This window comes from Hibiscus syriacus, unplaced genomic scaffold, assembly GCF_006381635.1.
Source record: "Hibiscus syriacus cultivar Baekdansim isolate YM2019G1 unplaced genomic scaffold, ASM638163v2 tig00111582_pilon, whole genome shotgun sequence".
In the NCBI taxonomy this organism is placed as follows: Eukaryota; Viridiplantae; Streptophyta; class Magnoliopsida; order Malvales; family Malvaceae; genus Hibiscus; species Hibiscus syriacus.
This window is the reverse complement of record NW_024063126.1, coordinates 13,027,264-13,158,977: the sequence shown is the minus strand read 5'-3', so window position 1 is coordinate 13,158,977 and position 131,714 is coordinate 13,027,264. Positions and strand designations below refer to the sequence as shown.

General features: G+C 33.8%; 7 protein-coding genes, 1 long non-coding RNA gene and 2 pseudogenes across 11 annotated transcripts; 4 read left to right on the top strand and 6 right to left on the bottom strand.

The window, feature by feature from the left end:
• Nucleotides 1-6,339: 6,339 nt before the first annotated feature.
• Nucleotides 6,340-8,824, bottom strand: LOC120165498 (S-adenosylmethionine decarboxylase proenzyme-like). Its single transcript, XM_039175003.1, has 5 exons — nt 8,713-8,824; nt 8,556-8,634; nt 7,806-7,957; nt 7,696-7,712; nt 6,340-7,567 (listed from the first exon to the last, which is right to left on the bottom strand). The coding sequence occupies exons 3-5, from the start codon at nt 7,941-7,943 to the stop codon at nt 6,445-6,447; spliced, it is 1,278 nt and encodes a 425-aa protein (XP_039030934.1). The 5' UTR covers nt 7,944-7,957; nt 8,556-8,634; nt 8,713-8,824; the 3' UTR covers nt 6,340-6,444.
• Nucleotides 8,825-23,647: 14,823 nt separating this feature from the next.
• On the bottom strand, nt 23,648-27,728 carry LOC120165480 (EVI5-like protein). The gene is made up of 9 exons (XM_039174983.1): nt 27,705-27,728; nt 26,715-26,881; nt 26,396-26,581; nt 25,747-25,926; nt 25,552-25,669; nt 24,447-24,644; nt 24,280-24,339; nt 24,098-24,196; nt 23,648-23,914 (listed from the first exon to the last, which is right to left on the bottom strand). Exons 1-9 carry the CDS (start codon nt 27,726-27,728, stop codon nt 23,837-23,839), a joined length of 1,110 nt encoding a protein of 369 aa, XP_039030914.1. The 3' UTR covers nt 23,648-23,836.
• Nucleotides 27,729-34,366: 6,638 nt separating this feature from the next.
• Nucleotides 34,367-52,386, bottom strand: LOC120165479 (annotated as a pseudogene).
• Nucleotides 52,387-65,992: 13,606 nt separating this feature from the next.
• LOC120165362 lies at nt 65,993-67,205 on the bottom strand. Its single transcript, XR_005519811.1, has 3 exons — nt 67,044-67,205; nt 66,797-66,964; nt 65,993-66,457 (listed from the first exon to the last, which is right to left on the bottom strand). It is a non-coding gene; the product is annotated as an uncharacterized LOC120165362 (long non-coding RNA).
• Nucleotides 67,206-68,863: 1,658 nt separating this feature from the next.
• On the bottom strand, nt 68,864-79,352 carry LOC120165244 (paladin-like). 2 transcript variants are annotated; one of them, XM_039174802.1, is made up of 19 exons: nt 78,841-79,350; nt 78,177-78,308; nt 77,395-77,466; nt 77,231-77,301; nt 77,011-77,110; nt 76,823-76,921; nt 76,110-76,236; nt 74,937-75,070; nt 74,790-74,849; nt 74,356-74,591; nt 73,423-73,852; nt 72,741-73,064; nt 72,023-72,625; nt 71,714-71,887; nt 70,893-71,120; nt 70,518-70,801; nt 69,731-70,015; nt 69,344-69,466; nt 68,864-69,085 (listed from the first exon to the last, which is right to left on the bottom strand). In XM_039174802.1, exons 1-19 carry the CDS (start codon nt 78,988-78,990, stop codon nt 68,953-68,955), a joined length of 3,765 nt encoding a protein of 1,254 aa, XP_039030733.1. In that variant the 5' UTR covers nt 78,991-79,350; the 3' UTR covers nt 68,864-68,952. The 2 variants fall into 2 exon arrangements, with proteins under 2 accessions (XP_039030733.1, XP_039030735.1); XM_039174804.1 differs by lacking the exons at nt 68,864-69,085; nt 69,344-69,466; nt 69,731-70,015 and adding an exon at nt 70,141-70,238 and having other exon boundaries at nt 70,469-70,801; nt 78,841-79,352.
• Nucleotides 79,353-106,160: 26,808 nt separating this feature from the next.
• Nucleotides 106,161-108,591, top strand: LOC120165478 (annotated as a pseudogene).
• Nucleotides 108,592-109,009: 418 nt separating this feature from the next.
• LOC120165534 (60S acidic ribosomal protein P1-like) lies at nt 109,010-109,964 on the bottom strand. Its single transcript, XM_039175047.1, has 4 exons — nt 109,880-109,964; nt 109,700-109,785; nt 109,334-109,549; nt 109,010-109,243 (listed from the first exon to the last, which is right to left on the bottom strand). The coding sequence occupies exons 2-4, from the start codon at nt 109,769-109,771 to the stop codon at nt 109,190-109,192; spliced, it is 342 nt and encodes a 113-aa protein (XP_039030978.1). The 5' UTR covers nt 109,772-109,785; nt 109,880-109,964; the 3' UTR covers nt 109,010-109,189.
• Nucleotides 109,965-114,230: 4,266 nt separating this feature from the next.
• Nucleotides 114,231-114,917, top strand: LOC120165301. Its single transcript, XM_039174852.1, has one exon. The coding sequence runs from the start codon at nt 114,280-114,282 to the stop codon at nt 114,832-114,834; it is 555 nt and encodes a 184-aa protein (XP_039030783.1). The 5' UTR covers nt 114,231-114,279; the 3' UTR covers nt 114,835-114,917.
• A 1,301-nt stretch (nt 114,918-116,218) lies between these two features.
• Nucleotides 116,219-119,098, top strand: LOC120165485 (serine/arginine-rich splicing factor RS31-like). Of its 3 annotated transcripts, XM_039174989.1 has the most exons (6): nt 116,219-116,262; nt 116,658-116,804; nt 118,039-118,151; nt 118,253-118,482; nt 118,563-118,813; nt 118,920-119,098. In XM_039174989.1, the coding sequence occupies exons 2-6, from the start codon at nt 116,699-116,701 to the stop codon at nt 119,075-119,077; spliced, it is 858 nt and encodes a 285-aa protein (XP_039030920.1). In that variant the 5' UTR covers nt 116,219-116,262; nt 116,658-116,698; the 3' UTR covers nt 119,078-119,098. The 3 variants fall into 3 exon arrangements, with proteins under 3 accessions (XP_039030920.1, XP_039030918.1, XP_039030919.1); XM_039174987.1 differs by lacking the exon at nt 116,219-116,262 and having other exon boundaries at nt 116,404-116,804; XM_039174988.1 differs by lacking the exon at nt 116,219-116,262 and having other exon boundaries at nt 116,429-116,804; nt 118,923-119,098.
• Nucleotides 119,099-123,861: 4,763 nt separating this feature from the next.
• Nucleotides 123,862-126,376, top strand: LOC120165476 (probable F-box protein At3g61730). Its single transcript, XM_039174982.1, has 8 exons — nt 123,862-123,899; nt 124,533-124,732; nt 124,812-124,856; nt 125,128-125,295; nt 125,384-125,431; nt 125,668-125,838; nt 126,033-126,140; nt 126,249-126,376. The coding sequence occupies exons 1-8, from the start codon at nt 123,862-123,864 to the stop codon at nt 126,329-126,331; spliced, it is 861 nt and encodes a 286-aa protein (XP_039030913.1). The 3' UTR covers nt 126,332-126,376.
• The last annotated feature ends 5,338 nt before the right edge of the window (nt 126,377-131,714 follow it).

The window sequence follows — 131,714 nt, the reverse complement described above, 5'->3', positions numbered from 1 at the left end:
CCCAAAGGGTATTATCTAGAATTGTTTCCGGTAGTTGTTTCCTCTCCACTTCATTTGCCGGAATGGTACTGGCCAGTAACTTATACGAAAGCTAACAGTCATCCATCATGTCCGGCACGTGGGGGCTTCTCAATAATTCGATATATTACGCCGTGTGAATTGGGCTTTAGAATGTTGGGAGGGACTTCAACGATGACAGTGGCCTCTTGAACGGTGGGAGGGACTCTTGAGGGATGATAGGGCCTCTTGAACGATAGGGGAGGCCTCTTGACGATGACAGGTGAGTCGGGGTTTTTCTTACGGATTCTTCGCACTATTGGGGTGAACGGAGACGTAATGGCACTGCACGTCGTCTGATGCGTGAACTCCGTCTTGCAAGAAAATCCGACGTAGAGCTCCACCTTAGCGGGCCGCTAAAAATAATTAATACATAAATCAGTAAATAAACAGACATGATATTAAACAGTGAACAAAGACAATATATTTCAAACTTGCACGGTATTCACCCAAGTCATTATTATATCATTGTTCACAAAATGCATCAGATAACATTCCAAAGTAAGCACTTATATAAACATTTAAAAGGACAACATATAGGTTTAGTGTAGGTTCAATGACAACATAAAGTAGTAGTTTTATTCTTGAAACTTAAATTTTCAACACTGTGAAGTTAGTATTTGTCTTTTGGTTGAAGTAATGCAATTCATTCAGTTTCAATTTGCAGAAGAAGAATAATCTAAAACTTAAAATCGCAAGGAAAATGACTATCGCAACGTGAAAATGACTATCGCAACGCGAAAATGACTATCGCAATGCGAAAATGACTATCGCAATGCGAATTTGACTATCGCAGTGCAAATTTGACTATCGCAACGAGAAATCGCAATACGATTTCATTGGCATTGCGATTCTTTCGTTGCGATAGTCAAATTCGCATTGCGATAGTCATTTTCGCATTGTGATAGTCATTTTTGCATTGCGATAGTCATTTTCGCGTTGCGATTTTGTTTTTGCGATTTTCATTTCGCATTGCGATTCTCTCGTTGCGATAGTCATTTTTGCATTGCGATAGAAACTATTCTTCTTCTGCAAATTGAAACTGAATGGATTGCATTACTTCAACCAAAAGACACCAAAAACAAATACTAACTCACAGGGTTAAAGAATAAACAGTTAAACAGTATTGGCAGCAACCGAATGAATTTACTAAGCAATCTAAGAAATTTGAGTAAATTTATCATCAAGTTAAATATGAAAAATATTAACTTACCTCGTTGCGTAGAGTATGAACCTCGTTCTACAATGATGCTACAATCTCACGTAGAGCTGTTACATCACCACGTAAGTAGACACCTCAAAACGCCATGCACCATTGTCATCGCGTAAAGTACCGCTCCTCACGCAAGGCATTGACCTTATTACGTAACTCCCCTAACTCATCCTGGAGGTGAGAACGGGAGATAAACGTCGTGGCATCTTTGTCGGTCGCCTATCATGAAGTGATGGTGGAGAAGAGGCGATGATGTGACATAATAGTGATGACTCTCGTTGTGGAGGTGTATATTCGGTCGATCAGGTGATGCTCTAGGTGAGGTGATGGCTCTCGAAGTGGTGGCTGCTCATCATTCGTGCCATCAAAAGAACGCTTACTAGCTTGCCACCAATCAGTGGCAAGCTCAGCTTCCGTGGGTGTCAGCCTCTGTAATGGAGTGTTGGCCTCCTAACAATATAAAAGCTCAAACAAAGTTAAACGCGTACTAGTAATAACTTGTTTATAAACATATGGTAGTATTTGTGTTAACTTACATTATTTATTGTAGTATACGGTAGTAAATCATCCCATTGCTGCAAGGACCGTTTCCTCTTCCAGGAAATAGCCCTAGGAATATCATTAGAAGTTTTTAATGCATATGTTTGCATGGCGGGAAAGACCTCAAATATCCAAATCTACAAACATTAGTAATTGTTAAAGAATTAATTATAATTTTAGAAACATTATATAAAAATTATTACCTTAAAGGCCTAAATAAAGCCTGACAAAGTGTATTTGGAACCATCGCCACGCAAACTTTTCCGACCATCAAAGGCATATGACAACTTATTCCATGTAGCTCTCCATAGATACGAACCCCACGGAAACAGGTTCCATGCATTTAGGTCCTCTACCAATTTAATTAGATCATTAGGAATAGGTTGTCGGGCCTCTCTGCCTAAAAAGCCGGCTTGCAAAAGTATTAGAAGGCATACTCAGACAACATCGACGTCATTCATCCGAGTAAAACCATCTTTCTTATTCAATAATCTCGTCAAGTCTTCCACGTGTAAATTCAACTTCTCCGTTGACAGCTCAGGAAAAAACCCGGGAAAACCATGATAGGCGGGTAATATGTCTAGTGTACCGATCTACATCATCGTGTCCGAAGCGTAGACCGGTGATTAAGCAAAACTCCTCCCGCCCAAAACACGTATACGCCGGTGGAAAATCAAACCATATCTCTTCATCACGATGTTGTATAGTCCCTGGTAGATCGCTAGTCATGGTTTGAAGAAACAGATGGGTCAACATAGCATCTCCACCCGGATGTTGTACTTTCAGCCATGGCCCGAAGCAAGTATCCTCAAATATTTTTCTTTGTGCAGGTGAAAGCTTCGACGCAATTGTTTTGGCCAGGCTTACTTTATTTCTTAAGGTCAATTGAGCCGAATAAAAGTTCTGCAAAAACAATAAACATACCAATTTAGATATACCAAAAACTACACTGTGAAGATATAACAAGAACAATAAACATAAAGAGTAGTAGTTTATTCTTCAAACTTAAATTTGCAACACTGTGAATTTATTATTTGTCTTTGTTTTTTTGTTGAAGTAATGCAATTCATTCAAGTTTCAATTTCCAGAAGAAGAATAGTTTCTGAAACTTTAAATCGCAACACGAAAATGAAAATCGCAACACGAATTTGACTATCGCAACGCAAGAATTGCATCGCGAAATGAAAATCGCAACGACAAAATCGCATTGCGATAGTCATTCTTTGTTTCAAATACTAAAATTGAAAGAAACTTGAATGGATTGCATTACTTCAACCAAAAGACAAAACAAAGACAAATACTAACTTCACAGGGTTAAAGACTAAACAGTTTAGCAGTATTGGCAGCAATCGAATGAATATAATAAGCAATCTAAGTGAAATGGTTAATATATTATTGAAAACACCAGTAAACTTATCATCAATTTCAATATGAAAAACCTAATAATAATGCAAAAATTTCAAAATAAAAATAATTAAAAAAACTAACCCTCGGTAGTTGATTTGGTTGATTTTCCATTTCTGATCGTGAATGATTTCGCCGGAGATGGAGACTGATATCGTCAGAGATGGGGACTGATTTCGTCGGAGATGGGGACGGATGTCGCCTTAGAGAGAGTGAGAGATGGAGATGAGACTGAGTTGTGATTTAGGGTTTTAGGTTATGAGTTGCGATTACGGGATATACTGTGGACGGTTCAGTGTTCCGATATATTAATATATTCGTGTTTGGAATTTGAAAAAAAAATGCGCGTTGGATACGAATGGCGCTATGTAAATCGCATTGCGATAGTCAGATTCACGTTACAATTTACGTATTCGCATTGCGATTTACGTATTCGCATTGCGAATTAGGAAAATCGCAACGCGAATTTAGAAAATCGCAATGCGATAGTCAGAATCGCGTTGCGAATCTGGAAACTGATTTGCGATACCGGAGATCGCGTTGCGAATTATCGATCGCATTGCGATTTAGTTGGTCATTTTGGCAAATCCAAAAAAAGTTGGTTAAAATCGTATATTATAAGGCATTTTTGGTCACTGAGGTTATTTTCTCTTGATAATATCTATATCAAGATTTGATGTGTCTGTCTCAAACGAAAATTTTATATTATTATAATATATATATCTATTTTGAAAAATATTTTTGAATTTGTCACTGATATTGATCACGTAGGACAAAAACATTGTCAGCAAGGATTAGGATTGGCATGGAACTTGGATCTGACGGATTCCGACCTAACTCGATCGGATCATATCAAATTTTGTTTAAAAAATTCAAGTTTGGATCGGTTCGGGTCGAGTTCGAGTTTATGGTGAAAAATACTCGACCCAACCCGACCTGAGAAAAATATATAATTTACCTTTATATCTAAGGATAATTTCAATAATGCCCCACTATATATTATTTTTCAATTAAATCTCTAATTTTATTAGATAAAAATAATATTTTTAATAAATATATTATTTCATGTCAAGTCGGATCGAATTTGAATTTTATCTCAAAAAATCGGTTCGGGTTCGGATCAATTAGAGGGTATATATTTTTTGGGTCAGGTTCGGGTGGATGATATATACTTTTCATGTCGGGTCGGGTTTACCCAAAATCCGATCCGACCCATGTCAATCCCTAGCAGGGACAAAGTCGGGATTAAATATTGACAAAGGCCGAAATATTATACTATTTGAGAAAAATAAAATGATTTATTAGATATTCATACTCAAAATTCAGCACGAATTAAGCGACCTCAGTGATTGAGGGATTATTGTTATCTTTGAAGTCTCGAGTTTGAGCATTACGTATGTAAGGGTATGAGCTTCCATTGTCAAATGGTTGAGAGTTTTTGTACAGATGGTACACTGTATTCATCCCAGATTTAAAACTCAAAATTCACAAGACAATACGTAATTTGTCTAATATTTAAACTTACAATGACTTAAATTGTTACTAAACTAAAAATTTGAGAACACGAGGTTATAATTCTTTAGTTTGACCTCTACCCGATTAAATATTTAATAAAATCTTATTTATTTCATTTAAATATTTATTTTTACATGAATCAAAATATTATTAAACTAAAATTATATCGAATATATTAATTTTTTTACCCGGACCGAGGGCCCTTTGTGCCCAACAAAACTCTGCCCCATTAATATCATTCCAAATATCATATTTAAATCTTTACTATATAATAAATTAAGTAATTAAATTTTAAACGTAATGAACTAGAAGAGGTAAAATCAGCCCAATAATCTAAGCGGGTAAATTATTTAGTCAGCACTATTTAAAAATTATTTTGAAATCTACGATATTTGTTATAATGTTTATAGTGTGATGAGTTTCATAAAATATATTAAAAATTAGAATTCGTCATATAATATAAAATAAAATTGTATAAAACTTATCACATAGATGCGACAAGTTTTAATTTTTAGGTATTTTATGAATATCATTACGCCAACATGACGAGTTTCACGTATATTATAATAAATATCTTAAATATCAAAATAATTTTCGAATCAGTGGACTAAATAATTTAGCTACTTGAATTATTGAGCTGATTTTGCCACTAGAACTTTAGAAGCCTCTTTCTCTATTTCAAATGAGTAAACTAAAATTACTTGTAAATAAAAACACAATAATAAAAATTAAATCTAATAGCTTTTTTAAATTTAGAGATAATAGATTCGAACTCAGAGATAATTTGTGGTTGATATTTTCTTGTCACGTATCATAGAATTTGTGGTTGACACATTCTTGTCATTGCTGCACATTAATTAAGGTCCAAAATAGTTACTTTATTTTATATCATACGATTTTGAGATTTAAATATATCAAATATTTTGTATTATTTTAAAACTTAAAAATGGATTAAAATACTTTAATTTTTATTATTGGATAATTTTAATTTAAAATTTTAATATTTTTAGTAATTTTATCAGTAATAATAACCTTAGCTCTATTAAAAATAATTTTTTATTGTATGTTTATAATTTTATTAATTTGACCTTTAAAAATATACATTTATATAAATAAAAAAATTACATTATTTAGTTAATAATAATTAATATATTTAATTTTAAAAATTAATAGTAAAATTAATAAAAACTTGAAAATTTGTGCGGTTTAAAACTATATTTTTCCTTTTTTATTTATTGTTATTAAAATAACTGTTAAATGTAAAATTAAACAAAAATAACCTAATATTTTTAAATAAATAAAGTACTCAAAATTAAATTATAAGAATTTAATTCTGAATAAACTAATATTCATTACCTAAACTATTACTTTTATTTCATTTTAGAATATAAACTATATTTTTTTCAAAATCATACCCAACATTTAATTTAAATTTCATTTTAATACCCTGTCGTTAAAAACTTAATAGAATTTACACATCATTCATCACTCAACTTTCTTCTCACTCCTGTGTAACTTAGCCTTTAATCTTGTACTTATTTTAATATTAATCCAAACAATATTTGATTAACATTAAAATAAGCACAAGACTAAGGGTAAGGCATATTAAGCACAACAAAAGATGTGGTAATAACATTCGCACAATGCATTCTACATATACAGTTATTCACAAAACACAAATATTAAAGTTTCAGTTCAACGTATTGAATCCTAAGCTACAAAGCACTCAAAAGGTAGGGTACAGGCCTCACCCCAGCAATTTGATCATCCTCATCCTCATCCTCGCTCCACCTACACCATATCTGAATAGACCTTGGAGACACACACATATCAGCAGCGACAAAGCTGTAGTAAATGACCGAACCACCATTCCCGAGAAGTTCAAAGCTCCTTTTCTCGCAACAGTATCCGTTCACAGAACATGGGATTCTACATCCAATGTCATCTATGTTCACGTTGACATGTAAGGATACGGAGAAATCGGATGGTTTGAAACAAGCCAAGACCCTCTCAATCAGTTGATTCGAATTCAGAGCCTCCAAGTCATAACCAGATGCCTCGAAACTAGCATAACTGAAACCATCTTCCGGAGTGATGTGAATCGTTGAAATGGCATCCTTTTCAATCGAATTCATGGAGTAACCGCAAGGCTCAAACTCGAAATCGCATATATGAGACTCTGGAAGAATCTTTTGAATACCTGAATGCTCAGTCATCGAAGCTGCTGAGCATGCGTGAGTTTTGTAGAAGATAGAAGCTTTCTTCCTGTCTAGGCCGGTCATGCACATTTCTAAAGTATACACTGGTTTTGAATGACTACTCATTTGTGCAGAAGCAGAATAAACATGCCATTTCTTTGTTTTATCGGAACCACCCATAACATAAACCTTTCTACTAGGACGAAGCTTAGGAAAATAGCGATCAAGGATTGCAACTTCCTCAGAGAAGTTACGGTGTGGAAATTGTTGAGCCTCTGGAAATATGAAGCTCCCCCGAGTGTACCTCACAGATTGTACTGAAAGGGAAAGGCTGTTGGCCAACTTCAGAATAGCAGGGATTGCAAAGAGCAATTTTGTAGTGCCACAAGTCTTTATGATGATTTTGTATGGGTAAACAAAGAGGCTCGATTCAGAAAGAACATAAGAATCAACGTGGTCGTTTGACAGTGAAGAAACGATTGTGCATTCAGCCGGTTTTAGGAATTCATCCAGTTGTACTTTGGATAAGGCACGGAGGCCCATCCCTTGGGGATCAACAGAGAAACCAGGGTCAAAAAATGACACCTCAAGTCTTTTTTCGTAGCCTTCAAATCCAATAGCAGAGACAGGGAAGGCCATCTTGGATTATTAAAGTAAACAAGCCGAGAAAGAAGTACTAGAGAAGAAGCAAGCAAGAAAGTAAACAAACTAGATATGATTGCAGTGAGATTGAAGCTTTCGGACTACTAGGAACTTAGGGAAAGTCAGGATGGTTTTCGGACACACTGCAAAGGAAAAAAAACAGAAAATGTCAATTAAAAGATTCTCAGTACTTTTATGATGAAATATAAACTACATAAAATTCAACAAAGTCTCACGTTGGAGTAAGCAGCAGATCTGAACTTCTTGATCCCACCGTGCGGTCGAACGTCTTCAATGCTGTAACCAAGAGGAGCTTCATAGAACAAGGATCTACTACTACTGGACTTGATCTTTTTACCACCTTTGGTCTCCATTAGATCATTCAGTCTTCCCTGATAGAGCCACCCAAATAAAAATCAAGCACTAAACCATCTTCAAATAATCAAGATCCACCCCAAATGTATAGTACACAAACGACGAAACAATCGAATATAATGCTTCAGACAAATTCAAATAATTAAGATGCACCAATCTACATGGCACAAGGAGGTGAAACAAACAAAGAATTCCCTCAGACAGCAGCTAAATTTCCAAATATTAATAATAAGTCATAAATCATAACTCTGCATTTCCAAACCCTTCTTCAATGAACAAGACAACTAACATGTTAATTCACTGTTTCCCAGTCGATGGTTTAATCTTAGGGTTTACATTGAAAATATGGACCAATACTGCTACGCTTTTGGTCATAGAAGTTTAAATATAATATAATATATATATATATATATAATCTGGCACAAGTTTTATCATTCAAAGACTTCTATAAACTTTATTGTAAGAAATTCCAGGCTCTTCAATCGAATAACATAAATATATAAACATCCCTATGAACAATGAATAATCCACCAAAACGATCGAAACATAAAGAAAAAGATACAAAGCCAAAGGCTTACAAAACAATATTGAAATGAAAAGGTAATACTTACAATGTAAAACTAATCAAAACCTCAAAACAATTAGCACTCCAAGAAAAAACCCTCTTTCTGAACCCTTTTAGATCAACACCTGAAAATCCAAAAAGAAATTCCAAATCAATATTGCAAAACATGCAGAAAAATCAAACAAGAATCATCATTAACTTACCGGTTCGAATTCAACACTAAGAAAGTAAAAGAAACCCAGAAAGAATCGGAAAGAAACCAACCGAAGACTCAAAGGAGGTGCTGAGAAATTTTTTAATTTTTGATTTTTGTAATTTGAGTATTTTGCGAAGAACACGTCGTCGGGCGCTTTTATGGTGCAGTTTCGAAGAAGAAACTTCAAGGGTTTGTTTTACGTATTTACCCTCAGTATTTCTTTAAATAACGGTCGTGCCCTCCAAGATTGACATATGCGCAAGTTGGAAGCTTTGGTGGACAAGAAAGAACCATAAAAAAATACTAATGATAAGCATAAAGCATTTTATATAATAAAGAGTTAATTGTACCATACATCCCCAAACTATGAATCTTATTCTAAATTGATCCATAAACTTTTTAATATTTTAATATCATTCCTAAATTATGACTTAATTTAAATTAGTCCCCAAACTTTTAAATATTCCAAATACATACTAAAAATATGACCCTTAAGTTAGTCCCCAAACTTTTAAACATTCCAATAATATCCCCTTAATCATTCAAAACTTCAAAGTTAAAATTAGAATATTTAAAAGTTTTGGGATCAATATAGAATGAGAGTTATAGCTTGGGGATGAATTTGTTATGTTCAAAATTTTAGGGAATAAACTAAAATGAAAGCATAGTTTGAGGATGAAACTAGAATGTTCAAAAGTTTAGGATTCAATTTGAAATGAGGGTTATATTTTAGGGTCATATGATGCAATTAACTCTATAATAAATAGTTGGTATAGAAATATCTTATGTATAAACAATATTATTAGAATTCATTGAGAGACCTCAATGATAAAAAGGAATTGTTGTTTTTTAGAAGTTTCAAGTTCGAGTAATTGTGTTTGTAATGTGTGGTATCAATTGCTAAGAAATGTTATAAACAGTAACTACCTTGTGATCACTCCAAATTACTAAAAAAATATTATCATAATAACATTTTTTGTAGATACACGTGTGTTTATTTAGATTTAAAACCATACATAAACATTACTTCATAATCTTGTTACCATCTATTTTAAATAAGAATGAAATTATATACATAAAAAAATCTACATTTTTTAATATAGGTGCCGTATTGAAAACTTTGTTAAATTTTAGGGTGCATTCTTGAAAATATTCCTAATATAAAAATAATAATATGATATAAATGGATGAGCTGTCTCCCTTGATTGTCTTTCATTGCTTCGGTTCTCTTCCTTTCCATTCTATGCCTTGTTTTAATGCTGAATTTGGGCCCAAAACAATTTGTTGGTCCTCACCTGAAAATGACCCTTCACTTATTTCAATAGGGTAATCTATTCACCAAGTGATAGAGATGTTTTTTTTTTATATTTTTATTATCCTCCCGATTTTTTAGGGCTTTGCCTTGATTGGCCCGGATTGGTTAATTTCGTACATTTGATTTTGACAGGTGAATATCTCATCGAAGATTTTTTACATACACAATGTCTCAAACTCGAGATTTGTTTAATGATATCAAGTTGCTTACCACTTGAACCAATCCCATTAATAGAGATGATTTTATTTTTCATTATTGAACTTAAATTTTATTAATTAAGTTAAAAATATTAAAATAATTTTAATTAATTTCACGCGATTTATTTTTTATTATTTATGTATTTTATCAATTTAATTTTAATTTAATTTAATAAATTAATCTATTAATTAAATGGTGACACATATCGAGAGAATAAAGGAAGACTCAAAATTAGATAATTTGTAAGGAATAAGCCCAACTAACTATTGAATCAACCTTATGCTTATTTGATTTATGGTTAACAACGAGCATATATCTTAAATTATGTCAAACTTATTTAATTATCATGTCATTATTTTCGTTAACCGTTAACGATAATGATTTGATTGAAGCCATTTTAGTAGTTAAGTAACCTAATTGATAAATTTTATAATTTAATGGTAAAAATAGAATTACTCCTATAGTTTAGTGACAAAATAGGTAGTTTATCCATTTCAGTATTCACAATGACAAAACGCTTTTGTCCTTTCTACACCCTGTTCCCCAAAAATAGGTGATCCTAAGAGATTTTTTTAATATAATTAAAAACTAAACTTGTACTTATATTTTTAATTTTTTTATTAAAACTCTTGAGTAAATTATGTCATTAGTCACTAAATTTTATTCATGTTTTAGTTTCGATCATTAATTATAAAAAATATAATTATAATATTCTTTTTATTTCATTTTTAGTCATTCAACAATTAAATCTGAAACATAATGATATTACGATATTTTCTATATTTATGTTCTGTCTAAAAGAATCCATTAGATATTTTTTTTAATTTCATATTGTCGATGGAATTATATCACAAGTCTTTTGGCATGTCATTGTTTAATCCATTAATAATGGTTGAGTGACCAATCAGGCAATTTTCCCTTACCTGTATAAGTTTGATGATGTCATCCTGCAAAAAGAATAAAAAATAAAAACCTTTTAAAAGGTATTATTATTATTATTAAGGCAAAAGGGTAACTTTTAGAGAAAATAACTTCAGTGACCAAAAATCACATATAATATACGATTTTAATTAATTTTTTCCGGATTTGCCAAAATGACCAACAAAATCGTAATGCGATCGCTAATTCGCAACGCGATCTCCATTATCGCAAATTCGCGTTGCATTTTCGCAATGCGATAGTTGAAAATCGCGTTGCGATGGTCTACAGTATCGTTGCGATTTTCCCAATTCGCAATGCGAATAAATAATCGCAACGCGAATTGGGAAAATCGCAATGCGAATAAGTAAATCGCAACGCGAATTGGGAAAATCGCAGTGCGATACTGACTATCGCAATGCGATAATAAAAAATCGCAACGAGATACTTACTTTCGCAACGCGATACTGACTTTCGCAACGCGATAATACATAATCGCAATGCGATTTTCAAAGCGCCATTAGTATCCTGGCCAAGTATTTTATTTTTAAATTCCAAACATGAATATTAATATATTGGAACACTGAACTGTCCACAGTATATCCCGTAATCGCAACTCATAACCTAAAACCTAAAATCACAACTCAGTCCCATCTCCATCTCTCACTCTCTCACCCATCTCCGACGAAATCCGTCCTCATCTCCGGCGAAATCCGTCTATCTCCATCTCTCAGAGCCACCCTCACAATCAGAAATGGAAAATCAACCAAATCAACCAACGAGGGTTAGTTTTTTTTAATTATTTTCTTTTTGAAATTTTTGCATTATTATTAGGTTTTTCATATTGAAATTGATGATAAGTTACTGGTAATTTCAATAATAGATTAACCATTTCACTTAGATTGCTTATTAAATCAACCAAGAATCGCAACGCGAAATGCAAATCGCAACGCGATTTTAGTTTCGCGTTGCGATTCTCTCGTTGCGATAGTCATTTTCGTGTTGCGATTTCATTTTCAGAAACTATTCTTCTTCTGCAAATTTAAACTTGAATGAATTGCATTACTTCAACCAAAAACAAAGACAAATACGAAATTCACAGTGTTGCATATTTAAGTTTGAAGAATAAACTACTACTATTTATGTTTATTATTGTTTTTGGTATATCTTCACAGTGTAGTTTTTGGTATATCTAATTTAGTATGTTTATTGTTTTTGTAGAACTTTTATTCGGCTCAATTGACCTTGAGAAATAAAGTCAGCCTGGCCAAAACAATTGCGTCGAAGCTTTCACCTGCACAAAGAAAAATGTTTGAGGATACATGCTTCGGGCCATGGCTGAAAGTACAACATCCCGGTGGAGATGCGATGTTGACACACCTGTTTCTTCAAACCATGACTAGCGATCTACCAGAGAATATACAACGTCGTGATGAAGAGATATGGTTTGATTTTCCACCGGCGTATACGTATTTTGGGCGGGAGGAGTTTTGCTTAATCACCGGTCTACGCTTCGGACACGATGATGTAGGTCGGTACACTAGACATTACCCGCCCATCATGGCTATCCCGGGTTTTTCCTGAGCTGGAGAGGCCGAGTCTACACGTAGAAGACCTGACAAGATTTTTGAATAATAAAGATGGTTTTACTCGGATGGATGACGTCGACGTTGTCCGAGTATGCCTTCTAATTCTTTTGCATGCCGGCTTTTTAGGCAGAGAGGCCAGACAACCTATTCCAAATGATCTAATCAAATTGGTAGAAGACCTAAATGCGTGGAACCTGTTTCCGTGGGGCTCGTATTTATGGAAAGCTACATGGAATAAGTTATCGTCTGCCTTGGATGATCGAAAAAGTTTGCATGGCGATGGTTCCAAATACACTTTGACAGGCTTTATTTGGGCCTTTAAGGTAAGAATTTTTATATGATGTTTCCAAAATTATAAGTAATTATTTAACAATTACTAATGTTTGTTATTATATTGTTTGTAGATTTGGATATTTGAGGCCTTTCCCGCCATGAAGACATATGCAATAAAAACTTCAAATGATATTCCCAGGGCTATTTCCTGGAAGAGGAAACGGACCTTGCAATGGGAAGATTTACTACGGTATACGACAATAAATAATGTAAGTTAACATAAATACTACCATATGTTTATAAACAAGTTATTACTAGTACACGTTTAACTTTGTTTGAGCTTTTATATTGTTAGGAGGCCAACACTCCTCTACAGAGGCTGACACCCACGGAAGCTGAGCTTGCCACTGATTGGTGGCAAGCTAGTAAGCGTTTTTTTGATGGAACGATTGATGAGCAGCCTCCACTTCGGGAGCCATTACCTCGCCCAGAGCTATCACCTCACCCAGAGCCATCATCTGATCGACCCGGCTATACACCTCCACAACGACAGCCATCACCTATTCTGTCACATCATCGAGCCTCTTCTCCACCATCACCGCAAGATAGGCGACCGGCAAAGATTCCACGACGTTTATCTCCCTGTTCTCCACCTCCACCTCAACGGGATGAGTTAGGGGAGTTACGTGATGAGGTCAATGCCTTGCGTGAGGAGGTCGGTACTTTACGCAAAGACGATGGTGCATGGCGTGTTGAGGTGTCTACATTACGCGGTGAGGTAGCCGCTCTACGTGAGATGGTAGCATCGTTGCAGAATGAGGTGAATACTCTACGCAACGAGGTAAGTTTAAGATTTTTCATACTCGTAATTCATTCGGTTGCTGCCAATACTGCTAAACTGTTTTTGTTAGTATTTGTTTTTGGTTTTTTGCTGCCAATACTGCTAAACTGTTTTTGTTAGTATTTGTTTTTGGTTTTGTTTTTGTCTTTTGGTTGAAGTAATGCAATCCATTCAAGTTTCAATTTGCAGAAGAAGAATAGTTTACTTTCGCAACACGAAAATGACTATCGCAACGCGGAAATGGCTATCGCAATGCGAAATGAAAATCGCAACGACAAAATCGCAATGCGAAATGAAATCGCAACGACAAAATCGCAACGCGAAATGAAAATCGCAATGCGATTTGTGTTTCGCGTTGCGATTTTGTCGTTGCGATTTCATTTCGCATTGCAATTTTGTCGTTGCGATTTTCATTTCGCATTGCGATAGCCATTTCCGCGTTGCGATAGTCATTTCGTGTTGCGATTTTAAGTTTCGTGTTGCGAAAGTAAACTATTCTTCTTCTGGAATATTTATATATGTTGTCCTTTTAAATGTTTATATAAGTGCTTACTTCTGGAATGTTATCTGAGCATTTTGTGAACTATGATAGAATAATGATTTGGGTGAATACAATGCTAATTTGAAACATATTTGTCTTTGTTTAATATCATGTCTTTTTATTTACTGATTTATGTATTAATTTTTTTTAGCGGCCCGATAAGGTGGATGCTTTACGTCGGGTTTTCCTTGCACGACGGAGTTCACGCATCAGACGGCGTGGACGTGCTATTACGTCTCCGTTCACCCCAATGGTGCGAAGACTCCGCAAGAAGAAGCCCGACTCACCGGTCATCCCTCAAGAGTCCTCTCCAATCGTTCAAGAGGCCCTATTCTCCCTCAAGATTCCCCCCCCCACAGTTCAAGAGGCCACTGTCATCGTTGAAGAGATCCCTCCCACCATTCCAGAGCCCGATTCACATGGGGTAATATATCGAAGTATTGAGAAACCCCCACCGGTTCCGGACATGATGGATGAGAGTTGGCTCTCGTATGAGTTACCGGCTAGTACCCTTCCGGTATCTGAAGTGGAGAGGAGACAACTACCGGAAACAATTGTGGATAATACCCTTTGGGCTAAGACCGCAGTTGATTTTTATCTACATGAGCGGAGCCAAGGGTGTTACACTGACATCAGCAAACTCAACGATGAAATGTTTTTGTTGCTTGATCGGTCTTGGTGGGGTGTGCTATTAGGGGTTGAAGACAGCGGCTATTTGGATGGGGAGGTAAGTCTTATATTTGTCTTATATATGATTTTGATTAATTTGTTTAAAAATTAATGTAATTCACTAATATATGTATTTTTTTGTAAAACAACATATCGATGCGTGGGTGTCACGTCTACTAATAATAAGGAAGCTTAGGAAAAATAAAAAAAATTCGCTATATACAATAATGCCGACGGCTTTTCACGCAGTTCACTTGAAGAATCAACGAGATGAATAATTTTTGTTGGGAAATAGACAAGCTAAACTTTATCCTGCATGGTGGGAGGTCGATAAGGTTAGTGTTTATTTTTTAAATTTTTTAAAGGTGTTCAAATAAGTGCGCAAATAAATGAATTATTACTTATGATCGCAGGTGTTTATCCTTGTTTTGGAACGTCGTCACTGGCTTCTCGTCCAACTTCAGCTCCCATCCCTTAAGATAATAGTGTATGACAGCATGATCAATTACATATCACTGTCTGATTTGAGAGATATTTTCAAGGGATGGAGCTCTCATTTGGCTAAATTCTTGGATGGGATTAAGTATTGGAGTCATTCTGGACACAAGAAGCCAAAGAAGTTCAATGTCACAGTTGTCAGAGACGAGACCGCGCCACAGCAATCGCCGGGAGCCAGAGGGGATTGTGGTCCTCTCGTATGCCTTTGCTTGGCGCGTTTGACGACGGGAAGCACAGAGTTTTTACCTCCCACCGATAGAGATAGAGCTGCAGTAGGCTTGTGGTTTCGGCATTATATGGCTAGAGCAATATATTCGAGACGCTGCCTACCTGCATCCGCGTTATGAAAGTGTCCATTGTTAATTGGTAAGTCAAATGCAAGTTTTGTTAACATATATACTTCTTTTGGTTTGAAAATGTTTGGTTAAGTACCTAGAATTCAATAATTTGCTGTTTGTAGGTTTTATATATGTAGGAAGTCTTGTTTGAGCAAATGTTTGGTTTCTGCAGGTTAATCCTTAAGTGAGCTGCGTGAAATGGATGTACGGGGTCACAAAGTTGTTGATTCATTGATTCAATAATTGATGAAGAAATAAGAATTATTATTATTTTTTGATTGTTTAATTGATTTGTAAAAGATGATTTGTAAATGTTGATTTGTTTAATTGATGTGTACATAATTTGTATTGAAATGTAATAGTTGATTTGTTGATTTTCAATCTGCTTTATGTTGAAGGAAAAACAGACTATCGCAACGCGAAAATGGCTATCGCAACGAGAAAATCGCAATGCGAAATGAAAATCGCAATGCGAAATGAAAATTGCAATGCGAAATAAAAATCGCAATGCGAAATGAAAATCGCAACGAGAAAATCGCAATGCGATTTTCATTTCGCATTGCGATTTCCTCGTTGCGATAGCCATTTTCGCGTTGCGATAGCCATTTTCGCGTTGCGATAGTCAAATGAATGTCTAATAAGTGATAACAACTGAACAGATCATAGTAATGTTAAAAGTGCACACATAAAATACACATAATGCAAGTTTTGTTAACATATATACTCCTTTTGGTTTGAAAATGTTTGGTTAAGTACCTAGAATTCAATAATTGTTAAAAGTTTATGCATGTTAATCCTCGTTGCCTTTTTCATTTCGCATTGTGATTCTATCGTTGCGATTTACATTTCGCATTGCGATGGTCAAATGATTGCCTTTCGCAACGCGATTCTGACTTTCGCAACGAGATAATACAGAATCGCAATGCGAGTTTCAAAGTTTGCAACAGATTTTAGTTTCGCAAGCCAAATTTTTTGTGTATATATCTACGCAGCAGCAACAACTCATAACCTAAATCCCTAAATCGCAACTCATTCCATCTCCATCTATCACTCTCTCCGGCGACATCCGTTCCTATATCCAACGACATCCTTCCCCATCCGGCAACATGTCTTAGTTTCGCATCTCGTTTGTTTAGTTACAACCATGAAATCATCTAATGTTGATCATGTTTGGATAGATTTGTGTTTTGGAGGGTCATGGGAGAATGTTCATGGTGTTTTACAATATATGCCTTTACCCATGAATCTTCAACTAAAACTGTCATTAAAGAAGTTAACTTATGAAACCCTAATGTTACGTGTTTCAAAGAAATTGAATTTAGAGCCCCTAAGTGGATTTAGGCTATCTTATCAGAGAAATGGTAAAGTTTATTTGTTAACCGACAATGAAGATGTTGAACGATTCATTGCTTACATTAATGTTTCAAGTGATGATGTTACATTGTATGTTGTTGAACCTAGAAGTAGTATTGTTGGGTCAGTAGCGGGTAGTAATCAACTAAGTGGGTCTCAAAACCCACAGCCTTTCTCTAATCCAAATCCAAATCAACTTTTAGCACCAAATTCCGGTTTTCGTATTGACCAATTAGACGATGATGAGCCAAGAGAAAAATTGTGAGTACTAGTCAGTATTCGAAATTTGATCTTGGTCAATACCCGGACTTTGATATTGGTCAATACACGGATTTTGATGATGTTTTAGAAGAAGAAACAGACCCTGCGTGTAATGATTTTGATATTGGTCAATACCCGAATTTTGATGATGAAACACCTGTTGCCGAGGAAGATGTTGTTGATGATAATGAGGAGGAAGTTACGACTGTGAATGAACATGTTGAACATCCATTCTGTAATTCATATAATCCTGAAGAAGAAAAAGAAGAAGAAAAAGTCCCCGAAGAAAAGAAAATGCCACGGGAGTATAACTGGAATATGCCAGAATTACTTCAGTTACCGGAAGAAGAGTTGGCAAAGAAAGCAGTTGATTGTTACACAAAAGTTATTCGTATCAAGAAAGATGATTGTTTTGATACAAAGGAAGACTTGAAGATAGCTTTGTATACGAAATGTGTGGAAGATGGCTATCAACTAAAAGTTAACAAATCAAGCAAAGATCGTTTCGAAACAAGGTGTACGATTGACAAAAACTGTACGTGGCGTATGATTGCAAAGAGGATAAAAGATTGCGCAATGTTTCAAGTTAGGACTTTTATTGATAAACATACATGTTCAAGAACCCAAGTTTTTCCTCACCATAGACAGGCAAACAAAAAGGTGTTGGGTGGTTTTCTGGCTGAGTTAATGTTTTTGAATGGAAGGGTATATCGGGGACATGAAATTATGACTGACATGAATGCTCGGTTCAAGATTAGTATATCATATTCTCAAGCTTGGAGAGCCAAATGTTATGCCTTGGAATTGTTGAGGGGGTCGCCAGAAGCATCGTTTGCCCAACTGCCGGCTTATTGTCACAATTTAAAGCTGAAAAATCCTGGGTCGGTAACTCATATCAAAACAGATAGAGATGGACGCTTTGAGTTGCTGTTTATCGCCATTGGTACTGTGGTTAGTAAATCAATATAATTCTGTTGACTCATTTCTGTTAGTTACATGCATTTCACATTTAAATGATTATATTTTTGTGTATATTATTTTGTAGATTCGTTCGTTTATTACTTGCATGCGCCCAGTTATTATAGTGACGGAGCACATTTGAAAGGTCGATACCTTGGAGTAAACTTATTAGCAGTAGCCATGGATGCTAACAATGGGATATTGCCAATAGCTTACGGGGTTGGCAAATCTGAAACCTCTGATTCATGGACATGGTTTATGGGGCATCTTAGGGATTGCATAGGTCCTATTAGCAATCTGACAATCATATCCGATAGGGCAAACTCAATTGACAACGCTGTTAGAAGGTGTTCCCAGATGCTTTTCATGGACTTTGTGGTGTTCATTTGTATAGAAATCTAAAATCAAGGTCTGCTGGTATAAAAAGCACAAATGGACATACTGGAAGGCTGTAAAGGCTTATCGGGAAGTGGATTTCAATAAGCATATAAACTGTTTAAGACGTGTTTTGCCTCAGTGTGCTCAAACACTAGAAGATGTCGGGTTTGAAAGATGGTCAAGAGTACATCAACTTGGAGCAAGATATGGTTTCATGACGTCTAATAGTGCAGAATCAATTAACGCTCTAAGTCGTCATTCCCGGAAATTACCCATTACTATGTTAATGGAGTTTTTTCGAGCCTCTATTCAACAGTGGTACTACAAGAAAAGAAACCATGCATGTATTATTTCTTTGAATTCGTAACTTATCATATATTTTACTAAGTATTATTTATTTAAATTTACAGGAACATTGGAACATCGTGTTACACCATGGAAAAAAAAGATAACGAAACGTGTTGTGAAGTCAACGTCATGGAGAGTTGAACCATGTTCAAACACTTTGTCGTGGAGAACAGGGAGATAGAAGTCGTGGCATCTTTGTCGGTCGCCTATCATGAGGTGATGGTGGAGAAGAGACTCGATGATGTGACGGGATAGGTGATGGCTCTCGTTGTAAAGGTGTATAGTCGGGTCGATCAGGTGATGGCTCTGGGTGAGGTAATGGCTCTTGAAGTGGAGGAAGTGGAGGCTGCTCATCATTCGTGCCATCAAAAAAACGCTGACTAGCTTGCCACCAATCAGTGGCAAGCTCAGCCTCCGTGGGTGTCAGTCTCATTAATGGAGTGTTGGCCCCCTAAAAATATAAAAACTAAAACAAAGTTAAACGTCTACTATTAATAACTTGTTTATATATGATAGTATTTGTGTTAACTTACATTATTATTGTCGCATATGGTATTAAGTCTTCCAATCCAACATACGTTTCCTCTTCCAGGAAATAGCCCTAGGAATATCATCTGAGGATTTTAATGCATATGTCCGCATGCTGGGGAAAGCCTCGAATATCCAAATCTACAAACAATATAATAACAAACATTAGTAATTGTTAAATAATTAATTATAATTTTGAAAACATTATATAGAAATTCTTACCTTAAAGGCCCAAACAAAGCCTGACAAAGTGTATTTCGACCCATCGCCCCGCAAACTTTTGCGGTCATCAAAGGCAGACGACAACTTAGTCCAGGTAGCTTTCCATATATACGAACCCCACGGAAACAGATTCCACGCAATGCGATTTTGGTTTCGCGTTGCGATTTTGGTTTCGCGTTGCGATTTTTATTTCGCGTTGCGATAGTTATTTCCGCGTTGCGATTTTCATTCTCGAAACTATTCTTCTGTATTACTTCAACCAAAAGACAAAGCAAAGACAAATACTAACTTCACAGGCTAAACAGTTTAGCAGTATTGGCAGCAATCGAATGAATTTAATAAGAAATCTAAGTGAATTGGTTAATCTATTATTGAAATTACCAGTAAACTTATCATCAATCTCAATATGAAAAACCTAAAATAATGCAAAAATTTCAAAATAAAAATAAAAAAACTAACCCTCGGAGGTTGATTTTCCATTTCTGAATGATTGTGAGGGATTTTTGACTGTGAATGGTTGTGAGGTATTTCGTCGGCGATGGGGACGGAAATCTTCGGAGATGGGGACGGATTTCGCCGTAGAGAGTGAGAGATGGAGATGGGACTGAGTGTTGTGTTTTTGGGTTTGAGGTTATGAGTTGCGATTACTGTGGACGGTTCAGTTTCCGATTTATTAAGAAAAAATTCGTGTTTGGAATTTGAAAAAAAAATACGCGTTAATGCGAATGGCGCTATGTAAATCGCGTTGCGAAAGTCAGTATCTCGTTGCGATTTTGTATTATCGCATTGCGATAGTAAGTATCGCATTGCGATAGTCAGTATCGCATTGCGATTTTCCCAATTCGCGTTGCGATTTACTTATTCGCATTGCGAATTGGGAAAATCGCAACGACATTGTATACCATCGCAACGCGATTTCCAACTATCGCAACGCGAAATGCAACGCGAATTTGCGATAATGGAGATCGCGTTGCGAATTAGCGATCGCATTGCGATTTTGTTGGTCATTTTGGCAAATCCGGAAAAAGTTGGTTAAAATCGTATATTATATGGGATTTTTGGTCACTGAGGTTATTTTCTCTAACTTTTATCTTGGACCAAATTTATCGTTTTGCCCCTATTGTATTTTCACATCTATTTAGTCCTTAAAGTTGCTCAATTACATTATTCTATATCATATCCCTCACATAAAACCCTAAATTGAGGGGTTTAAGTTATAAATTAAGGTTTAGGATTTAGAGATTATGGGATTATAATTTAAGGTTATTAATATAGGGTTTTAAGTTACATGTATTGTATAGAATAATGCAATTAAACAAATTTGAGGGCTAAATTGATGCAAAAATACTATAGGGGCGAAAACGATAAATTGAGTCTACTTGTCACACCCCCACATTTTAAAATTAAAAATTAAAAATTAATTTAGGGACTAAATTACAAGTTTTAGAAGTTTATAACTCGATTTTGAACTTGTAGAAAGTTCAGGAACTTAACCTGAATTATCCAATTTTTTGTCAGTGGAAAAATATAAAAGTATTTCAAGTATGTGATATTTTATGTAAAATATATTTAATTGGTTAAAGCTTGGGTTATAATCCAAATCCACCCCCCATTTCAGATCCAATTACCCAAATCCCCAAATTCCCTCTAAATCCCTAGCTGTCGCTCACCGTCGCCTCACCAATCCATCACCGTCTGATCACCATTGAACGCACCACCACCCTCGTTCGACTCATCATTGACTGGCGACCAAAATCGCTTTGACCTCGCTCCGAAAACCGCCACCGTTCATCGTGGGGAGATTGCCAAAGAGCCGTCGAAAATCCACCCCGTCGCTCGATTTTCATTGATTTAGTCGCCACGACCATCGGGTTGCCTCATCGCCGCCACACTGAAAAATCTCTACCTCCTGCGCTTGCCAATTTCGTTCATCCGCTGTCAAGGTAAGCGTTTCGGCCTTTTGCTTTTGATTCCGATGATTTTAGCTTGTTTGAGCATTGATATAGCTTGGTAATGATGTTTTGGTTATCTCCGAGTGCTCGGTTGTCGCCCCCGACCCCGTCGCCACCGTCATACGCTGCCACACGTTTGTGCGTGCGCGTGAGGCTCTTCTGCCGGTCCAGGAGCCTTCTGAAACCAGTCTAATCAAATCGAATTGAGTCAAACTGAGTCAACTAGATCGAGTCAATCCCGTTGAGTCAACTCAAACAAAGTCAACTCGTTGACTTTGACTGGTCGTTGAACTAATTGTTGACTTTGACCAAAAAGTCAATTTTTCTAAAAAATCATATTTTATGTTTTTCGACGTCCTGAGTCTGAATCCGAAGTTCATTTATCAAATTTGAACCCGAAAGCTTCCGAATTGACCTTCAAACCCGAGCATGCATATGTACTTAAGTATTTCATTTAAGAAAAATTAAATTAAGGTTAATGACTGATTTAAGATATTGTTATTTTAAAGGTACTCGAGACTCTCCCGACCGTTTGATAGCTCAACTCAGCTCCTCTCGATCAGTTCGACCTCATGAGCTAGTTGTTACTCATATGACCCGTGAACCCTATGAATACCTAGATTAAAATTTTACTTCGATATTAACTTAGTTATTTATGAATTAGTTTCGAGCACTGTTGCAGAGCGTAGCGAAGCAAGTTCTCAGTAGACTGTCGACTGATCCGTTTTGCTAGGTGTGTTCCTTATGTATTATATGATTGTTTTATCTGTTTTGAAATGTGATTTTCCGAAATTACTGAATTAATGAATCTTTTATCAACTCAACGTTATGATTTACTGATTTACGGATTTACTGGTTGATTGTTTATGAACTATGTCTATTTGATATATGTAATCTAGTTACTTGTTTTCACTGGAAATATGATTATGTCGATTATGGCTCAGGGAATTTACTACTTATTGTGTGAACTATTTTTATTGAGATATTGTTTTGGGTAGGATACTCGAGTATGAAGGTTTAGCTCTGATCAAGCAGGTAATTCCTTACGGACCTAAGGCGACCCTTAGGTAGGCTCTGAGGCCCTGAGAACTTTTTTAGGTAGGCTCTCAGACCCCAATGTGCTACCTTAGGTTGGCTCCTATACCCAATGTGTATATGGTAAGCCCTTATGGATGCAGTTATGGGGGAAACTGCATTTTGGTGTACGGAAGGAGAGTAATTATGAATTTTAAAATTCAACTTATACTTTTACGATACCTTACTGAAGCATTTCTTGATTATTTTACCTATTATGTTTTACTTACACCATTGGAACACACTGAGCTCCCTAGCTCACTTTTTCAAATTTTTCCCTTTTCAGATACTTTTGAATAGGCACCACAGACCTAACACTTGGAGGATCGACACAGTACATTTGTTGTAATGTCTTTATCTTTCGAATTGCTCTCATTTTCGATGACATTTGCCTTTATTTGAAATATTTGTTTTACGATTTATACTGTTTGTTATTGATGTTAGATTGACTACGATTTTGATTATGACATTTTATTTTACTCAATCGCTTATGGTTTTACATTTACTCATTTGGACTTTATCGTTTTTAACTATGTTTTTAAAGATATTATTTATAATATGATTCTAAACTATTGAAAAATGTTTTGGAAATTTTTCTCATCTACTGGGTTTGGGGGTTACACTATTACAAGGGCAAAAGTGACCCTTAAGCCTATTATTAATATTTAAACAGGAAAAAGGTCACATAATATGGATTTGTTGACAATTTGATGCCATATCATCTCATGAAAATGAAGTTAAAAAAGACTAGAAAAGAAGCATATTAAAGATAATTGCTACACCATGGGAGAGGAACTAGAAGTTGACATTAGCTTTGTGCTTCAACACAACAAGAGCAAAACAGTGAGAATAAGAATGTACAGGTAGACTGTTGTTTATGCTTCGATTCTTGCCTTCGTCTTTCTGTGTTTCTTCTCGTACTCGATTTTCGATTCTGATAAGCTCTGGGATTCCTGATCACCAACAGATGCCATATGAAATCACATTACTAGTTCATATAAACGTTTAGCAACATTGAGAAAGATAGAGAGAGATCGTTGTGGCACAAGAAAGATGCATGTAGATCTTAAAAATGAATGGAATGGAGAAATTTGAAGTACTTAATGCCATAAATACGTGTTTGAGAGAGACGGAACCTTGATCGAATAAGCCATGGGCAGCAATATATCCGGTTTCATTGAATCCTCCGGGAAGTTATGCAAACCATGAACGAGCTTCTCAAAGGATAAATGTATCTGATGAACAAGGTAACATTGTAGCAATATAGGAAGAATGGTTAGTTGGATCTCAAGAAAATAAGAGTTCTTCAACTACTTACCAAATCGTCATGGCAGTATTTCAAAAGGGCCAATCCGACTTTAAAGACGGTCTTGATGCCCTGGAAATAAAAAGAGGAAAATTATTTTCTTTTACTTGAAAAACCAATTTTCAGGCCATGAAATTTATTCAGCAGCTTGAGCCTATATCATATTTCCAATCACTAACCTCAAATAGAAATACATCCCAAATTTGAAGGGCCAAAGGAAACGGGAAGGAGTATGAGAATACGGTTATGAACCACTGGCTAGCATACATGCTTGGATTTATCATCTCCCGGCTAAAATGATCACCCAGCTTTGGCAAGTGCTCCCTCGCTAAGTTCTCAAACTGAAACAAGTATTGCTGTACAAGAGGCAGCCCAACCTACCAAGTGCATACAATTTTCAGAGAACTGGCAGAAATATAATGATGGGATGATGCTAATAAAATAGAAATCTCTGCTCAACAGAAAAATGCACCAAATGCCAGTGAATAAAGAAAATTCAACCAAAACTTCCAGTTATGTTAATATGATTGAACCAAAGACCTACTTATTCCAAATTGAACCAGCCGGTGTTGCCTGATTCTATGATCTAAGTTCTCATCACTCAATGCTGCAAACCTAGGCTACTTGTCCAGTTTTCTGAGTAGGCTTTTGCTTTTTCTAATTTTTATTTTTATATCAAGAGAATATTCATTTTCAGATTTTATTGAGTCAGTTGGCTACAAAGGTTGAACCAGAAACCGCATATCTCTCAGGACTGCCATCCTGTTTGGTTTTGTTCCTTGAAGTTATTCCATGAGAAACATGTCGAGATTACTACTGTCCTAGAGTAGAATGCCAAATGTGCTAGATTATCAACCAAACAATAATATGCCTATACTATCATGAAAGGATATATCACGGGAAGAAGCCGGAATGTAGATCCTAGTTCTTAAATTTTAGACTGATATAACCAGTTTCATTTCAAGTTTTCAACACAATGCTCTGCTGTCCACCAAGAATGCCTAGATATATGCTCTGTAAGCATACTAAAAGATCAGATAAAGATGTAAATCAATTGATCCACTTTATAATCCAAATATAAAAGTTCCTTGCAAAATTAATCTAGGAATAGTTCCCTGACACCAGAAGCTAGTATAAACTGCTATAAATACATGTTAATTCCCGAGTAAGAGAGAGTGGTAATAACAATCTTTCCAGACCTAAGTCCCTAATAAACCATTAACAACAAAAAATGGCATATCCAGCTTCGTAGATGAAAAAATAGGTTTTAAATGCTATAAATACTAGATACAAGCCTTCCATAGGAGCATGAACAGCTCCTTTTAGTAAGGCAACCAATAACCAAAATGCATCCTCTTCACTCGCATAAAGAAGCAAAAGACCTGCTAAAAAACCCATTCCTGCATTTTCAACAAAAACCAATACCATTATCTACCTAGACATATATGAATATGTGAGCCCCTAAACATGAGACAAACCTGGACATAGCCAACAGCTCTATCGAAGACAGAGTATGCCTTCAAAACATTGCAAAGGGACCTTTGGCCAGGACCATGTCTCTGTTGAAAGAAAACATGTGTAGGGAAGGTGCGAGATATATCCCAAATTATAACTAGTTCCGAAGCAGATGTCTCATAAATTACAAGTTGCTGCAACAGCATAAAGTTTCATCAGTGAAGAACATGTGCAGCAAGGAAGAAAATTTTCATTATAAAAGAAAAACCTCCAAAAAATAAAGAAATAAAGGAAAATCTCCATTCAGATAAGGAAACAGTTTGGTCCAAACAAGAAAAACAAATTCTCCCTAAAAAACAAAATGAGAATAATTTCTTCCAGCATTCCAACTCATTATCATCAAAACAACATCATATTAATCTTTCCCCATTAACCAATGAGCAGGAATATGGAGGACAAGAATCAGATTCTATTAACCCAAAAATTAATAAGGAGGCAGGAAGCAGACCGTTCTGTTTTCCACTACAGTTAGACAACTTAGCAGAAATAAGTGCCATTGCATGTTAAGTCAGAAAGGAAAGTCAAGCAAAGGCCATGGCATTCAGAAATAATACACGGTTTGTTAAAAAATAATGTCTAAACCTACAAGAAATTAAAAAAATACCTCATAAACCCTGGATTCATCAGCGAAAGGTCTCGGCTTCCAGAGATCAACTGCCAAACAAGACCCCTTAAACAATCAGGAATACCTTTCCTTATACGTCTTTGAACGATATGCGGCTTTCTCCTTACATAATGTTTCCAATTACTCCCACCAACTCCAATCATTTTCCTCCATTTTCTAACTCTTTTAGCTTCCCTGGAAAATTTTAATCACCATAAAGCACAATTAAAATTAATGCTTATTAGCACAAAGTATACAATCCTAATGACAGCTACACTCATGTCACCTTAAAGAGGCACACTAATTAAAGGAAAGATATGCTACTAACCTACTCCTTGGTAAACCTTCTTTAGTGCTACAGCTATTAACACTCCGCTTTATAAAACCATATCTGTCCACGGGTCTTTCTAGAGGAACCAGTTCCGGTTCAAAGTCATCGAATCCTCTAACCCTTTCCAATTCAAAGAAGCGACAACATGCGTAGAGGCAAACCAACTATGTTCCTTCTAACCTTTGAGATGGAAAAACACCGGGAACGTGTTTGATCACTTATACGGCCAGAACCTGATACCAGCAAAAGAAATCAATGATTAATCTCACAGCCACAATAACCAAGAGAATAATCAATTATATTTACGGCATAATATAACATATCTGGTTTTTGAAAGATTATGAGCATATTACATTACCATATACCATACATTTTATTACTAAAAATAATAAACACAATTCACAATCAATAAGAAAATATGCTAAATTCATCGTTTTAATAGAAACAATTAACTATAATCCAGCAAAGGAAAAGGCTAAAAGAAACAAAATTGAACCATTTTTCATCATCAAAACTAATCGAACATTAGACTTTGGAACTAAGAAACACATTCAAAAAAGCATTAAACGAGACTGCAAGATAGTTTGAGCACTAGAGACTGCAAGGGTGTGTGGGCTTTCATTATAAAATGATTGAGAATCTTTTGAACAGATTTTACCTTGTAATCACACTAGATTAATAAAAAAAGCATTAAACGAGAAGATCAAGGGGAGAAACTTAAAACCCACCAATATTTCACAATAATACGAAATAGGTATTCCAGAAATGCCAATCAATCAATGAATTACTATTGAAAAAAAATTAAAAAACCATGCTCGAAGTTATAAGAAGAAGAAAAACCAATAAACCTGGAGCTTGTTGAGGAATTTGAGGAGTAGATCGAACAAGAGCTACCGATTGTGCAAAATTAGTGGGTTTTTAACAATTGGTTGAAAAAAAATGGCTGGTGGTTCAGTTAAGGAATAGTTTCCGTTGCCAGTGTTTCACCAAACACGGAGCTTTGAACGCCATTTCCATAAATCACAGTGCTTTTGAAGTTGGTTAAATGGATCTGTATATAAAATAGGAGAGGTTGCGGCATTAAAGGCACACGTCTGGTTAATCCAATAATATTTTTAAACAGTATAATGATAAACTTAGTCCTTGATTTTTATTGTTAATTTGATTCTTATTTATTTTCTTAGCTTAGTTGAACCCTTGACCTTTCTTTCTTTTAAAAGGAAAATTACTTTGATTTTATCAAAACTAATATCAAGTACAATGTAATATTTATTCAAAAAATACTTTCAATTAGTTGACATGAAACATTTATATTATTAGTATTCTGGTGCTCAAATTCGAGACCTCAAAAAATAACAATAAAAATTTATTTATCATCAAGGTCACTTGTGTAACCCTCCATACTCGGTCTGTAAGTTAGACTCAAACCTAAATGGTCACATATCACATTCAGAGTTTTTTTATACATTAGATATAAAATAGAACAAAATATTGATAATACATATATATCTAAAACGATAGCAAATACATGTCATCAAACATAACCGAAAAATATATAAAGATATTAGTTCGTACAAAATAAGTAGTAGATCTCTTCTTATGCCAAATCTGCTAGCTTACGGTCTGCTGTTATATGAAAAAGAGAAAAACTAAAGAATGAGATAAAAAGCTCAGTGTGTTCCATACAATGTATATAAAAACCATACTGATAAAAATATTCCAGTAAAGTCGGTTTATGCAATTATGTCGTTAAAAAAAACATGAACACTACTCCCAGCCTATCACATCAGAATGTGTAGGTTCCCCAGAACCATACACCCAGCACACACATCAAATAAGGCCCTGAGCACAAAGCCGAGGAACCTGCGGATATACTTCCTTCAACAATACCCCCAATGATTGTTCATGAATGTATTTGAATGAAAACAATGATTAATTCTTTAAAACATAAAAGTGTTCATGCTTAAAATTCATATACAGAAATACGAAAATCAAAAGACAAATCAGTATATAGAATTTCAGATATCGAAAATCAATATTCAAACATCTATAAAATACCGTAACCAGAAATCATATCAGAAATACGCGGTAAATCAGATATCAGATACATAATATTCAGATATATATTTTAAAACAGAAATAATTAACACTATCGGGAAACACACCTGTAACAGTCTGAGAAATCAGATAGAAAAACTTATTACTGGTTTTGTCGATCACGCTCTGCTGCAGCGCTAGATCCTACGAATTGGAAAAATCCATATTGGAATCCTAATATAAATAATCTAAATATTATTTAAATAATATACGAAAACCTACGGGTAATTCTCGTAGTACGTGGTTCAGACTGATCTAACGAACGGACAACACCGAACCTAATTGATCATTGCTCAGGTGAAACACGAGTACCTTCATAAAATATTTTTATTGAATCAATTCCTTAACCAAATCTCAAATAAATAATCAAAATATTGAAATATTAAGCCTTTTGGGTTTACAAGCTCGATTCGGGAATTTCGGGTCATAATTTGGCAAAACGGACTTCAGAATCAGATTCAGGATGTCGAAAAACATAAAGTATGTCTTTCCAAAAATTTGAATTCTTGATCAAAATCAAAGTCAATGGGTTTGAATGACGATTTAGAGACTTTCGAGTTCAAGTTTGGTAAAATGAACCCCAAAAACAGATTCGAAACGTCGAAAAATGTCAATATAAGTATTTTCGGAAAAAATTAACGGCTGTTTAATAACCGGTCAAAGTTCTGGTCAAAAGGGGTTAACCATTTTACGAAATTAATATATTTATATTTTTTTCAAATTACGAAAATAGCACCATTTTAAAATTAATTACCAATATAGCACCATTTTCAAAATATTTACTAAATGTCATTTTTTAAAAAAAGTACGAAAATATTTTTTAAAAATTACAAAAAATAGCACCCTTTTCGAATTAATTCCTAATATATCACCAGTTTCAAAATAATTATTAAAATATCACCTGATCAACGGTCAACGGGTCGGATCGGAACCGGTCAAACCCTTTGAAAAACCGTCAAACCGGTCATATTAATCTTCCGCGCGTTGGGGTGCGTGAGGGCTCTTCTAGTAGCGTAAAATTCACGGAAAAATTTCTAAAAAATATTTTGAGCGATTTCGATATACTTACAAAGTTCGGTTCAAATTTTTGAACGGCAGAGAGCTTGATTTCAACAAATCGGAAACTTTGACCGCTTCACCACCACACGCGCCGCCGCCGCCGGAGAAAAGGAGGAAACCGGTGGACTCGAAACGGCACAAGGAACACGATGGTACGGGAGGTGTCGAAAACGGAGCAACGATCGGCGATGAATTTAGGATTTTCTAGGAGGTTGTGCTAAAAAAACGTCGAGGCTTTGACTTGAAATTCATGACGTTTGGCGGCGTTTCACTTCAATTAATTTAAGGGAATTGTTTCTGACTCGATAACGAACACGATGGTAGTTTCAAAATGACGATCGGAATTCGAATGGCGTCGGGATCATTATCGGAAGTTAACGTTGGGGGAAGGAAATTTAGAAGCAATTGGTTTTTGATTTTTCAGAAACCAACTGTCGTATATAATACCAAACCTCACCAACTTTTCTTGGATAAATTCAGGGCTTGGTCCCTAAATTTTCTTTAACTCTAAAACAAGCTACAAATTTTAAAATCTTTCAATTTAGTCCCCAAAATTATCAATTTTCACAATTAAAAACTCAAATTTTAATTAAATATTATTTTTAAATTCCGGGTTGTTACAACTTGTTACATATAGATCACGCAGACTATCACATTAATATTATAAAAAGTTAATAATTTATCATTTGTTATGTTAAAATTAGAATAATTTGACTAAAATAAAAATGTAAAGGGTTAAATTTAACTAAAAACTAAAACTAATAAAAATAAATTAATATTGATAATTAAATTTATTATTATATTTTTTAAAATTATACATAAATATTATCTAAAAAGAATGTTGTTACTAATAATTTAATTTTTAAATTTTAAAAAAATGTGAAGTTTATCTGTAAAATGGTTAAAAGATATATAAGACCCTTTATTTTTTAAAGAAAAAAATTTAATGTGACCCTCGAATTAATTTTGTATCTAATATGACCTTCCAACTCTGAAAACAAATTCAATGTGATCATTTAACCAATGTTTTTCGTCGTTGGTCGTTACGGTGTTGATGTGATAATTCACAATTATGATGCGGTGGTTCATAATGATGACATAACAAATGACATGATAAATGAGTTAAATTGATTTTTTTGTTTTGTTCAACGTCAAATTAGTTTTTGAAAAGTTCAAGGACTTATTTATTTTTTAAAACAAATTATCTTAAATTTAAAATTTTAAATATAAAATATTGAAATATTCAAAATTTTAAATATAAAAATATTTAAAATAAAAATTAAATTACTAAAAATTAAATATATATTAAAAACACTAAAAATAATATATATATTGTTAGGATTATTGGAGCTCAAATGACATCCGAAAAAGTTTGCCAAGAGGTGATGAATTGACTTTTTGATAATTTTAAGGAGTAAAGAGATTTAAAGGGATAGAGAAATATTGCACAACGATTTATAGTGGTTCGACTTTCTCAACCAAAGTCTACATTCACTACTTAAGGTCCTTACTTAGGATTTTCCAACAAATCTATTAATTTTTTCTTTTTTTTTCAAGGACAAAGAGATAACTTTTACAACTCCCTAGTTTTTAACATATTTAGCTAGAACCAAAATCCCTTTACAAATGATAAAAAAAAGTAAAAATAAAACCTCTACAAGGTAGGTTGTTTACAAATTAATGCTCACAAAAACACAAATATATACAAGTGAGTAGAAATAAAGAGTGAAAAACTTTGAAAACTTTGAATAAATTCAATCCAAGTCCAAAAACATTTTGTCTTGATTTGTTATATCAAAAAATGGTTGTCCCTTGTTCCCATATGTAATGGGGTAAGGGAGAGGTAAGATAGTAGGCTGCCCCCAACACTAGGTTGAGAGCAGCTTCCATAGGAGACCTCCAAATTATGAAATGCCCTCTATAGGACTTGATCCCACGACCTCAAGGTTAAGAACCTTGTTCTCTACCAACTGAGCTGGATGGTCATTTAATATAATATCAAAATATTATAAAACATGGTTTAGCACACACATATATATATCACATAAGCTATAAAATGATAATTTATAAATTATTAAAAATATTTATATATATATATATATATTCCACTAGATAAACATGAGAAATGAGCCCCTATTTATATTCTTTATTTTTTGGCCCAGGTGAAATAAAAGAAGTAGACATCTAATTATGTAAAATATTATAGTTCTAAATTAATAGGCATTATGAAAATATTATGGCCCTGGGCGGGTGCCCCTCATGCCCCGGCCAGATCCGGCCCTGTATACGCTTCATTGAGGTTGAGAGTGTACTCCAATGTAATAAAAGAATTACACACGAGGCAATACATGCTTTAAATTGACACGTTTCTTACCAAAATGCATGATTTAAGAATGACAGACGAGCTGTTAGATGGACGTCGCTAACTAATGGGTGGTATAAACTTAATACTGACGGTGCAAAGAAGCCAGCGACTGGCCTGGCAACTTGTGGAGGAGTAACTAGAGAGCCGAATGGAAGGTGGCTGCATGGGTTTACAAAAGCTGTTGGGTGCTGAACTTTGGGCGATTTTTGAAGTATTATCCATGGCATGGAATATGGCCGTGGAACAAATCGTCGTCAAAACCGACAATAACGAAGTATTGGGAATGTTGGAACAAGGGGCGAGAATGGATTGTATCTCACCCATGGTGTCGCATATAGTGGAATTGATAACTCGAGATTGGAACTTAACATTCTCTCATGTTTATCACAAAGGTAATATGGTAGCAGATGGATTGGCTCAACTAGCATGGAGCCGTCCATTTGGTACCGCTTCCGAAGAACGATGTTCTAATGGAGAGGACTGCAATTTTGTTTGCCGCTTCTTAGTGTTTAGTCATTAGTATTTTATCTTCACAATCCGTGCAATAAAAAAAGAAAAAAGAAACAAACTATGAACGTAAAACAAATTTGATAACTCCAAAAACTAAATTACTATATTAAAAATGAAAAAAAATGAAAACAATTTGATAAAACATGCGAGAAAGCTGAAGGAAATTTAAAATATAGAAAATAATGCTTGAATTGAAATAAAAAAATAAAATGTTTATTTGCATCATTCGAGAGTTCTCACTCTTTAAATCCGCCAACGATTTTATCTAGAAACCTCAAGGAATGCTAAATATTTTAAAATTTATTTGAAAGTCGCTTCCTTATTTATCGTTTCTCATTCGATGAAATTTTCAGATAAAAATAAGATTGAAATCAACCGAAAGAAACATAAGAAAATAAAAAAAAAATTACCTACAAATAATTGTTCTCTTTTATACTCTTGTTTCTTGAATTGCAACGTTTTCGATCACTCTCTCCTCTCTCCTTTTTTGTTTCTACTACATAAAATGTGTGCATATTTATAGGCCTAAAAAGACTCCTAAAAAGAAAATCTTAATATCTTGCTAGATACACCAATTAAAAGAAAAAATAAAAAAAAAAATCCTAAATTACTCTAAATAAAGACAAAATTGCTCACATAATGTTGTGGAAAAAATAATTTTTCATCTATTGCACCATAGATTTTTTTTTCAAATTTAGTGTTTTGAATATTAACTTTGGAAGACGCTTTGAGCACAGTGCGTCTTCAGTTTTTTTCAAGGAAGACGCATGGACTATAATATATTTTCAATTTTCCCGGAGTAAACACATGGACGAGACAAAGATAAGGGTGAATGGGGGAAGACACACTGTGATCTAGGTGTTTTCCAAAGTTATTGTTTAAATACCATATTTAAAAAAAAATTATGAGTGTGCACTACATGGAAAAATTATTTTTCCCACCTCATTATTTGGGACACTTTTTTATAAATAAATAATGGAAAGTCTAAATCTGAATTTAATTACAAATAATCAATAAAATAATTGAAAATTTGTAATCAATTAAAATTTTCGTATTGGACCCATATTTAATTTTCTGCATATATTGCCTTCACTAAAATAAGCATATTATGAGTTTCCGATGTCCGGTTAGGGGGTTTCATAATGCATTGGAAAGCTAAGTGAAAGCTCATGCCTTGGAAATGATCGAATCTAATCTGAAAATTTGTTGCAAGCCAATTGTTGTATCGAGCTAAAAAATCTGCTTCAATACAAATGTTTAAGTCTTATAAATGATAGGTAGGACGAAAATTGGGTATTAGAACCAGTATTTTCCTTGTGAATCACTTGATCTCTCCATGTATGATTCGCTTCTGCTGCTATTTTTCTCATTTCATTCCTTTCATGAAGTCTGGCAAAAGAGACTAGTGGTGGAATTCATGTATTAAATTATAATTATGATATCTATTGCAAATATTATCTTATAATTATAATTATGAATGTTGCAGATATTAATGCATAATAATTATCATAGTCATGGTTTGTTTCTCAACAGAGTTTTTTTTATTACGGACATTATAGTATGATTCAATGATCTTAAAAACTATTATAATACTTTTGCTAAAAAAACTAGTATTGTGTTACATTACAATCAAATTTCGGCTACTAGTATACCGTGTGCCCATTTCTACCTTCATGCAACTCGGAGACCTCATCTATGGCTTACCAACTTGCAGGCTCTTTAGCCTTCTCTTCAAGTCTTTCCTGCAAACAAAAATCGAATATCAGAAATAAGAAAAATACTTCGATACGTAAAATGGATACGAAAGATATCGAGAGAAAAAAAAAAGAACCATAAAAGAGTAGCTTTACCCCACAAAACTCTATCGATATTTGAAGTAGATAGCAATCCTCTATTCTCTTCGGCTCTCCTCAAAAGATATAGCATTACCATATCTACTGCCCCATAGGGCAAGTACTTTCTCACTCGAAACCCCGCGTTTCTCAAACCATACGGCAAAGCGTCCGACATTCCATATAACTAAGAAAATTCCAGCTTCGGGTTCCCCGTTGAATCCTGAGATTCCACGCTTTCAATGCCGCTTGTTTCCCCGACTGAAGATTATGTGTTGCGAGAACAACCGCATCATTCCCGTTAGCGATCCTCTCGAGCATGAAAGAAGCACATTCGTCGTAACACGAATGCGTCCCTGTTCTCGTGGATCGGCGAATTGTACCCCAATTCCGAAGCCGCTCTCGTTTCGCTCGACATATAAGCACCTCTCACGAGTTTAAACCCATAGGAATCCCGAGGTTTTCGGCCGTTTTGGACGCCATAAACAGCATCTCCTGGCATCTTTCAAGTACGCTTGGATGGTGCCGTAGACGATGGCGTTATCATCCTTGTTGTACATGATCGCCGAAGAGTAGGTGAAATAATCAATGGCGGGTTGTAACGACGTGTTCTCGGCATCGATCCTTAACGGAACATTTAGGTCGACGCATTTTTGGCAGAGCCTTCGGAGTAGCTTGTGGGCCGATTCGAGGTCTCGTTCCTCTTGCGGTGTTAATGGTTCGGGTTCTCTGATTGTGTGGTAAAGAGGGCTCGTGTTGGTGAAAATTGGGAGAGTGTTGAGTTTCCACGGGGTAGTGAAAGATGGGTCTTTGTATTGCCATCGGAGTAAGTCGCTGACTCTTCTTAGGAGGCTTATGGGACATATTGCTGTAATCTTTGCAATCACAGAGCTTACCTGTACAACATAATTGATTGAAGATAACATAAATAGAGTTCAATATTATAAATCTATAATATTAAATTTTTATTACTAAATATATTTAATTATCTAATTTTTTTTTATTAAAATATATGTTTAACGTTTTTAAAATTATCATTTTAAAGTCAATTTCATTACTACCATTAAAAATTTCGTTAAAAATCAATCAATCAATTGATATTCACTACCATTATCTAATTTTCATTTCCTTTAATTTTTATATTTGTTTCTAAATTTTCCCATTTTTTTCGCAAAACACTTCAGAATTCATAAAACCACCTCAAATCTTTAAAACCCTAATTTCCTATTAAGTTTAAAGATTTAGAGGATTGAGGTGACAATAAAAAAGATGATAAGTAGTGGGAGTTTAATGATGGTTGAGTGGGAATCAATGACGGTAGTGATGACCGACGATAGTAATTAACTTTGGAATTAAGTATTAAGAGGGTTGAAGCGACGATAAGGGGATGATCGACAATGAAATTCAATGACGGGTGAACATACGTTCAACAACGACGATGGCAACCGACTGCGGTAATGGGCTTTGTGATTAGGGATTTGACTAATAGAGATTTAGAAATTTAAAGTTGAGATCCAGGGATTTAAGTTTAAAAATTTAGAGAAATGGAGCAATAATAAGGGAGATGGCCGATAATGAAGATCCAATGATGGACAGACCAATGTTTCAATGATAGAAGTGGCTGGCGTTAATGACAATGGACTTCAGGATTAGAGATTTTAATTTTATTTTAATTTTTTTTAAAATATTTTTTAAAAAAATTAAAATTTTTAATTTTTGTATTTCAAATAAATTTATTAAAAATTTATAAATGCTATATATGTCCTACTTTTAAGTGATTGCTTTTTTTAACTGTCATGATAAAATTAACCTTTAAATAATAAATATAAAAATATTTTACGTCTATTTTGACGGGAAGAATCTTTAGACATCTAAAGTAAAAAAGAAAGAAAGAAAGAAAGAAGGTAAAGTACATAAATAGTCTCCTGACTATATAATACTGCTTTTTTGAGTCTCCAACTATTAAAAGTTACAAAATAGCCTTCTGATTAGAGAAAGTTGTTTTGTTAAGTCCTTCGACTGTTAAAAGTTACAAAATGGTCACCTGACTATTTATTATGCTTCAAACTAGTCCTTTTATGTTAAAAATTAACAGTAGTCTAAGCTAAATGTTCACATGTTGACTTAGATATGATAAAATCTGATCTCATAATCTCAAATGACTATCATATATCTCAGTCAACATATTAACATCAAATTCAAACGATAGTTAATCTTTTAACATAAAATGACTAGTTTGGAACATAATAAATAATCAAGTGGCCATTTTGTAACTTTTAATAATCAAGGGACTCAACAAAGAACCTCCCTATACTCAAGGGATCATTTTGTAACTTTTAATAATCGGAAGACTCAACAAAATATTATCCTATAGTCAGAGTATTATTTGTGTACTTTACCCAAAGAAGTATATTTTAGATATTTATTTTTTAATTAAGAGAAAATAACCTCAGTGACCAAAAATGCCTTATAATATACGATTTTAACCAACTTTTTTTGGATTTGCCAAAATGACCAACTAAATCGCAATGCGATCGATAATTCGCAACGCGATCTCCGGTATTACAAATCAGTTTCCAGATTCGCAACGCGAACTTCGACTATCGCATTGCGATTTACATATTCGCATTGCGATAGTCCAAGTTCGCATTGCGATAGTCGAAGTTCGCGTTGCGATTTTCCAAATTCGTTGCGATAGTCGAAGTTCGCGTTGCGATTTATTCCAAATTCGTTGCGATAGTCCAAGTTCGCGTTGCGATTTATTCCAAGTTCGTGTTGCGATTTATTCCACGACCACGACCACGACCACGACCCGACCCGACCCGAGACGAGACGAGACGAGACGAGACGGACGGCGGCGGCGACGGCGCGCGAGAGTCCCCTTGTTCTCTATCACTCAACAAGGAAGTGGGAAAGCCAAGCCTTAAATACCATTCCCAATAGTGTTTTCAATACTACGTGGGATTGAGCATTACCAAAACTTGTTCCCAATACTATGTGGGATTGAGCCTTAAATAGTGATATTATTTTTGAATGTTTTGCTTAAAATTGCAATAATCGCGATTGATTGTAGATTGACTTTTAATTATGACATATTTAATCGTATAATACTAATGCAATTGGTTGTTGATTCAATTGTTTTAAGGTGCATGATTGTTAATTGTTTCCTGAATAATCACATTGAATTGGAAACAAGTGTTGGTAATGCTCAATCCCACATAGTATTGGAAACACTATTGGGAATGGTATTTAAGGCTTGGCTTTCACACTTCCTTGTTGAGTGATAGAGAACAAGGGGGACTCTCGCGCGCCGTCGCTGCCGCCGTCCGTCTCGTCTCGTCTCAAGTCGTGGTCGTGGTAATACGTGTCTTCGACACGTCCGCGCGAATACTATCTTTTTAGAGAAAATTCTTAAGAAACAAATGCAATACCACCAGTCGTTGCGAATTTGGAATAAATCGCAACGCGAACTTGGACTATCGCAACGAATTTGGAATAAATCGCAACGCGAACTTTGACTATCGCAACGAATTTGGAAAATCGCAACGCGAACTTCGACTATCGCAACGCGAACTTGGACTATCGCAACGAATTTGGAATAAATCGCAACGCGAACTTGGACTATAGCAACGAATTTGGAATAAATCGCAACGCGAACTTCGACTATCGCAACGAACTTGGACTATCGAAACGAATTTGGAAAATCGCAACGCGAACTTCGACTATCGCAACACGAACTTGGACTATCGCAATGCGATAGTCGAAGTTCGCGTTGCGAATCTGGAAACTGATTTGCGATATCGGAGATCGCGTTGTGAATTATCGATCGCATTGCGATTTAGTTGGTCATTTTGGCAAATACAAAAAAAGTTGGTTAAAATCGTATATTATAAGGCATTTTTGGTCACTGAAGTTATTTTCTCTTTAATTAAACTTAATATTAATTATTAACGATAGGGCATCAAATTAGTTCCCAATTAAAATATATCTAAATAATACTAATAAAATTTAAAATATAAATAAGATTTCATTGTTAAAGTAAAAGATAAAAAAATGATGAAAAAATCTTACCGAAGACGGTGGAAGGACATGGAGAATTGGACGCTGCGAATAAAGCCTACCAAATTCCGATCGCAGTCATCATTATCGCTTGTATGCTCAACGGCGTAAACGAGCATCCCTCGCTAACCGAATTCGTGTATCTTTTTCACGCACTCCCCGGCCTTCTCCGTCGTCTCGCCGGCGCAAAAATCCCAAACATCGTATGTTTAACCGTTTTCAATATGACATCACGTACTAAAACTGTTTCCAAGATCCTTGAATTCATAACATGTCGAAACGGTACCCGCCGCTTTTTAGGGTTTTCTCAGGGATCAATCCAACTTAATTTTGAGAAATATCAGGTTTTAAAATGGACTAATTTGGAGTTGTCAATCGACATTTGGATTAGGTAAGTCCAATACCTAAAAATACATTTTAAAATAATTTTAAGAAAAATAATTTTAAAAGATAAAAATTTGATATGCGTTTAACTAAATATTCATTTTTGAAAAGGGTTCGGGGGTTAGTTACGTATGGAGAATGATTAGCACCCCCACGACGCCCAAAAATTGGTACTTAAATGATTATACGCCATCTAAATATTAAAATTGGCAAATTCGAATAACATTTAAATTATGATACTAAAAAAATAAAAATGGGATATTATTTTATACGAATAATCCTTAGCAACACACTCCTTGTCAGTTAAGGCGTGCTTCTATAAATTACTTGAGTAAAATAATACTTAAAAATATTATAATTAGCAACAAGTAACAAATATGTAAATAAATGATTAAAATAATAAATATGTTAAGTTTAGTGATTAAATTATAAAACTGACAAAGATAAAGGCAATAATAGAAAATAAGTCATATTATAGGCACTACAATTGTAAATAAACCAATAATAATATGCAGAATTAAAAATATTAAAATTCGAGGATTAAATTGTAAAACAAACAAAATGTAATGACCATAAATAGAAAAATCACGTAATTTAGATACTGGCAGTGTAATTTAACCATAAATAAATTTTAGGATCGAAATGGAAATTAATAAAATCTAAGGACTAAATCAGATATTTTACACAAAAAGATATACATATGGTTAGTGACTAAAGTAGAAATAAAATAAAATTCGAAAGCCAAATTAAAATACATAGAAATCAATTTCCAGTGACTAAATTATAAAGTTTACAAAGTATAGGGATTGCAAAAAGGGTTTTACCATACATTAAATACACAAGTAATCCCTCCTCAAAACGACGTCGTTCGGGGAGGGTATTTATACCCATTAAACCGGCCCTTGGGCCTTATTTCTCATTTTTCATTTCTGCTAAGAGAGAGAAGCACTCGGTTCTCTCTAGAATTCCCTCGTCAGAGGAAAGGTCGGCCACCGCTGGCCTTCGGCATTCTTCGTCGCCGTCCACGACGATCAGAGTTCAAAAAACAACCCTGAATCAAAGCCTTTTTTCCCTGAACCTAGATACACCTTTATTTTGTCCTAAAAGCTCCTAGATCGCCCTAGATCTGAACAAAACTGAAGGTTTTACCTCAGTTTAAACAACAGTCTCCATTGACGTTCGGCTACTACGGTGACAGCGAGATAAGTTTCTTCTCTTCTCTACTTGTTTTTGGTTTGCTGTAATGATTTGGTTACTTGGTTGCTCTCTCTTTTTTCCTATTTTATATTTTTTTTCTTTTTCTTCTTCTTTCTAATGGATCTCTGTTGGTGTTCTCTTCTTTGTATGTTTGGGGTTCTTTATATAGGATCCCAGAGTGACTCTTTCGAACCAGTCAAAGGGATGGGCTCCCTCTGAGTCATTGGGCTATGGCGGTGAATAGAGGCGGCGCCGATTTCTAACTGGGTGCATTTAAAGCACCTAGATCTCTTGGATCTGGCTGGTGGTCTTCAACGGCGACGATTCATGTGGAAATGGCTTAGAGGAGCTTCTGCCGGCGACAGCTAGAGATAGCCCTAGGGTTTAGAATCTATCACATCCAACCTGAGGGTTAAGCATTGAGATAGAAACCCTAAATAGATTTAAAGCTTCAAGTTTAAATTTTGAGCCTGGACAAGTTATGGGCTTGGATCGGGTTTGGGCCTCCAGGTTGTGATGTATTTGAGCTCTTGCTTTTGTTGTTAATTAGGCCCCAGGTTTGTATTTGGCCTGTAAAAATAATTAATTAATAATAATAATAATATAATAAATGGGACAAAAACTACTGTCTACAACTGCCCCTCTTTACTTATTCTTGTGTCAATAATAATAGGGCAAAGACTAAAAGATAATGAGTTTTTGTCAAGTTAACTTCATGCTTAATGGGAAATTTGCTCCACTCTTCTTTAAGGGAGATAAGATTCAAGAAATATTTGGAAAACGTATCTGCTTCACTCTTCTTTCAGGGAGATAAGACTCGAGATATCTTTGAAAAACAGATATGCTCCACTCTTCTTTAAGGGAGATAAGATCCAAGGGAAAATGGATCTGCTCCACTTTTCTCTCAGGGAGATATGACTCAAGAGATGCTTGTAAAACAGATATGCTTCACTCTTCTTTCAGGGAGATAAGATCCAATGGAAGGCGAATCTGATCCACTCTTCTTTCAGGGATATAAGACTTGAGAAATCTTTGGAAAACGGATTTGCTCCACTCTTCTTTCAGGGAGATAAGATCCAAGGGAAGACGAATATGCTCCACTCTTTTTTCAGAAAGATAAGACTCGATAAATATTTGTAAAACAGATCTACTCAACTCTTCTTTCAGGGAGGTAAGATCCAAGGGAAGACGAATCTGCTCCACTCTTCTCTCAAGGAGATAAGACGCGAGAAATCTTTAGAAAACGGATCTTCTCCTCGCTTCTTTTAGGGAGATAAGATCCAAGGGAAGACGAATATGCTCCACTATTCTTTCAGGGAGATAAAACTCGAGAGATCTTTGTAAAATGAATATACTCCACTCTTCTTTCAGGGAGATAAGATCCAAGGGAAGAAGAATTTGTTCCGCTCTTCTTTCAGGGAGATAAGACTTGAGAAATCTTTGGAAAACGAATTTGCTTCACTCTTCTTTCAAGGAGATAAGATCCAAGGGAAAACAAATCTGCTCCACTCTTTTTCAAGGAGATAAGACTCGAGAAATCTTTGGAAAACGGATATGCTTCACTATTCTTTCAAGGAGATAAGATCAAAGGGAAGATGAATATGTTTCAGGGAGATAAAACTAGAGAAATCTTTGTAAAATGAATCTTCTCTACTCTTCTTTCAGGGAGATAAGATCCAAGGGAAGACGAATCTGCTCCACTATTTCTTCAGGGAGATAAGATTCTAGAAATCTTTGTAAAACGGATCTGCTCCACTCTTCTTTTAGGGAGATAAAATCCAAGGGAAGATGAATCTACTCCACTTTTCTTTCAGGGAGATAAGATTCGAGAAATCTTTGTAAAACAGATCTACTCCACTCTTCTTTCAAGGAGATAAGATCCAAGGGAAGACGAATCTGCTCCACTCTTCTTTCAGGGAGATAAAGTTTGAGAAATCTTTGTAAAACGAATCTGCTCCACTCTTTTTTCAGGGAGATACGATCCAAGGGAAGACAAATCTGCTCCACTCTTCTTTCAGGGAGATATGATTCAAGAAATCTTTGTAAAACGAATATGCTCCACTGTTCTTTTAGGGAGATAAGATCCAAGGGAAGACGAATTTGCTCAACTCTTCTTTCTATGAGATAAGATTCGAGAAATATTTGTAAAACGGATATGCTCCACTGTTCTTTTAGGGAGATAAAATCCAAGGGAAGACGAATATTCTCCTCTCCTCTTTCAAGGAGATAAGATCTAAGGAAATATGAATATGCTCCACTCTTATTTCAAGGAGATAAGATTCGAGAAATCTTTGTAAAATGGATATGCTCTACTCTTCTTTCAGGGAGATAAGTTTCGAGAAATCTTTGTAAAAACAGATCTGCTCCACTATTCTTTCAGGGAGATAAGATCCATGGGAAGACGAATCTTCTTCACTATTCTTTCAGGGAGATAAGACTTGAGAAATCTTTGTAAAACAGATATGATCCATTCTTCTTTCAGGGAGATAAGATCCAAGGTAAGACGAATATGCTCCACTCTTCTTTCAGGGAGATAAGACTCGAAATTGATTTGCTTCACTACTCTTCCATGGAGACCAAATATGAAATAAGATGAATTTGTTCCACTACTCTTCCGTGGAGATAAGGGATTGACTCCTCTTTGCGATGGAGTCAGGAATAGTAAAAGGTTGACTTCTCTTCACGAGGAAGTCAAGTATTGACTCTATTAGGGAGTCAGGGATAACAAAAATTTACTTCTCTTCACAAGGAAGTCAAATATTGACTCTACTGGGGAGTCAGTGATAACAAATGTTTATTTTTCTTCACGAGGAAGTTAAGAATTGACTCTACTGGAGAGTAAGGGATAACAAAGGTTTACTTCTCTTTTCGAGGAAGCCAAGTACTGACTTTACTGGGGAGTCAGGGATAACAAAGGTTGACTTCTCTTCACGAGGAAGTCAAAGATTAACTCTACTGGGGAGTCAGAAATAACAAAGAATGACTTCTCTTCACGAGGAAGTCAATGATTAACTCTACTGGGGAGTCAGAAATAACAAAGAATTACTTCTCTTCACGATGAAGTCAATGATTAACTTTACTAAGGAGTCAGAAATAACAAAGGTCAACTTCTCTTCACGAGGAAGTCAAGGATTAACTCTAGGAAACAAGATTGAGTTTCCTAGAAAACATGTTCCCATAAAGCCACGATTAAAGTCTCTAGGTAAACTATCTTAAGATAGACAAAAATTTCTCAAAACATATACACTATTATGAGAATGATTAAAATGTATGTATGAAATGATGTATGATGCAATGAAAAATTCATGTATCATATATGAATGCATATTTTCTTGATCCGTGAAGAAAATGGTTGCACAAGTAATCTTCATTCTTTTCCTGATTAAGTCATCCCCACCAGTGTGTACTTTCGTAAGTCCTGAGATGTATCAATTTCTTTTTACCCCTAGCAAATTTTTGCCCCTGATAAGATTGGCTTTCTTTACTTGAACTTGTGTAGAAATCCAATAAAGCTTTTATCTTTGAAAGGAGGATCTACCATCTTGGGAAAACAGTGTATGTTCTAATTTGACTCTTGAAACATATCAAAGGGAGATTCTATCCTAATTTCTTTCATGTATCCACATCTAGTCGGATCTCGAACAAGGTTATTTATACCACATCATGCCGAGAGGTTTAACAACAACCCATCATTCAATCTTGGTTGACTCTACTAGTTTCTTACTGTTAAAAAAATTCCAGCACCCCTTCTATGGAAAGAAATTTTTCACCATTTCTTACTTTTAACCTCATGAGTTGTAGAAGGCAACCTTCATCTTGGGATAAAAAATGGAAACACCACATGATCGCAACATTAGTCCAACACCATAGTTATTTGGTTTGTAAAACATTTGACAACACATTCATCATTTCCTGTGGCTTTTGCCTAGATTTTTCAACTGAATTTCTTCACATGGTGTTCAGAGCTTTTGTATGGTGTTATATGGACACCAAAGAACAAAGCTCAGTGGGAATACAAGTGGGATGCTTTGGCTTACCTGCATTAATGCATATGAAACCACCAGAGTAATGCAACTGTATGATGGACAAAATAATCATATATGGTAAGCTCCACTGTCACTGTTTCACCATTTTCATTTTTCACACCTTTCTATCTCATTGGAAATATTTGCTCAATTCAATGATCTTATATTCTTGGATGATATGGGCCTTAAAAAATGCCCCAACATTCTAAGTTGTAAGGCTTACTCTCAATGTCTGTTTGATTTGAATCTTATGATCCCTGCGAGGTCTGGTTTTGGTAATGCCCCAATGTGGGTACTCGTGGCTCTCTTCGTGCCCAAATCTCTTAATCTTGAATGTTCTCATTCTAGTGTCACTAAATAACAGTGTTGTCAAATAGTTTGAGGGTTTTTTATTTATGTGGCCACAGACACTTAAGAAGTGATCAATTCTTCTAACAGAAATGTCTTGCATTTTTTATATGATCTGAGATATATGCCCCTTCCGAATGAGGCGACCATCTTCTTCTTAACTGGTCGTACTCTTGCATTTTTTCTATACACTGGGATATGTGCCCCTTTCGAACAGGGCGATCATCTATTTCAAGGACCTTTTGTATTTGAATCTGTCCTGTTTAAAAATGTTTTTCTCATTTTATTTTATTTTAGAAATCAAAGAATAAAATAATTTGGTAAAGTATTACTCCTTAATTTAGGCTCGCAATTGAATCAAAACATAAACATGAATTCAAAGAATAGCAAAAGAATCAACAACTCTTTAATGTTTTCAAAGTTATAACTCTTTGACAAGTATCAAAATTAATGAGTTGGGTTTCAGGTTAGATTTCCTATTTTCTAAGGTTTTAGTCATCAAATATGTATTTTCATCCTTAGTACTTGTGAACATTACACCATGCCTTTCTTTCTTGGCTTGGTATTTTAACCGAATGTGGAAAAAATGACACAACTAGCATATTCAATTACTAGACTTTCTAGAACCCTTCTATTTCAGTTCTTTGAAATCTTCCATTTGTTCAAGCTTTGTAAATTCCTCTAACAAAGGCAGTGCAAAAATATCGGTCTAAAAACAAAATTCCTGAGTGCTTGTGTGAGATTGACTATAATAAGTGTTCCTTAACTTCTTTAGTCCATCTTACCGAAACTCCTTATTTGATAAATTCGATCTAATGGTCCATTGTTAGGCTAGCTGAATTCAACTTTATTGTAAATATATATATTATAATCACCTTTATCAGGCTAGCTAAATCTTATCCATAAAGCCAAGGAGTAGGCTAGCTAAATCTTATCCATAAAGCCAGGGTGTTTAACCAATTGCTCTAGAGGGACAACTTAAGCTTTATTATATATATTATAATCACCTTTATCAGGCTAGCTGAATCTTATCCATAAAGTCGGGGCGTTTAACTAATTGCTCTAGAGGGACAATTTAAGCTTTATTGTATACATATAATATTATATTCCTGGTATCCAGATTCAATTTCTTAAGCTTGTTAAGAAGAACCTGTTATAGTTCAGATGTTGAAAGTAAGAAAATCTCATATTTAGAGTTCAATTTCGAAGCAACTGACCTAAACTAGATTCACCTACTCGACTATTCCATCTATGAAGATTATGATCATCATTGAATGTCCTTAACAAAAGTTTAGTCTAGTCGGTTTTGCAATGTCATACGCAAGAGATTCCCCATGTTGTCTGCTCCTATGCATATCTGAATACCAAGCCTCTTGTTCATTTCCTTATAAAAGGAAAAAGCTATATTTGTAAGAGAATGGTATGGTGCTTGAGTGTATTTTCTGGGGTAAGGTCGAGGGTCCTTGTTTTATCAATTTTTAATTCAGTTGGTATTCAAAGAACTGCAAGATTGCAAAATTGATTCAATGTTTATCATCTTTAAAGAGTAACACAATTTTTTTTAAATAACCTTACTAAAAGGTTGAGAAAGGAAAAAAAACAAATTCAAACAAGATATTGCAAATGGAAGATACAACTGTGGTAGATAACGACTTCCACTTGTTTATTCAAAATGCCCCATTATTCCTAAAACGTTGGGTGTGTCATCGACTAGGGTCTTTTTCCTTATTTGCTCCCAATCTCTTGATCATTTCTCGTGTCAATATTCCCTTTGTCGATGAGCTTTTCTATTTCCTTTAACAGTGACCTACAATTCCCCGTAGAATGCCCAAATACCCCCAAGTGGAAATCACAAACACTAACTTGATCATAACTATAAGCAGAAGGGTTTGGTGACATTTTCATTGGCCTCGATGTAATGTATTAACCTTTAATCAAATGAGGGTACATATCTGATATAGAATTTTGGAATACCTCCAAAGAATTTCTCGATCGTGAGACTTTCTTTGGTCGGTCCGAATGACTAATTACTCTTTTTTTTTGCGGTTACAGGGGTTTTGGATGTGATATTCATTCAGATCATCAACTTTCACTTTTTGATCGGTTGGGATTTTGAAAGTGACCTTTAAGTTTCTTTCGATGATTGTATTTTTAATTAACTCTCCACTTGTCACAAAATGCTCGAAGTCATTCGTCGAATTTGCCAGCATTAACTTAAAGAAAGGAGCTGGAAGGGAATCGTGAAACATATATGATATTTCTTCTTCTAACATGGGAGGTTGAACTTGTTCTGCCACTCCTCTCCATCTTAAGGCATAATCTTTAAAACTTTCATTTACTTTCATCCTTATTCCTTGAAGATCCTTATTCCCAAAAAAGCATCAGCTAGATCGACTCATCTCTTGATCTGCTTACTGTTCAAATGGTTATACCATACTACCGCTGGCCCAACGAGACTATCATAGAAGAAGTGAACTAGTAAATTATCGACATTTAGGTACCCTTTCATTTTTATACAAAATATTCTCAGGTGGATTAGAAGACAACTGGTGCCATCATATTTCTCAAAATTAGGAATCCTAAATTCATGTGGGATAACCAAATCTGGAACTAAGCTGAGCTCTCTTGATTCTAGTTCTTTGTGGGAGGTATTAACACCTTTTATAGTTCCAATTACTTCATCCTCAGCAGATTTTTGGTAAAATCCCACTTCTTTATCTATCAACCTTTTCTTCTATGGTTGGAAGTTGGGCCCAAATTTAGATCCAAAAATAATTCTCCTTGGTGATGATAGTTTTGTCCTGGTTCTGAACACATATTGCAGCTGTGATTGGTGTAGTATTCACCAGGCCCTCTAAACTGCCCAAAGCCCCACTTTCCCTCAGGAAATCTGATATAGGTGTTTGAGGTGTCTTCAGGGTTACATCTTCCCAATTCATTCTTAAACCTATGGGACAGGCTCGAATTACATCCATGGGAGCCCTTTTACTTTGATTTTCTTTCCCATTTTCTTACGCCCTATATTCTTCACAGGATTTGACTATATTAATCTCTATTGAGGGAACAATTTTTGAGCATTAAACTTTAACCTCTTTTTGTTCTACCTTACACCATTGAATTGTTTACTCTAAAGGATTCTAGAACTTTCCCTCAGGGTTGCTAGGAACCTTAGCTGAACAATCTGGGGCTCTAGTTCGATTTATCCAAGGAATCTCCTTATAGGTCCACTTCTCATTCGGAGGCCACTGTGGCTGAACTTATAGCAGTGCAATTAATTCGGCTATGAGCATTTTTTAATGCAATTTTTCAAGTGGAAAGTGGAAGGGAGGGAACTGAAAACCCTGCACTTTCTTTTTCTTCTCATCTAATCCCCCTGACGAGAGACTACTTAGTGATGACTTTAGAGATAGAACTTGGTTATCTTGATTGGATGATAGCGAAGGGTTAGAATATCTAATCATGAGAGATTGATCCTTCTTAGCTTTCTTGATAAGCATTCAACCATTTTCTATGCCCCTTCTCTTTGAGTAAAGATTATCTCTCACAAGGAACATTTATCTCTCATTACTTCTTCATTCATTATTGGTACAGTGGGACTTTCTACGACCACATCTGATTTTTGGAGCTGGATTAAGATATCATACTTTTTAATAAGTCCTCAATCACCTGTCACTATCATTTCGGCTCCACCACTAACATTCATAATCCTATCCAAATCCTTTACAATGAGATCCTCTAGTGGCTTCTCTACAACATTCACCATGTCCATTAATTTGGTCATTTGTTCTCTTGATTCATTTTGGAAGTTTTTTGCTTGATCGATCATTTTTTGTTGGGTCTTTACGAGTTGTTCCTGAATTCTCTTGATCCTACCAACACGTGCTAATATCTCATTCATTGCTTTATATTTTTCCAGAAACACGCCCCTGGAATTTGTGTTAGCTTTCAAAAACTCTGCTACAATATCCTTTACGAGTTACTCTCATGTTTTCATGATTGATGTATGTAAAAATTGCGAATACAAATATATATGCCAAATACTAATGCATAAGGTGTCAATTCCATATGTGTCCACCATAGAACAACCTTCATTTAAACAACAAGATTTCATTACACCAGGTAGTCAAAATATATTTGTGATTCTTCATTTCTTCATTTCCTTGAGTTGTACCCTTCATGGAATCTAACATTGCACCCAAAGTTGTTGGTGTACTTTTTCACATTTGATAACGCTTGAGGTCCTTAAATTATTTATGGTTGAATCTTGAGATCTCCATTTTTACTTCCAATGTGAAGTGGTTTTCATGATTGTATCTATATATTGAGAAAACATCTTGGCATTTGCGTCTTTAAAGGAAGTCTTCAATCAGCTTCAAATTTCTTCATTCATCGGATGTCTTTTTTCATGGATCATTAGAACATCTTTGGATCTCCTAATTTGTACTACATGGCTAAGAATTTCTTGTCTCATTATGAACAACCTTCTTATTTAGTCAATAACTTGTGGATTAACACCTTTGGATGATATGAAGATACAAATGCAATAAAATCAAAATAAAATAAACACACAAAAAATGGGTTAATACACATAAGATAAATAATAAGATAGTAAGTACCATAATCACTGAATAAAACCTACCCTCACAGGTTGACTACCCATACATGGTATGATAAATCCCTACCCAAACATTATTTATTATAAAAAAAAGAAACAACCCTATCCGATGTAATCTAGTTCACATATTTGTTTGAAAAATAAACCTAAACGCATGATTTCTAGTTCACATGCTTTTACAAAACACATAAATAGATTCGAGGAAAAAGAGTAAATTTCCCCTACATACAGAAATTTTGTATAAAATGGGCAAAAATTTGGTACTGCTAACAGGGTACTCAAATTGTCTTTTGCTGATGCCCCTTAAGCCTGCTAGACCCTCGATCCTAACCCATTATAGGTTTAAATGGATTGAGTTCAATTCAAGAGGATTTATTTCCCCATGTCCCTGCGAGGAAACTCAATGTTTCACTTGTAAACATGAGGCATATACATCCTAGAGGTTACTTGCTAAAGCTTATACGGAGAAAAATAATTTTTCTCACATAAGCGTAGCGTTTACCCCTACCTAACGGGATAGAGCACTATTAGAAGGCTCTCGATATCAAAAAGCTTTAGTGTGTGAGGGGAAACTCACAATCTTTTTCCTCGAACCCAAAACAATCAACCTAAAAAGGGTTAAATCTGAAACTCAAAACTAATCATATTAGTATAACTAAAAAATTGTGATGTGATGTAAACAAAAATATCATTCATATTTGCCATTTTCAACTAAAAAGATGATGTATAATCAATTATAGCTTGACTCTCTAAAAAAGTCCAGTGGAGTCGTCAAGCTGTCGAAATGCTCCCCGCGTTTTAGGGCTTTCTCGGGGATCATCCAACTTAATTTTGGGAACATGTCAGGTTTTAAAATAGAAAAATTTGGAGTCGCCAATCAACATTTGGGTTAGGTAAGCCGAATACCTAAAATACATTTTAAAATATTTTAAGAAAAAAAAATTAAAAGATAAAAATTTGATATGCGTTTGACCAGAGATTCATTTTTGAAAAAGGTTCGGGAGTCGGTTACGTGTGGGAAGGATTAGCACCCCCATAACGCCTAAAATTGGTACTCAAACGATTATACATAATCTAAATATTAAAATTGACAAATTCAAATAACGTTTAAATTATGATACTAAAAAATAAAAATGAGATATTATTTAATACGAATAATCCTTAGCAACACACTCCTTGTCAATTAAGGCATGCTTCTATAAATTACTAGAGTAAAATAACACTTAAAAATATTATAATTAGCAACAAGTAACAAATATGTAAATAAATGATTAAAATAATAAATATGTTAAGTTTAGTGATTAAATTATAAAACTAACAAAGATAAAGGTAATAATAGAAATAATCCATATTATAGATGCTACAATTATAAATAAACCAATAATAATATTCAGAATTAAAAATATTAAAATTCGGGGATTAAATTGCAAAACAAACAAAATGTAATGACCATAAATAGAAAAATCATGAAATCTAGGTACTGACAGTGTAGTTTAATCATAAATAAATTTTAGGATCGAAATGGAAATTAATAAAATCTAAGGACTAAATCGGATATTTTACTCAAAACAGATATACATATGGTTAGTGACTAAAATAGAAATAAATTAAGTTTAAAAGCCAAATTAAAATACATAGAAATCAATTTCCAGTAACTAAATTGTAAAGTTTACAAAGTATAGCGACTGCGAGAAGGGTTTTACCATACACTAAATACGCAAGTAATCCCTTCCCAAAACGACGTCGTTCGGGAGGGTATTTATACCCATTAAACTGGCCCTTAAGGGCCTTATTTCTCATTTTTCCTTTATATTTCTCTCTCTAAGAGAGAGAAGCTCTCGATTATCTCTAAAATTCCCTTGTCGAAGGGAAAGCCAACCACCGTTGCCGGCATTCTTTGTCGCCGTCCACGATGGCTGAAGTTTAGAAAACCCCGAATCAAAGTCCTTTTCCCCTGAACCTAGATCCGCCTTTATTTTGTCCTAAAAGGTCATAGATCACCCTAGATCTAAACAAAATTGAAGGTTTTACCTCGGTTTAAACAATGGTCTCCGTCGATGTTCGGCTACTACGGCGATAGCGGGGTAAGTTTATTATCTTCTCATCTCGTTTTTGGTTTGCTGTAATGATTTGGTTACTAGGTTGCTCTCTCTCTTTCTCTATTTTATATTTTCTTCTTTTTTTCTTATTTCCAATTGATATCTATCAGTGTCTTCTTCTTTATAGGTTTGGGGTTCTTTATATAGGAACCCAGAGTGCCTCTCTCGAACATGTCACAGGGATGGGCTCCTTCTAAGTCACCGGGCTATGGCGGTGAATAGAGGCGCCGCCGATATTTAGCTGGGTCCATTTAATGCACCAAGATCTCCCGGATCTGGCCAGTGGTCTTCAACGGAGGCGGTTCACGTGGCAATGGCTAAGATGAGCTTCTGTCGGCGGCGAGTGGAGATAGCCCTAGGGATATGATGAAACCCTAGGGTTTCTGGAATCATCCGGACCATTATGGATAGTTTGATCTATCACAGACCAACGACTGAGGGTTGAGCGACGATTGAGATGGGGTTTAAAAACTCCAACAAGAACCCTAAATGAGTTTAGGGCTTGAAGTTTGAATTCTGGGCTTGGACAGGTTATGGGCCTCCGAATTGTGATGTATTTGGGCTCCTGCTTTTGTTGTTAATTGGGCCCCAAGTTTGTATTTGGCCTATAATAATAATTATTTAATAATAATAATATAATAATAATAATAATAATAATAATAAATGGGACAAAAACTACTGTAACATAACCCACATCCCAAAATAGAAAAACGTCTCGTTCGTAGCCAACCCTAGGGTGACTGAGGAACGTAAAAGCTTCAATGTCGAAACAGAAGCAAAAAGCTTCCGGTGGTCATCAAGGTCCACGTTCCTTGGTGCATCCGGTTCAGGTTTCGATGACTATGAACCGACGGTAATAGAGGAGGAAAAGACGGTGTTGGGACGTCGGTTGAAGAGACGAAGAGTAGTAGTCGATAACCTTTTGGTCATAGAAGGGTTGATGGCTATTTTACTAGGAACAAAAAAAAAGAAAATTATGCGGTGAAATGTGAGAAACAAGATGGATAATATATTATAAACAAAATCATTGTCTTCATTAAGGTTTCCAAAAACACCGTGTTGTTTAAGATTTTACGCATGTTGGAGGATGAGAGTTTCATGGAATTTATGAACAATTATTGCTAGAAATTTGAGCGAATGATTCTCATCAAGAGATCCGTAGAAATTGGGGGACAATAGATTTGATTTAGTGGATATATTTGATTTGATTCTTAGATATACTCAACTTAACATTACTTTCCAATCCCTACTGTCGTACTGTCGTAACCGTTTTTCGGCGGGAACAATCGTTTAATTATTTTAAAAACAGTTTTGAATTTAGATTTGGGAAAATGGACGTTTTGAATTGATTTGGAATAAATCGAAAAGAGTCACCATCGACTTTTGGGTTAGGTAGGTCGAATACCTAAAATCGTCTTTTAAAAAACAATTTTAAGAAAAATCATTTTTTAAGAAAAAGTTGGTCTGCGTTTACCAAAGATTCGATTAAAACAGGTTCGTGAGTCGGTTACGCGTGGGGAAGGATTAGCACCCTACAACGCCCAAAATTAGTAATGTTTCGCTTACACGTTGTCGTAAATGGTAGAAATTCTGAATTGAATATAAAGTTAAAACATGATCCATTTGTTGAAATTTAATTAATTTACTTCAGATTAATAATTTAAAGAAAATAAATAAAATAAAATAAGTAGTTAAACTTATAAGAACCAAAATAATTAGAACAAAAACTTAAAGGGTTAATAAACCAAAAAAATAAAAAAATTATAAACATTAAATAACACAAATACTAAAATGAAAATAATCCAAAAATGAAATTTAGAACTAAAGTGCAACAAATCAAAAACTTGAAGGCTAAATCACAATTAAACCAAATTAAAACAAGGACTAAAACGATATATTTACAAACATCATAGTCAAATAATAATATCAAAAATACACAAATACGTTAAATCAATATGTAATATTTATAAATATGCACAAAGTCAAATATTAACATAACATGTAATAATGTCGAGTTATGCACATGAAAATAACATACAATATTAATTAAAAGATGCTTGTACCTAATTTATATATCAAAATGAATAAAACTATATATGTAATTTATAAACAATAAAAAACTAATAATAACTAAATATTGTTAAGAAAATATACACACACATTCTAATAATAACATACAAAAGAAATAAACATTAAATATATACATGCTAATCACGTTAACCAAATTCAAATCAAGCTTAAGGTGATGGTCTAGATTTTTCAAGGAAGATGTGGGAAGCTCCAAAAGGTTAGGTTTTGCATTATTATATAAATAATATTGTAAAACATGAATTCAAAGCATGGGTTATTAATGCCAATTTCATAAACAAACAATAATGCAACAAAAGTCAAAAGTTAATAATTAACATTCAATTAATATATACATATAGGCTAACATGCGAAAATTAATGATAAAAATGATAATTGAATTAACAAATAATATATGCAAAATTATCCTACAATATGACCTTTAATATTAAAATTATACATATTTTCATAACTAAAAATATATACTATATACATAGTAATATTTAATGAACAAATATGATTTAAATAACAAATAAAAAATAACATAACAACTTACAAGTTTCAGAAAATAATTATATTTATTAAAATGAGGATTAAGTAATATTAAATAAAACTTTACTACCTTAAATATAAACAAAATAATTGAAATAGACTAAAACTTAGAATAAACCATAAACACACGAAGGACTAAAAAGAAACATGCGAAAAATTGAAGTTAAATGTTTAAATATAATAATACTGCTTGGGACTGAAATTGAGTGCACATAAAATAAAGGAACAAAATTATAAACATGTAAACATTGATTTGATGACATAAATGAATTGAAAATAAAAATATGATGACCCTAATATAAATAACCCTAAACATTATAACTAAAACCGAAATCTGAAAAATAACAAAATCAGGACAAATACAAAAAACTAAATTTGAAAACAATCCTTATTAGTGACTAAAGTGAAAATATGCTATTAAAGATGATTCTACCTCTAAGTTTCGGTGGCTAAGTGATAATTAATCCTAAATTTTAATATATAACCTAAATATATAAATTTTAACCTAAACTAAAGCATAACATGTTATTCTAACTCTTCTCCCTCTCCATACCATGCGGCACCAATCTTCCATTCTCAAGAACGAAACCTCAAAAGTCCGACAAACTACAGCCGGCCACCATATTTTGGTGGCCACTCCACACTCCGACTACCGACAGAGGCGACCTATGAGGCCAGACCCTAAACTAACCACCTCAATTCCCTCTCTAGAACTTCACTAGATAAACCGTAGGCACTAAACGAACACCCATAACAAATGAAAGCTTCGACCCCTCAATTCGGTAACAACCCAAGACCGGCGAGACTCCGACACTGCTTTAACCTCGACAAAGAATCCAACTCAAGGCTAAGGTAATACTACTCCTATTTCCCTGTTTATTTGTTAATAATAATAATAGCACACAAAAACAAATTAAAAAAACAAAAGAAATTTTAGAATACCTTGAAACAAAACAATAGTTATATTGCCTTTTCTGATTTTGAATTATGCAATTACACACTTGTTTTTCTTTTTTTGTTACAATGAATCCCCTGGTATGTTGAAGAACCGACCCCTACAATTGTTTTCACTCGATTTTTTATCCCCTGTTAATGAAAACACTCTCGTTGTTCTTCCCCTTGTGTTGGTGAGTTGTTTTCTGGTTCACTTCTGGTTGATGCTTCCCCCCGAATGGTTGCAATAAACCCCTTTTATCGTTGAAATTCCCTTCGTTCTTATCTCCATTGTATTCACCGAATCCCCTTGTCATCTTCTTCATTTTTCTTTGTTATTTGGTGAAATATTGACAGGTTTAGGTATTGACTTTGGCTCAATTTTCTGTTGATTTTTCTTTTGTTTGTGTTGGATTGTAACAAAGCTTTGGTGGCTGCTTGATTAGCGGCGACTCATACGCGCGGAAGGGAACACAGTGAAGCACACATGCATCTCTAGTGACTGGTGGGTCGGATTCGGACTTGGTTAGGGTCTGAGCCGATTCAAGTTGATTTTATGGGCTTCGAGATTTGTTGTAATCTGAGTTTGTAAATTGGATCTGCAAATGTAAATTAATAAATAATAATAATAATAATAATATTTTAATAATTATAATATTTTTTAAGTCCGATCAAAAACGGGTGTCTACACCTACAATTAAGATTTATGTGTAATTTAGTAGAATAGATCAAATGCCAGATTCGACTCTAGTTTATTTGACATAGAATTCAATTCGATTCAATTCAAAAAAAATTAGGTTTCACTTGTGATATCTATTAAAATGAAACATTCATACGTTACATTTTACTTTTGTTTAATGGTGTCCGATGTAATATCTATTAAAAAAAATCAAATATTAATTACGTACGACCATATCTTTAGCACTTTTCACTGTTCATCTTGACACCGTTCTATATTGGTCTAGGGTAGTTTATATGTGTGGTAGCCTAATTTAAGGTGATTTTCAATTTAAATTTTTATACAAATTTATAACATTTTTTTGTTACAATCGAAAAGTTACATTAAGAGAGATTTAAAGTTTACAACCGAAAAAGTTATACAAATTTTCGATTATAACATTTTCCATTATAATATTAATATAATAAAGTTTTAATGACATCAAACTAAGCACTTGATGGGAGAACGACATTTTATTTTACGACTATATAACTTGATGGGTTTTATTCAGTAGTGATTTTGAAATTCTTAAACATAATTGTATTAAAACCCATGATTTCATGCACTGCTATTGGAATTAATATAAGGGTAAACTACTCCAATTATCACTAATGTTTGGGTAAGTTTTCATTTTCACCACTGATGTTTCAAAAGTTGCAAATCGATCATTAACGTTATCGTTTGTTACAAAATTATCACTCGTTGTTAACAGGCGTGACGGAAAACACACGTGGCCTGTTAACAGCAGTTAACATTCTTACATGGATGGTAATTTGATCCTAGTTTTAATGAATTAAAATATATATTTTTTAATTCTTATAAATAATGATATATTTTTATACAAAATAATTAAATATTTTTTTAGTTATAAAAAAATCAACATTGATAAATATTGAATTATTTTTCAATTTTTCATTTATCCATTCAACAAATATATAAATATTTTTTACTATTTTATAATATATAAAAAATAAAAATGAGTATTGTTAATCAAATTTATATATAATTTTATTTTTAATTAAATGTCAACCCAACTCAACCATAAACAAATTTATTACGAGTGAGAATATGTGATCAACGGTAGGTAGGCGGAAGATTATCATTGAGTTCAGTTGATGTTGTTGAAATAGACTTGATAAATTTAAACACTCTTTTGAAAAAAAATATTTAAAATACGAACAAGCGCAAGAGAAAAGATTTTATTTAACGTGAATGGTTAAAATACTTAAACATTTGATATTTTAAATACAAATATAAAATTGAAATTATAAAATGAAATCAATACAAATATATGAATGGATCAAATTTCTTAACAAGATCCGATAATTTTAATAACGTCAAACAAAAAGTTAAAAAGAAACATGTGTTATGAGTTGAATAGTTAGGAATTAGTTTGCTGTTATACAGTTAGTTAGATATGGCTATGAGTTATGATATGTGTTTGATTAGTGCTTCAATTTCCTCTTAAACTTATTAATACGATGATAATTTTAACCATTCAATTATTTTCTAACTTTTATTTTGGTCTAAATTAATATTAATATAATATCGCACTATTAATATAATATAACATATCATATTAAAATATTAATATAATATATCACATCATATAAATAATAATAATAAAATAATATGTCATTGTAGAAGGATCAAAGCAAAAGCAATTATAAGGCTGAGTGATTAAATTGAATATTTTTAAATGTAAGTGACCAAAATAAGAGTGATGAATAGTATAGGATAAATTTTTGGTCATAAGGAGGCGCTGATGGCATAAGACTTATAGCTGAAGGAAGAAGAAATTTAGCTTTATCTGCTATAGTACAGGGCTGCAAAAGCAAGTTGGTCCCGAGTATTGTTAGTTCGATTTAATTTGAAAAGTTTATAACTGAGTTTGACTTGATTTAAAAACTCATGTGCTTAAAATTACCAATCTCGCGAGCTTAAAATTTTCAAGTTTGACTTGAGCTCGGAAAATCTTTAACTTGAAACATTTTAAGACTTAGCTCAATTAAATCTCAAACTCGAACATGAATCTTAAGTACAAGAAAGACTCATATTGTATTTTTTAAAATAACATAAAAATATTAATATTGTTAATAATTTAATTTTATAAAATAGAATAATTTAATACATTATTTTTCGAGTTGCTCGTGAGCTTTTTGAGTCAGATATCAAGTAGTTCGCTTTGGCTCATTAAGAGTTTGAATTTAATTCAAGCTCGAATCTAATATTAATCGAATTTTAACTGAATTAATTTTGAATAATTTATGATCTATTTTGTCTCATTTACACCTTAGGTTATACTATAGAAATTAATGGCATTTGGCATGCAACAAAAAAACTATCATTATATATATTCATTATATTTTTATTTTGCTACAGCTGGTTGAAATTATATGGCATGCAGTATCACTGCTTCTTTTTATTATTTTTCATTTCAACCAGAAAGAACAATGATGCCAGCAAATTGTGGTCCAAGCATGCTTAAAATTATCTCCTTCATCAAAGGAGTAAATGTAGAGGTTACATGTAGAAGTATATATATATATTAATTAGGTTCAATTAAATTCTTTCTACAGTTCAGGTTGGTGTATATGTATTTTTTTTTTACTTTTTTTACTTATATAACTGTTAAATTAAAGGTAAAAATAATTTTTGTAACTTCAATTTGAAATAAGAAAAAAATAAATAAATATTTATAAATTTATATAAAACTAATATTAAATCATTCTAAAAATAGATTTATAGTATTTAGTTATAATAAAAATATAAATTTTAAATTATTTTAAAAAAAATTATATTCTCTTAAAAAATATATCATTATTTATAAGAATTAAAAATAAATATATTTTAATTTATTAAAACTAGGATCAAATTGAAAGAATGTATATTTTAATTTTAATCTATTTGTGTAATTATTTACTAAAGAGAATTTTATCTTCTTGGAAGATCACAACTAAATAAATTCAAAGATTTCAACCATCGATCTATTCAGGTACGCATTCGTAAATCTAGTTTATTTTATTCTTGATGGTTTGGTTCTAACAAGTGGTATCATCGCCTTGTCATGTTGAATCATTTGAGAATTCATTGATTTATTTTCTTGATTGATTATTTTTTGAGTTTAGATTTTTCGTACGAATAAAGGTATATTGAATTTAGGGTTATTTGTTTTTTCGCATGGTTTTAAAGTTTTCAATTATGTGTATGTTACGATAACCCTGTGGATTCCATGGAATATTGGCGGACAGTCATGGGATAATGGTTTAAAATTTTAAGATTCACATGTTGCAATTGGGGTGAATCATGAATGATGGCGTAAGTTGGATAGCATCATTAACTTTGATAAATATCTTTAATTACTTTAGATGTTTAGATCTAATTTTAACATTTTTTTTATTGGAAAACTTTTATTTTTGGTGGATTTAAAACTGCTGTCTAAGTCAGATTATGTGTGATGACGGTGGATCTTGAATCGTACATTATTTGAATGGAATTCTATAAGGGAATAAGGTGACGTCTTTCTGGCTTTTAAGATTGTATTTATTGATCTTATTATTATTATTTTTTGTCAATCTTTAATGTTTATGAGTTACACCATAAGAGATTATTACTTTAATAAGTTGCTTAATGGGATACCTATGTTGCTTATGATAATAAGTTCTTTTATGTATTTGGTTTTGGTTCCTTGTATCATGTTTAGTTTAATTTGGTGAATACATGATTAAGAAATTGTTGATGAATAGTCAAAGATTAAAGTTTTTGGTTTTTTAAAGGTATCACGTAGACATTCTTATTTCGGGTTATCGAATATAAAAATACATGTTGCTAATGTTATGGATTATGGAATATACGTTTGGCATTTATATATTCTATTCGGTTTGGTTATAGATTTAATTCACTGGTATGTACTTTGACATTGTCTTTTGGTTAAATATATATTATTTTTAATTTGTTTTGTCTTTGGTAATTTAATTTATAAAGTTATGAATTAAATGAATGTTTAAGAAAATTTTTCAGAAACAATCAAAACTTGAGTTTCCGATTTTTTTATAGCACCATTTATGAAATCTTATTTCGGGTTATTTAGGAAACTGTTGTGCAATAAGAAATTTCAGTTTTGACCTTTGATTGTTATAGAAATATTAAATTTGAATATTGATATTTATTTTGAGACGATTTAATCAAAGCATTAAGTCTTTAAAATGACATCTACTGTGAAAAATATTTTAGTTTTAAAATATGAAGGTTATGTATATGAACTTAGGATATGTTAAATTTGATCGGCCTAAAGGAAGATTAATAGTTGACATAATCTCATGTACAACTTTGGTAATAAACATGTTATAATTATTCAGTTTGATGTGTGAGTAATAAATCACTCCAAAAGAAGATTTTGCTCGACATGTTCTTATTATTAATGTTTAGTTACCACATTAGATATCACTTAAGGTGAATATTTTGTCTAAAGATGAAATATTAATTGATAATATTTATATGGTTTTATCTATATTGTTAATGTAATGTATATATTCAATTCAATTTGATGAAAATTTAGGTTTTGATTTTTGGTTATTAGAATATATATATTGAGACAAATTAATTAATATTTTGGCTAGGTCTAAAATTTTGGTAGATTAGTTGAAACAAATTGCCGCCAAAGTGACATCTTTTTTGTAGACTAATTTATTCGAAATATCAAGATGATTTTTTGTTTCTTGTAATGCATGCGTTTATTAATTAACCCAAAGGAAAGTTAATATTTGGTCGGATTTCAAGCGGCACCTGCGATAATAATATGAGACAATTATAAGGTATTTTATGTGAGCATTACACTAGTCTAAAGATTGGTCTATTGTTTGACATAACTTATTGTCAATGTTTGATTACTACAACAAGAGTACGTTTACAGATAATATTGTTGTCCAAAGACTTGATATTGATGTAGTGTTTGGTATCTTGTGATGGGAATTAGCCATTATTTTGAATTTATTTGTTTACTTAAGAATATTAATGTGAGCTTCAATTTTATTTACGTTTTGTTCTATATTCAGCTAATTATTTATTTATTGCTATCACAATATCTGTTATTATACATTTTATGCTCAAGCTTAGGAAAACGAATCACAAGGAATGAAAAAATGCACTTACGTAAGGTTTTAGTTGTATGAACATGAGCTTTGCACTAAGTAAAGAACAATTTTCACCTCTCTTGGGGGATAACATCCTTAATAGGTATAACGGATTTTGAGAGGAGAAATTTGTTCAAATTGCATGAGTCCAGTGGTCATGAAGCAACAACATTTTTAAAGCCTTTAGGGGTACATAATCTTAAAAGATTACTTAGGCCAATGTTCTCCTTGACGAAACTGAGAAATGTTTTCCTTAAAACAATAAGGTTTACTTGACATCATTTTTTACTTCTTAGATGTCTATAAAGTATAAGGGTCAAGGAAATATGGGGAGTACATTATGAATATGTTTCATATTGCTTCAAGTCTTAAGGCACTTGAGATCGAGTTTTTTTGAAGAATTACTTGTTCTTGTGATTTCAATATCGCTTCCTATTGAGTTTAATCAACTAAAATGGAGAAATGAACTCTAAATGAGCTTATTTTTCATTCCGTGTAAGAGGAAGAGGTTGAAGCATAATGAGTTTGAAAGTACTCATTTGAAAAGTGCATATAAAGATAAGGACAAAAATAAAATCATAATGTAGTTGTTAAGGGTCCAACTCAAAAGAGACAACAATGTGTTATAAAGGGTTTTATTTTTTAAGATAAGTTAAGACATATTAGGAGAAATTAAATTCTAAAATAGTAAGCAACTACTTTGGTTATTCTGAGCGATTCAAGAGTTATAAGTTTATGATCTCATAATTAGGAATAATTTTAAGATGAGATTTATAACATTATTTTTGAGGATGTTGAGTTTGGAGGGAGAAATAAGGTTTAAGGATTGCTTTTAGGGGAATTGAATTATAACTCAATTCGTATTATCACTTTTGAAGATATACATGTGTTCATAAATGTCGTTAATCAAGAAGTGAATCTAGAACCTCAATAACATAATATTGAACAACTCTCAATTCAAGATTAAAAAAATGTTACTGAAGAACAAACTCAACAACCTTAAAGAACAAGTGTCATTTTGAAGATCCATGAGATGAGAGAAATATTATTAATAATTGAAGATGATCTAATCAACTTTCGTCATGTCATAAAAGCTCTGACTCTCAAAAGTGGATTAATTTTATGTAAGAAGAGTATAAGGTTTATACAAGATAATAAAGATTGAGAACTTGTTTCATTACCTGAAGGTGCAAAGATGATTGGTTGCAAATGAATATTTAAAACCAAGATGGATGCAAATGGTGATGTTGACAAGTATAAGACATATCTTGCATCTAAAGAATATACTCAGTGATCGCGTGTAGATGTGTGTGTTGTGGCACGTAAATCTGTGCAAGTATACACAATCGATGCAAATAATATAGTAGTGAGTGAGTATCGTCTCCACAGGGATTGGAGGGTTTTCAAAAGATTGCTACAGCTAGGAATAGGTGTCACTAACTAATCCTAAGTATCTAAGTCTAATGATATAAACAAGGAAAATATGCAGTGGCAAATGGTATGAACAGATGGAAAAAGTTTGTCGAGGCAAGAAAAGTGTGAAGTGAAGTAAGTTGATAAATTTTGTCGTGACAACAAAAATATGCGATAGTAAATAAACAAAAGTTGCTAAGGATAAAGTTGTCAAAACTCTGTAAATAGACTGGAAACCTCATACAATTAGACTTCTAACGGGGCACTTGGGTTGGATTTGCTACGGGGATAAATTATTCTATGGCTAGGATGATCTAGTATGTTATGCATATGTTGCCCGATAGGATTTACTAAAGTGTATTAGTTTTATAGAGACTTTCCTTTTGGTTTCATTAAAATACTCTTTTAGGATAATCATGATACTTGTTGCTCATATTTGGTCTTGATTTACATAAGTTGGATTTCAAAATTTTGTTTATCAATGATGACATTGATGAGATATTTTATACGGTGCAATTAGAAAATTGTGTCTAATGATACAAAAATGATATACAAATTAAGAAAATCCATTTATGAGTTTAGGTATGACTCCCGTTAATTGTATAACAAATTTCATCAAGTGATTATCTTGTTTGGTTTTGAGATAAATTTGGTTGACTATTGTATATACAACAAGTTCAGTGGAGTAAACCAAGTGATAACCCTTATTGCTAAAAGGAACAAGTTTAGTTTTCACTAGTCCCCTAAGAATGATTTTGAAATTAAGAAATGCTAAAAATGTTCCTTATACTTCATAAATAAATGAAGAGTTTAATGTATACTTAGGTTGTACACATTCAGTCGTAGCGTATAATTTTGGGATATTAAGCAGATATTTAAGCAATTTGGGTCTGGATCGTTGGATAGCAGTCAAATTTATTCATACAATACAGTTAAGAACAAAAATATTACATGCTCACATATCGGAGATCTAGTAAGCAAAAGATCATTAGGTTTATGGACTTCGACTTATTGAAATATGGATGTAAAATTTTGTCCCATGAACTGTATATTATGGATTGATAATAAAGATCACTTGAGTTATTTTGTGACAATAAAATTACAATCCTTTATAGAGCATACTGATACAAACTCATTATTGCGCGCTTACTAAGAAACTGTCACCCTAGGTCTTTCATGAGCACACTACTCATGTGGGTGTAATATCATTTAAGGATATTCAGTTTTAGTGAGAGTTTATAATTTAAATGTTCAATGGTTATAAACACAATTTTAGTTACTTCAGTTTAAGGATATTTTTTTAAGGTTATTTTTTCAGAAATGAAGTTTGTTTTGGTTTATCCACACTCTGGTTTTGGTAAAAAGTTTGATCTCATTAAAGAGGACCAGTTGGAAATAGACATGTACAATTCACATTGCATGTAATTTCCATGCTACGCTCCATAATTGATATATGTCATTTGATTGTGTTTGTATACGTGACCATTGATAGGTCTAGTCATGATTGATATGTCAAAGGCCGCTTTGATCCTATATGGATATAGTTGATGGACAAGATTGTTATAGAATACATATTGCATAATAGAAAATTTTGAGCTCATAAGGTTATACATTTATCAGGAAACATATGTTGTCCAAGTGGGAAATTGTTGGATTAAAATCCATAATTATGGGCACATATTTTTATTGTATATTTTTATCATAAAATATAACATAAATTAAGTGACCAATTATGTTATAAAGTCATAAGGTATTATAAGTGTCATGAAGATAAAAGTGTAGATACTATTAAAGTTGTATTTATAATTTGATGAGGGACATAGTTATAAATACAGACAATAATTGATTTTTAAATCAGCTATATAAATGGGTTATGGTACCAAGAAATATATCATCTCGTATTACTCTTACCCCGTCTGAGAGTTTATACTTAAGATAATTCTATCTTCTTAGAAGATCACAACTAAATAAATATTCAATGATTTCAACCTATCGATCAATTCAAGTACGCTTCTGCAAATCTAATTTATTTTATTCTTGATGGTTTAACATGATTAGATCCTGGTTAGTTTTCATATTTATTATGATTTGGTTCTAACATTAAAGACATTAAACATAATGTATGCATTTCATTATTATAATTTAAATAAAATACAAATCTTCAAATTCATAATTCAAGAAAGATCAACCACAACCGTAAAGGTAACATGGACTTGTTTATTCATGTTGGTAGTAAATGGATTAAACTAAGCAGCATCTAATTCTTTTAGCTCCTTTGGGTTAAGTTCTTCAATGGGAGCTTCCCACCAAAAATTGTCTTCTCTCTGACTCCCACTTGCCTTATGAGCAAACACCTTTTCTTTCTCTTTGGATGCATCGAGTTGGCTAACCACCTCGTTATATTGTCGGATTATTCGATTGAATCTTACCTTAAGACGAGCCTCTCGACAAAGGTTTGATGTCGTTAAGACGAAAGATTCAGAAAACGATTAACAATAAATTCAATAGAGGGTTTACGTGCTAGTGAGAAGCAATTAAAAAGAACATCAATGTCGCATGGTATGACTAACTCACTTATTTTGTTGAAGATACAAGAGAAATTACAAGAAACGCACCCAAAAAAAACCCTTAACATACCATGTTATGTACAAAACCATTCTCTTAACCTAGAAACCATAGGTAGGTATTTATAGTTGTATGTACACTGAAACCTGTATAACTAGAAAACCCTATGCAATTGTGCATTCAAGAGCTTCCACATCCATCATAGTTCTATAGTTTTTTCTCAGTTTATGTATTTACCAATTAGGTCACATAATAAATTATTTGAACCAAATTAAATAAAATTTAGGTCACAATCTCTAACGTATAAAAAAATTATTTATTGAAATAAAGATAATACAAAGTTTTAGCATATATCAGACTGTAGGCATGACCTATTTTACTGCTATTAATATAATTCATATTTGTGTTGTGTTACATGAAATATGAGTTAACAAAATGATGACATTAAATAAATGATAATGTTGAGAAAATAATGTTTAAGAACATGTCCTTCAAGAACCTTGGGATATGTGTATGATTTATAGGTACGATGTCAAGACTTTCAAGTCATTAATAGATTTTTCGAGTAAATTTTTTTTAGTTTAATAATATTTTAAGTCTTTTAGTTTAAATATTAATTAAATAATATTTTCATTTTAATCCTATTTTTTAGATTTAAATAAGTAATAAAAATTGTTTTTTCATATGTAAAGCAATTTAACCCCTCGTGATGTATGATCTTAACTCCATCCCTACTTAATCCTACGCCCTTTGTGTACAGTACCAGTGACAATGTCAACCGAAATAAATTCAATCAAATTTTCAATAAAATAATGATACATTTGATTATATTTTTATAAAATGTTCAATGTGATAACTGTACTTTTAAAATATTCAATATGATACGTACTTTGACAAAATATCTAATGTGATAGCTATACTTTAAAATTGTTCAATATGATACATATACTTCGACAAGATATCCAATGTGATATTTGAACTATCATTCGACATATTGTTATAATAACTAAAATTAACATAGTTAATAATTATCAAATCAACCAATGAAACCTGGAAATTAAAAAGAACAAAGCTCTTTGTAATACCCTAATTTTTCCGGACCATTTAAATTCATTTGAAGACGATCGAGAATTAATTTGAAGATGTTTGTGCTCGAGATGAATTATTTCAAATGGTAAATCATGGAAGTTTGCATTTGAAAGCTTGAGGTGTTTAATTGGACTAAAACCATATATGTTCATTTTGGAAATTGAGGCACAAATTGAAATTTAATCCCAAATACAAATTTAAGTGTCTAAAGTCCATTTACACCTTTGAAGTCCAATTACAAGCCAAATTAAATGCAAGTTCAAGATTCAAGCCCATCAACAATTACAAGACCCAGTTACATCTGGCCCAACAAATTGAACCCGACTCATGTGAAGCTCCAACACGCAGCAGCTCAAGACAAGCACTGACCCAAACCGTTTACAGCAAGGCCCTGCTCCACGTCATAGTTGCCCACGTGAAACCCCCAACAACTCGGTTCCCCAAGCTTTGCACATGTTTCCACCAACAAGCCAAGCTCGGTTCCACAGCTGCCCATGCCTCCCACGTGCAGCACAGCTCCCTAGCAGCTGTCTCCCACGTGAAACACTAGAACCGAGCAGCTGCTCATGCCAGCACCAAACCCGAGCAGAACATCTCGGTTCTCTACTGCTGCCCATGACATGCGAGCACGCCAATCGTGGCTGTCGCCCGTGCCCTGTAAATTTGGAACCAAACCCGAGGCTGCAACAAAGGAAAGCAATTAAAAATGGAGTAGGAACACAACAGAAAAGGGGGGAACGAAACCATTTTTTTTCAACAGCAAACAAGGGGGGTGTTCATCAACAACGGTGGGCATTTTTTAGGAAAGAAAAAGAGGGAAATTCTGTTCTTGTAATAGAGGGTGTTCTGAAACCCGCGTAAACAGAGTGTAACGGGGGTCTTCCCCATCTTTCGAAAGCAATATAAACGATTCAAATCGGAGGTATCTAGATTCTTCTTTTTATTTTTTACAGCTTGTCCTTAAATCTAAAAAAGATAACTAAAGGAATAGATAGAAGGGAGGTTAGTTAGCTTGTTTACCTTTAGGTTTGTCTTTCGTTTGGCCTCGGGTTGGCTGAGAAAGAAGTCCTGGTCCGGTTTAGGTGTCTGTGGGGTGTGAGTTGTGAAGAAGACGTCGGGTCCCTCATCGGAGCCCATAGCATCCACGACCATGGTGACCGTGGTGGTTTTAGCCTCTGTTTAGGTTCTCTGAAAAGTGAAATAGAGAGTTAGGGGAGAAGAGAGGCGTCGTTCGAAGTGAAGAGAAGAGAGGGGAAGGAGATTTTACCTAGTTTGTTCGAACCTTTGTTGGTCTGAGGGTTTGGCCATCACCGTTGGTGGCCTATCGGCAGCGCTGAGGTGAGCCTTGTGGCTCTCGGTCGAGAGAAATGAGGCGAGAGGCCGAAAGGGATGTGGAGATGAGTAGAGAAGAAGAACGGCGCTGGGGGGGGCTAATTTAGTAGAAATGAGGCTAGGATTTAGGTTACTCAGAATATTACATATATATATTTTTTCTAGAACGGCGTCGTTGAGGAGATATAGGGTACCCATTTGGCGCATGGGTTATCTATGGAATGAGCCATTCCAATTTCCAGTTTTATGCATTTTAGTCCCTAGGTTGAAGTTTGTATGTTTATAATTTTGTTTCCATAGTTTTTGCATCTTTAATCTTAGTCCCAAATGTTAGTGTATTTAATTCTTTATGTTTTTAGATATTTGACCTCTAAGTTTGTGCATATTTCTTTTTAATCCTGATTATGTGTTTAGGATTTATTTCAATGTTAACCCGGTATGATGGTGATTTGTTTTATTTTAGTTGCGTCGTTATTTTTGTTTAGTATTGGTGTTTTAGTTTTTATTTTATTTGTAATTAAGTTTTAAAGTTTTATTTAATATTGTTTAGTCCTCGTTTTAGTAAATATAATTATTATCTGAAATTTATAATTTGTTGTGTTATATTTTTATTTGTTATAGTCATATTTGTTCATTAAATATAACTATGAATATAATATGTAATTTTTAGTTATAAAATATGTATATAATTTTTATATTAAAGTGTTGCATTGTTGGAATATTTTGTATATATTTTTTGTTAATTGGATTATTATATATGATAATTTATTCATGTTGTCCTCATATGCAACTTGAGCTAATTACATAATTTAATTAAGGTAATACCTTTTTAATTTAAAACTGTCATAATAGCTTTTCTTAACTTACAGGGAAATTGTTCTTAATGGTTTTAAATTACAAGTGTATCCGTCATTGTCACTAAAAATTGATTCTTCACTATAAAATTTGGGAGTGAAAGAAAAAGAAATGTTCGGCTATTTAAATTTGTTGAGAAAATGTCGTTAGAATGACCTAAAGATTGGTCTCAATATATTTAAATAATCGAACATTCTTTATCTTTCTAATGGCTTGGTAATTTTAATTTAACTTATTTCGTTGTTTTTGAATGTTATAAAATTAGCATTTTTGTTGTTTAAAGGGATCATTAATCAAATTAAACTTGTGAAATTCATTGCAAAGACATTAATTAATCGACTAGGTATCGATTTAGGGCGTTGTGGGGGTGTTAATCCTTCTCTACACATAATCGACTCCCGAACTTGGATTTTGGTAACGTAGACCGTAAATTTGTCGTTTTAATTAAAATTAATTTTTATTTAAAATAACAACGTTTTTGGGTGCCCAATCACACCCTAATCAAAGATTGGTGACGACTCCCTAAACCATATATTTTTATCGTAAAAGGATTTCCAAATTTTCAAAACAAGAGGTTTTCTAAAAATCACATTATTTTTAATTAAAAATTCAATTAAAAAGAGAATAATTAAAAATGACGTGGTTTTCAAAATCTCGCCCCCACACCGGTAAAAAAATCGTTTCGACACTCTTGCAATCTGAATTCTTATCCGAATACAATATTTTTGGGTCAGTTTGATACTTTAGTTGTAAACTTGTATGATCCTATGAATTTTTAAGCTGCCTATGCTCCAAAGAGATGGCTTCTAAACACCATCAGCCGAGTGACGAAAGCTCGAGATAGAACTCTAACAACCCTCTCTGTATGTAAAGCAACCAATCCTGAATGGAAAGGCTATATACAGGCATTGACACCTATACATCATACATAAATACACATGCGTACATACATACATTTGAAAATTGAGGACCATTATAATCTGTCAAAACTATTTATCGATTCTAAGATTGTTACAGAGATGTCCTAATTCTGGCATTGCTTCCATCCAGGTTGTGAATTTTGTCTTAGCCGGAGATGTGCTGTATAGGTATGATCGGAATGTGACGAGGAAAAAGTAGCGCCTGCAAGTAAAAACAGATACGAGTATACAGATCATGAAAAACAAACCCTGTTACGTTTCAAATCTTAGCAGCAGCAACCTAAACTCAAACTAGAACACTAGAACTATTTAACCATAAAATAAAAGCAGGACCATGGCCTTGAACCTGGTTTTTGTCGAACCCATCGATCAAAACACAAACACTAACACCAACGGGCAAGCCACTTGATGTGGGCAGTGAAATCGAATTTTTCTTAGATGCAATTATGCAAGAACTAACCTCATAGCCTTAATGCCCATATCCATGATGTATGCTCGATGCTCATCATCATCATTGTGGACCTCCTCAAGTGCCTTACTGTAATGAACGATATCATCTCGTAAATGCCCTGCACCAGCACACCTTCACAAAAGAATAGCAGAAACTCAGCACCATTAAAGCGTTAAAAGCCGATAAGTGGGATGTTCAACTGATTCCAGGAAGACAAAAAGAAAAGAAAGAAGAAAATCATTGCAGTAATCCATCCTTTTGCTCTCTGGACCAGCTGAACCACTAAGCTGATTATATATATCGCAAGTATAGTAAAAGAGTGCAAAGATAAACTTCATTCGATTCTTTAATATCTAAATAAAGAGGAAAAAGAAAACTAATGAGTATGAGACAGACCTTTCAATAATGATATCAACATTTGCTTTGCTTTTGGGACCATGCATGAGAACTCTTGTAAGATTTAGTATATCACGATAATCGCCCATCCTTCGTGCTTCTTCATCAGAAGTGCAGGATAGCACGTTTTCTTCAGGTGTAGAATGTAGATGTGCATCACCCAATGATTGTGCACTGGATGTTCCAACGTTCACCTCTGCATCAAGTCTGCAGCAAATGATTGCCATTGCATATGCAACTCCTCCAAATCCAGTGTGTGATACATAAAGGTAACACCCTGAGGAGCTGTAGAAGACATAATGATTTAATTTGAAGGAACAAGTTTAGAACATATCCAGTCACAGTCCCCTTTCGGGTAAATACCTTTTAACTCAAAGTCCCCTTAAGCAATAACAAAAGATAATACTTTGAATTCTTGGTATCATAATGAACTACAATGGTCCTGGTGTTTGAAAATGCGGTCTTGATAAAATAAAGATATTTAATAAATGCTTTGGCTTTTTCAAAACTACAAATGCCGACGGCCGATAACTGATATCTATTCATATTGACAAATTTCAATTGGTTGCAAAATTCCCAAAATGACCATAAAGCCAGACACTACACATCATTCACCCAAAAGGCCATTAATACATTATATCCAAAGATAAAACGATGTTAATTGATAGATAGCCCTGACTAGACACTCATGTGCAAACATGCATGAACAGATGCAGGCAGAATCAGATGCAACTAAAACTTCAATAGACTGATGAACGAAGCACTGACTAGAGACATGTGTACTTACTCATCTCGACAGTTCTGGATTTCATCCACATCAGAAGCTAAAGCTTCCCTCTCTCTAGTTAATGGAATCCTCCTATATTCTATATTATAACCCTCATCTTTTAGAGCAGCATATACTTCAGCAGCTGTCTTCACATCATCAGCACAGATGTTTTCCCAGTATCCTACAACACTGGACTGATTTGTTGATGGACTAAATTCTTCACGATGTAAAAGTATTCGACCACCAGACTGTCTGACCTCAGACAATATATCTTCCTTTAGCCGTGCTTCCATGTGTTCCACCTGCATCATTTTTCACAATTCAAGAAGTTGGCTGAAATAATGATGCTAAATGGCTTCCCGCTGAAAGTGGACAAATGTTAAGACAACGTACCACTGGACCAGTAATTCTGGCATGCTTTAGGGTATCAACAGGCTTATTTAACTCCCTCAGTACAAATGGCGTGCCATTAATGTACACAACTGCCTCTTCTCTAAGATCAGTTACCACCACTTTCTTACCATCAACTCCTGCAACGGATTTGGCATCTAGATATGCTAGCATCTCTTTGGCGCCAGTAATTGTTGGCGTTGCCATGCTATAAACAGGGTATCCATCCACCTGAATGTACAGGTTTGAATGATTATTGAAGATTGTAGCCTCATAACTTAATTGTTAGAATTTTATTTTAACTTAATTGTTAGTTTTATTTTCTATTTAGTTTGTACTCTACATCTTTAATTAAGAGATTAAATAGGATATTAATTAGATTAAGCTAACTCTTATCTTCCTTGTAAATCTGCCTATGTAAGGCCTAACCTAAGTGATAGTTTTCTAAGTGAGAAAATACGGAAAATTCAATTTCTTTGCTGTTCCAAAAACCTTCTTCTCTATTTCTACAATTATATGTAACTTAGGACCAAGAAGATGCATGCTAATCATCAACACCTAGAAATTCAGGATAGGATGAGAGCACTGAACTATGCTAACATGTGGGAATGGACTCTTGAAAAAGGGAAATATGCACTTGTTTACTGTAATGCACACGATAGTTTTAACAAGAAATTTCCTATCATATGAACAATTATCACTAAAAAAAATTTCTAAAACATATAGGAGAATGCTAAATATATATATATGCCAGAATGACCTAAACAAATAAATGGCCTTATGGCATACCAATCTGAAGATAGTTATTTTTCTTTCGACCAAACCTTAAAAACATGTGGTGCACCATAAATTTGGATGTGGCTGGAAGTTCTCTGACCAGGAAAGAAGTACATTTTAAGTATAAAGCCTTTCCCCAAAACAGAACCATTCCGTGTCTTTACAATGGCTTCCATAACAGCGTCTCCATGTTGCAATTCATGTGGGGTTCTTAACTCCTCCTGCAATCAAAAACCAAAATTAGTTAAACAAGCATATTCAAAACAAAGGATAAAAATATAAAAATGTGGCAATCTTAGGAAAATTGTATAGATTAAGCTTTTCACTTGGTTCTATAGAGAGAGAGGAAGATTTACAGGAATAGTGAAAAATCGCCCAGGCCATAATCTTATACTCCATTTCATTGCTTGAACCTCTGGTCTCTGATGCAACCAATTCTTAAATGTCATCAAACATTCTCCTTGTCCGCAGATCCTATCAAAAGCTTCACTTCCAAGATATGCAGCAAAAGCAATTAAACGAAAGTACCGCTCCAAGTATTCAGCTCCACGGTTAAGAGCTACTCTCCTCACCCTAGGCTCAATATGCTGTTGGTTGAACACCTTCCTGTAGTGCAGAACTGCTTGCCGTATGTTCTGTAGTGTTGAACATCTATCAATAATAGCATCTAAGACCTCACGGCACTCCACCCCATTATCAAATAATCTTGTTATCTTCCACAAAAGTAGGATATCATCAATGCCAAATGCACGGCCTTGCACATTTTTAGGTCTCATTTTAACAGTGCTAGAGGTCAATCTAGTCGCATCGCTTCCACTTTCTTCACCACTAGAGGAGCTACCATCTGCCTGTTCATGGTTAACCTCATCATGTTGAACTTTAATCGGTCTCCCATAATCAATACGAAGCTTCACAAGACAAGCTATTACAGTACCAGTTGTTGTCCTCCCTCTTCCCATCTATGAAAATAAATGGAACAATCACATTTAAGAGCAGGAAAAAGACCGAAAAGAAAAACTTAATAAGCACATACAAATTCATATGGCACATGAAGACATTTTCAAAATGAAATACCTGGCAATTGAATACAAAAGCAGTATCCTTCGAAGCAGAAGCAATGTTTGCAGCAAGTCTATCAAAGTCGGAACTCTTGGGAGCTTTTCCATCAGTAATGGGCACACGAGCATATTTAATGGGAAAACCATCATCCTCTAAGCTTTTAAAAACCTCCAGTGGAGTTTGTATAGAATCAGAGTTGACATGTTCCCAAGCATCAAATATCTTATGATCCTCTGTTTCATGAATGACCATTATAGCACCCTCATAGTGTTCAGCTTCTCGAAGGATATCCTCCTTCAACCGAGCTTCCATTCTCTCCACTCTCTCACGATCAATCCCCTGAATGCAGAAACCAACTTAGACTCCAGTATCAATTGGCGCTTTGTTGCCAAGTAGATGGGGCAGAGGGATTCAAAAACAATTTGCACAAATCAAAGAAACAGGAAATAGAGCCATCTTAATTTCAGGTATAACATAAATACATAAATTATTTACCAAAAAAAATTGACTACATTCGTTTGAACACAAATATGATGAAAATGAGCAAAGAATCAGTAGCTATGCTACTCTAAGAAAAAGTCACACTACAATGATTGGAAACTTCTTAACTAGAGGTCTTTCTGTACTCAAAGCTCCACCACACAGATCCTCAACAAAATTTTAAGTTTTTACCAGCTAACAGGTAAAATCAATTTACCGTGTATTCCAACATGTTTTTATAGGGCCTTTCAACCTCACGGAGAACAAATGGCTTTCTATTAATGTAAACAACAGGTTCTTCTCGCATATTGTGCCAAAAAACTGGACGACCACCTTTGGAGCTACCAATCCTTTGAAGGACAGATCGAATTCCATCGATAGTTGGATTTGCAACTCCATAAACAGGAAACCTAGGAACCTCTCTGAAGTTAGGAGCACCCTCTACTCTCTCTGGTAAGCTTATGTTTTGACAACCGGGACAGTGGTCACTTTTTAGGACAGTCTGGCTCCCAAGAACCTCTCCGTTCCTCAGAGCAGCAACTACACCCACTTCATGAGGGCGATGATCAGCAGATTCAACACAATTTGTCAAAGATGATTTTAGACTTGCATATCCAAGTGCACCCATTGGATCCCTCCGAAGTAACCTGAAACAATACATAGCCAGTTAATGCATGCACCAAGAAAAATTCCGAATCCGGGATGGTTTTCTTTTAAAGTTAATTGAAAAAAAATTAGCATCCACTAAGGGTAAGAAAAGAACTTTAATTAATCAGACCAACATAATTTTATAATCACATTGAGTTCTTATAAGTGTATTTTCCCTTTCCTTTCTTTACTAAAAAATCTCCTAAAGAAACTAAGAGAGAGAGAAAATAGGGTTAGGATGAAACTTAATGCTGGTTAATCCATATCAACTCTACATCAAATGGCTGAATGAACCAGTCTTGCTGTTTAACTTGCAAACCAACATCTACTCAACAGGCTCTAGTGCAATCAAGCAACCAAACATTTAGAAGGCAAGGTCATGAACTATCAGAAGCAACCACCCCAATATTCATAATGTAAAATCAGTATCTGAAATGCTTCAGCATAAGTTCCTGAAACTAAGAGAGGAAACTTCATATAACACTTCCATTCATATCTATACCTGCGAATAATGCTATATAGCTCTGGCCTTGCCTTCATCCAGTCAGCAAAGCTTGTATGATCAAAGGAACTAGAACGGAGAGATGCCCGCTCTGAATGGATATATACAGCAAAGCATATTAGAAAGTAATATCTCTCCAAATACTCCACAAAAAATGAAAGTGCTGCTTCCCTCTTCATCTCATCTGGCTGACGAAGTATACTATTGCGATAAGTGGCAATTGCTTCTCTTAAGTTCTGTATCAGCATTTAAAGCAAAACGTCAGTGAGTTGTCAGCACCTATGAAGAAAACTTAGTAGGCCTTGCAGATAAAGACCATAAAATATCAAGTAGGAAGAAATTACGACAATCATCTGCTCAGCAGAAGTTTTTTACAAACAAGGCTTTAAGTTTAGAGCAAACCTGAATAGAAGGGGATACTTAGAAAGTCGTACCTGCATGGAAGCACATTTGTCAATGACCTTGTCCACTTGTCTTTTCCCTTCAACACCACCCTAAAGGAATTTCACTATTTTATAAGAAAAAAGACCAAAAGAGAATATTAAAGAATCAGCCAAGAATAAGTAACGTCATTCAAATACCTCTAGGACCTGAATCAGGCTTCTAATGACTGCATATTCTCCTCTACGAATTGCCTCCTCAGAATTCGGCAGATTGTCAGTGACATTAGGACCAGAATCAAAAACTCTCCCTATTGAATCGCTTCTTGGAATGCCTATGTCATTAGATATAAAATCATTAGAAATCAGAAATAAGTTACACTGCAAGCAGTTATGGATTTACACTATAGGCATGAAGCAGATTAATGAATATAACAAGTAACAAATTTGATGTAAATCAGGTTATGATTTTAAAGAGTGATTCCTAGTGCATGTTTTTCTTCCACAAATTTAATCGAAAGTATTTGGTGTCCCACTGTTGCAGCTTCATTCTGAACTCTTTAATCAAGGACACAACATAGATCCATGCAAGACCATTCCACAGAGGAGAAGATAGCTTCATGGTTCATAAAGTTTTTCTTCTTTTCAATTTGAAGTCAACCATCCATACCAAAGTAGTCACGATAATATTCGCTCTCTATGTTACTATAGTCACTAAATGGCTCTAATTGAACTTAGCCTCGCCTTTAACTCCTATAATGGTAACCTTTCAAACCAAAAGAGTGTAAGAGTAGGAGCAGAGATCATCATCCTTAAAATCAAACAAACAAGTTTTGTTTCATAATAGATAATATAAATAATGTCCACAAGGCACACAGCTGAAAATTGATAAGAAAACACATAGCCATATAACAAGTCCAATCAAGTTCATAAATAGCCAATCTTTACTGCACCTTTTGCAATTTTTATACCTTTTCAATAAATGAGAATTCTACTAGCCATAAATTGTTAAAAAGTATTCGATCTAACACAGACTGTTCTGAGGAGAGAAGACTCAACAATAGCTCTCAAGGAATCATGATATGATTGGCTAAATTAAGGAGTTGAAATATTTTATATAAGGAAGCTTTTTCTGTCTCTGTACACATTCAAGGTCAAACTACGCTGGTTAGATTTGATTTGTTGCAAAATGTTGAGAAATACCCTAAGAATTGGTAAAGATATTTATGTAATGAGCTGGACTATAATAAGATAATGGCCTATGAATGAAACATAATAAATGAGAAAATATCACCAAAAAAATATCTGAATATCACAGTAGAGTAATGTAATGGAATTTATGTTGAACTTAAAATTACAAAGAGACAACAATACCAGAAGCTCCGGTTCTATTGAGATAAACTAAAGTCGCAATCACCATGCCAGTAGTCGTTCTTCCCCGTCCCATTTGACAATTAAAAACAACATCTGTGCTTATGTCAGCTTGAGAAATTTTATTAACCTAAACACAGAAAGGAAAAAAGAGATAACGTAATGCATTATTAGCACTGTGATATTACAACCATCAAGCTAATGTTTTTTATCAAATAGACACATAATGCCATGGTCATTCAAGGCTTCCATCTCTGAGCACCCAATACAGGCACTTCTATGATAATCTTTTGTTTAAAATGAAAAAGCAAGACTTTGACTCACCATGGCATCATGTAAAAGCACATAAATTAGCAGCCTTCTCCCTTTTAATAATTCTTTAGCTAGAAATTTATTTAGCTATTCAACTCCTTTTTGCAGCAATTCAATGTGTTTTTTATATAAGTAACAGAGCTAAAGAAAGATAAATAATATCCACTAATATGTGTTTTTTATAGTAGTCACCGAGCTAAAAAGAGATAAATAGTATCCATTAATTTCCAAGCAATCTATCCAAGAGCAAAACTGACAGAAATAGATATGTCCATATTACCCCTAAGCTATAAATATACGAAGAAAAAGTAGGACATAAAAATGTGGAGGGAGGATGACTCAAAGTAAACAAAAACTTAATTATTTAACAATATGCAGAGTAAGGCCAATAACATGGAACTCACCAGAATATCAAAATCCAGCTCCTTCGGTGGTTTTTCATCTGTTATTGGCACGCGCTCATAATCAACCAAGTATCCTTCAACTTGCAATTCTTCATACACCTATACCGGTGGAACCCAAAAATGAGTTTGATATAGTAGTTCAAACTTAGGCAGATCGGTCACATTTTCTTATTTTCCAAAGCTTGTACCTCTAAAGGTGTCTTCACAGAATCACTGGATACCCATTCCCACTGGTCCACCATCTGACCATCTGGCAGTTCATCAGTGACAAGGATCTTATTTCCACATCTGCTATGTCATATTTCCAAATAAAATTTGCTATCATGCAAGGTGGGGCAACCATTTGTAAAGACAGCAAACGAACATTTACAAGTCACATTAAACAAAATGTGTAACCAAAGGAAATACCTAGCACCTTCCAACAGAATATCTATTTTTAATCGAGCTTCCATTTGCTCAACTCTGTCCCCGTTGATTCCCTATAAAATAAACATAAAAGGTATATTTCAGTTAGCCTTTAGCATGCACAGTGCAAAATGAGTAGATATTGTAATTTTAGTCACAGTGCATACCGTATATTCAAGGTTGGAGAAGGGCCTTTCCACATCACGTAAAACAAAGGGACGTCCGTTAATATACACAACCTATTAAGCAATAAAGAACATATACAAATATATTAGAATAAGCAAATTAGGCAATTCATGAACTCTTAAAATGTCTATGTAAAACAACATTCGGACCACAATCAAGATCTTCTTCTTCATTGGGTTTCTAATGAATAATGAATGCATGTATTATATTTCTATTTTATCATCACCAACAACATACAAAATAAGAAACAAGATATGTTTTTCTATTGGCAAAGAAACCTTTTTTCTTTAAGAATGGGGGCATGGAGTAGTAGAGACTTTAGTTCCAAGTTGATTTATCAAAGATATGTATAAGAAAATCTTGTTTGGTATGGATAGAAGGCAGTTGTTTTGAGATTGCATATTACAACCTTTCAATTTAGTAGTTGCCCTAGCATTTATGACAAATGGCGTCAATGGAATGAATAAGAGAATAATTGTTTACAAGATGAAGCAGGTACACCTGATCTTTACTTTTTTCAGTTATCTATTGGGCATTGATTTTTTGTATTAGGCTTTCTACTTGTTTCAAGTGATTGACTTTATATTATACTTCCATATCATCTTATCTTCAGTACATGAGTAGTCCTGACAATCAAACTTCTATCCCATAAAGTAATCATGTTTTCAGTAGTCAAGCAAGTAACCCAGATGTCAACAAAATGTAGCAGTCTGTCCATACACTTATTAACAAACAGAAATCAATTGATGAGACATCATTTTACCGGTTCTTCCCGAAGATTAACCCAAAGAACATGCGCTTTCTTCCCATCCTTTTGGGCTCCAATATGCTTAAGAACGTTATGAATCCCAACAATGGTTGGAATTGCAACACCATGAACATGCAACGAATCTGCCTGTTATTAGCGGATCAAAATATAAAGGCAAAGAAAAAGGGTTAAAAAAGAAGATGAAATTTAACAAAATAGATCATGCCATAAAATAAGAGTTATCAATTCAATGTGATAATCAATTAAGTAACCAAGGCATCATCTGCATCATAACCGAAACTTGAATAACATGTATAAACTATAACAGTTAAGAAATAAGGGCACGGTAAACTGTGAACCATGAAATCTAGCAGCACCTATCAGATAACTACCCCGTTTTGAAAATCTAAGCAATGCTTAATAGGAGCAATTCATTAAGGAGTAAGGACATGAACCTATTCAAGATTACAGCTTGAGAGCCAATACGAGGTGAAACATAACTCCTAAGTAATTCTACATTGCCTTCATTGTTTTTCTTTAAAAAATAAGTAGATACCTTGCAACCTCTCATTTATATAGAAAAGATTAATGACGGCTGAAAGGCAAGAATTCAATTAGATATATACAGACCAACAGACAGACAGACATAGGGAACCAATGAAGAGTTAAGGTAAAGAACCTGACGGTAATTGGGGGCACCATCGATCTGGGGAGATAAAGGCTTGTTTTGGCATCCAGGAAAATGGTCGCTCTTGAGAATGGTCTTTTTACCCAGCACCGAACCCCCTCTCATTTTCATCACTTGCTCTAACTCCTTTGGCATCGACATCTCATGCAAAACACTTTCAATTCTCCTCGAGATTCCAGCTAAACCCTTTTCCTTCAAAAGTCCAAGGAACCCAACCCCAGAAAATAAAGGGAAATGCACTTTTTCCCCTTGAAAAATCAATGGAAATAGAGCAAATTCAAGATTTAACTATACCTTTTTTTTTCCTTTTTGATAATTCTAGGGAACCCAAGGCCAGAAAATAAAAGAAGATGCAGATTTTCCCTTGAGAAGTCAATGCAAACAGAACGAAATTCACATTAATCCCTCCCAAGATTCCAAGTAAACCCTTTTTTTCCTTGACAATTATAAGGAAGTCAATGCCAAAAACAATTAAACGAGATAATGCAATGGAAGGGAATCGAGGATTGAGAGGAGGGGAAATGGAAGGAAAGGAAAATGATAGTAGCTAGAGAGAAAGCTATTGAGGAGAAAAAATGGAAAATTTGATTGGTCCACTCAAAATTAACACCGCAACAGAAAAGCGTAGACTTTTTGTACCATTACAGTGGCAGATGTTACGTTTTATATCCAATTACGACTATGTAATAAGATATAGGCTTATATTCATGGATTAACGGAAGGGGAGCGGTTGGTACAATCGTGCTTTTAAATTTTAAATATTTTTTTATATTTTTAATTAATAATTCATTTTAATTTTTTTAAAATTTTTTTTAATATAAATTTTTATGTTTGTTCCGACTTATATTACAAATAAATACTTAAAGTATATCATTTTTTTCATTTAAGTATTTAAAATATTTTTTTAGTTAAAATGAATACCTAAAATATTTAATCTTTATCATTTATGACAAGTGACATTAATTAAAAAAATACTTTAGTTACTTGTATAAAAAATATTGAACACTTTTAAATGTTCTAATTTATCTTTTTAGTTAATAAGATTATAATTTGGGGATAAAATTGAAATTTTCAAAAGTTTGAGGGCTAATTTAGAATTATAGTCATAGTTTAGGGATGAAATTAGATTATTTAAAAGTTTAAGGATCGATTTAAAATGAGGTTCATACTTTATGGACATGTGATGCAATTAACTATTAATTAAAGAATAGATGCTTATATAAAAAAATATTGAATAATTTAGATACTTATTTTGACTAAAAAATATTTTACCTATTTTGAGTAAAAAGATAAGTTTAGATATTTACTTTGACAAAAAATTATTTTGGATACTTATTTGTGACATAAGCCTAAGATATAATATAAAAAATAAAAGGGTAAAAATACATCTTAAATCTCTCTTAATTTCAAAATTGGACAACTTGATCCCTCAAAAGAAATAATCAAACAATTTAATCCATGTCAGTTTTGAAAGTAAATGATTAAGGAACATTAATTCGATGCTAATATTTCTCATTAATTTCATATGATTTTGACAGAAAAATAATAAAATGAACCCTTAATATTTATATATTATATTGTAGACACATAATTTCGTCCAGCTCGATTCGTATTATAGTATAATGTTCATGTACTTATTTGTAATATATAGTATATTGCATAGGGTATACACATTATTATATAATATATTTACATTTGTTTTTTTACATGTGTCATGCTCAAAGCCCAAATGAAAGTGCTAACCAATTACACACCAAACCTAGCTGCAGCCAGGATCCAAATGAAGCCCCGACCCGAGACCCGATTCAGACCCGAACCAACCTAACCCGAAGCATCTAGGTTTTTTGAACCCTAGCCCGCGCCGCACAGTCTCACATTATTATATAATATATTTACATTTGTTTTTTACATGTGTCATGCTCAAAGCCCAAATGAAAGTGCTAACCAATTACACACCAAACCTAGCTGCAGCAGGATCCAAATGAAGCCCCGACCGAGAACCGATTCAGACCCGAACCAACCTAACCCGAAGCATCTAGGTTTTTTGAACCCTAGCCCGCGCCGCACAGTCTCCTCACACCCGTTCCAGCCGCTTCCAACAACACTTCCGAGTTTCCCAGCGACGTGATGTTGTAGGACTCCAAAGCCAACCAACAAACAACAAACCAAGAACGTTTTTAGTTCTATTAGAAGTCTAAAACCGAACCCAAAAATAGGGTTTTGTAGAACTATAAATGGATGTAAAATCACCAAAAAAATATACAAGAAATATACGAGAAAAAATCGAGTAAGATATATACTTGTAAACAACAGAAGATCGAAGCAAAAAAGTTTGTAACTCTCGAAAGTAAATGCAATAAAAAATGTGACTTTTTTTACCTTTCTCGGTGGTACAATAGCATGTGTCTTTTTTTTTTTTTTTTTTGACTAAAAAAAAGAAAAGAAAGTAAGCCGAAGATTAAAGGGGAGGGTTTTTCGAAAGGTTTTTCCTAGATCTAGCCCTCCTCGAGGCTTGTTTTTGGAAACAAAAGTGATTTTTGAAGAAAGCATATGGAAAGCGTTCGAAAAGGTTTTTTTTTGGCATTACCGTTGATGAGCGGCGGACGACGTCGATGTACGGCTGTGTTCTTCATGGATGAATAACATTAGAGAGAAAAAAGGTAAAGGCTTTTGATTCGTTTTGGGGGGAAGGAAAATGATTTATGTTTGTGGTATTTGGCTTTTATACGACCCGACGATCCGACCGAATCCCCTAGGGGATCCGCGTGTTTTCATTCGGGTAGGGGTAAATTACAAACTAAGTCACTGATTGTTTTCAATACATATTTTGCGCCCCAAATTATGTTTTAATCCCCGATTCCTTTTTTTAATTTAGCACCTATTTTATCCTTTCTTTTAATTTAGTCCCTTCCTAATTTAATCTACATTTTAATTTAATCATTTTTTTTTTTTTTTTATTTTTATTTTATTTCCTTTTCTTCTGTTTTTAATTTTATTTCATGTTACTTTTTTTTTTTTTCCCTTTTTTTCTTTAAATTTAACTAACCATCTTTTTTGGTTTTTTTAATTTTTTATTATTATTTAATCTTTTGTCTCATTTTTATTTATTTAGTTTTTTAGGGTTTTATTTTTTTCACATTAATTTTAGTTTTTTAGTATTTCTCTTAATTTAATCAACTCGTGTCTTTACATTATTATTTTTATTTCTCTATTACTTCATGTTCTCAATATGTATGATCTATCTTTAACGAATCATAATGTAATCCTTATCTTTTCTTTTTAATTCAATATTTTTTTATTTTACAAATCTAACGCTTTTTGAGCTTTTAAGGGTACTCTTTTAAATCAATCAGAGGTAAGTAATTTGGATTGAATTTTTATTTATAATTTAACTTACAATTTTCTTAATTAAGACAACTGGAAAATTAGTACTGAAAGGACAGTACAAGGGTGCTAATCCTTCCTTGACTGTAACCAACTCCCGAATCCGACATATCTTTGGTAAAGACACAAATTATGTAAGATGGTGTCCGATCAGCCTAAATATTTCTTTAAAATGGTCGGTGGCGACTCTAACCCATTATTTCAAGTCGAAGCCCAATTCCAAGCCCACCTGAAAGACGGTTGCGATAGCTTGGCGACTCCGCTGGGACAAGTAAGTTAGTCAGACTAAGGTTAATTTCTAGTTGTCTTTTTAAGTGAAAATGTTAAGTTTAAATTTTAAGGTAACTTTTTCATCCATATTACTTACTTTTGATTATATTTTCAAATAAATAGTTGTACTGACATTTTCTTTCAATGGTTTCAGCCTACTAATCTTTTTCATCTAAGGCTCTATACCCGAACTCTAAACCCTATTTAAGTAGAGGTGAAAATGACATCTTCGTGAGAATTTATTCTCCGGGCGGGCCTAGCAAATAGCCTTCGGGATTCATATACCTTATGTCTTCGTGTGAATTTATTCACCGCATAGACATAAGGGAATGTATCCTCTCGAGTTTAACTTAGTCTACATAAGCTTGTAATGGGCTTAGGACTAAGGGCCTGGCAAGCCCAAGGGGGCACCATCAATGAGAGCTCAGTTATCTTTCTTTAGAACCTAAACCGGGAGAATACAAGGACTTAGAACCCACCCCAAAACCTCATTTCAAACCCTAGGCTATTTTGAGATCATTTCCTGCTTTATTTTCTATTCAGAGCATATGAACTAGAAATTTATGTGGTTAGGACTTGTTCAAAATCAACTTGCGGGATAAAGATCATGTATGGGTAAGAATAAGCATGTGGGGTAGATATCACGTGGGGCATGACTTTTTATTTCCATTATCATTACCTCACTAACTCTTCCATTTTATTTTTGTGTTTTATTTCATTTTATTTTTATCATTTATCATTCAAAAGAGGTGTTGATCCACAAAAAAGTTTTTATTAAATGTAAATAGTTTGCATTAATGGATAAAAGGGATGTAATAAAGAGATGAAAAACGCAGATGGTTGACTATGGTCAGGAAGAACTCAGAAAGAAAGGAGAACAATTTGCAAGGCAACTATGTGTTACATTCAATCAAGAAGATGTGGTGCCCATAATCAAGTACATCAAAAGTCAACTTTTCAAAATTGGGTTGGCAAAGGTTCCAGGGGCAAGACAAGAAAAAGGTTGCTGACCTGGAGAGTCCCTTTAAACACAACAAGAACAAGATGACAAAGCAATAGTTGAGACTGGAGGCCATTGTTAACGAATCAAGAAACAAGCAGATGAACTACGGATAGTTCCTATTGATGGAGGGCTCCAATGACATTTTCGTTAGGGAACATGCTCAGTAGAGAGTGAAAACTAGAACTACAGCCATTCGAGATTTCTTAGAACAAGTACAAAAAATAGCTCGACACTTGCACGGTACAACCAGAGAAGCTGAAACGGTTCGACAGGGTATTCAACAGGTGACAGAAGAAGACAGAAAATGAGTCAACCTGATAGAAGTTATTTGGGGTCTATAAGACTTAGTCAGAATACACCTTTAAGATATTTTCTCTCTCTTAAGAAATAACACTTTTGTCCCAATAAAGATTATTTATAGTAACAGACATGTTTTTGGATCAGTGCCTCGAAACCTTATGCATCATGTATTTTTGCATATTTCGCATTATTGTTTTTTCTTTTCTTTTTTCATTACATTCACATTAACTAACAAGATATGTCTCATAAAAAAAGGAACAAACACTGGATACACCGCTCAAAGAAAAGACAATTAAAAGAGAAACTTTGAAAGCAAATTGAAGATTACCTGAAGCGTGTCTGTAAAAAGATCCAAAGTGATGAATGAGATACTAGGGCGTGTTGGTAAAATTGAGAAAATTCATGAACAACTCGAAAAAACCCAAGAGGAGATGATCGATCAAGCAAGAAGATTTTAGGATGAATCAAGAGAACAAATGACCAAGTTAATGGATATGGTAAATATTGTGATCCATGGAGAGAAGCCACTAGTGGATCCCATTTCGGATGGGACTATGAATGCTGGTGTTGAAACTGAAATGATGGTGACAATAAAACATGTTAAGGAGACAGATATTTCAGGTCATCTCCAAAAATAAAATGTGGTTGAAGAAGGTTCCACTGGGCCAACAATGAAGGAAGAGCTAATGAGGGATAAAATTTCCCTTGTGAGAGATAAGCTTCACTCAAAGAAGAAGGTCATAGAAAATGACCAAATATTGACCAAGAAAGCTAAGAAGGATCAACCTCTCATAATTAGAGGTTCTAACCCTTTACAATCATCCAGTCAAGACACTCAAGTTCTATCTATAAAGATATTATCAATTAGTCTCTCGTCATGGGGACTAGATGAGAAGAAAAAGAAAATACAGGGTTTTTAGTTCCCTCCCTTCCATTTTTTTTACTTAAAAAACTACATTAAAAAATGCTCACAGTGAATTAGTTACACCGGGATATTTCCAACCACAGTGGCCCCCAAATGAGAAATGAACCTACAATGAGATTCCCTAGATAAACTAGAATGAACTCGGATTGTTAAGTTAAGGTTCCTAGCAACCTTGAGGATCCTCTAGAGCAAGCAATTCAGGGGTTCAAGGTAGAAGAGAATGGGATTAAGATCCAAAACTCGGAAGTCGTTGCTTCAATAGAGAATTCATGTGAAGATCATAAGGCACAAAAGGATGGAAAAGGAAATCCAAGCAGAAGGGCTTTCATGAATGTAATCCGAAATTGGCCCGTGGGTTTAAGAATGGATAGGGCAGATGCAGCCTTGAAGACGCCTCAAACACCTATATTAGATTTCCTGAAGGCAAGTGGGGTTTTGGGCAGCTTAGAAGGCCTGACGAATATTACGCCAATCGCAGCTGCTATATGCGTTCGGGATCCAACCAAAACTATCATCACCAAGGAAAATCGTTTTGGATCTAAATTTGGGCTCAATTTCCAACTAGGAAAGGAAAAGCTGATGAATCACAAGGAAGTGGGATTTTCCCAAGAAGCTGCTCAGGAGGAAGCAGAAATTTGTACGCCTGAGGGTACATAAAAAAGAGCCCCGGCAAGTGAAACGATTGAGAAATAGGAAGCAAGTGCAGGTAAAGGCCCTAATCTAACTAGTAGGGAATCCTAATGAGGTTTTATTCCATTTTGCAGCATCCTGTTTGATTTTGTTTTTTGAACTTTCTCACATTTTTTTGTAACTTGTTTTTTGAACTTTCTTTTTATATGGATATTTAAATGAATTTATATGCACATTGAATCCAAAGTTACAACTTTGTTAATCGAAGTATAGCTTTGACAAAGTGACATGATTAAAATTGGTAAAATAATGACCTTTGATATTACCCAGAAGATACACTCGAACACCCTATCCTTCTCTTGCAGGGATCGATATAGCCTTCTCCTTTCATAAGGGAATAAACAAGAGGCTTGGTATTAGGTATGCATAGGAGCGGACAACATGGGGCATCTCTTGTGTATGATATTACTATACTTTTATTGAGGACGTTCAATAATGATAATGATCTTCATAGATGGAATATCAAGTAGATGAATCTAGCTTAGGTCAGTTGCTTGGAAATTGAACTCTAAAGATGAGATTTCTTGACTTTCAACAACACCTAGACTATAACAGGTTCTTCTAGACAAACTTAAGAAATTGGATCCGTATACCCAGCTTACAATATGTATACAATAAAGCTTGAGTTGTCCCTCTAGAGTAATTGGTTAAACACCCCAGCTTTATGGATAAGATTCAGCTAACCTAATAAATGTGATTACAATATCTATACAATAAAGCTTGAGTTGTCCCTCTAGAGAATTGGTTAAACGCCTCAGCTTTATGGATAAGATTCAGCTAGCTGATAAAGGTGATTAAATATTGAGTTATCCCTTTAGAGCAATTGGTTAAACACCTCGGCTTTAAGGATAAGATTCAGCTAGCCAGACAATGGTAATTTATCGAAATAAGGAGTTTCGGTAAAGATGAACTAAGGGAGTTAAGGAACACTTGTTATAGTCAATTTCACACGAGCACTCAGGAATTTCATTTTTAGACCAATATTTCCGCATTGCCTTTGTTAGAGGAGTCTACAAAGCTTGAACAAATGAAAATTTTTAGAGGATCGAAATAGAAGGTCGAGTAATTGATTATGCTAGTTGCGTCATTTTGTTCGCATATGATTAAAATACAAAGCCAAGAAATAGGGGCATGTTGCAATGTTCAAAAGGACCGAGAAAGAAATGACATTTTGATGGTTGAAACCTTAGAAAAAAGGAGACAAACCTAAAGCCAGCTCATCAATTTGGATATTTGTCAAAAAGCTATAACTCTGAAAGCATTAAAGAGCTATTAATTCAGTTGATATTCTTTGAACTCATGTTTATAATTTGATTGTGGGCCTGAATTAAGAGACAATGTTTTACAAAATTCTTATATTATTTTTTCCTAAAATAAAAGAAAGGAGAAAAACATTTTCAAATAGGACATTCTTAAATGTGAAAGGTCCTTGAAGCTAGTGAGACTCATTTTGCCTCTATTGAATAAAGAATAAATAATGCCTGAATAATATAGCATTTCACATTCTTGAAATCAAATAGTTCGAGTGATCAGATTTGACTTGTGACATTGTCAACAAACCGATAAGAAAATGGGGCATCATCGATTCCAAGGACAAGACCAGCAAACAAAAAATGAGGCTCCATCCAGGAGATAAAACAGAACTAATTCATGTTGCATGCATCTTAGACATACTTAAGAGCATCACATTTATCATTTTTTGCAAACAATTTTTTTTGCAGCTTTAGAGTCAAGTTTCAACTTCAAGACGAGAGATACTCGATTCAAAAGCACCTTCAAAGATCGATGGTTGTTGGTTAACTCAGCAGCGAGAAGCTACACCTAAACCAACTTAACATATTGAAAGATCGGCATATCTCATAATCAACTTCAGAAGGGTTCGAGAGCCAATTCAGAATAGATCCAGTTCAGCTTAACTCAATGACGAGTGGTTATTTTCTAGTTAAAATTTTCAAGCCAGATTTCAACTCCAAGACGGATGATATCCAAATGACAGACTACCTCACTCGTCTTTCTCACAAAGAGGAGTCACTCGAAGAAATCCCACATGGCTTTCCCGTGAAGGGGTGTCATCCAAAGATCATCTCACCTGGTTCAGACCCATGAAGGGGAACCACCTAAAGAATATACCACTTGGCTTTCCCATGAAGACAAGTCATTCAAAGAATTATGACCAACTTAGACCCTTGTAGGGGAGCCATTTTTCACTTAAAGGAACTATTTACAGCGTAGCTCAAGGTGAGAAGGGCTATCTGTCAACAAACCTTCGAGTTCGATTACATTCAGCTCAAGGGCATATCAAATTTACAGTATAGCTCAAGGCGAGAAGGGCTATCTGTCAACAAACTTTCGAGTTCGATTACATTCAGCTCAAGGGCATGTCAAATTTACAGCATAGCTAAGACGAGAAGGGCTATCTGTTAACAAAGACCTTCGAGTTTGATTACATTCAGATCAAGGGCATATCAAATTTATAGCATAACTCAAGGTGAGAAGGGTTATCTGCCAACAAATACCTTCGAGTTTGATTCCATTCAGCTCAAGGGCATGTCAAATTTACAGCATAGCTCAAGTTGAGAAGGGTTATTTGTCAACAAAAAACTATCGAGTCTGATTCTATTCAGCTCAGTGACACATCAACTATAGGGTAGCATCAAGGAACTACTTTCCGGTTGAAGCCGAGGTCTTTAAGTCAAGAAGAAGATATGGGGCAATCTCTCAGCTTAGTACAACATAACTCAAGGCGAGAAGAGATATCTGTCAATAAAAACTTTCTGTTCGATTACATTCATCGATGACGTATTAACTATTTTTCGGTTAAAGTTTAAACTGAGGTCTTTAAGTCAAGAAGAATACCTGGGTTAGTTGTGTTTTAGTGGTAAGAAACTATTTTCCAGCAGCGTAGCTTAAGTCGAGAAAAGCTAATTGTCAACGAAAACTCTCAAGTTTGATTCTATTCAGCTCGAGGGCCTATCAACCACATGGTAGTATCAAGGAACTACTTTTCAGTCGAAATTTCAAACCAAGGTCTTTAAACCGAGAAGAAGACCAAGGTTGACTACAATTTGGTAACCATAAACCACCTTCTGATTCAAATTTCAAACTACGATTTCAATTTCATGAAGAATAATATCATTTCTAGACTGACTCGACTTCGTTATGGAGGAGTCATTCACAACTCAGTTTTAACAGGGAGTTATTCCTAATTGCAATATCATAGTCAATTTTCAACTCTACAAGGGAGGATATTATACTCCGGGAACCTTTCATACCGAACGAAAATTTGTGTCCTTCTATCTTTGTCCTATTTTTTTGTTACACGAAAAAAGACAAAGAGGGGCAACTGTAGTATAATGTTCATGTACTTATTTGTAATATATAGTATATTGCATAGGGTATACACATTATAATATAATATATTTACATATGTTTTTCCATGTGTCAGGCCCAAAGCCCAAATGAAAGTGCTGACCCATTACAGACCAAACCCAGTTATAGCCTGGATCCAAATGGAGCCCAACCGAAGACCTGGTTCAGATCCGAACCGGCCTAATTCGAAGCATCTATGTTTTTCAACCCTAGACCGTGCCACACAGTCTCTTCACACTCATTCCAGTCGCTTCTAACAACACCTCCGAGTTTCCCGACGACGTGATGTTGTAGGACTCCAAAACCAAACAACAAACCAAGCAAGATTTTTAGCCCTATTAGGAGTCTAAAACATAACCCAAATATAGGGTTTTGTAGCATTATAAATGGATGTAAAATCACCAAAAATATACAAGAAATATACGAGAAAAGACGGGAAAAAATCGAGCAAGATACGTACTTGTAAACAACATAAGATCTAAGCAAAAAGTTTGTAACTCTAGAAAGTAAATGCAATAAACAAGTGACTTTTTTACCTTTCTCGGTGGTATAATCGCACGTGTCTTTTTTTTTGTTATTTTTACTCAAAAAAACAAGAAAAGAAAAGAAGCCGAGGATTAAAGGGGAGGGTTTTTCGAAAGGTTTTTCCTAGTCTAGCCCTCCCCGAGGCTTGTTTTGAAAACAAAGAAAAGTGTTTTTTTTCATCAACGCCGATGAGTGGTGGCCGGCGTCGATGTACGACGTCCGGTGAGGTGGCGCCGACCGGAATATGAGTTCTCTATGAACCCAGGAGGCTGTGTTCTTCGTGGATGAAGAACATTAGAGAGAAAAAAAGGGAAATACTTTTGATTCGTTTTGGGGGAAAGGAAAATGATTTATGTTTGTGATATTTGGCTTATATACGACCCGACCGGATCCCCTAGGGGATCCGCTTGTTTTTCATTCAGGTAGGGGTAAATTACAAACTGAGTCCCCTGATTGTTTTCAATACCTGTTTTGCACCCCAAATTTGGTTTTAATCCCGATTCCTTTTTTGATTTATCACTTATTTTATCCTTTCTTTTAATTTAGTCTCTTCCTAATTTAATATACATTTTAATTTAATCATTTTTTATTTATTTCTTTTTATTTTATTTCTTTTTCTTTTGTTTAAATGGTTTTTAATTTTATTTCATGTTATTTTTCCTTTTTTTCTTAAATTTAACTAACCATCTTTTTTTTTTATTATTTAATATTTTATCTCCTTTTTATTCATTTTTTTATTATTTAGTTTTTTAGGGTTTTATATTTTTTTATTGTTTTATTTTCATATTAATTTAGTTTTTTAGCATTTCTCTTAATTTAGTCAACTCGTGTCTTTACGTTTTTTTTTCTCTATTCCTTCATGTTCTCAATTTGTATGATTTGTCTTTAACGAATCATAATGTAATCCTTATCTTTTCTTTTTAATTCAATATTTTTTTTATTTTACAAATCTAACGCTTTTTGAGCTTTTAGAGGTACTCTTTTAAATCAATCAGATTAAGTAATTTGGATCGAATTTTTATTTCTAATTTAACTTACAATTTTCTTAATTAAGACAATTGGAAAATTAGTACCGAAAAGGCAGTATAAGGGTGTTAATCCTTCCTTGACTGTAACTGACTCCTGAATCCGACATATATTTGGTAAAGACACAGATCAGGTAAGATGGTGTCCGATCAGCCTAAATATTTCTTTAAAATGATTGGTTGCAGCTCTAACCCATTATTTCAAGTCGAAGCCCAATTTCGGGTCTACCCGAAAGACGGTCGCGACATATATCAATTTAATTATAATTTTAAAAGATTAATAAATCCAACCCTTAACATTTGTAAAATGTGTAAATTATATACTGGATCTTTTAGAATCGAGACAAATTTGATATAATGTGTAAAATTCAAAGGTTAAATTTGTTACTATATTAACTAAAATTATATAAAATTTAATTATCTTTAATTTCTCACTTTTAAAGTTTATAAAGATTATATCACTTTTTTTAAAAGGACTAATTTTTTAGTTTTTGAAATCAGAAGAACCTAATAAATATTTTTACCATATACAAAAGTAATATGATATCGAGTCCTTGGTTTCAGAATAAATAAATAAATAAGATAAGATATTGGCATTGTGGAAAAAAATTGGAATGTTAATGTCTTATTCAAATAAACCACAAAGCGTGATTCATTTCTGGATTGATTCCATTTTAAATGTAGATGTATTATGGTTACTAGTACAATTATGATTTTGAACCATACCATTTAATCCAAAAACCGACGGATTTCGATTCAATCTAATTTGATAGGTCAGATTTTTCTTAAAAAATATTTAGTTCGGGTCAGATCGGGTTGGGTTTGAGTGGAGGGTGAAAAATCTCCGATCTGACCCAATCTAGGAGTAATAGTGTAATTTTCATATAAATTTATAGATAATTTCTATAATACCCCTCTCTCTATTGTTTTTTTTTAATTATGTCCTTATTTTGTATCGGGTTGGGTAGGGTCGAATTTATACTCTAAAAAAAAGGTCAGGTCGCAAGACGAGGTTGAGTGGAGGAAATATGCTCTTCGGGTTAGGTTGGGTGGAATATATATATTTTCGGGTTGACTCAAGTTCGGATGGAGGGTATATATATTTCGGGTTGGCTCGATTGACCAAAAACCCGACCCAACTTGACACATTGTCATCTCGAGGTAATTATAAGCTAGTATATGTTCAGAATTTTTTTAATCTATTGACAATGTACACATCTTGCAGACACAACTGTTCAAATCCAAGACTTCTAAAGAGAATAACATTCTTTTTTACTACTGAACTCACTTGATGGGTTATATAACTATTAATATTTTGATTATATGTTTTTTGAATATATATTATTTATAATTATGATTATATCTTATATTTTTAATCTAAAAATAATTAAATTTAAATAAAAATAAAATAAATAGTAATTTAATATAAATATACAAATGTATAAAGAATAATGTAAACCTATCTATAATTTATAATAGGATTAAATGGTATTTTGGTTTTATGACTGTATCAGGGTGGATCGGTGAGAGCAGGCGGGTTAGTTATCCTTAAAAAAAATTAAATTATTGTATATTTTTTATATTTTCTTTATATTTTTAATTAAAATTTATTTTCACCACCTAAAATTTTATAAATAGATCTACGCTTCACGGAGATAATGTGATAACTCCGTAAAAATGTCATATTTAAGGCTTTTTCACTTAAGTTATTAAATGTCTAAGAGCTCATTTAGGATCATATATATGCATTTAGGAGTGTATTGTTGCATGTGATGGAAATATATTTTGTCATGACATTTTATTTTGTAAACGGTGTTGCGTTATGGGGAAGGTGTTTTGTCTGATGATATGCAGGATCTGGGAGCAAGGATAAGTGAGGAGAATTGTCGTGACATACTGGGAATGCTGAGCAGAATGAAAATGTCAACTCGGACAGCATTTTAAAAGCAAAAAAACAAAGGAATATATTTTTAAGAACTTGTTGTCCCTGTCTTCAAGTGCTTTCAGTTGCCAGACACCTAGAAGGGAACATCTATCATCTGGGTCAGTTGATCCTATCGGCACTTATGACCAGCTGCAAGTATCCTAGAATGGACTATTGCCAGCAGCCTAGGAGGGATCATTGCCACCTATGCAGCAGCACTCACGTGAAGGAAACCAGCTCGGAGTATCCTAGGAATTTTAACACAAATTCCTAGGTTTATTTCCCACTATAAATAGGAGATGAAGCCACCAAACTTAGAGACTTTCTTTTACACATCGTTTGAGCTTAGTTTCAAAAGAGAAAATGTCTCTCATTTTTTTAATCAATCATTTTTATCGTGGTATTCCTCCATTAACAAGCTAGAGGGAGTGGCGAGCTAGGTGTCCGAGAAGAGCTAGTGAGCTAGGGCATCTCGTGGTGGTCGAGGGGAGCTCCGGCAGTGCACGTCTAAGGCTTTTCCTTCATCCCTTTGTTGTTTGTATCACTTATTATATTTGGGTTGTATGGATCAAATGAACTTCATGCCTTATTGCTTAGAATATTCGAACCCCACCATGAACTAGCCTTATTTGGTGGAAGTTCATTATGGATACTTAAGTTTTATTTTAATGGATGGTTGTTTTCGTATGCTATTATTTGTTTTTCTTATGATGCTTAATGCCTTAAGGTTGTAGGAAATATGAGAGTAGTCATTTCTAAGGAGAATGCTTAGTGTTTGAAAAAAAAGACAAAGTAATATATATTTAGTGTTTGAGAGAAACTAATGAGGATCCACATAAGCAAGGAGTTCTAGATAGTAACTAGACCTAATCTAACCTTAGACATAAGGTTAGGATTTCAATCGACTAAAGGAGTAGTGTTCGGTTGAAAGGTTAGATGCGAGTGTTGATGCTGAGTGGTATTACTGTGATATACTCTGTTGATCAGAACCAATAGGATCCCTAAACCTACTAACACCAAGATGTATTATCATTGCATCCTCAACACGTCGAGTCCCTTAACTAGAGATAGCATAGGGCACCTTTTGTAAACTTTGTCGGGCAAGTAAGGCATAGAAGTAAGACCATCCTAATAAAATAGGCTTAAGTTTCCTAACTGACTCCTATCATTCATTCCCATAGTAGTTTGTTGTGTGAGGATTCTAAAGTCATTTTAATCAAATCTAGTGTTTACATTTCGTTTTGCCTTTATATTTTCAATTGATTCCACTACACTCAATTTATTTTTGCCAAGACATTTCCATCTATTTTGCCACGACATCCATATTTTCTCTCACATCACACCATCATTTCATTCCCACCAACATCCATATCATTTGCCTCAGCATTCTCATTTGTACATACAATCACTAACTATACTTTCGTGAAGTAGTTCTTTACTTAGAAATTTCCTCCAGTCCATGTGGAGATAATACTCACTCATCAATGTATTATTTGTTCGATTGTGTATACTTGCACATATTTTGTGACCATATTTAGTAGTCACAATTCGCTGACAAGTTTTTGGCGTCGTTATTTAGGATCGACAGCTGGAAGTTAATTAGTTTCGTCATAGCATTTTTATTTTACTTCTTCATTTTTTTCTAGTTTTACTTGTTATTTTCCTTACCTTTTTCAAGTTTTTCTTGGTGTATGACCAGAAGAAATTCTGAAGAACCAATTGAACCTGAGATTGAAAGGCTCTTTAGGCAAAAAAGATGTGCTCAACGTGCAAACATGTATCAAATTGGCAATCAAGGTATTAAAGATTAGAATGCCGAGGCAATTCTGGATGCTGGGAATACAGCCAGGCCTCGTGCCATTTGAGATCACTTAAATCCTATCTTGGACGACTTAAATCCAGGAATTGTGGCACCCGAGATTGAAAGGCTCTTTAGGCAAAAAAGATGTTCTCAACGTGCAAACATGTATCAAATTGGCAATCAAGGTATTAAAGATTAGAATGCCGAGGCAATTCTGGATGCTGGGAATACAGCCAGGCCTCGTGCCATTTGAGATCACTTAAATCCTATCTTGGACGACTTAAATCCAGGAATTGTGGCACCCGGGATTCAGGCAACCCATTTTGAGCTCAAACATGTTATGTTCAATATGCTAAATTACATAAGGCAATTTAGGGGGCATGCAAAATGAAGATGCCAGACAATATATTCGTAACTTCTTGGAGGTATATGATTCTTTCCATTAATAATGAGTGCACAAAGATAAATTAAAGTTAAAGTTATTTCCATATTCTCTGCGTGATCAAGCAACGACTTTGTTGAGTAGTGTTCCAACGGGTTGGATGAAGTCCTGGACTGATCTGTGCAAAAGTTTTTTATTGCGGTATAATCCGCCAAACATGAACACCCAACTGAGGAATGACATCTCTTCTTTTCGTCAAGCTGATGACGAATCAATGTATGAATGTTGGGATCGGTATAAATAATTGCTTCGTAAATGCTCAAATCATGGTTTTCAAGATTGGACTCAAGTGGTAATGTTCTATAATGTAGTAAATGCACCCACGAGGATGATGCTAGATGCCTCGGTAAATGGTACATTGCTCGATAAATCACCTGCAGAGGCATTCGACATTCTGGATAGGATTGCCAAAAATGTTTCAATTCTTATGAGATGGAGTGCCCGACCAATCAGGAATTCATCAACTATATAGGAAACTATAATCGAGGCAACAACAACCTCTATTTTAACACCTATAATCCTGGATTGTGTCAACATTCAAACTTCTCGTGGGAAACCAAGGAACCAACAACAATAATCAGCTCGTTCGACCGCAGAATTTAAATGACTTCCAAGTTTTTCAAATAAATATGTCATGGAATAATTATAACAAGGGAATGAAATCTTCATCCAACACAAGTTCTTTGGAGGCCACAATGTAAGATTTTATAGCAACCACACAGACCATGTTGCATGACGATGTGACTTCTATAAAAAACCATTGAGCTTTACTTCAAAGCCATAACTCATCTATGAGGACGTTGGAGGGTTAGGTTGGTCAAATTGTCATGGCATTACAAGAACGACAACCAGGTCATCTGTCGAGTAACACTGAAGTCACTAAACCTCATGGTAAGGAGCAATATAGTGTACTTACTCTATGAAGTGACCTATCAATGTACAAGACAAGTTTGAGGGAATAAATAATAATGATTTACCCCCTGTAACTGTACCAGCTGAGCATGAAGTGTTATAAGAAATACAAATGAAGGAGGATAAGGATGAGGGTTCATCCAATAAAGTAATTGGGGATCAAACAAAAATGTCACGTAAATATTGTTCACATCCCTTCATTAGAGGAAGTCAGATCCCTACTTCCTTTCCCATAAAGACTTAAGAAGCATAATGATCACATTCAATTCAAGAAGTTTATCGACATTCTGAACTAACTCCACATCAATGTTCCTTTTCTTGAAGCTATAGAACAAATGCTGGCATATGATAAATTTTTCAAAGAGATTATTATTAAGAAAAAAAGCTGAGAAGTATGAGACCGTTTTCACGACAAAAGGATATTGCTCTGCCTTAAGCAAGCTGCCGCCAAAGCGACAAGATCCAAGCAACTTTATCATTCCACGTTCAATAGAAGAAAATTATTTTGGGAAAACACTATGTAACCTTGGATCAAGCGTGAATTTAATGCCTAAGTCAATCTTCTTGAAGCTTAGAATAGGAAATCCAGGACCCACCTCTGTTATCTTGCAACTAGCTCACCGCTCCCATGTTCGTCCCGAGGGGCGAGTAGAGGATGTCATTGTAAAGGTGGACAAATTTGTGTTTCCAGTAGACTTTTTTATACTTGATTGTGAGGTTGATGCCACGACACCTATAATCTTGGGGAGACCCTTCCTAGATATTGGGTATAATCTTATCTACTGTGAGAATGAACTCACCATGAGAGTGGACGACCACTGTGTCATCGTTAATGTTTTTTGTACTCTCAAGTACATGGATGAGTCTGAAGAATGTCAAAGCATTTTCGAAGTAGATTCATTGATAGCAGAAGAAGCTTATCAATTTTACCATGATAATTTCATTCAGCTGGAAAATTATGAGAAGTTTATTGAATAAAAAAGTGTCGAAGAGCCTAATGACTTTTCTTTGGAGGTGCAACAAGCTAGTTTTCTCATAGCTAGCCCAGGTACACGCTTTGAACCTCTTGATTTTAATGAGTTTGTTCCTCCTAAGCCCTCATTACAGCATGTACGTACACTAGAGTTAAAGAATTTGCCACAACATCTTAAATATGCTTACCTGGGTGGCAATAAAACTTTATCTGATATTATTTCCTCTTTCCTTATTCCTAACCAAGAATGTAGTTTGTTAAGTGTTTTGTCACAGTACAAAAAAACGTTCGGATGGACTATGACAGATCTGAAGGGGATAAGTCCCACTATTTGCATACATAAAATCCTGCTGGAAGAATATCATGGCAAATCCATAGAGCCGCAAAGATGATTAAATACAATCATGAAGAAAGTCATGATGAAAGAAATTCTTAAATGGCTTGATTCTGGAGTGATTTATCATATATATAATAGTTCATGGGTGAGTTATGTCCAACGTGTGCCAAAAAAGGGAGACACGACCATAGTAGCTAGCACGGACAATGAGCTATTACCAACATGCACTGTCACCGGGTGGTGGATATGCATGGACTATCATAAGCTAAACAAGGCCACCAATAAGGACCATTTCCCTTTGCCTTTCATCGATCAAATGTTGGATCAATTGGCAGGCAAGTCATTTTACTGCTTCTTGGATGGTTATTCGGGGTACAATCAAATTGCCATCACACCAGAAGATCAGGAGAAGACTACGTTCATGTGTCCTATGGCACTTATGTTTTCTGGAGGATGCCTTTTAGACTCTGTAATGCCCCGACAACTTTTGAACGCTGCATGCAAGTTATCTTTTCTGACATGATTGAGGACTTCGTAGAAATATTTATGGTAAACTTCTCTGTTTCTGGAGATGACTTTGAGAAATGTCTCAGTAATTTGACAAAGGTACTCAAGCGATGTGAGGAGGCCGACCTCGTGCTGAATTGGGAAAAGTGTCACTTCATGGTGACCGAATGCACTGTACTGGGCCATAAGATCTCTCATAAGGGCATTGAAGTGGACAAAGCCAATATCGAGGTGATCAAGAAGCTACCCCCACCAATATTTGTCAAGGCATTAGGAGTTTTCTTGGACATGTTGGGTTCTATAGAAGATTCATCAAGTACTTTACCAAGATATCCAAGCCTTTATGCACCATGCTTAAACAAAATTAGCTTTTCGTGTTAGATAAAAATTGTCATGGAATATTCACTGAGCTGAAACAAAGACTTATCTCAACCTATTGTGGTTCTCCTCGATTGGAAGTCACCATTTAATCTAATGTGTGATACGAGCAATTTTGTTGTGGGAGTTGTACTTGGGCAATGCCGAGATAAAATTTTCATGTTATATATTATGTTAGTCATACCTTGAATGAAGAACAAATGAATTACATAACCACTTAGAATGAATTACTTGTCGTGGTATTTTTATTTGACAAGTTATAGGTCATACTTGATAGGCACCAAAGTTATTGTTCACACTGGTCATTTAACTATAAAATACTTAGTGAACAAGAAAAATGCCAAGCTTAAACTCATTAGGTGGATATTACTATTGCAAGAATTTGACTTAGAGAAGATAAATAGAAAAGGTATTGAGAATCAGGTTGCAGATCATTTATCTAGGCTAGAAACAATTATTAATGTTATGACATTTTAGATATTAATGAAGAATTCCATGATGAGAAAATTTTATATGCCACGGCAATTTTGTGGTACGCTGACCTAGTCAATTTTCTTGTTAGTGGAATTTTACCTTATGAATTGAACAGACATGGTAGGAAGAAGTTCAAGCATAATGCCAAATTCTACTTTTGGGACGAGCCATACTTATTCAAACAATGTGTCGATCAAATAATTCGAAGTTGTGTCCCTGAGGAGGAGCTAAGAGATATTTTATATCATTGCCACATATCCCCTGTGGAGGCAAGTTCGGAGGTGCAATAACTACTGCTAAGGTCCTCTAATCAGGCTTTTATTGGCCTACACTGTTCAAGGATGCATATGAGTTTTGCAAGCGTGTGATAGATGTCAGTGCACTGGGAACAATTCCAGGCGATATGAAATTTCATTGCAAAACATTATGGAGATCGAGCTCTTTTATGTATGGGGCATTGACTTCATAGAACTATTCACATATTCTTTTGGAGACTTATACATATTGATTGTTGTAGACTATATATTGATTGTTGTAGACTATGTATCTAAGTGGGTTGAAGCAATTGTAACACTAAATAATGACTCTAAAACCATGCTCAAGTTCTTTCACAATAACATCTTCACCCAATTTGGAACACCTAGAGCCATCATCAGTGACGAATGAACTCATTTTGATAACAAGTTTATTGCCAATGCCTTACAAAGATATAGAGTATGACACAAAATTTCCACGACCTATCACCCACAAACCAATTGGTAAGCTGAAGTGTCCAATTGGGAGATTAAGCAAATCTTGGAGAATGTGGTGAATCCCAGAAGGATGGACTGGTCCCCGAAGCTTGACAAAGCACTCTAGGCTTTTCGAATGACATAAAACACCTTTGGGAATTTCACCATTCAAGATGGTATATGAGAAAGCATGCCACCTACCTGTGGAGTTAGAGCATAAAGCATATTAGGCTATCAAGAAGCTTAACTTTGACGTACAACTAGCTGGGGAACAACGATTACTCGATCTGAATGAAATAGAAGAATTTAGAGCACAAGCATATGAAGATGCTAAGCTTTTCAAAGAAAAAACCAAGAAGTGGCATGATCAAATGTTTTTGCCTAGGTATTTTCATATTGAATAGCAGGTGCTCCTTTTCAACTTGAGGCTGAAACTCTTTCCCGACAAAATAAAGTCACGATAGTTCGGACCCTTTGAAGTACATTGTGCCTACCCTCATTGTGTTATTGATATCAAGAATATAGATGATGGGACCATTTTCAAAGTTAACAGTCAACGTCTAAAGGCTTGTCAAAGAGCTCCGCCCTTGTGTGACAAATTAACACTCTTCTTGCAAGATGTCGGAATCTGTAGAGGATTTTAAAGATAACATGACATATCTGACTTACTCTTGTGAATAAATAAAGTTTTATTTTATTTTACTTTATATTCAGTTATTTTTAGGTTAATTAAACTATTTTAAATTTTAGGGACCTACGCAGAAGACATGTGAGAACCGTACTGCTAAGAGCATAGGAGCGTGCTTCACCAAGACAAAAAGATGAGGGAAAAGTTTTACTTGACTTTTTGATTTTTTTAGGGTTTACTTCTACATTTAATTTTTTTTCTTTTTCTCAACACACACCCTCATTCACTCGTTAAATAGCCCATTTTTTCTTTTTATCAGATTTCTATCTTTTTATTCTCTCTTCATCTTCATCTTCATCTTCATCTTCACTTCTTCTTTTTCTTCCCTCCTTCAAACCGCACATCATAGCCGAAAATCTTTAAGTTTTTTTATCTTTTCTTTTTTTTTTTCAACAAAACAATGGTGCACTCACGTCCTTTAAGCATGGATCCATCGTCTCCACCGAGTTGTATCAATGAAATGACGAGAACGGTTTCAAGGACTCAAAAACTCTTAGGTTTTCTTTGAGTTAGGCTTCATCTTCTCCGACGCAAAAGATGTCGACCTTGGAGGCAATGTCATTGACATTGTTCACCAACACAAGTGGCAAAAATTTGCTAGGCATCTGGGGAACGTGAATGCCTCCCTTGTGAAGGAGTTTTATGCCAACTTAACTAACCCAAAACAACATCGTTACTTTAACTTGCATGATATTATTGATAGTCACACCACATTTGTGAAGAAGTCAGATAATGAGACTTACCATGGCATATTGGAGGACCTCTGTTTTTCAAACACAAAGTGGAATGGGAAGCAAACCAGCAAACAATCAGTAGATCGCGAGAGGCTACAACCGAGGGCTAAGTTGGAATTATTTCATGAAACATAAGTTTCTCCCTACTGCCCAAAATACCACTGTCTCATTGCAGAGGATGCTTCTGCTGTACTCTATTTTGGTGAGGCGCTCCATTAACATAGGGAAGATAATCGTGGAATAAGGTCATACTTGTTTGAAGTGACCCGCCAGTGCCATGGTATTTCCAATCCTCATTATGACACTCTTCCGTAAGAAAAGGTGCCAAATGAATAATTTGACAAAACATTGCCTGGGTTGTCTAGTATTACAAAGGCCAAACTACCTATGTTGCTTGGATTCAAGGAAAACAAGGGCAAGGAAAAAGATTAGAGCACCTCTCACGCTTATGCAAACCAAGATGCCATAGCAAAACTAAATGCTCTAGAGGAGATCGCTAAGCGAACTCAAGATCATGTGGAATAGATTACCAGTAATATGATGATATTCTTTACCTATGTCAAGCGTAAGACGAATTTGTGGAAAATGTTCTCATGGAAATCCTCCATCGTGTTACTCTTGATATCCCAGTTTTCCCCGAAATGCTCTTGCATACCTCTACGGATACCGTAACATCAGAAGATGCTCTCCAGCTCGCTGATGATGAGGAGCCAGCAGATCCTGATCCAATCCACTCAGTGTCAATAACCAAATGCCAACAGACTGAGCTCCAGCTCTCAACCTTACCAGCACCCTCGTAACCCACAGAGCCGTTTGAGGTAGTACAATCAGAAATACCATAACAAATCCCTCTGTGAAGGAGTCGACGTTGTTTGAAGAAGGTATTTTAGCATGAGAAACCTCAATTCACCTTCATCCCTGAAGGCCTTAGGACCCCCTACTATACCACCATCAGATTCTAAACAATCCAGCCCCTACACCATTGCACAAGCGCCCACGTCACACAGCTATTGCATCACCGCCAGCATAAATAATCAAGGTACCTTGCATTGCATATCATGTAGTCTAGTTTTAACTTAGTTTTTATTTAGCATTGAAGACAATGCTTCTCTCAAGCTTGGGGAGTAGGGTTCTCAAGTCATTGCATGATAGTATTAGTAGAATGAATATTCCATGACATTAGTAAGTGTTCGAGTTAGTTCTTTGGAATAAATTAATGATGCCCGATGATGATGAACTCTTTATGGCTAGAATTGAATGTACATTATTTTGGATTCACGATTGTATGTTTTCCATGATTAAGAAACTTATAAATTTTTTAAGAGAACTTTTACATGTGTAGGCATAAAATTTTGATAATGTCCTTGAATGATGAAAACCCCACATGTTCCTAACAATTAAAAAATGATAAAAAATAAAATTACGAATAAATGTTTCGGCATAACTGTAGAGGGGCACTCCACTATGCCATGGCATTTCCTAGATACTGCATTTAAATAAATGGAAGCCATAACATATGAGTGAATGAAAGGTATGCTCCCTTTCACCTAGAGTGTGGGACGATATGTGTGATGAGTTGACACCCCTCATAGCAGTGCAAAAAAAGAACGGAAAAAAGGAAAAAGAAAAAGAAAACAATGTGTGAGTAAACTTGTAAATACTGTGGCAAAACAAGAGAGCTTGCTTAGAAATTTTCTAGATTTGTTAAGCATGGACTTGATACAATCAGGCACACACACACAAAGGATCTTGTCGTAGGGGACTATACTTGATTTCTCAAATTAGTCTAGCATGTTGAAGCCAAATGTTCTGAGGGCTGAAATTTTATCCCGTATGACTATCTTGAACCTGAACTTGCCATGGTATTTTTATTTTTGCTTACTACTATCCATTGCTTGGGGACAAGTAATAGCTTAAGCTTGAGGGTGTGATAAGTCCGTAAAAAGACCATATTTAAGGCATTTTCACTTAAGTTATTGATTGTCTAAGAGCTCATATAGGATCATATAGATTCATTTAGAAGCATATAGTTGCATGTAGTGGAAATATATTTTGTCGTGGTATTTTATTTTGTAAACGGTGTTGTGTTATGGGGAATGTGTTTTATCTCATGATGTACAGGATCTAGGAGCAATGATAACCGAGGAGAATTGTCGTGAGATGTTGGGAATGTTAAGCAGAATGCAAATGCCAACTCGGAAGACATTTCAGAAGCGAAAAAGATAAAGGAATATATTTTTAAGAGCCAGTTGTCCCTGTCTTCACGTGCCTTCAGCTGCCAGACACCTAGGAGGGAACATCTGCCATCTGGTTCCATTGATCCTGTTAGCACGTAAGCCCAGCTACAAGTCTCCCAGAATGGACCACTGCCAGCTGCCTAAGAGGAGACCATTGCCACCTCTGCAGCACCCCTCTTGTGAAGGAAAATAGCTCGGGGTATTCTAGGAATTTTAACATAAATTCCTAAGTTTATTCCCTACTATAAATAGGATATTAAGCCACCAGACTTAGAGACTTTTTTTACACGTCGTTTGCGCTTAGTTTCAAAGGGGAAATGTCTCTCCTTTTTCTCGTCGATCGTTTTTGTCGTGGCATTCCTCCATTAACAAGCTAGAGGGAGTGCCAAGCTAGGCATCCGAGAGGAGCTAGCGAGTTAGGGTAGTTTGTGGTGGTCGAGGAGAGCTCTGACAGTGCACATCGAAGTCTTTTCCTCCATCCTCTTTGTTGTTTGTATCACTTATTATATTTGGGTTGTATGGATCGAATGAACTTCATGCCTTGTTGTTTGGAATATTCGAACCCCACCATGAAATGGACTTATTTGGTGGGAGTTCATTATGGATACTTAAGTTTTATTTTAATGGATGGTTGTTTTTGTATGTTGTTATTTGTTTATCTTATGATGCTTAATTCCTTAAGGTTGTAGGAGCTATGAGAGTAGTCATTCCTTAGGAGTGTTCGAGAGAATGACTAACTAACATATCTTTAGTGTTCGTGAGAAACTAAGAAGGATCCATAAGCAAGGGGTTCTAGATAGTAACTAGACCTAATCCAACCTTAGACATAAGGCAAGGAATTCAATCAACTAAAAGAAGTAGTGTTCAGTCGAGAGGTTAGATGCTAGTGTTGATGTTGAGTGGTATTGTTGTGACATATTCTGTTGATCTAAACTAATAGGATCTCTGCACCTGCTAACGTCGAGAAATATTGCCATGGTATCCTCAACATGTCGAGTCCCTTGACTAGAGATAGCATATGGCACCTTTTGTAAACTCTGTTAGGCAAGTAAGGCATAGAAGTAAGACCATCCTGAGAAAATAGGCTTAAGTTTCCTAAGTGACTCCTATCATTCATTCCCATAATAGCTTGTTGTGTGAGGATTCTAGAGTAATTTTAATCAAATCCAGTGTTTACATTTCGTTTTGCCTTTACATTTTCAATTGATTCCACTACACTTAATTTATTTTTGCCAAGACATTTCCATTATTTTGCCACGACATCTATATTTTCTCTCACATCACTCCATTATTTCATTCACACCAACATCCATTTTTTTTTGCCTCAACATTCTCATTTGTACATACCATCACTAAATATACTTAGGTGAAGTAGTTCTTTGTTGTGATTAAACTTATAAATTTCCTACAATCCCTGTGGAAACGATACTCACTCAGCATTCTCACATATTTCACGACCATATTTAGTAGTCACAAATCGCGGACATAATGGAAGTAATTATAGTTTTTTATCCTAAAATGAAATGGTGGAGTCAAAATGCTCTATAAAAGAAGAATAAGAGTAAAAGTAATTATTCCGTCAAAAATTAGTCTTTTGCCCTAAAATGAAACGTTGTGAGCCAAAATACTTCAAAAAAATATGAGTCAAAATGACCATTTTAATAAACGTTGTGATCCCCTAAAATATTTTCAACCATAATGGACTTCTACACAACTCAATCTGGATAAATCAACCAATAGATCAAATACTAGTGGTTAATTCAAAAAAAAAAGAAGTCTACACTTCACGAAGATAATGGTTGAGGGAAAAGTAATTAGAGTCTTTTTACTCTAAAATGAAACGGTAGGGTCAAAATGCTCTAAAAAAGAAGAATAAGGATAAAAGTGACTATTCAGTAAAAAAATTAGAGTCTTTTTGCTCTAAAGTGAAACGTTGTGAGTCAAAATACTTCAAAAATTAAAAAAATGACCATTTTAATAAAGGTTAGAGGTATTAGCATTATGTCATTTAATAATTTAGTTTCTTTAATTATATAAACTCAAACCCTTAAATAAAAAAATAATACATATTTAAAACCATTCAAACTCACATCCTTTGGAATATTAGAACAACAATCATACTAATATTACCCATCTTAGGAACTTTATATTCTCTAGAAAGAAAGAATAAAAGAATGAGGCGATTACCAACAAGCACCTCAAATTATTGTCAATAATGCAATGACATCACTGACAATCAGTTGATTTAGTGAGATGATACATTAGATCTCTCAAACAAGATCAAGGGATTCGACATTTATAAATGGATCAAATTGGATTGAGATAATCGTTTTTGCCTGTGCAGTTTTCGATTCGAATTAATATACTAAAAATAATAATTCAATGACACCCACGTCTAGATGGTAGCGCACCAAGAGAGTCCTAACACATGATATGAAATCTCAAATCCATTCCCACTCATATAATAATGGTACAACCCACCAACTTGAGAATCTCATTTTCAACATCTACTTATTCAATGCCTACTACTACTCATCAATCAATGTATCCTAACTAGATGGGATTTGGTTCATGCACTCATGTATAGGTCTAGGTTTATTTTTATACATATATAAAATGTGCCGCTCAGAATGAGAGGTAGATTTATTTCGTTAACTAAACACAACTTTTATAAAATATAATACTAAGATATATTATATTTTTAAAAGAGAATTTTAAATTCAAACATTAAAAATAATATTATTAGGACAGATAATCACGAATTCATTCTAAGATCTCTTAGTGTCCTAAAGTTACTCGTTGCATGAGAAGGTGTGAAGGTTAAATTAATCTTTATATATGTTAGTTGAATCTTGTGTCCTTGGCCTAGTAAGATGGTGCTGTTAACTCTTCAAACCCTTCAATTCAATCAAATTATCATATTTGTAGTGTTGATGGAAAAACGATTTACTTTTTCTAGTTTGGATGGAAAGTAATGACTGGATAGAGAGTAATGACCGGTGGTTTTATGAGGGGAATGTAGAGCATATGACATGAAGAAGATGATGAATAGTCTTATCAATCGATAGATTAAGACCTCAAGATCCCTTCTCCAGCTATGTATGATGAATTGACTTATATAATGTCCGTTAGTATATTTAGTCTTGGGAGATCATGTGGGTCATCCATTAATCATACCAGGAGATTGCAGTCTTCCGAAAGATATTAGATTATGGAGGCTTTGACACGCAAAAGACCAACAATGGAAATATAATTTGTGAAGGAGGTCCGAAGAAAGTACAATACATAGTACTTTCATGAATCATGACAGAAGACGATGTTAAACCCTTGAGTATGCAAGTGCAAGCCAATAGTTAAGATCGAACGACGAGCCTTTCTTCGTTTAGATGACTCGAGATATTATTTCAGCTCTATTCCATTTCTTAAACCCTACATGAGGCCAAAATGGATGCTCGAGTCTTGTCTCCCACCATCAATCTCCACTTTCTTTCCTCGAATAGACCACCCTCCACTTCCATGACAAATCGAGAGATGCAATTAACAAGCACATGGATTGGTGCAAATCTATGACCCAAATGATATCATTCACTTTCCACCCACCCGATTGCTTGGATTCGATGGAAATAATATTCATATTCCCAAAGGACTGGGACTGTGGTTCAAAGCTCGAGGCCATTTTGGTTCATAAATAAGATGAAGTGGTGTGGACAATGGAGCTTTGTTGTTGCCATTGTAGCTGTCAACTTTGCCTTTGCTACAACTAAAGCACTTTTCAAAATGATTCTTGACCGAGGAACCAGTCATCTTAGTATATCGTCAAGCCATTTCTACACTTTCTTTGACACCAATTGCCTACGTTCGGGAAAGGTATATATACGTTCGATATAAATATGTTCGATTTATTTATGGTATTTTGTATCTTCTTGGTATTGATATTATATTCTCGAGATGTTTATGTTCGGTTTATGAACTTCCATGCAGAAAAGGTAGACCAAAGCTCACATCCGATGTCTGCCAGCTTTTCCTGAATGCTCTCGTAGGGTTAGTCGTAAAATTCAAAATAGCTCCATTTTTTTAATGATTATTCTACTGATTTTATAAGGTTAAATTGTATACAAGGTTCTCGTATTATGTACTTTTTGCGGATGTGTTTCTTCTACTATAGTATATTCATTTCTAATGTAAAGGCAAACTTTTTTTCATTAATTTTGTCAAATAATTTGACATGAATTATTTTATAAAAACCTAAGATGAAGTCAAGGATGGAATTAGGATAAAACATTATGAGGTTCAAATAGTCTAAATTTAAAATTGATTGGGACCTAATAAGTATTTCAACTAAATATATGTGGGCTGCAATTAATTTGATTAATTTCAAAACTGATAGGGGCAAGAAAAGAATTAAACAAAAAAAATTGGGGGTCAATATTTAATTTGACTAATTTTAAAACTGATAGAAAGCTAATAACTAATCGAAGGATGGGATGACTTAATATGACTAGCTTTAAAATTAGTAGGGACCTAAAAGCTTTAATTTAGGGGTTCAATATTTAATTTGAGGATGGGGCAGGCTCGTCCAATGTCCTAGATAGTTCCGTCCCTAGGAGACGTGACATACATTTTGGTATTTTTTGTATATTTGGACAAAATTGTTTGCATTTTTTAAAAAATAAAAAGAGAAATATATACAAAACAAATATTAAGGTGTGCATATCATATCATTAGATGCTTAGAAAAAAAGCATGTGACTAAATTCACTAAAAATGTAAAGGACTAGAAATGATCAAGGGAGTAAATTGAATAAAAATGTAAAGGACTAGAAATGATCAAGTGACTAAATTTACTAAAAATGTATAATCCAGGGACCTTGTACTAAAATTTACCGTCTTATAATTATTCTAAGAACTTATAAACAAGACAAACCCTGCAAGACAACATTGGCACAGTATTTTTTTTCCTTCTTGGGCTCGAGTATACTGCAGCTACGTTCTCATGTGCATTCCTAAACACAGTTCCTGCAATCACCATGGTTTTGGCTGTACCATTTGGGTAAAATCCTTAAACACCAAACTCATCATCTCTCCAACTAGATGTTTAAACCAAGTCATAACTCGAATTGAATCATAATTTTCAGGCTCGAGAAAGTTAATATCAGAAGCAAGGCCGGCCAAGCAAAGGTAGTCCGCACATTGGTTTGCATCAGTGGATCAATGGTACTGACACTTTACAAAGGAAAGTCGGTGGTGGGATCGGATTCAAGGGACACAAATGATCGTATTGTAAACTACAACAGCTCAATGGTTTCAACTAGGATGAGAGAGAGGTGGGGTATTGGTTCGATGTTTCCAGTTGCATTCACAGTCTGCTGGTCATTGTGGTTCCTTCTTCAAGCTAGGATTGATATCCCTGCAAATATTCAAGCACTGCCTTTCTGTCCCTCTTCAGTTCCCTTCAATCAGCCATTTCAGGATTGATAGCAGAGAGGGACTTTGACAAATGGATCTTGAAGGAAAAACTTGAACTAATGATGGTCGCCTTTGCGGTAAGCATACCCTCTTTGTTGTTCTTATTTGGTGTATGTAAATAATGGTCAAAGTATGGTTTTGCTCCCCTAACATGCCTATGTTTGGAATCTAATCTATATCAGGGAATAGTTGCACCGGGCTTGTGCTCTGTGGGAATGTCATGGTGTGTCGAGCATAGGGTACCGGTCTTCACATCAGCATGTACTCCACTGTTGCAAATATTCATAGCCACGTTCGATTTCTCCTTTCTACATGGAAAACTCTACTTGGGGAAGGTCATCTACTCTAACACTAATTTCCTGATATCAATTGTTGCTAATACTCAAACATTTATATGGTTATAACGACGATTTGCTACCAATGAACAGTGTCATTGGATCAATCTTAATCATAACCGGTTTATATATTCTGCTATGGGGAAGAAACTCAGAGACACAAGAAATGCAGCAGCCCTAAGTGAAAGAGGAAGAAGGTGACTGTAATGCAAGGTCACAAGTGTACCAAATCTCTTGTTGTGCAAGCATTTGGGTTGTGTGCCCTAATAAACTTAGCATTAGATATATAATGTCAAAAATGACTATAACATGAAAATGTACAAATGCAACATAAACACACAGATTATCAAATCTAATGCGTTCAAGGAATAGTCTGATACTAACGATTAACAATGCTAATTTTGATTCTACACATACCAAGCATCATTTCATTGCCAACAGTTGCCATCAAAACATTTACCAAAACATACTAAGAACAAACGACAATGTCAAAAAATAGTCGGCATTATACCCAGAGGATATACATATTATCAGATTTAAGCATGCATACAAAACGTGTGATCCTCAATGCCAGAGGATATATATTATATATCCAATACTCACGGCATGCATATGAAAAAGTGATAACACATATATCCGATACTCACAGATACAGATCAAAACAACAAACTAAGCACCAAATCATGCATTGCAATGAAATAACCAACATAAATTCAACACTCCAAAATGGAAAAAATGGTCTTAGAAGACTTGTATATATATAAAAAAGAGACTCAAACATACAATTCTTAAAGGAAGATTACTCAAAACAGACAAATACTAACACAGATAAAACTCAAAACAGCAACTACTCTCAAAGCTTAAAGCATTAAACCAGTAATGTGACCAAAACAGGAGCTGAAAGGAGCTTTCTAATCAAACAAACCAAATCCCAAATCATCATCGCTCTCCTCCTCTGGCTCTTCCTGCAGAATAACCAAAAAAATATCGCACATTAGAATAAATGGTGACAAACGAAATGCATCTGATTCTTCATTAGTGATTTATAGTCCAACCTTCTTCTTTTCCTCAGCAGGAGGTGGAGCAGCAGCGCCACCTCCACCAGCGGCAGCAACAGGCGCAGCTGCAACCGGAGCACCACCACCACCAGCACCAACATTGGTTATAAGATTCTCAATGTCACACTTCTCGAAAAGCTTAGCGAACAAACCTGGCCAATAAGATTCAACCGAAACATTTGCAACTTTAACTATAGTTGCAATCTTCTCAGCCTATTAGAAAAAGTTAAAGAAAACAACCAACTTCCCAAATCTACGGGTAATTAATTCTTCCAACAACAATAATCAAAATCCAATTAGAAATAAAAATAAACTTCAAACTCTAAATCGGGGAATCATAAAACAAAAATGCATAGAGGATACGGTAATGGGAATGCCATCGTCGTGGAGAATCAAAGCAGCGTAGGAGCAAGCAGCTTCACTAACGGAAGACATCGTTTCGTCTGTTACTAAAAAAGCCAGCCCGAATAACGATTAAAAATAACACCCACAGCACTATAAATGCAAATAAAGGTCCAGGAAATCTAGGAATGTAAAGTTTACCTGGGAATGTGCAAATTTGAGCAGCCGCAGTTCAAAGTTGGCAGCAAAGTGTTGCTAGGGTTTCTCTTCGGCTCTGAAAGAGGAATTTTAAAGAATGGAAAATTAGTGTGATTTAGGCTGTTCAACCGGCCTCGAACGGTTTCTTAGCTATTTGCTTGTTGGGCCTAAAATATTTATTTAAAAATAAACAAATTATGACAAGGTCATCAAAATAAGATGAGCGAAGACGCTCAATAAAACAATGTGATACCTATACTTTTAAAATGTTCGTTTTTCTCTCTGTATTTTGCTTCCCATATTTTACTATGTCTCAAAGCTGTTAACAGGGTTAAACAATGACGTAGTAAAAAATGTGAATGTGACAATTCTTTAATGAAAAATCGAAATAAAACAAATTATAGTACGTAGACACAATTTTACCTTTGTTTTTTTTAAGCATAATTAAAAAATAGGCTTATGGGTCGTTGTTGCCCAAGTAGTAAATTCAATTTATCAATTTCACCTTATCTATTTTCGTATCAATTTAGTCATCGAAGTTGTTTAGTTGCATTATTTTACACCATTGATCATCTTGACTAATGGAACCGTTAATTTCTACTTATGTAGGCGCCAACTGTTTTCACGCCAGACGATTAAAGTTGTGATTTATCTTATTCTTTTTCTTCAGAGGATTAAAGTTGTGATATCTCTTCTTCTTTCTTCTATCACCCCAAAACTACATGGTTTTGGAATCACCATTTAATTTTTTTTAAACTTTATTTCTTTCCCCTTCCACCCGGGCTCTTCAATCTCAGATATGGTTATTCCATCAGTTTTCAGGTTGCTTCACCAATCGGTGACCACTGCGTTGGCTGCCATCGTCGGTGGTCAATCAAGTCCAAACTTCACAGGTTGGCTTACTTTGACCTCTTGATCATGGACTTGAAGTCCGTTTTCCCCAAACTGTTATCGTTTGTTGTAGATCTTGAAAAAACTTGTCGGCTCCTTTGAAGTAAAACACCTCCATTCGCCCCTGCTAACTGTATGATGGTATTGAATTCAATATTGGAACATCTTCATTGTGGGAATCTTTCAACTAACGCCTCCATCATCAAAAATCTAAAACCCCACCTTCATCATCCGTTTCTTTTGATTTTTCGTTGCCCTTGCTTCGGCTAATATTGATTTGCAGGTTGTAAAATTGTGCCCGAAGGGGAGCTCTCGCCATTGACCGTCCGACGCTAGTTCACTGTCGCTTGCTCCATTGTTACCGTTGCTTGTAGTAGAGGCCACCAAGATGAGATATTTTAAATATTTAAGCAAATATTTAAAATATTTTATTATTCATTTTTAATAAATACCACAAATTTTTTTGTTTTTAATAAATACAATGTCATCATAGAGACACATCAGCAATATTGGTTGAAGTAAAACAACTGTAAATCATATAAACATAAACTAACGGTTCTGTTAGTCAAAATGGTCAATGATATAATTTGATGCAATTAAACAACTTCAAGGGTTAAATTGATGCAAAAATACGATAAGGACAAAATTAATAAATTGAGTCTACTACAAGAGCAACAGTAACCCTTAAGCCTAAAAAATATGGATCACTATAAATAATTTAAGAGTAAATTATATAAGATATCATTGAACTTTAGATGATGTATCGTTCATATCACTAAATTTTGGTTTTTATTTTAATCATATTATTGAATCATTAAATCGATAACGACGTGATTAACAATTTTCAAAGTAAAGTTCACACTGATACGATTTAGTTTTATTGGAAAAACTTGAGAAAAATATATATTAAAGGCTCCTTAGGAAAGTCAAACTTTAATTTTTAGGGATTAAAATCAAAAGTCTAACCACCAAACAAACCTAAAAATTTATTATGCTTTTAACATAATTAATATATATTAAATTGTTGTTAAAATTAATATCATTTATTTAATAATAATTTTATAAATATATGACTTTTTTTACGTAAAAAAGCAATCCAAATAAAGAAAAGAATTGTCTTTTATTTGTAATTATAATTAGCATTGTAAACGAGTTTAGTCAAATTTAAATATTGTTGAATTTGATTTGAAAATTTGACATAACTTGAAAGCTCATGAGTTGAAAATTGTTAACCTCAACTTAAAAATCAAATAAAAAAGTGTAGCTCGGCCCGAGCTAAAAAAAATTGAACTCAAAATATTCTCATGCTTAACTCAATTAAGCTCGAACTTGAATATGAACCTAAGTACATAAAAATCTTATATCACATTTTTATAAAAAAATATAAATGTTAATATTATTAATAATTTAATTTTAAAATTAAAAATTTAATACTTTGTCCCATAATTTATATCTTATATTGGTCATACACATAGTTTTAGGATATGTATTTGACCAAGAGAAATTATAAAATCATTTCTAAAAAGTAATTGATATATTTAATAGATTTATTTTGAAATGTGTAAAATAATGGGACGAATAAGGGTAAAAATAAAATATAAGTGTTATTATTTGTTGATTTTTCTAATATGATATTTTGAATGAGACAATTCTAAAAATCAAAAGAGACACATTTAGTGAGATGAATGAAGTATATTATCTTCTCGAGTTGTGTATCAAGTAACTCACTTCGACTCATTAAGAACTCGAGTCGAATTTGAACATGAGTCAAGTTCATTCACTTTGGTTCATTAAGAAATCAAATAGAATTCGAATTCGAATCAAGTCCATTTAAATTGAATATTAATTGAACTTTAATTGAACCAAACTTTATTTTTGAACAATTCTTAATTAACTTATAACTTAAGAGAGAGATGAAATATCAACCGAAAATTTTTAACCATATATTTTAAACATTATTACCCGATCAAATCGAACTTAAATATATTACTATATATATCATCTTATTTACACTCTTACCTAGTTAAAGTTGTCGTGCGGCCGACTCTCGTGTAATACCCAAACCACTGGACAGTGAAGAGCTATTAATTACAACAGGACAAGTGGACCATATAACTATGAATGCCACAAGACTTTAGGTTTTGGGTGGACAATGACACTATTCTTGTGTCGGCTTCGCGCCGACGAACTTCATAATTTTATCTTATCATATGATATATTTTTATTTAATTTATGAATAGTTTATAATTTTTATAAAATATAATTATATATTTTGAATTAATAAAAGTAATTAAAATTTATTAATAAATAAAATAAGACGTATTAAACTTATTATTTTCAAAAATAAATAATCTAGTTACATTAATTAATTATTTTTTAAAACCATCAAATAACATAAAATAATTATTAATAAAATAATATAGAATAATCACTAAATATTAAAAACTCGACTTTACGTGAAAAGGACTAAAAATTCCATTAATAATTTTAAAAAAATTAGAAATACAAATAAACATTATTGTTGGTGGAGAAGGATAAGGATACATTTATAATAGATTTTATCATAACTTAATTAAATTTATTTCAGATAATTGATATTATTTATTAATACGAGAAAATCAATTTGATCGACTAAATCAAGAGTTAATCAATAAGATGACAAAATAAATATCAAATAGAGAATCAATGTCGAATTCAACTCTATAAAAAAAACAAAACATGTTATAATAGCAAGAAAACATTTATATTTTTTAAAAAAATGAAAAAAGAATAAGTTATTAAACATGAATCAAATGTTAAAGAATTATTGTTATTCTGTGAAGTTTTTAAGTTCGTGCGCTACTTACATAGAGATGTAGACTGTTTAAAATTAAATAATTAAAAGTTTATGAACATATATTATTTTATATTCATCACAAATTAATAAAAAAGTAAAAGCTAAAATAATGAAATAAAAGAAAATAAATAAAAGATAAAGAAGAATGAGTAACACCCGTTCCATTAAAGATCGGCGACATGCCTCTTAAATAATTAAAAGTAATATATATATATATATATTAATTATTAACAACATTGAAAAATCATTATAATATTCTCCTTGTAAAAATTGTATAAAACAAATTATTATAATATTCACTAATAATTTTATACTATATGAATGTATCAAATATAATTGTCTATTACATTTTTTTATTAAATCTTAATGATATACTATTTTTTAAAATTAATTATTATTATTTAATTTATTAACTGATTAATTTAGATTAAATTTTATAAATATTTATTATATTAACGATTCTGTCGATCTAATTTACTCTATTAATAAACGCAAAAATTTCAAACATCTAGTCCCAACTACTATTCTCATCTCGCTCGTCGCCACCTTATAAATATGTGTCACTCAACACTTATATCTGATCAGAAGGTTTCCAAGCTTCCATGGCTTAAAACCACACGGCCAATCCCTGCGAAAATTTTCTTATAGGCGAGGATAGAAACACAGAAGACCGCACATGGGCAATTGTGTTCTCAAATCATTCGGAGAAGTTAAAGAAATGGTAAAAGTGGTGACACCTGGTGGCGGCATCATGGAGTTATCGCCACCCATAACCGCCTATAGCATAACCAAGGAGTTCCCTGGCCAAGCTATTTACCGCACCCCGCACAGGCTCTCACAGCCTCTGGTCCGCCATGAAAACCTCCACGCAGGCAACCTCTACTATCTCCTCCCTCGCAACAACAGCAAGATCAATAAGAACAACAACAATCTTATAACACCTGCTTCCTCTTCGTCGTCTTCGTCTCCGTATCGCATGTCGTTCGATCAGCAGAGGGTGTTGAAGAGAACCGACACGGGGGTGGCCCCGGCGCCACCGACAGTTTGGAAGGTGAAGCTGGTGATAAGTCCGGACAAGTTGGCGGAAATATTGGCGCAGGAGGCTCCGACGGAGGCGTTGATAGAGAGCGTGAGGACGGTAGCTAAGTGTGGTAATGGGGTGTCGTCGTCGGCGAGTAATTCTGATCGGTGGAGTGTTGTTAGTAGTTGCAAAGGATCCATTGAGAAGTAATGCTGAATATAGACGGTGGCCTCAATCTTATTGTAGAATTAGAAAATATATGCAGTATGTATTTTATGATTAAATTATGGATTTACTCCCTCCTACTTTCTAATTTTGAAATTAGGACAAAAAGAAACGGTTGTCCAATGTTTTAATTCGAACCGAACCATTAAGCGACCTTAGTAGTAAAATAAAATATTATTTTTTAGTGATCTTATATTTGAACAACTGCATCTATAGGATATATATGCATTATTAATAATTAAAAAAAATTCTAAACAGATAAAACATATTCAATTAACTAGAGCCTAGAGTCTCATATCTTCTATTAATCTAGATTTGAAAATTCATTTAGTCATTTTTATTTTATTTTTGCTATTAACTAATATATATAAATTGTTGTAATAGATTATTAAGTATGAGAACTGGCCTAATGATTAAATTATGTTCATTCTCTCCTAAATCTCGGGTTTGATACCTCGTTAAACCAATTTTTGTTTTTATTCCATTAACTACCATAGGATATATAATTTATGTTGTAATTTAGTACTATTATAGGGATGGGCACTCAACCTGAACTCGATGGGTTTCGACCCGATCAGACCCAATCAAGTCGTATTTTTTTAAAAAAAAATCGGGTTCAGAACGGGTCGGGTTCGGGTTTAGGGTGAAAAATACCCGACCCTACCCAACCCGAAAAAAATATAATTTTACCTTATATATTTAGAAATAATTACAATAATACCCCTCTATATATATTTTTTCAATTAAGTCACTGTTTTTATTAAATAAAAATATTTTTTTTATTATTTCGGATCGGTTCGGATCAAGTCGGGTTTCTAAGCCATATATTCGGGTCGGATCGGGTTGGGTAAAACCTTGTTTTGATTGGGTTGGGTCGAGTCTCGTTGGAGACTACATTGTTCTCAGATCAAGTCGGATGGACTAAGAACCTAACCCATGCCCATCCATAAGTACTAATATGGGGTCTGGTCCAATGCTAGCGTACTTAATTTCCTCTTCAAGTCTAAGTTTGATTTATAACCTAATTTATTTTTTATTTAATGAGGTGACATGTATCACCTTCTAAAGAAATTTTTTTATTAATAAAATAAATTTAAAAACTTTTTAATAAGGTGACAACACATATTATCTTTTGATTGAAGAATTAAATTTATTAAATTAAAATTAAGATATTATTGGATATTTAAATAATAAAAATTAACTATGATAATATTTAAATAGTTAAGTGATTTTATTAAAAAAATTAAGAGAACTATGATCAAAATAGAATTATCACATAGTTAAGTGGTTATGAATGTAGTTTACGCTTAAAATATATATATATAATAGTTTTCTTGAATTTCCATTTTAAATTCCCGATCCACTCTCAAAACTTTCTTCATACATCACCAGCGCCAAACAAGTCTCATTAAGGTAAGTTCTGAAACCCTAAATTTAATTTGAAACATCTCTGCCTCTGCAACATATGGTTTTCTGATTTGGATCGTAACGCTTAATTCTCTTTCTTTCTGATTACTTTGTTGTGAAGGATTTTTTTTATTTACAAAAGCCATCGTGTTTAGCAGAAATAGTCGACTGATATTGCGTCTATTTTCCGTTACATAATTCTATTTGCGGCCTCTATCCGCTTCTATTTTGAGGTGAAATTTAATCAAAACGCTATCAAGGTCTTTAGCTATGGCGGACGGCGCTGCTACCTGGAAATAGCGGCCGCGATAGCTCTATTTGAAACCCTAATAATACTCGAAGTCTCTCCCCTAATTTTAATGTTTTAATAATGCGTTTTCTGTTTTTCTTTTCTCGATTAGGTTTCTGCCGAAGATTAGGTGCTGATATCTTTTTGGGGGAAATGAGACCAGTTTTTGTGGGGAATTTCGAGTTCGAGACTCGGCAGTCAGAGCTGGAGCGTTTATTTTCAAAGTATGGGAGGATTGAGAGGGTTGACATGAAATCTGGTAATTTTTTTATTAAAACAATGAATGTGAGACTTTCTGAATTTAAAATGCATCTTTTATGTGGTTTGGTGCATCTTCACATTTTCATTTTATTGGTAGTTTGCCGATTGTATTACATTTTCTTGACTTTAATTGATTGGTAATGGGAAATTGGTACTTAATATTATAGTTTTTTTGTTTGTTCTGGAATCTTGATCACTTGCAAATGGTGGCGTCTCCTCAAATTTGTTTCCCATTCAACACCTAGAGAATTTTTCTCATAACAAATGTTCCCGTGGAATTACTATTTTTGCTTTATTTTCTTCCTTCACATTGCTAACTTTATGATATCATTTTTCATCATGGTAAATGAACAACTCGTGTGCTAGTTTTGTTCTTCAAATCTGTGACCTTGTTTCCTGCCCATTCTTTAATAATGCCTCAACTTACCTGAGGCTATTGTAATATGGGGAATGTTAGGCGTGATTTGTTGAGCTGTAGTCTTGCTTATATCCTGGCTTGAGGATGCATGTGACATTGATTTTTTAATGAATGGTCTTGTAAAACAGTCATTTATTTTGTTTTGGACTTGGATGTCAGATGTACATACACAGGAGTCTGTATATCTGATCACACTAACTGGGAGAAATTAAATGACACCTGAAGGGTTCCAGTTTACTGGAGAAAACCATTGTATATTAAGTGTTTGTTTTGGCGCAGGAATTTCTTCTGAAGGAAAATGAGCTTCTATATGGGCTCGCCAACTTTCTGCAAATAAAAAATTCATGCCTGCCTGTCTACTCTCCTGCCACTCACTGATGGCATCATCCTGCATTTTCTTCACTCGATTATGTTACTCACCAACCTCACTGGCTGGTGTTGACCTATCAAACTATCATGTCATGCCTTGTACCACTGACTATAGAGGATCACTGAAATCTGTCATGCCATGTCTTCAATTTCTGAACTCCTGCTGTCTGAATGGCGAAACATGCTTTGCAATAATGTGTCCGACCCTGAAAACTTGGATTTTAACTTTTAACATGCCACCATCTTGATTTAGTGCATCATGCAACGCTTCTACATCCTTATGTGCATCAGCCCTTCCTTCACCTACTTGCAGGTGCTGTATATTTTCTTAGTTCTTGCTGGGAAAAGAAATCCTGCGATTTGGCTGATGTACCTGTAGTTGTGTGGGTATAGCACCAATTGTATAAACTGTCATTTCTGCCTCTGATTTTGCTTTGTGTTATAGGGTTTGCTTTTGTTTATTTTGAGGATGAACGAGATGCCGAAGATGCTATTCGTGGACTTGACAATGTACCTTTTGGATACGATCGTCGACGACTTTCCGTGGAGTGGGCTAAGGTATGTTATTGCTGTGTGAATTATTGCTTTCAACAGTTGCTGGTTTTGATTTTAATGGCTATGAAAAAAACAAATTATTTTGAGGATAACTTTATTGTCAGGGTGAACGTGGTCGGCACCGTGATGGTTCTAGGTCAACCACAAGTCAAAGGCCCACCAAAACCTTGTTTGTTATCAACTTTGATCCGATTCGCACAAGGGAACGAGATATAACAAAGCACTTTGAGCCATACGGGAAGGTTCTTAATGTTCGCATTAGGCGGAACTTTGCGTTTGTGCAATTTGTCACGCAAGAGGATGCTAGCAAAGCCCTTGAGGCAACACAGAGAAGGTGGGAATATACATTTTTTGTTATTAATTTCATGTGAGATGATATTGCTCCTAATTTACAAATGTTTGTGAATTTTACAGCAAGTTACTGGACAGAGTCGTGTCTGTTGAATATGCTTTAAGGGATGATGATGAGAGGGATGGCAGATACGAGAGTCCTAGAAGAGGTGGTAGTGGTAGACATGGGGATAGTCCATATCAGAGGCCTCCAAGTCCCGCTTATCGCCGGCGACCAAGTCCTGATTATGTAGGGCTCGTAGTCCTGTTTATGATCGCTATAATGGTCCGGCTTATGACAGGCAGAAGAGTCCCGAATATGGGAGATACCGCAGGTAATGTGATTAAAAGCTATTTATTGTTTCTTCTTTTGCGACCGACTATATACCATGTTTGGAATTATTTATTATTATTTCCATAATTAATTCCATCCTTAATGTTCAGCCGATCGCCTGCTCGAAGGTCCCGGACATGAATATCAGATTGATGGAGAAAGCTTGTTGCTCAATCTGCCTATCATAGTTTGTGCTTCATCAGTAGAATGTGTAGTTTTTTTCTTCTCTTTCCCGTTGAACTCTTTTAAGTATGGAGATTCTTAGGTGAAAGTACAAATGATATACTGGTAATTTTCAGTATGAATTGGGATTCCAGTTTATACATAGACATTTGTTATGGTAAAAAAAAAAGATGTTTGCTCGTTTCTTCCTATACGTTTGCTCATACTTACATGCATCTTTTGAAATCCCGAATCGAGTTTTTACGGAATCGAAGAGAAAAATGATGAATGGCAAAAGCTCTGGTCTTTTATGCATCGATCAACATAGTATTTTTCTTTTAATTGTTAGCTTTTAAACACGGTAGCCAAATTCTCTCTTTAAAAGAAACGAGAAATCCTTGCGTTTAGGCAACTATGATGATAATAATAATTTCATAACCGGAATAAGTATTTAATCTCAGTATGTTAAAGAAAAATTCATAACGCTCGAGGACGATGCAAACGAAAAAGGTTTTCTAAAAGTAACAAATATGTAAAATATTTTGTGCCCTTTGAGAAGGTGTCGTGGTGTAGTTGTTTTTCAAACACACTGAAGGTCTCCAGTTAGAGTCCGGGCGACGCCATTATTCTTTTTCTGAATTTTGTTTCTTTCATTTGCTCACCTTCTTGCCATTTGCGGGAAAATAGAGTAATGAAGTAGAAACAAAGGAGATAATCAATTATCTTCACTCCATTATCATAAATGTTAAGGTGTCGTGGTGTAGTTGGTTATCACGTCAGTCTAACGGTCTCCAGCTTGAGTCCGGGCGATGCCATTATTCTTTTTTTGAATTTTGTTTCTTTCATTTGCTTACCTTCTTACGGTTTGCGGGAAAATAGAGTAACAAAGTAGAAACAAAGGAGATAATTGTCTTCACTCCATTATCATAAATGTTAAGGTGTCGTGGTATAGTTGGTTATCACGTCAGTCGAACACATTGAAAGTCTCCGGTTTGAGTCTGGACAATGCCATTATTCTTTTTCTGAATTTTGTTTCTTTCATTTGCTCACCTTCTTGCCGTTTGTGGGAAAATAGAGTAACGAAGTAGAAACAAAGGAGAGAATCAATTATCCCCACTCCATTATCATATATGTTAAGATTGGTTTACAACATCTGTTGATTGGTCCATAGATATTTGCTCAATAACTGCCAACCAAAACCACGGACGAGTTTACATTCCCTTAACAGCTACCCTTACCCGATTACTATTCTCATTGATTGTGAACCTTCGATTGTTGTTTTTTCATTCTTTTCAAATCTCCCAATCTCCAAACCAGACGATTGGGATCTCCTTTTCATTATTTTCACATCAGTCCATACCTCGTCTCTGTCAGGGGGAGAGGAACAACGGGGAGTGATTAATTTCTAGGAAAACTGTGGTGAAGCAGAGGGGGTGGATGGAGACCAAGGGGATTTTTTTCATAAAAAAATATGGTTCTTTTAATAAAAATATTATTTTTACTTTTTTTAAAAGTAAAAAACTTTTAAAAAAATATAGTTTTGACACGTGTCACTTAACAACTAGATTTAAGGGTGTTTTCGTCCAGACACTTAAAATTGAAAACATTAAGCACCTATTTTTAACGAAAAATTCTTTAAACACTAAAAATTAACTTTAGGTATACTTTTGACACTTACTTTTGTATTAAACCAATATTAATTGAAGTTAAACATTGTTGGAATATTGTCTTTAATTTAGAATCCTGAAACATGTTCTATTTTACAATATCAAAAGTAATCTATTTACAAATAATTCATAGAGAACTTTTAATCATAAACGTAAAAGAAGGAAATAACACTTCGTAAAAAAAATATTTCATGAAAAAATTGTCTATAAACGAGAGTGCCAACTGCTCGTCTACTGACGAAATATATCTTGTTATCTTGCTTTTCCTTAACCTACATTACATTAGAGTCTTAATATAAACTAAAGCTTAGTTTGTTTTCATTGTACAAACTCTTCAAACCACTTATGTCTGCGCCACATAGACATTAGGCTTCGCAGACTATTTGTTTTTTAGAAGACATAAGCTCTTCAAACGTCTGCGCGAGCTCTTCTCGGTACAGACATGGTTTTATGTCTTCAAAGGTCTTCAAACCTCTTCAAGAACAATTATAAAATATAGTTATTTATTAAAATAATTTTAAATAATTTAATAAGGTTATTTATTTTAAAATAATTTATTATAAAATAATTTATTATAAAATAATTTATTTTAAAATAATTTATTATAAAATAATTTATTTTAAAATAAACTATTATAAAATAAATTATTATAAAATATGGATTGATTTATTTTAAAATAATTTATTTTAAATAATTTATTAGTATGGATTGATTTATTTTAAAATATGGATTGATTTATTTTAAATAATTTATTAGTATGGATTGATTTATTTTAAAATATGGATTGATTTATTATTGTAGTTGTATGAATTGACTTATTTTAAATAATTTTTTAGTATGGATTGATTTATTTTAAAATATGGATTGATTTATTTTAAATAAATTTTTAGTATGGATTGATTTATTTTAAAATATGGATTGATTTATTTTAAATAATTTATTAGTATGGATTGATTTATTTTAAATAATTTATTTGTATGTATTGATTTATTTTAAAATATTGATTAATTTATTTTAAAATATGGATTGATTTATTTTAAATAATTTATTAGTATGGATTGATTTATTATTGTAGTTGTATGGATTGATTTATTTTAAATAATTTATTAGTATGAATTGATTTATTTTAAAATATGGATTGATTTATTTTAAATAATTTATTAGTATGGATTGATTTATTTTAAAATATTAATTGATTTATTATTGTAGTTGTATGGATTGATTTATTTTAAATAATTTATTATTGTAGTTGTATGAATTATTTAAATTTCAATATTGTAAAACTAAAATTATTTAAATCTCAGTATTGCAAAACTCTTTTAAGTTTAAAAAATCAGTTTATTTATATTTCAGTTCATTTTAGCAGTCTGCAGATGTTAAAAAACAAACAGTCTTCTTCTTGCAGACTGCAAACTTTTGGTCCATCTCTTCTGCTGCAGATGCCTGCAGATGTAGTCCACAGATGCCTGCAGATGTAGTACACAGACTGCAGACCTTTTACCTCTGTAAAAATAAACACCACCTAAAACTGAAGAAATATGGACCCATAATATGATAACAAATACATTAAGAAGAATGTCGATATAAACACAACTAAAATGCAAACAATGTTGTGCAATGATACATTTATTCATTCGTAAAGATTCTCAACTCTTTGATAATAAACGCTCATATTTGTGTATATACAACGCTCAAACCAAAAACTTCAAAAGGATAACAATAAATTTCTTGACCACTAAAATCGCTTAGCTTATATGTTTTGAGATTTTTATATATTATTTTGATGCGTTTCAAAATCTTTTGTCATATTAGAAAATGGCAAGACCCTTTTTACACGGATGCATCATTTTTATTCCCAAACCAATAAGCCCAAAATGCGATGAAAGTGTTGTACAATGTCATGCACTATAATGTGGAATTGATTTTAGTCCCTATAAGTTGGAAAAACAAGTAAAATGGTAATTTGAGTCCGTATACTTAAATAATGTGATATGTTCCTCTAACCTATTGTAGGTTAATAACTTTAATCATTGCATTTAATCGATAAAATCGAATAAAAATAACTGCAACAAGTTAAACTTTTTTAACTCAAATGTGTTAAGTTGAACGTGCTGTATCATACTCTAAATTAATGTTATGTAATTTAATTAAGTCGTATAGTACGTTTTACTCGTTCTAAAAGTATAGAGACCAAAATGCATTATATACTATAATACGGGACTTGTACAGTACTTTTACCTCAAGAAATGCTTTAAAATAGCCCAATAGGAAGACCCATTAATATAAGCCCAATCCACGATTCACATTTCAGATCCGTTCCGTTTTTCCTTTTTTGAATTACTTCTGAACATAATGATTTGGCGCGTCGCTTCCTATATATACCAAGAGCTTGCATGTGTGCCTCTTTCAAAATCAGTTAAAAGAATGAGGAAGCGATTGAAGAGAACGAATGGCATTTTCAGTTGCTCCTCTCCTCGTTGCACCAATCTCTCTACCTTCAATTGGTAGTCTCTCTCTCTCTCTCACTATATATATCTCTTTGATTTGAAGCTTCGTCGATTTGATTTCTCAATCTTTTTCTTTCCTCCTTTTGAGGTTTTGAGTTTGTTTAGTTACTTTTGATCTAATATCACTTCGAAATTTAAGTTTAATGATGTCCTATAATTGACTATGAATGTTGAATCTGAAGAAATGAATGATGAATCAAAAAAGAAGTTGAGCTGATTCAGTTAATTCTGATCTAATATCAGCTTGAATTTTAAGTTTAATAAGGTAATGTAAGTAACTATGAATGTTAAATCTGAAGAAACGAATGAGGAATGAAAAGGAATTTGAGCTAATTCAGTTAATTTTGATCTAATATCAGTTCGAAATTAAGTTTAATGATGTCTTGTAAGTAACTATGAATGTTGAAGTTGAAGAAACGGATGATGAATCAAAAAGAATTTGAGCTGATTACTTGAGTTTTAGCTGAATTTTGTAAGCTTCGCGCTTCTTCTTGCTTCGATCAGTGGGTTTAAAGAAAGAGAAATCGTTTCCCTTGTTTCTTTCCCTGATCATGATCTCTGTGAACCATTGATCTGGAAATTTAACCGAGTCTCTGTTATTCAGAGATACTTCAGTTCCAGACACTGTTATTTCAACAAGTTTTAGCATTGAAATGTATATTTTCCACCAATGGAATCTGTATCCGATTTGAATTGTTCGAATAATTTTCATTATGGTCAATATAGCTTCTGTAGTTCTAAGGATTGCGAGGTAGCTTAGAACTTGCGTGATCTTAAACTATTCGTCTTAATTTGAAAATAATTTTCGTAATTTTGAAATTTCTTTATGCTTTCGTATTGCTTTTTCCCCGGAAAGTATAAGGTTCGGTTTCTATTATTCCGCTAAATTTTCTTAGTTACCAAACACGGCTTTGACATTAATCTCCTTTCAGTTAATTTTGTCACTCATTTGGTAAATCGGAGGTTAATGTTGCATCATTTGTAGTTTTTACTTGTATATTTTTGCTCAATAAGCATTCACAGAATTTTGAAAATCTTCGTTGTAATTTTCAAATTTCAAAATGTTTCCAATATCTTTTTTTTATTTTTTCATTTTTCGGGAAGTAGAAGGTCCGGTTTCTGTTATTCCGCTGAATTTTCTTAGTTACCAAACCCTAGCTTGACATTGATCTGCCTTCAGTGAATTCTGTTACTCATTCGTTATACTGCGTATAGATTTTTGCTCAAAACAGAAAACATTTCTCTTAAAATTTCAATTCTCACATATTAATTTTGTTTTCAATTTGGATTTGTTTTCTCAGCAACCAAACACTTATTATTTGTTAAATTTATACCATAAGGAATTGGTTAATCAATAATCTCTTATTCATATATTCTCAAAAAGGTATGTGCAGGATCTGTGGACGTACATAGCCAGGTTTTTGGATGGACGATCGTTAGTGATGCTGTCAGTTACGAATAAATGGTTCAACCATGTTATCATGCAAGAGTGTATATGGAAGTTCACATGCTTGCGGGACCTTCAGGTTCCTGATCCTGGTCACGTAGCATTCAGTTGGTCCAAGCTATATGGTTCAGTTGTTGGTAAATATAAAATCCCTTTAGAAATCTTACACGTGTCTGCATTAACTGTTTGATGTTGAAATTCCAATGGGTTTTGCAGACGGAAGTCACTCCTATATTTTCCGCCAGCAGGAGAAACATATTGGTTAGTTAGTCGCCTATGTTACTCAAAAATCAAAATTTAAAATTTTCTTAGTTTTTGCACATAGTTGGAGAGATTTTAGATGGTCATCAAATTCCCATATATTTTATATGTTTATTGATAATTTATTTTTGGTATCCCTAAAATTTTGTATCCATCCCTGATCATATTCGTGTACGCTCATATCTGCATGTGCTGATTATTAAGTGCTGATATTAATATAGTAACAATTTGCCAGTGACTACTTTGTTTTTTTTTCTTGGGGAGTAATCAGATTGGATGTGGATTGGGGCATTTTCGTTCAATTCAGAAGTGGCATTTCTTTCCGAAAGGATGGTGAATCCACCTGTGAAAATCCCAGAACATGGAAATATAGATGACATGTTGCAGTCTTACGGCTCATGTTTGCTAAGGAAAATCAAGACCGGAATCTGGATAGCTGGTACAGCTCAAATCCGATTAAATTTTGCCTCGCGTTTGATTTAAGTTGTGATCAAAATTCCAACTATGCTCGAGCTTCTTCTTTTTAGATTTACAACTTGTTCGATGCCCGGTATGTGACCTTGAAAAATGTGAAGGTGAGCTCTTATTTTGTAGATGCAAGTAAATATTTAAGATATGAGTCTATTCAATTTTCTTGAAATTCTTCTTGTATTTGGAGGATTCTTAGAGAGTCGCTTATGATGTTTGGTTTTGCGTTGAATACGATTGTCAGATACAAATATTTTCTTTTCGAAAAATGAAAAATCCGAATAACATGTAAATCGCCAAGTTAAACAGGACCAAGAGTAAGAACATTTGATTGTTTATGTAGGAACAATGCAGATGTTAGATGCAAGGCTTATTGAGCTGTTCCTTAGCCAAGGGTACCAGGATAGGAGTTGGGACTATGAACTCATTGGATCTCATGAAATAAAAAAGACATCACGAGGAGCTTATGGGGCCATTTTCGACCTCAAATACCTCACAAGCAACTCAACAGCCGGTAAAACTTGATTCTTAGCCTTTAAATCATTCCTGAATATGCTGTGTCAAATTTATGTCTGACCGACAATGATATCTTCAGTTTTTAGAAAATTATTTCATATATTTAAAAGATCTTCGAATCCGAACATAAATAGAACACGAATATTCTAAATGGACAGGAATCTGATTTAATTTTACCAATGAGCTTAACAGGGATCTTCGATTACAAGTCATGGACAGGACAACCCCATGATTTTCAACCAAAAGCAATAATTGCTCTTCATGCAGTTGCAGTCAACACCAATTTACAAGAAAATCAAGGTAAGAAGTCCTCATACATGCAGCTATGACGGTACATGTATAATTCATATAAATATCCGTATAATATAAAGTTTGAAACATTGATATATTTTTTTCTCTAAGCAGCAGGAGTTCTAATGAAGTACCTTGCCATGAGGGCCGGAGCTGAAGGGGAAGTAGTTTCAATCAGAATCTCACAACAGCTCCTCTGAACCTGAATGAACCACACAAACTTAGTTTCTCTTCTCATCATTCAAAATTGGTTTGTTTCTTACTTCTAACCCTTTCCCTTATAATAATTAAAAAAAAAGAGATCTCCGGCCTTAGGATTTGGTTTGATATTGGTTTTTAATGGTACATTGCTTTGCTCGTCGATTTTAAGAGTATTTTAATTTTTATTTTCCCCACCAACATAAAATTTTATTTCATTATTTTAAAATGGCTTATACTATAAATAAGTATCTAAAATATATCATCTTTTTCTTTTGAGTACTTAAAGTATTTTTTTGTCAAAATAGGGACCGAAAATATTTAACATTTTACATGTAAGTTCTAAAAGAGTTGACACATAATATTAATTAAAGAATACTTTAGGTACTTAGATAAAAAAATTAAATATTTTATGTATCTATTTTGACCAAAAAGATAATTTTAAATATTTAATTTGACTAAAATATACTTTAGGTACTTATTTTGAAAAATATATTTTTATTAAATGAAATTAGGAAAGTAATTCGATCATTACATTTGGTCTTGGAATATTTCAAGCTTGAAGAGGAATTCGAAAATGTGGAGTGACGAAGTGCTTGGCCTATTATATGTTTTCACGTCACGTCCATCATGAATTTTCTCATCTGAATATTCTAATATGCCACGAAACATGAAATCACGAGACTTGCATTGCAACAAACTTAGAGACCTTATTTTTTTTTATTATCGATTATTGTTATTAGATTTTGTTACATTTATTTTATGAGCTATGATAATATTTTAAATAACTATTGTTTATCATACTTATAATAATAAAAAAGTTATATATATATATATTATAGTTTAAAATTAACATCTAATATTTAAATATGTATATTTTGAGGAATAATAATATTCCTTTTAGAAGAATAAAATGATAGATAGAGTTATAAAATCACGAAGATAATGACAAGCAAACAAATAATACCATAACGAATGATATAAAACACTTACGTGAAAATTTCTAAACATAAAAATTAAGGGTGGGAAGAGAAAATTTTCACAATATCAAAAAATAAATTATAAAAGAGATGACAAAAACCATAGCAATCATGATACATATACACTAATCTGTACGAAATCACTTTTTTCTCTCTCTCATACAATCTCTAGAAACTCTAAGTACATATTTATAAATAGATCCGTTTATGAGATTTTAGTAGTCCGAAATAAATATAAAATTAGACCTCCAATAATAAATATAAAAAAATTAAATTGTAAGAGCAAGAAAAAATAAATAAATTTGTTTGTAAACTATTTTTTAGTACGTTTAATAAACTATCTAATAAATATATAGATATCTCAGACATTTTCGGGACCCTGAGCGAAACTAAAAGATATACCCTTATAAAATAAAAGTATATTTTAATACTTTGAATAATTAATTTAATATTGTGTTAATAAATCGTATAAAAATGATTAAATTAAGGGCTTAAACTATAAAAGTATTATTGAAAAAATTAGGAACCCCAATTATAAAGATAAAAAGTGATATTTAAAAAAAAATAGGGGCATCAATTTTAAAGGTAAAAAAGTGAGATTAAAAAAAATTAGAGGCCTAAATTTTATGAGTAAAAAATAAGATTGAAAAAAATTAGAGGGTTCAATTATAAAGGTAAAAGGTGAGATTGAAAAAAGCAGGAGCTTAATTATAAAAGTACAAGGTGGGATTGAAAAACTTAAGATCATCAATTATAAATGTAAAAAAATGGGATTGAAAAAAAATTAAGGGCTTCCATTATAAAGATAAAAAGTAAGATTACAAAAATTAGGGACATCAATTATAAGGATAAAAACTAAAATTAAAGAAAATTAAAGGATTAAATTATAAAAATAAATAATATTATAAAAAATTAGGAGCCCCGTACAAAATGAGGGGCATGAATTGCTCAAGGTGCACCCATAGTAGCCCAAAAAATGAAATATAATTTTAATGAAAAGTGAAAAATAATTTAAAAATATCATAACAATATCGTTCTTGATTTTTTAATGATGAATAACCAACAAAATTAAAATATAACGTTAAGGATAATTTTAAAAAAATAATTAAATAAGATGAATGACTAAACAAATAATTTATTATTTTTTTTATTATATATGAATTTTATAATTTTGGGCTAGACAAGAGTGGGCCCTGGGCAAGTGCCCCCTCTTGCCCATGCTAAATACGGGCCTATTTATAAGTATATAAATATAAAAATTATAGAAAATTAACTTGTATCGTATTACAAGAGCTCCACTCTCGACGAGATCAGTAGTGGATTACAATCTTGGATCCAAAAGCCTTCGTGTCTATCGTAGATCTTTTTATTTAATTTTTCAACAAATAAATTGTATTGTAAATTTTTAAATTGAACTAAATAGAATTCGGATCACATTTTCTACCATATAACCTTAAAATATCTAATTAAAAAAATTATAATTTCACACACATATATATATATATATATAAAATAAAATAATAATAATAATATAATCTAAGAATATATACAAATTTTTAAAATTTAACACCGATTTAATCATTCGGATCACCGTATGATATTTTTTTATTTAAAGATTTAAGAGTTACACTATTGAATAATTTTAATAGTTAAAGAAAATATTCTTCTCCCTTAAAATCTTGGGTTTAAGCAACTGCGCTTGCATGACGTGTTTTATTCATGATTAAAAAATATTATAAACATATATTATCTCATAATTACTCAGACTCTTCAAATTTTTAAGGGTTACACATAATTTATATTTTTGTATAAAAACATTTATACAGCGAGAGATGAGTATTTGATCTAAACGGGTTTCGCTTTGATCATAGAACGTTGAGTTTTTTCTTAAAAAAATATGGGCTCCTGTTTAAGTTTAGATCGGTTTTTTTATAAGGTCAGGTCGAGTTTGAATTTAAGGTGAAAAATACACGACCTGAGATAATAATATAATTATTTCTTAAATATTTAGTAATAATTGTAATAATATCCATCTATCAATCTTTTAATTAGATCCCTATTCTACTTAACTAAAATAAAATTTTTTATTTATGTTTGTGTCAGATCAGGTCAACTACAAATTTTTACTCTAAAAGTCGAGTCAAATTTTAAGTCAAATGAAACATTCCTAAATTCAAGTGGGTCGGATAATGGGTAGAAGAAAGTACTAGTTAAAACCCAAACCGGTCCATTATCATCCCTATATATACATGCATAGGCTTCAAAGGAAACTACCATATGATCAGCGAAAAAGAAGAGAACTGATTTGCCATCATGTGTGGCTCAATCAAATTTGTAGCAATGTTCGTCTTACTGGTAATTGCGTCGGATTTTACGAAAATTGCAGCCGTGCCTCGGTGCAACGATGTCGTAGAATCGTTAAGTCCGTGCCTGGGCTTTATCAAGGGCGGAGCTGTTCCGGTAGCGGAATGCTGCTCTGGTGCTAGAAACCTTGCAGGCCAAGTAGCAAAGAAGATAGACAGCTGAATGCGAGTGCCTTAAAGGAGTACTGCCAAGAATTGGACCTTAAGACCCTAACCGAGTGCCCCTTATTGGCCAAGATTGCAGTATCACTATTCCAATTCCTCCTATTGATGCCACTACTGATTGTTCCTGGTACTCATTCTCTTCCTTAATCTCTCACGGATTGACACATAATTTTATATTTAAAAGAGTGAATTTATAAAACTCTAAGGAGAAAATATATATTATTAAAAATATTTAAAATATATAAGAATTTAAAAATTTTAAGGAATGACTGCCCTACCTACTCCCCCGAGTTAATCTCCTTCTTCCTCTTATAACTCAATTAATTGTGATTCGGAAATAATAACTTAAATTCAGTTTATTTATCACAAATCGAGTTTGAATGATTCAAATTATTAAATGAATTTATTAAAAATAAAAATATCGATATTGATTCATATTGTGATGATTATACGTAAAGTTCACAAACAAAATGAGATCAGAGAAGACGAGTTTATGATTATATAGTATAAGAAATATGTGGGTTCATGTATAAATCAAGTATAATACATGTATCTTGTCGTATGTGATACTCATGATAATTGTTATGTTAAACTTTTTTCAGATACTCAATTGGTCTAATTAAACTTTATTATTTTTAGTTAGTAGAAATAATTGAGTTTAAAATTGAAAAACTGATAATTTAATTTTTATCTTAAATTAATTCCAAGTATACTAATATAATTTGTTCATGTTTTTCTTCTTCTTTTCTTTCAGTGCATGAAGAGCTACGGTTGGGAAATGCCAAAGTCAAGAGTATGCCTAATGAATAAAAAACCCTAATAATGGACTATTTGGCAATTAAGTAATAAAGCCCTTGTATTTGATTTCACTAAATAAAATATATGCCCTTCCTTTGAATTTTGATTGAATTTCTTGGCATGTTTCATATTTTTAAAATTAGATTCAATTTTTAAAAATTTAACAATCAGTCCGTTCTGATTTATACAATCATTCAATAAAATTAATAACAACGGGCGAAAGATTTGCATCAAGTCTGCTTTTACCTCCAGGACATTATGCAATTATATATATATATATATATATTACATAAGTAGCTAGTTAATAAAAACAGAAAATATTCAAAATTACAATGAATATTCAAAATCGTAATCATAATTGACGTAAAAACTAACTACTCGAGATCATAAAGAAACTAGTTACTCGGATAAAAAGACAATTAGAATATTTAACAAAATTATTTAATAATTAATAAAAAAATACAAAACAAAATATGTTTACATCAATTCTGGTGGCTGATTTAAGATTGTGCTAAGATAAAAAAACATTGTTTAATAATAAATGATATTAATACATCATTATATATCTCAAGTTTTATACAATCTATCAAATGTACCCCATAATTCTATTTCAAAAATTAAATAACCAAACATTTCTTCATGCAAAATCTAAATCGATCGAATATCTCAATCCTCACAAATTTGTTGCAAAAGTTTGAGAGAATGAGAGGTTAGTCATTATTGATAAAAATATTCACACTCAACAACTCACATAATTACATAAATCAAGTAACTTTAGTAGTTAAGAGATTTGCTATTATTCATTGATTAAGACGGAGATACATGTAAGGTTGGGGCCACTGCCCCCTAATTTTTTATTATTAAAAATATATATAGTTAAACATGTATTTAGATCTTCAATTTATTTTGATTTCTTTTTTATTTTGCCTCTCCCCATTTTCTATTGTTAGTTATACCTTACTTCCCTTGAATTAGAATTTTGGCTCCATCCCTACTCTTGAGATCTTGGGTTTGAGCACTGCGTATGTAGGAGTATGAGCGTTTAACCTAATTTTATATGAGATGGACACAAATAAAAT

Bases quoted from the DNA above. Each gene is read 5' to 3' on its own strand.
- LOC120165498 (XM_039175003.1), bottom strand. From the start codon at position 7,943: ATGGAGACCAAAGGTGGTAAAAAGATCAAGTCCAGTAGTAGTAGATCC.
- LOC120165480 (XM_039174983.1), bottom strand. From the start codon at position 27,728: ATGGCGTTCAAAGCTCCGTGTTTG. The intron at 25,670-25,746 runs GGTTTGTCTCAT...TGTTGAAAATGC, and splicing joins AGAGCTGTTGGCTATGTCCA to AGGAATGGGTTTTTTAGCAG. The intron at 24,197-24,279 runs GTAAGTAGTTGA...CTTGTTCATCAG, and splicing joins AATACTGCCATGACGATTTG to ATACATTTATCCTTTGAGAA.
- LOC120165244 (XM_039174802.1), bottom strand. From the start codon at position 78,990: ATGTCGATGCCAAAGGAGTTAGAGCAAGTGATGAAAATGAGAGGGGGT. The intron at 78,309-78,840 runs GTTCTTTACCTT...CGCTAATAACAG, and splicing joins GTGCCCCCAATTACCGTCAG to GCAGATTCGTTGCATGTTCA. The intron at 76,922-77,010 runs GTACAAGCTTTG...CCACCGGTATAG, and splicing joins CTGTGAAGACACCTTTAGAG to GTGTATGAAGAATTGCAAGT.
- LOC120165534 (XM_039175047.1), bottom strand. From the start codon at position 109,771: ATGTCTTCCGTTAGTGAAGCTGCTTGCTCCTACGCTGCTTTGATTCTC. The intron at 109,550-109,699 runs GTATCCTCTATG...TTTTTCTAATAG, and splicing joins ACGATGGCATTCCCATTACC to GCTGAGAAGATTGCAACTAT. The intron at 109,244-109,333 runs GTTGGACTATAA...GTTATTCTGCAG, and splicing joins CTGCTGAGGAAAAGAAGAAG to GAAGAGCCAGAGGAGGAGAG.
- LOC120165301 (XM_039174852.1), top strand. From the start codon at position 114,280: ATGGGCAATTGTGTTCTCAAATCATTCGGAGAAGTTAAAGAAATGGTA.
- LOC120165485 (XM_039174987.1), top strand. From the start codon at position 116,627: ATGCGTTTTCTGTTTTTCTTTTCTCGATTAGGTTTCTGCCGAAGATTA. The intron at 116,805-118,038 runs GTAATTTTTTTA...TTTGTGTTATAG, and splicing joins GAGGGTTGACATGAAATCTG to GGTTTGCTTTTGTTTATTTT. The intron at 118,483-118,562 runs GTGGGAATATAC...TGAATTTTACAG, and splicing joins CTTGAGGCAACACAGAGAAG to CAAGTTACTGGACAGAGTCG.
- LOC120165476 (XM_039174982.1), top strand. From the start codon at position 123,862: ATGGTCAATATAGCTTCTGTAGTTCTAAGGATTGCGAG. The intron at 125,296-125,383 runs GTACAGCTCAAA...TCTTCTTTTTAG, and splicing joins GACCGGAATCTGGATAGCTG to ATTTACAACTTGTTCGATGC. The intron at 125,839-126,032 runs GTAAAACTTGAT...TGAGCTTAACAG, and splicing joins CACAAGCAACTCAACAGCCG to GGATCTTCGATTACAAGTCA.